The sequence below is a fragment of the Corvus kubaryi genome, unplaced genomic scaffold (assembly GCF_017639235.1).
Source record: "Corvus kubaryi isolate FWS band 111438036 unplaced genomic scaffold, C.kubaryi_AGA036_p1.0 split3-37296, whole genome shotgun sequence".
NCBI lineage: Eukaryota > Metazoa > Chordata > Aves > Passeriformes > Corvidae > Corvus > Corvus kubaryi.
Genome location: NW_024582086.1, coordinates 1,822,170 through 1,966,348, shown reverse-complemented (window position 1 = coordinate 1,966,348; position 144,179 = coordinate 1,822,170). Strand labels below are relative to the sequence as shown.

Here is a 144,179-nt window from a genome sequence, read left to right as displayed (position 1 = left end):
ATAAGAGTCAAATTTGTTTGACAGTGTGACAAATACACTGTATACAATCCATCAAAATCCAAATGTAGAGACACAGGGGATGCCTGATTTTGTCACAATGAGAGTGCTATGCTCAAGTCCAGTTAAATGAATCAACTTTGACAAGACTTCCGGTGCAACTTTATGACAATAGAAATCATGATACTTATGCGCAACCTCACAGGTACTAAGATTAAAACTTGCAAGTTAACTGTAGCAATTACTTTCTAGGAATTACTTAAGTAGTTAAATGTGAAGCTTCAGAGCCTCGGAGACCCACCGGGAACAAAGTAAGTAATTAAAACAAATTTTAAGTCTCTTAACCTCTCTCCTCACTTCAAAATTAACACTTTGCTGTATACTGCTATCTCGTTTTGTCCTTGATGCACTGTTTCAAGAATTTAAATCTTTTCTTCTCTAAGACAAAAGTTACTTAAAAGCTCACAGAATGCTAAGATGTCTGCTTTTAATTTGTGAGATGGCACAAATTCAGGAACAATATGTCTATGAAAACATCCTGGCTATGTGTTTCTGAAAAGGCAGTGAAAGTAAGATGACACTATGTGATCCACAGAGGTAACCAAAGAACGTTGCAGTAGAAGACTTTTCATTAAGGATTTCAAGGGACAACTATTCCAGTAAATGCCTGCTATGATGCCAGTCCCAATCCTAAAATAGATTCTCAAATCTGCAGGACCAGTCAATGGCTTATCAAAGGCCCTTATTAAAATGGTTTGAGCCTAAACTGTTTAAAAATCAGCGACAACTGGCTGATGAACATTTTAAGCAGTTAAAGACGGCATGTCCAGGGCAGATTTTGTAAACCACCACTTCTCCCAGGACTGCACCACCGAAAAAGGATGTTTTCATACCATGTACAATCTCAGTGAAGGGAGCCTGCTTTTCATCCTGTCTAGAGTCTCAGGACAAAGCCCAGGCTTAAAAGTAATGGTTTTGCAGTCATTTAATGAAAGGCTAAACCTAGCAGGTACTGTATTTACACTTTTTTTTTAACCTTTTTCATTAGAATGACTGCCTGAAATGTTTACCTTGTGGATAAAGGACACATGGAGACAGGCTCCGTGGAGAGCCTAAGTCCGATTGACACAGAAAGCTGAAGATTATTTCTGTGTCATGTCTATTTGTAATCAGAGTATGGTTTCTGCATCTCTCAAGCCCTCCAAGTGGTTGATTTTTTTCTCCTCAAATTGCACCTATGTTCTGGAGGCTTTATTTTCATGACATTTGGAGATGACCAAGATATATCACTTCGAAGATAAGGAAAAAAGAGTAAGTTGTATATCACTTTCTAACATTCCAACAAATTTATTTCAGACACAGTTCTGTACTTAATAGGAAAGAGTCTGGTTTAGCATAGAAACTTATTTTCTAAAGCCTCAGATGACGTCTAGATGGAAAGGATGAATCTTTTCAATACTATGTACAGATGCAAAATTATATACTCTGCTTTTCTGGTCTGCATATGTCAAAATTGAATCTGGGTATTCACCTTCACCCTACAACTTCATTTGTTAGAGAAATTCCTCAGAAATGGTGCAGAAATGCAGAGAAAACTTTTTTGTTGGTAGATTTTTTTTTTTTCAGTTTTTGGGTTTTCTTTGCTGCGACAGTTCCTTTAAAATTCAAGGGGGACAAGTTACGTGGTACAGAGAAAAAAAACCCCCACATACCATAGAAACATCGTTACCCATATTAGATATCATGTTACAATTTTTTCTTTTGCAACAGACGATTTATATAGTTGACACACAAGGTGAAGAGTCACTCAGTTCCAAGGACTTGATCCAGATCGCATTGATAGTAGTGGAGATACTCTTACCCACTTCAACTGGCTTGTCTAAACTACAGATATGGGGAAAACCCACCTGCAGCTTCATGTGCTAGTTATTTACATGAAAAAACCTGTACCAAATTGACTAAGAAAACCCCCTTTTTTACAATTTTGCAGGCAAAGTCCTTGTGGATTGATATTAAAACTTTTTTTTTTTTTATGGAGAGCTCACTGTCTGACTCTACGGTTTGTTTAAGAGCTTTTCTGATGGACTAAATCTGTCTTTAAATTCACTGCCAGAAATGCTCCATCTTCATAAAGCAGGTTGTACAGGTGGCCAACAAATGACTTTGTGTCAGAAGTCACTTAAAAAACCAGCAAAGGTACTGTAGGATCATGCAGCTACCTCCATCTCCATCAGTCATTCCTACAAAATAAAAAAAAAAAAAAAACAAACCAACCCAAAGCCTCTCCTGATATGAAGAATACACTGACAACACACTTTTAAATTTTCAAACCAAGGGATTTATTTCTATTGTGTGCTCCATTTTGAAAAATCTTGCAGCATCCAATTAAGTTTTTCCCTCAGCCTTGCTTTGCTTCCTATAGCAACAAGCAGGAGAACCTGTACCCTAATTTCCAGAAGCAAGAGCAGGAAATACTGCACTTCAAGGGATGAATTTATGAGAAAGCAGATTTAAATGTAAAAAATCTGGAATAGCATGTCTGCATGCTTCCAGATGTGTTTATTTTGCACACAAAATATTTGTAAAAGCCATTTTCTTCAGTCCTGTTTCTTACATTATTGTTTTCAGTCTTAAAAAAATTTTTTAAAGGTAATCAACCTACTAAACTTCTGTAGCCATGCCTATAGTATCTGGTTTTTATTTCCACCTTTCTCATCCACTTGTCTTCCAGTACTCTCAGCAGAAAACCACTGGAAAACTGATTTACATTTCTCTTGTACTCACCTCTTATGATGTTATGACACCCTCACTAGAAAAACACATTTACATTTCTTTTGTATTTAACCATCATGATGTTGTCCTGAAACTCTTACCCATAAAGACTCACAAAATTTATAAGAAACAGAAAAAAATACACAGAATAGCAACAAGGAATATTTTTGCCAGTGTTAATTACGCATCAATTCAGCATTACTTAGTTACAGGCATTTTGCATCCTTGCTCTTGGTTTAGATCCCTCCTCCTTACATGACAGCCAGGCAATTTGACACAGTGTATTCACAATAGAACCTCTGTGTATTGTCACAGATGGAAAGCCACTCAAAAGAGGCTGCAATAAAGGAAGACTAAATTACAAATAATAAAGTATACAAAAGTATCTCATCCCCCCAAAGGGTTACAGAAATGGGATCATGATTAAAGAGCTGTTCAGTAAAAGGGGCGAATCACATGTTGACAGATGTTGTACACAGAGAAAGGTCTCTCCAGTAAAACTTTTCTGTCTCTACAGCAGGTGAGTCTAACTCCTAAGTCTTTCCAAACTGTGAAGGTTTTGAAAGCATTTAATTAAGGCTTCATTAAGCACATACATCCCAACTTCCTTGCAGATGTAAAATTTTTATTTGCTTCCTTGTTTTGGTATATCAAGATCTGCAGGGTTATATGACACAAAATACCACACTAGCAGCCATTTGACACTTTGAAGAAATGCCCCTTTTTCAATTTATCAGTTTTCATTGGCTGCAGGTCTTTCAGAGAGCCCTCTTTTACTGACAGCTAAGTTAGAACTGAAGAGTGTTTTTTTGGCTTAGAAATTAAAAGCAAAGGAGAAGAGAGGAATCAAAGCAGACTCCCACCCAGTTTTAAGATGTAGAATCAATGAATGAAAGCATAAAATAGCACTGCTTTGTGAGACAGCAAGAAGCTAAGTTCTAAGAGCTTGAGAATCTGCAGTTCCATAAACTAATTCAAACCTTCAGATTCAATAGGAAAATTTAGCCTGAAATCTTACTGTGCTTGGAGACATTATCAACACTCTTCTTCACACTACCTTTCTTGCTTTCTTTTCCCTCCCTTTCTGTCAGAATCTCTGTACTGTTGGTGGTTTTCCTCCAGATCCATGGTAGGCACTTACTGAAGAGTATAGTTTCATTAACCCAGTAACTCCTCTAGAGCAGCTAAAGAAATACCTCACATAAAGAAATATTGAGAAAGGGTGATTCAGCTTCTGGGGAGTAGAAGCTCCTGTCAAAAGCAAGGGAGGAAGGAGACAGCATGGCAGCAGAAATATTTACTTTCCTTTGACTAGACCATTGGACACACCACCGGAATTAAAGTTCTTCCTGTGTGATTAAGAAAAGAACTCCCAGTAATACATTAAACACAGAAGTTTCTTTCTAACTAGAAAGATAGCCATTTTATGAACATCAGGTTTTGTTTTGCATTCTCAACAGGAACAATCCTGAAAACCTCATGGAAAAAATGCTCAGATGAAAACTGGCTCCTCAGTCCAAGAAACCACAAAATGCAAATCTTCCCTGCATTGCTGGATGTACATATCCCCGGTTTAAAGTCTTTTCAGTAATGTGTTCTGAATTAATATTTGTTAAAAAAAAGGAAAAAAAAGTTAAGTTTTCACATGTTTTCATGTTTCATTGGAAAGGCTCTTCAGAAATCTAATCTATGTGGTGTTTTGAAGCCAAAACTGTTGCCCTTGTGGTTATGCACATGATTACTGATATGCTGCATATTCCTAAATAAAAGCCTAGGCAACCTATTAAATATTCATGCATATGGTGGAATTCAATAATTATACCCAAGCAGTGAGCTAAATATAAACAAAAGAATGAATAACCAGCCTAGACTAGAAGGAATGAAGTTACTCGTTCTGCCCTGTGAGCTGCACATCATCTTTTTGGATACCTTGTGCTGCAAAAAATGGGGTCTACATGTTAGAAAAAAGAAACTAGTGGTTGTAAGACAACAGTTTCCTAACCTCCCCAATAACTGTGATGCTTCTTAGGAGTAACTGATGAGGTGAACATGATGGGTCCCACCTTTATCTGCATCATCTTGAACCTAAAAGGTCATCCAACCGAAGAGACCACTTAAAACAGAGCTTTCCAAGGAGAGTCCTACTGAAAAAAAATTGTGAAAAGGCCATATTAAAGACATAGATTCTAATCTCCTAAGAGAGAGAAGAAGATACAAATGGAGATCTGGACATTTGTTTTACTCTCCTATGAAAGGTGCAGTTGATTTGAACAACTCGCCTTTTATTGATGAAATGGAAAAAAGAGTCTTAATGAAAAATCACAAGATTTATTTTTGCTGCCTTCTGTATTTTTCTTTGGTTGTCTCTGGTTTGAACCTCAACATTTGTAATCAAGGAAAAGAAGGAGAAGAAAAAGTGAAGAGTTACTGAAGAGGAGGTGTTTATGCACTCTGCAATACTTGGGAACTGGTTACAATCCTGCCTCCATTTTTCCTCTCTCTCCCTTCCTTTGCCACAATCATCACAGATGTCTCTGGCCACATGAAGTTCCCAGTGTACGCCAAGAAGTTTTGTTTGGTTTGCTTTTTAAAGTAGAGAACAGTTGGTCTGTTCTTCCTTCAGTCGCACATCATCAACAATATTACAAAGAGTGGGAGGGGACACTGAATTTCTGCTTTTCAGCACAAAGCATGTGGCTCCTATTTAGTTTTACAGAAGCTTTCTAGAGAGTGTTTTCTGGTAATTATGAAAGTAAAAAATTGTTAGGATTTTACATGTTATTCTGATGCCTCGCATTTAAAACTACAAACAACAGTAAGGTGGTATAATGAAAAGCACAAGAGCATACAGAATATAACCAGAGAAGAAACACAATAGCAAAAATAACCTACTTCACAGAAAAACAATTTCCCTCTTAATTCAAATTCTTTTAAAAAAAAGCCTTACTGTACTAGGGAAGCATAGGCTAGTGGTGTATCTTCAGGTTTTGCCAAAAAATGCTAAAAATAGTCCAATTAAAATTGAAGTCCTGTCACTGTAAACTTGCCACAAATCCTCCTGCACGTTATAGAGTGACGAAAAGTTAAGATGCATTCTTAAGATTCCTCATGTTTTACAAATCCACAGCTATGCTCAGATGTGAAATGTTTAAAAAAAAGGTTGAAATCCTTTTCAGAATAAAAGATTTCAAAATAGGCTGTTTTAAAGAACATGTATTCTCTTTTTTTCCTGTCTGTCTTGAAGAATGCAAGAGTTGAAGAGAGAATACATAAAGAAAAGGTTTGAGTTACTTAGGTCAAATTCTCCCTAAAGTACACGTATGCAACTTCAGTTGCCATCACAGAGCAGATGGCTGCAATCATCAGCTTACTGGCAGTGTATCTAACACCAGACCCTCCTACAAACTTATTTCAGAAGCACCTACCAAAGAAGCAAAATTGAAAACTTTTGTCTGCAGCTGCAAAGTGCCCATTTTAAGAAATCTGACATTTACCATTTTTGGTGGCACTTGAAATGTACACTTACCCCATCAAAAGACCCTTTCATGTAGAAAGGGAAGCTCTAAAATGATGGTCCTGCTCTCTTTAGGAACAGCTCAAAGCAATATTTAATGATACGAGCTACTGATAGAGGTAGAAATGCTGTATCTATTCTGTTCATTGCTTACTATGGCACTCAAAGCGAAGGAAAATTAATGACAAAAGAAAAAAATACGATGAAAATGTGGTCTAAATAAATCAGAATTGAAAATAAGCAAAATTGAATAGTGTATCTGTTTAGAATTAATTGAGAACACAAGAAAGCTACAGCTACTTACATAAAATACGATTCTGATCCAATGTGCTAGTGCTGACATTGATTCCTAACTACATTCCTCTACTCATATTGCACTCAAAACCCAATGAATTTCTGCTTACCTACTGAAAAAAGGAAAGGTATTCCAGAGGAACAAGTTGAATTACAATGTGATAATTGGCAGGGAGTATAATACAACTTTACAGATCAACTTCTGCAAAGAAGTGTAAACTGTTGTTATTTTAACAATACTTTGAATGCATATGAGTAAAAGGGCTTGTCCAAAAAGTAGTAGCAAAACCAGTATCAGTGAAATGTCCCAATGACAAGCCTCTGCTTAGTGACTCAAATGTTTTCTTCCTGTATAGTAACTGGAAGTCATAATGAGAAATTAAAGCACATTTACATGACTGTAAGTTTTGCTCAGAATTTGTCCTGCAAAGATCCACAATTGTAGGCCCCTCTCCAAACAGGACAGTTTGTGAAAGTTCGTCATGAGGGAAAAATGTACTATGAGCACTTGAGGGAAAAAGATATTACCTCAGACTTGGTAAACTCATAGTCACAAATTTCCCGTGTGCTGTGTTTCAGGGAAGCTTTACTTTGTCAGAGGACTTGCCCTGTTCTTATCTCTTTCCTGTGCATCTCTTTGAGCTACTGCTGAAGACGAGGTATGAGGTGAGTTTGACTGCTAGAGCTATTCTATGTCTTCAGCCAGAGAGCTTTCCAGAAGCCTTGGAAGCATTTTGATGCAGGTTCATAGCCATAATCCCAAACACATCTTTTAGCTCTCAGATAGATTAGCCATGTACTCAGACCATACAGAGAAATCCAAATACTGAGACACGAGACTCACCTGTACATTCATGTTGTAGTCCTTTACCATAGTATCCTTTTTCACAGATACACTCAAACTGGCCAGTGTGAGTGCCACATTTACAGCTTGCCATGATGTCACAGCAGTTTTCGTTTGCCTCGCAGAGGTACGAACAATGCGATATATCTTCTTGGATATAGCTGCCAGAGGGCAGGTCTGGAATTGTATCAATTCATTAACAAAGAATTCAAACAAAAGTAATCCCACCATCTCACATTATATCATTAGTGAAACATTTGTTAAAAACCCTAGGCTCCAGTTCCAAGTACTAGTGGTGGCAGCATGAAGCAGAGCCTTGCTATGCTCAGCATGCGAAAGATTGGTGTCCTTATTCTGGAAAAAGGCTCACTGAAATCCACAGTACACTCAGATTTTCTCACTCAGCTTCATTGGAGTCTAGCACTGCCAGAATGCAGTCTCACTGACAACAGAAGCTGTTGAGACAGCTTTTACCAGCTTTGGTGGATGCCATATTTGGCATCAGAAGAACATTTGGTCATGGCATGTAAAACCAGTTGGTCATATTATAAAATAAAAATCTTTGGCACATTCACATAAGCCAATCCAACCTTACCTGGAACAAACAGGCTGGCTACAAAGCACCAGAAAAGCTTATTTTATACCGCTTATTTTAAAGTAGCACAGTTTAAAAAGTTATAGCAAATAAATTCAAATGGGTAGCCTGACGGATGTTCTAAGCCTCAATCAAGCAGTACTGCCAAACAAATGTTTAATCATGAGTTCTCACTTGCTTGTCTAAACCTACTCTATTTTTCAGGAAGAACCTTTTTTTTTCAGAATATAGCAGATTAAAATAGGGCAAAAACACAGTCCAAACAACTTTCCACCTCTTCCTCTTTCCAGTTTTACTGTGTCTATAAGGTCATAAACTCAAATTGTATTGACCCTTACACAGAGAGATCTCGATCAGTTCTGAACAGGTTTACTGTTGTTGCTGTGTGAGATATCCTAAAGGTATTAAGTTTAGTTCTAAGGTGTACATTAGATGCCTCTTGTACCTGACTACAAGGTTCATCCATTCAAGCACAAGCTACACTGGGCCAAGAGCATAGTCTGTTCTTCACGGACAAAAGGAAGAGCTCAATGGATATAAATATGTATATACATCAGTGAGGAGAATTTTGCTCACATCTTGTTGGTGATGAGTTAAGCCAGATAAAGTTTATCCTTTTAACTGATGGACAAACACCTCTGCTAGAAAGTATGAGAAAAATAAAAAGGCAATCAACACTACATGAAATGTAAATGCAAGACAGTACTGGAGATCTTTCTATTCAGACCTCTCTGCTCCCTGTAGATGTCTGAGGTTAGGACATTAATACCTTCATGAAGAGCTCTGCGTGCCAGAGCTTCAAATTCAGCGAAACTGTGAAGCAGATAACAGTGATCTTCTTTTGGATGGGATGCCATATCATTCAGTTCTCGGATATTCCCTTGCCATATTCCAAAGGTGAAGATCTCCACTCCAAGTTCACGCAAGGATGCCGCAATGGGTCTTGGGTCTCCCCCATTGGAATATCCATCAGTAATGAGAAATATCACTTTTGTAGCATTTCCTCGGGCATGCCGTAGTATTTGCTGGAAGAGAAAATGAAATTGCACACCTCAGCAAAGGGTTAAGAGTGATTGATCTGTACACTGCTTCCTCCTTTATATGACTCCTTTTATTTGAATTATACAGCTAATTAAGCCCTTGCAAGATCACCCACTATAGCAAAGGTCAAACATCTGCACATGGAGCCTGTGGTTGAAGAAGGCCAACCACTGGGTCACACTTTAGGTGGTCACAGTTTGCACAATCACAGAAACCCTGACACAATATGAAATGAGACACTCTTCATTCTGATTGATAAAGTTCAGATTGCATCAGATTCAGCAATGATTCTAACCAGAGCTTAACTGACTTTTTTCAGACTGAAGTTTAAATAGGTAACACAAACAATTGAAATCAAGTGCAAGACCCAAAATACAATCTAACATATTTTAATGTAATCTTTTGTTTCGATCTACTAAACTATAAACCCTACTGCTGATTTATTGTGAGTCCTCTCCTAAGAAGAATTTGGACTGTTGGTTATTTTAAACCCAGCATAACATTCCCCATTTGTCCCTGTTGAATGGTGCTTTCTTCCCTTACAACGGTTTGCTAAGATCACTTTAGATTGTCCATCATGGCCTTAAAAATGCCTGTAGTCCCTTCCACCCTGCTGCTCGCTCTTTCTAATAGTTCACACAAAGCATGTGTGACACTACTCAGTACTGCCTGAGTGAGAACATGCCCCATAGGTTCCTGCCCATTTCAACCTTCCAGTCTGACAATGCAATAGTGCTAATTATTCTCCAAGTAAATTTGATTGTTGGATGAGGAAGAGCACCAACAAGAAGCCACACTATGGAGTTACCATGCTGATGATTAGCCTCTGTCTGTCAGAGCACTGAGTAAATAAGGGATGACCACCAACTTCCTAAATGTGGCCAGCTGCTGTCCACAATCCTGAAGCAGGGGATTGTGAAGATGTATTTTCTCCATCCCCTGGGAGCTTACATAGAAAAAATTAGATGCAGACTTCTGATTTGGTAGCAGGCAAATTATGACCCTGTTTATTTCAAGAACAGATTGTACCATGCTACAATCAATGCAGAAGACCACATTTAATAAACCTTTGAATGATACTCCAAAAGTCATGTCATTGTATGATGAGTAGGTAAGCGTGCTTAAGACACCCTTAACGAGCACAAACTCCAAAACCAGAGATCAACCAAACTGAGCCATTTTATTACAAAATCTTTGTGTTAGTCTTATGAAGTAAAATTGTCTGGCTTTCACCTCATCCAAAAGCTTACTAGCTAGGCCAATCTAAATAACCTGCAGAGTTTTTAAACCCCTTCTCAGCAAGCCAAGCCACATTTCAGGACAGTTGGATTTTGATTTGTCAGTTCGCTGATTTCAGGTAGATACTAAGCAAAAACATGCACACACACCATAAATCAAAGCACATACCATTGGCACTGTGGTCTGAGAGACTGCCAAGCAATGTTCTGCTGTTGGGCTTGATTTTATTACTACTTGTATGCAAAACCCAAAGGGAGTGAAACCAAATTCTCTTGCAGACAAAAATACCCTCCACAAATCAAACTTATTGTTCCTCATATTGCTTAAGTCATAAGTGGAAAACCAGAATGAAGTGGGAAAACAGAATGAAGTGGGAAACCAGAATGAAAAGAATCAGGAAGAAAAAGACAAGACAAAAGACAACATGAAGACAAACAGTAGGAAAAATGTACAAATGCCTCAGTTCAAAATGCATTCTGAAACTGACGCTCTAATACAAGTGACATTGCAGGCAGAGAGGATAGTGCTGTTTATAATTAACACATATAATTAACATATTTAGCATTAACTGTGCTATTTTAAAATAAAATATAAGCAACTTAAACTTCTATCCAACTTCTTAAGTATTCAGGCTGAAATTCTCCACTCAGGATGTTTGTTTAAAGCTATTTCAGTAAAAATGGCCTTTTTTTTTAAAAACAAGACAAGGAAAACATGTGTTCCATCCATACTCACTTGGTTTTGGCAACTGTAGCATCTCTGAGCTCTGGAAAAAGAACCTTCAATCTGCAAATCACATAATAAGCATGCAAAAATATGCCCCAAATATATGCAAGTTGCGGAATGTGTGTAACTGAGGAAGAAACCAAAACTTAGACAGGGTTAAGAGACATAATGGAGATTGCCAGTGCAATTCTCTGAAGATTCCACCTACATGCAGATTGCTCCAGCAGAATATGATTTCAACTTGTGATTGTGTCATAACATGTACAGAAGGGGGAGCAAAGCTTTATTTTGGAAGGATATGGCTTGGCAATTTCAGTAGTATCCTTCAGCACTGTTTCCCTTAGTGCATGACAGAAAGCTTCACACACTTTGCAGATGAAGGTAGTGGATAGCATTCCACATTACCCTGGTTCTTCAGCAGTTAATGCTCATAATCAGTAGCAATCAAACTTCCACGTTTTCCCTAAACACAGAGACAAGTCTGCATGGACAGTGAACAAATGAGCTTGAGCCCCAGTAGTCTAGACAGGACTGCAGATATCTCAGGACTATTTAATTCTGACTAGTAAATAAGCAGGGATTTTTGTTTTACAAAATTAGTCTGCTACAAAAGCCCTCTGAAACTCCTGAAACACAAACATGACTTTCCATGTAATCAAGTTCTGGGTCCCGTGAAAAATTGCTTAGCAAGCCCTTTTAAAAGATGTGTGTTTGAGTAAGTGGAAAGCCATCTTTGAGGAGCAAACGACTGTTTTTGAGGGGAAAATATGCCTTAGCTACGTGACCCTCAGGTAATGCAAGAGGCCAACATCTTTTCTGTCCTCTGCATCTCAAAGGGTAACCGCTTCTTCAGGACAGCACTTCTGTCACACAGACACAAACTGAGCCAACAGGTAAAAGAACAGGAAGCTGTCTTCCTGCTACCCAGATGACTTGAATACTCAGGCACCAGGGAATCTGACTGGAGAAAAAGACAGACAAACAGACAAGATTGCTACACATTGCCCTGAGAAATCAAAACAAAACAAAGCCACTGATCAGCTTGGCCCTCATGTCTTGCAGCTGTAACTCTAGACACAGAATCCCTGCTGTATAAAAGCAGATGAAAACAACAAGGGAAGGAAAGAAACATTCAACATGGGGGGGCAGAGAAGAGGTGGGGGGTGGAGACCAAAGTCTATTTTTAAATCATTTGCGTATGTCCGTTGGTCCACTCAGTATTTTGTTTCTTTTTGTGAAGACAAGAGGACAGGCCACCATCCTGTCAGGGCTGCTGACAGTACAAGTACCAGTCTCCATACCTCTTCTCTCGAATATTTGTGCAGCATTTCACATAATTTTTGTTTTCACTAACCCTGACTTACATCCCTCTATTCTGAGAAACCTCTCTCCTTCCCTCTCCAGAAAGTTGTTTCGAAAGCTGTTTTTCCCCCAAACAGAAAGTTCACTTATTTTAAAATGTTTGTTCAACCCCTAAACTTTTTTAACCCCTAAACTTGAAGGTACACACAGAGATTGTTCACCAGCCCTTGCCAACCTTCTGGACTTATCTACATAAAGATGACTTTTTTTCATGACAAGGCTTTTCAGTCTTTTCATAAATTGTCAGGTTCTTCAATAAATACAGTTTAAAAGCCCTCTAAATGGTACTAGTAAGTTAAAAGGATCCTGAGAACCTGTTTCTTTGACAGGAATACCCACATCTGCTTCTGATTTTACCATCAAATAAAACTGAGCACCAGCCATAACTCAAAATACAGGGCTGGACAGCCTGTTTAATTGAGAATTTAGCCCATTTGGTCACTACCATAAATTAATAGGGGAAAAGTACAAACAAAACAAAACAACTAGTGCTCTTGATAACTGAAGAAAATTCATGGGGCCACTACAAATACGTAGTCTTTTACCATTTCAGTAACTGTTTTCTTGTCTACACTTCCTTCAGAGGAGTAGTAGATCAGGCAGTTTCAGTAATCCTTCCAGGTCTTAAATAAAACATTCTTTCCACATTAGCAAAAAGTTATTACCATCTGTATTTTGTTCAGTGACTGTTTAGTGTGTACAAATATCTGGCAGTCTAACCAATTTTTTTTGTGCCAATAAAAGTCCTTAGAATTAAAAAATGAAGTCTTGTGCAACAAAAGAGTTATCATAAAAAATCCTCCTCTAGAAATTCACTACTGTAATGGAAAACTAAATCCTATCAGAACAGTCACAAACCACCTAAATTCTAACTTCTGTGTTTTTAACATTAACATGGAGTTTGTAATACAAAATTAGGAGATGAGAAGTATCGAAGGCCAAAGACTTCTTCAGTCACTTGACAGCCACAGTGATGATGTTGTCAAAGGTTCTTCGTTACTGCCTCAATTACATCTTCTGCATGTAATCCATAAACATATGTTCTTGGCCCTGATTCCTGTCCTTCCTCTCTCTCTTGATTTTAAAGAAGATTCTGACCATACAGGATTGGATATTAATACATCTATCTAGATAGAAACAAGTAGAAATGGGTTACCCTCTCTCACTTTACAGACTAAGCCTCTGATAATAGGCTTGACAGCCCCAAGATCCTTGCCAAGAGAAGCCTGTTTTAAATGCTTAGGTTGGAACCTAGCCCTCAAAAGAACATTATCCAACATTCCCTTGTAGGAAATACACTACCTAAGGGCTACAAAGCAAATCTTATTTGTTACAGGTCAGGAAGAACCACCACTGCATCTCAGAAGCAAACCAGAAAGCTCTCCACTAGAGAGCCATTCAGCTCTGCTGCACCAGGAGAGCACTTACACTGAATTTCTTTTCACTTTAGGAATTACATAAAACATACACACCAGGGGATGAGTTCTGCATAGAATGAGATGATTATTTTTCTCAGAGGATCACTTATTCAATACAAAAGAAACAATTTCCACTTTATAATATTACAGAATTAACTACCTATAATGCAACATACTCACTATTAAACTTATAATAAAATGAGTAAATGTTAGTTTATTACGAAAAACACTGCATAGATTTGATCCATATATTCATGAGAATATTAAAACAGTACATCCTAATTTATCATAGGTGGCTTCAGAAGCAGATCAGCATTTTATTCACGAAGGAAAATGGCAATGCTAAATCTCTTTGACAAGCTCAACTTTTGTTTCAAGATTTCTTTGTTTTTACCCTTCCTGCAGGTAAAAATGTCCAAATCTGACAGGAGATAAATATTCTATATAAAAAAAAAACCAGTACTGTGACCAAACATAGCTTTTGGTGGAGCTGAGGCATCTTATCACTGAATCCAGAGCGCTCCTGGGGAACACGGTCATCTCACAAGAGTAATGCAGAGCTAGCGGGTGACAAATACAGTTCCTCTTCATCATGAAACTGTTGCCAGGTGAAGAATCATTTGCACCTGGTAGTTTAACACAATGCTTGTTCTTCAAAAACCACTGGCCTATGGAACCACACAATGCTTACTCTGTAGGAAGAACTAGAAAGCAACCAACCCACCTGTGAAAACTTTTACCAGTTCACCAGGCAGTCAGGTATGACTTTGGGATTGCCCACCACCCCAAAGGACAGAAAACATGCACAGAGGGAAGGGAACATAAGCTAATGACTTTGGGAAAATTATTATTTTATGTATGTTTTTTCTGGAAAAACCTAGAATATGTATGTAAAATATAGTATATAAACAGGAGCTTTTTCTTTACTCAGCATGCACGGTATTTTGGAGGAGATATCCCCTCATGCATCCAACCAAATAAAGAATGCCTGCTTCTTAAAGTTACATTGATGCTAAGGAGTTTTATTTTACTGATTTTTGGTAACAATACAAATGTTGTTATTCCTCTGCACAAAAGACCTGGCTACATCTCCGGAGTTCCCTCTCTAAAACAGCAAAGGTCTGATTTCACCATGTTTTCTTTCGGTCACTATACACTGCTATTTTCACTGCTCCAATCAAATGAATCTTATCCTCTCTTTAGGCTTCATGAAATGAACTAAAAGATATTCCACAGTTAGAGGTTTTGGCTTACAGCCTTTCCCACTCTCTTCTGCACTGCCACACTGGCTCTAGAGAATGAACTGTTACCTATCTAGAAGAAATTAACTAATTTTAAAGCTTCCCTTGGATATTCCCCTACCAAGACTCCACTATTAATTCAGAGAAAAGAGGTATCAATAGAAGTAATCTGGATATTTAAAATATTTAAATAGTTCCTTCAGTAATTGGCAGGCATGACCCGAGTAAATCTCACAACTGTGTCAGACAACCCCACCATATGGACGAAAGCACACAGGTGAAAAAGCCAGGCATGATCATGGCCAGGACATGCAGGGACATGACATCTGAGGAAAGAGTGACAGATCTAGTAATGTTCAGATGGGGGAAAAGAAGGCTTAAGGTCGTCTTATCCATGCTTACATATTAATACTTAAAGAGGGGGAGAGTAAAGAAGATGTATACAGAATCTACTAATTGGTATCATGAGGCAAGAAGCACATATTTAAATACCAACATTCCACTTAACTAGAGGAAGAAACGTTTTTGCTGCAAGAGTGATCAACCATTGAAACAGGTTTCCCAGAAAGTTTATGGGTTCTCCATCCCTGGATATATACAAACTTAACTTAGACACAGTCCTGAGCAACCAGGACAAAAGCCTAAACAATCCAAAATCACCACTGGCTTTGCAATGACAGGAGCTACTACATAGAATTTTGATTCACACAGCTGCGTTAGGACTGTTGGGTCCAGTGATCTGAAACTGTGTGGCTTGCAGTTTTGAGCTCTGAATTAGAAAGAACAGAATGCAGGAAACAACTAACATACATATCCTTCATCTTCTGTCATCCTGAGGTCTCTAAACAGGGCATTAAAAAGCAAGGCATGTTATGTACACAGACATTTTCTGAGCTCTTGGCGCTATATAACCTTTAAACAAGTTTATAAAGACTTTGCAAAGTTGCTGGAGGCCCTTATATGCTGCTATGTTGTGTGCTATATTCAAAATATCATTTTGCTAATAGATCTCAGTTTGATTTGAAAAATGAAAAAACTTAGTTTTCTTTGTCTGTGAGCAATTTCCACCATTAATATAGCAAAGATGTTATTTGATTTCTCGAGTATTGCTCTGGTCTTCTGCTAATAATAAAAATAGGGACTCAAAAATATTTTACTGAATATGTAACTGATTTTCAGACCAAGCATTCACATCACTATTGACTAGTACATCTGCCAAATATTTGTTTCTTTTGTGTTTGCTTTAAATATTTATTACTTTAAAAAAGCAGGGAAAAGGCGGAAAAGCTGAACTGAATAATTGATTCCAAAAGGCCAAACACAATTCATGACCTCGCCCATCTACTGCCAGCTGTCACTGCTCAATTATCATCTGAAGAAATTTTTTTTTTTTTTTTTGTTCCAGGACAGCTAGAATTGAGCAACACTAACACAAAGTTATCACTGATAAGAGATGTCCCAGACCAACTGGGTGTGGCAGAGTGTTTACAGACTACTGCTTACATTCAAGGAGGCTTTTCATCTTTCTGGTTGAGGTTGCCAGTGAGACCTTGAACCAGAGGGAGTATCATAATTTTAACAAGAGCTTTTGTTTCAGATTGTGTTAATAGCATGGAGACGTAAGCAGGGTGCTGGTCCTACAAAGAACCTGTTGCTAAAAGCAATAATAAAAACAATAGTGCTTTTAATTTCTGCATTTAGAGAAGTCAGAAAATTCTGAGCATCAAAAACATGATGTCTCACCTGCAAAATCTGACTCACAAATTCCAGTAACACGTGGAATTGGGGGACAAAGCATCACAGAACATGCAAAATAAACATACAGAAGTTTAATGCTGAGGCTTATGTCAGGAAATACTGCTAAATATAATGTATTTTGCTGTAAAGGCCTCTTGTAAGCCTACAAAATTGATTTAAAATAAACAACTTATTTTGTCCTGACTTCTTCAAAATTTTAATGCTGGGGATTTACTCCTTCTCTCAGAACAAATCACTCCAGCTTTGCTGTTTTGTCTTTGTGTCTCTGAAGCAAAGCACTTGCTAAAACTGATTTCTCTGTGAAGGTGCTAACTTTTAAGAACTGGGGATCAGAAGGTGCTTATTGTCAGACCCTTCCAGAAATGGCTCTGAGATGACAACAAAAAATGTTTTTCTCATGAAAATGAATCTCTGTTCCTGAAACATTTAGGATGATATTGTCCAGATACCATAGTGGTGAAAGATCTCATTCATTGTGTTGTTGATTCAGATGTTACATCTGTGAGATTTGTTTTATTTTTTGCAGCAGTATCTCAAGTTTCTCACCTTTCCTCTACCTCTGTACATTACACTGGGAAATGGCTAAAGGCTTTGTGGTACTGTGCTGTAAATAGAGAGTGTGTCTTCTAAGAAAGGTCTGTTTGGCAGATATGGAACACAGTGGATGCTGGCACTCATTTCTCTTCACATTCCCAAACTTCCACTCCTTACTTCACACACAGATGGCTGAGAGATCACAGGTCAGGACGGCTGCTGTACACTGTGCAGTGCAGATCCTTCCAGGCAGGAACATTCATCTCAGTTCTCAGAGACAGAAGTTATGAAAATGCCAGATGTGCTCTGATCATATAACCTTGTAAGGCTTAGGATTAGACCAGCTTCCTGTAGCCCAGGGAAATGGGCTGAGATAGGTATATGATGGCAAGACAAAAACCAAGTACAAGTTTCCCTGCTTCTTTCCTTGCTGCTAGTACTCTATTCAGCAATGACAGACACAGAATACACTCCTTCGTTATGAAAGGAGTATGTTCTCCTAGGGCTGCTGCCTTCTTTTCATAAATTTATAGTTCACTGCCTTTGTCTTTTTATGCTTAGCACATGACAACAACTTGAGAACATCCACAAGGCTAGAATATGTTAACAGTGGTAGAAAGGATCAAAATAAAAGGCTGTGTCATACAAATGAAAAGCATACTTCAGATGACTAATTTCCAAAACTTCAGGAAAATCCACACCATTGTAAAATATACTGGCCAACTGCCCAGTTACTTGGGATCTCTCTTACACAGTGTGAGGGTCTCTGCTTCTGAAAAGCCCCTGATGCGCATGTGGCATTTCCCATTCGAAGAAGGTGGGAAAGTGGGAGAATGTCACCTCATCATTATCTCATTGAATTATATCATACACAGCTTCACAAACAGGTACTCTTTATAGGTGGAAGTCATAGAGTGCCCTATGCAGTTATGCAAGGGATCAAACGATGTACCCATAAGCATCATTTCAGCCTTAAAACTTCATGAAGAACATCCAGAAAACAGAGACAGTCTTGGAAACTAACTGGAAACTAATAAAACCTGATGCACTTTCCACAAACTGCAAGAAATTAATGGAGACTGTGACTGTGATTAAATCTAACGTATCATTAAAATTCTTCCTTCTGCTGGCTAAAACCACAAACAGAACCATAGAATTGTTTAGGATGGAAAAGGCCTGTAAGATAATTGAGTCCAACCATAAATTTAACACTCTCAGGGTTACTTGGCAGCAGCATCGCCAAGCCCATGACTAAATCATGTCCCAAAGTGCTACAATTACATGTCTTTTAAATACCTCCAGGGGTGGTGACTTAAATGCTTCCAGGGGCAGCCTGTTCCAAGGCTTAGTAACCCTTTCAGTTAGAAGAAATGTTTCCTAATATCCCGTCATAACTTTCCATGGCACAACTTTAGACCATTTCCTTTCACCCTATCACTTGCTACTTGGGAGAAGAGACCAACATCCACCTTGCTTCTCAGGTCCAAAACAAAATACAGTCTAGCTTAGGTACAGTTTTCAACCATTGTGGTTGTTGTTGCAAAAACCTTCTAAAATGGATTAATCCTCATATTGGTTTGCCTAGCTCTTAGGTTCTTATATTTTTAAAAGTAAGTTCTACAGAACAGTTTGGAGGTGTGACGGCACAAGAAAAGCCAATCTTCTTTTACTAGCAGCTCTGAATACTGCTGATCAAACTCACAGCCATGCAACAAGTAGTAAACAATATGCTATAATAAGCATCTCAAAAATTGAAGACCAACAAGAGAACAGTAACTTCTGTTGGCTGATTTGTCATTCTCAAAGATAGCACATTGCATAAGCACAGTACTTGGCCAGAAGCTGTGCAAAAGCATAAACATAGGTAGTAACCTCAATGCCTTCATGCCTTCGCGGCCTAATCCATGTTTTAGTAAGCTATAAATTTTGCATGAAAGTAACCTAAACCATTCTCTCTGATAACAATTCCTTTTATAAGGCATTTTGGGTTGCTGCTACTTATGTCTAGTAGTAGCATGAACATATTGTTGGAGTATAGTCAAAAGTATAAACCCCATGGTTTGGGGTGGCGTGCAGTACAAAATGTTAAAGAGAACTAACAAGTGAGTTTTTTGAGTCATGAAAGACAATTCTTTAAAAGGCTATGAAGAACAGATCACTTACTGGTATTTTTTGCCTTTTTTTTCATCAGAACTACTAAGTGTACTACTTCTAGGGGAACTGGAGAAAGAAGAATATAAAAAAAAAATCAGTGAGATTAAGCAGGTGTTTAGTTCAGGGTATAGAGCCATACAGTGTTTCAAGGCACTTGCATCTTTCTACATAATCAATGAAGAGTGTGACACCGGAATAAAAGTCTCAACACACCTAATGCAGAACTGCCATATAGAGGCACTGCACATGGGGACAATCCTACCAGTGGTGTCTACTGGAATACAGACTCCCAGGATGAGGCACTTCAGTCAGCACCTGAAGCCAGGCTGTGTCTCTTCAGTACCTCACACTGACAAACACATTTTACCACAATGAAGAGAAAAGGCAGAAGAATATCTAGCAGAATCCTTCAGTGCTTCTTATAATGCACATATTTAAGCATTCTTTTTTTGAAAAATGCACTTAAATTAAAGGGAAGATAACAAGTGGCTAATCTGCTGAACACCAGACTTCCAAATTGTATGCTTCTGTTTAGATGAAAATGCAAGACACAATTTTGTAAGCACAAACAGTTCAATTTCCCAAGAACAGATTTTCAACCAAAGAAACTATTAATCATGATTAGGCAGCCCCAGATATGATGCTAAAAAGACAACTTTTTGCTTGTTCTGGCCAAAAAGTCAGAAAAAAAAATTACTTAATAACTTCTTAAGGCAGATACATTTCAGGCTTGGTCTAAGAACAATGAATAATGTGCAGATATGTATCTTGCCTCTGATCCTGCCTTATTAATCTTTTGAACAAATCCCATGCAAGGCTGCAGTATGCAGGACCAGTACTCTTCAAAAACACCACTCTTCACTGATTAAGACTGGCGATTTAGAGCTGACACTAGTGATGGCTGACAGGAATGCTACTTTCAGTTTGGAAATCCTTAACTACCAGCTCTGCAATTTCAAAGGTGACCACAGAGGTAAACCAGGTTGACTTCATTTTTTTCTTCCACTATATCTTTAACACAGACTCCCAAGGCCATATCAAAACTCAGAGAGGCCCAATGCTGTCAACCAGTCAGTTAGCTCTAGTTGACCCAAGCCACCATCAGATATTTAGAGCATGATGCCAAAGACAGCCTAGAATCTGCTACTGTCTCATTATTAGCTGCTGATTTTGCAGAGATCATAGGAATAAAAATCCACAAACACATTCTGGATAACTCGACAACATACATGACTCTGAATGTTCATGTTCTCAGTGAGAGGGCACTACTTTTTTTCAAATAAAAAAACTTTAACCAAATACATGGTAAGAAAAGATTTTCAGTTCTTTTGTGTCAATTAATCTTTAATTTTAATTTGAAAATGAGATCCTGAATCTGAAAATGCATTCAAAATAAAAGCTAATTTTCCTAGTGGGTAACAATGCTGCATCTTGTACTTTTGTGCTTTTGTCTTAAAGAAGAAACAAAGCCATACTATTTAAACAAGTATTAAATAAGCATTAGAACTGTTTTTCCTAAACTGATATGTGCTTACATTCTTTTGAGGGACATTTTTTAATATTTATTAATTATAACACAGAGCACAGAACTTGACATGCTGGTTGGACGTTCGTCATGCCCCCTCAAGGTCACTTTAGATACAATCACCAGATTTCAGAGACCAGATTCTCAGAAAATATGTCACCTTATTATGTAGGTGACAAACCTTCCACTTGCATATACCTATACCTTTACTGACTTCAGTGGAGGGAAGATGAATTACAAAAACAAAAGAATTACCTTTTTAATGCAACTATTATTATTATAACACCGAGGAACTCCCAAAGGCTCCCTCAGCTACTGCTTTGCCAGACTTTTTATAACAATTGACTTGTCTAAGGCTGTCTGAGTACTATCTCTGACTTCTGCTCAATAGTAGTGCACACCTACATCTTCCACTTCAATTATGAAGAGAAATTGTTTCCATTTTACTTCCATGGAAAGACAGAAATAAGACAATCTTCTTCTTAAAAGATATAATTTTATTAAGATGCTGCCACTTGGAGTAGCTTAAATAATTTTTATTTTCATCTTTTTTTTTTCAGCTCACCAAAACCAATGCAGCTCCAAGATGTTTAAACTGTTCATCAATAAAGATAGCACACCAATGCTGGCATACATATAACTGTGACTCTCAGCTGCTAAGACAAGAACACACCATTAAACTTGCATCACTACGTGATGTCCCCTCAGTTCTATTTCAAAACCCATCTGGTAACAAATGCACATCCCTCCCACGAGGTGTAATGGGTGCTGCTAGCAGTGGTTATCTCTCAGGATCAGAAGCTCCAATACAGCTGCCTACAGGTCTCTCAACACTTTTCACCACTGAGGTCTTTTGGCTTTATAAGCATTCCTTAAGCATCAGGAGCAACACTTGCTCAAACCTGTTTGTATTTTCAATTCTGCTTTGGTTCTTTCTTGCTGTCACAACAGCTCTTCAGCCTTCCGTAATGCAACAAGCAATCTGCTTAACATAAGCTGCATGTAGTTTGTGCTGTCCCACCAACTTATGCTGTGAAAAACTGAAGCCAAAGAGTTTTGCATGAACGAGCTCAGTTTCTTCCCCTTTCTAAGACTGTTTGCATGTGCCTTGAAAGAAAGACTCAGAAAATGAGCACTTGCTAGCTCAAGCAAGGCACGAAATCACAAACAGGATGGCATACCCAAACATCAAGAGCAGTTCAGCCTTTCTCACCAGGATGCTGTCTCTTGTGGTATATTCAGCATATTTCTGTGAATCTCATAGAATTTATCTTTAATCTGCTGGGCAGGAATGTCAAAGCGTGGTCCATGTGGCAAAAGTTAGTACGGACAGCTTTGACGAAACACAGAAAATCTGAAATAAACTTGTCTGTGAAGTACCTTTGGAGAGGATGCAAAATTGCAGTGCTAAGGAGAACTCTTATGTTTTTGAAGAAGATGGATGTTACATGGTTGTGCAACAGCTTCTCAGACTGAACAGGTCTGCTTTTAGGATGATGTTAAATGACCAGTTTTTCTGCCACACATTCTAAGACAGCAACTGCTATGTAAATCTGGCTCCTGTTCACTCATGTTCCCAGGTCAGACACTAACTGGCCTGATGACCTTGCAAATTCACTTATCTCTCTGCCTCCGTGGTTTCAGTGGAACTGTCGCAGATGTGAATTAATCACTTTTAGACCTACCAATGAAGAGTGCTGCACGATGATTAAAGTGCTGGGATTAGTCTAACAATGCGCTTTCCTTCATTTTCTGTTACGATAACACGTAACTGATACAATTCCAGAGACTTTGCAATGCTTTGCAAACACTTTTGAGTTTGGAAAAGAAGCAGAGAAATCTGGTCAGAAGCGGAAGGAACCCCAAATTACAGTGTAAAAGAAAAAAAAAATTGTAAAGAGACATTTTAGAAAAGTGAAATAAGAAATCATTATGGTTGTACCAAAAGACAGTTAAAAACATTAGGCAGCAGTCTAAGAGTCCAGAGGGAATAGCAGTTTTGTCATACTTAAAAAACGTTCTAGATTTATTCCAAAAGTAGTATTTTAAACTTAGAACAGTCATTTTCTGAAGACTGTCTACAAAGGAGAGTTCCCTGAAGATGTTAGTTTGTCTGACATGAAGAAATCATATTGAAGGAAACCACAGTACAGTATCTTTAACCAAGAGCCAGTGAGCAGACAGGAATTTAACCTTGTCATTCTATCTTAATTCTCCCTGTCACCATGTGAATATTTTTCTTCCCACATGCTTATAAGACCACAGTGAAAAATGACAGTCATGCTGTTGGAGCCACAAAGTTTAGCTAGGCTCAACAAACTAAATTGTAGGTTTCTGAAGGGATTTTTCGTTTATTCCACTTCAAAGATATCGTTAGTCAAGATTTTGTATCAAGAAAGCAGATGGTATGTCTTATGCTTATATTTTGTTTTTAATGGTTATTTTAAACTTGTATCATTAACTTTTTCACATAACACCCCTGGGATGGATCTATATTGAAACATGGATTCACAGTGGAAGATCTAATACAGGGATGTGTCTTCCTAAAGCAGGTTTGGCATGTGCAGCTCTGAGCATATTAGACAGTGGACTTGTTTTCTCCTGCCAAATGCAAAGAGGAGAATAATCTTTGCCAATTTCACATGCCCAGCAGTGACGCACCTCTTGCAATCTCACTCCTCAGCTCCAAATGACAATGTGTGTGTTTCAAGACAAGTACACCCAATGCTCAGCTACAGGACACTACCAGAAATTAGATGTAAAAAAAACCCAAAAATGAGACTTGGTTTGGTGGTTGTTTCTGAACACCAAGGCCAAATGACAAAGAAGACCAGGGCCTAGCCTTGTAAAAAAAGCTTCCTGAGTAGACTGGCTGTCCATGAACCACCTACGGGGAAGTCACCCCAGGATGATCAAGTGCCAACACATGTCCAGGAGCTGCCTGGACCAAATTTCTGCCATGGGTTTGTATGGCAGAACTACAAGTGACTGTGTTACCGTGTCTGGAAATGTTCCTGGGGACATGCCCCTACTTATTGCTATAGCGTACACAGACTAAGGGGACCTTTGTAAGTAACCAGCAATTAAAACAGACACCTGGCAACAATGTGTATGTATGTCTGACAGCTAGCAGGCACTCAAGTCCTGCTACCATGAAACCAGGTAGGTGTTTCAGATGCCAGACTTCTGAAATTGAGACATGGGCTTCATGCCCCTTCAAAGAATGAATACACACATTTGTTTGCAAGGGCAGCAGAAAACATGGGAGTTGCAGGCGCAGACAGCACAGGAAGACAGTGAATAATTGCCCTGACCATACTATTCTGCATCCCACACTACAGCATTCCACACCCCATCATGCAGCCCTATACCCCGTGTCACAGAACACCCTCGAACAACGCGGAGAACCCACACACTGCCCAGCACAGCACACCGTGCACCGAGCCATCGCACCCCAACACCCCACGCACTACTGCATCGCCGCGCCTTCCCTCGATGCCGAGACCTCGCCTTGCCACAGCGCACCCCGCACCTCACCGGTGCTGCACCTCACGGCACCACCGCTCGTTCCTCTCACTGCACCCCTCACCTCACCCGCCAGCGCACATCCCACCGCACCCCTGACCGCACATCCCACCGCACCCCTGACCGCACCGCCCCGCACCGCGGTGCCGCGCACCCCGCGCCCGGCGCAGCCCCCGCCCGCCGCCCCGTCTCACCGCCGCCTGCTGGAAGGCGCCCTTGGTGTAGGTGCCGCCGCCGCGGTAGGCGATGGCGGGGATCTCGCGTCCCAGCAGGGCGCACTTGTGCTGCTGCGGCCGCCGCCGCGAGATGTAGTCCACGCGTGGCACCACGTTGCTGCGCGAGGAGAAGGTGACGATGGCGACGCGCGTGGCCGCGGGCACCACGGGGAAGTCGGAGAGCAGCTTCTTGACGAAGCGCAGCTCACTGAGGAAGTTGGCCGGACCCACGCTCGACGACTCGTCCACCAGGAACACCAGCTCCAGCCGCCCGCTGCGCGCCCGCAGACGCCGCACCTGGCGCTTGAAGGCGCGCCCCAGCTTCTCCACTTTGCTCTCCGTCGTGTCGGGCAGCGGCGGCGCCTCCAGGGATGGCGAGGCGAAAGTTGGGGCGCGGAGGAGGGCGCCCGGCTGGCCGCCCGGCCGGCCCTGCGTCGCCGACGGCGACAGGAACAGCGACAGCGACAGCCCCCACCAGCAGCAGAGAGCCACCAGGGGCCACATGGCGCGGCGGCGGGCGCGGGGAGACGCTGGCAGCCGCGGAGGAGAGCGGCTCGTCGCCCCCTGACGCCCCACCTCCTCTCTCCTCTGAGGGGCGTCCGGCCTGCCTCTCTGTCTCCCTGCCGGCCTCCCCGCCGGCCCCCGCAGGTATCCGCGCCCTTTAATCCCCCGCGGCTGAGGCGCTGCCCCTCGCACGCCCCTCTCTCGGTTTTTCGCCCCTCGCCTTTCGGTAACGTCCCCCCCCCCGTCCCTCCCCGCCTCCCACCGCCCCGTCCCGCCCCGATGGGTCCCACACGGCTGGCGGGGGCCAGCCCGACAGAGGGGCGGGTGGCGGTCACTGGAAATACGCCGTGCAGAAGCGAAGGGGGGCGGAAAGGCAGGACCCCCCCCCCCCCCTCCGAAAAGTGAGGAGAACCTTTTCCTCTCCCTCGCCGCGCGGGCTGGAGCTGCTGCTCGCGGGGACGGAGTGAGGGCTTGCACTGACACGTGCTGAATTAATCGTGGTTAATTTAGCCCTTTGTTTTGCGGGGAGGATGCGCCTGCGGCTGGGAGGTTTGAAGAGTCCATATGCTCTGGTCCCGGTCCTGGCTCTGTCACAGTCTCCCTCTCTTGTTCAAGGGTACCCTTCAGCCGTCTGAGGACTCGGTTTTCCAGCTTTCAAGATGTAGCAATACTTTATTGATGTACATCTCACAGAAATGACAGCAAGGTGTCCGGATACGCGGGGTGAGTGTCCACAAGGGTGTGTGAATAAAAGCACTGGCATATGTGCATCAACATGTGTATGCAAACATATACATGGATGTAACAACAGTGACAATAAACTGCTTGTTATGAAAAACTCCTGGTAGCCAAGGGTGACATTATAAGCCATTTCACAGAAGAGGTCCTGTGCTGTCTTGCTGTCTGTGAATCACTTTGGGAGAGAGAAACACTTGCAAAGAGACCTCCCGCCAAATTCAGAACCCGCTACTGTTCAGCCAACCTCAGTACAAATTTAATTCTCCAGAATATGTTGAGGAAAGAACTTGGGTTTGTTTTAGCCACTGGTTTCAAACTAAACAGTTTTCTACTTAATCAGTGCCATTTCCAGGAGTCTCAGAAAAATTACCCAGGGACAAATTAGCCATGTAAACCTGTTGATTGCAGCTTTCAACCTTTTGTTGGTATTTTCCTTCCTTTACACATTTGCTACTCCTCCTCTCTGCTTGAGTTTGCTTTTGTTGACATACCACAGTTTGATGGCATACACAGGTACATTGGCTCATTTGCAAGTTAAGCCCCATGTTTACATTTGATTGAATTATTTATTCTTTATTCACTGAGGCTTTAGCTGATGGAAAATTGATGCAATACTGTCCTTTTGACTTTCCAGCAATACTCAAATTTCACTGCAAATGACAAGAGACTAAGTAACAGAATATATTATTTAATTAGGCAAATGATGCATTTGATATACAGATCCAACAGGTTTTTACATTTATGTAGTAGTCCGAGTGCTTCAGAAAAACCTGTTTCTTAGGTGTACTTCTGAAACTCAGTGCGTGAAGAGACGATAGAAATCAGACACTCTTACAGAAACATATGTGAAGAATAGGTCTGGTACCAAAGGATGTGCATGTGGTGGACCGATCAGTTTCTGTTCACGTTACAGTGAAATGAAAGATACAACATCATACTTGGGATACTATGGGAACTTTTTGTCTTGAAAGGGTAGCTGAAAGTTGCTACAACCACCGAAGTTCTCAGCAAGTTGATTTGCACCGTTGGAAGATTAAAGAAATGATGCACTGTGGTCTGAGTCACACCACTAGTATACCTAGTCTTCCTATCTACATTGCACTGGGCTGTAGACTCTGTTGCACAAACCAGGATGAAAGGATGGAAAAGTATAGGCAAGAAGAGGCTGGTTCCTCCAGGTGCTCCTAACTGAAGTGGATCGTTGCAGTTATGATGTTCTGCTGTTACCCTCAAGTTTTCAGATCCTAAAAAGTACTTTTGTCTAGGATAGTTTGTTGAAAAGCTAACTGTCAGTTCCTTTGTTTCACCCATATTTACATAATCCCAGATTCATATTTATAAATGCCACACATTTTAGGAACTCCGAAGCAAAGGAAAAGATGTGTTGAAAACATTTTTAACAAAGGAAGAACAATTCATGTCAACGGCCAGTTTTTCTATGCACCTCCTGTATTGCTAGTGTGCAATCAGGTATGACTAATGGTGAAAACACAGTAGTTAAGTTCAGTCTTAGTGATCTCACCAGAATTGCAAAAAATAACAGGGCAATTTAAAATTAACCCTTGATACATGCACGATTTGTGCGTGTATTTTCTTAAGTCATGCAGGCCCTGCAGTCATGCTGCACAGAAGCTCTTACTGGTTTAACACAAAGATGCATGTCAAGTCATTAATGCAAATATATTTATCACACAGGGAGTTTGCAATAGTAGAGGAATAAATAGGTGAAAAGCTAAGCTTTGATTATGGATGCAAGACTGAGACACTGAGATGCTAGCACAGTACTGATGTGAAACAGAATCCAGGAAAATTTGAATGGTGAGGGGAAATTTCAGTCAACGGATAATTAGTATGCAAGAGTCTTTGAAAAGAATCAGTGACCTGTATATAGTGAATAATTCTCCTATATTTCTCCTTGTATATAACACAGGTAACTCTCTTTACATTCATTGACATTCAATCTATTTGTGCATTACACTAAAGTATTACAAGATGCTGTGAGAAGTTGGCATCAACATCTGTAGTAAACGAAATCTAATGGTATGAGGGAAAGAGTGAGGGCAGCCAAAGAATTCAAGTCTGTTCTTGATGTGATTTAACAAAACCTTAGAATAATTTCTGGAATAAACTGAAACTTAAAAGCTTGGATGCAGCATGTAAAATCCTCAAGAAGATATTTTATCCATGAGGCTGTGCTTGCAAAAGAAAAAGTCATCTTGCAGATGGTGAAGGTCGTGTGTGTATGTGTAAGCAGCAAGCATTCTGTTCACTACATGTTCACTAAGCTTTTCTGAAAACAGCATTTCCAGGGGAAAACTCTGCTGTAATGAAATTGCCTTCTCCAAGCCTGCCTGCCAGCTCTTTACAAATCCTTTCCATGTTGGTGTGCTTAAGCCCTCTTCTTTTGATGGTCTTTTCCCTGTTGTATTCATGCATATTATTTGTGCTTTGGTTCATACTGATCTGTAGCAGATGGGGAAGTGGAGAGCAGAAGGAGTTTTTCCCACTTTAAGTGTCCCTGAAGGTCAAAATATCTGCCCTGGGCTTCATTACTTGAACAGAAAATGCAGGTTTCATGTGGCTTCTGATGACAGTGTACTTAAGAAGGTGGTGCTGGACTGTGACTCTATTCCATTACAAAACAGCAGGTAACAAAAAAACATTAGGTCTTGTGAATAAATTCGCTTTGTCAGGTGACAGAAGAGGCCTGACTGGTCCTGAAAAGGAAAGCTTAAGAGCAGCACTTCAGCTGCTTTTACAATCACATTACTGTATCTCTTCAATTGTCTTATTAAAATCACAGACTTTGTGAATTCCAGTAATTCTTTACTGTCTCCCCACAAGATCATATGGTCATTTAACACCACCCTGATTACCAAACAAAAGGGAAATCTTTACCCCCAGTTATAAACCCTTCTGCAAACAAACAGTCTGAGGATTGCTGTCCTTTAGCCAAATAGCTTTTTGCTTGAATTACTCAATGAAACATGGCCAAGCATCTTTCCAAATATGGAGAAGAAAAGCATTGTATTTCCCCCCCTTCGTGTTCCCCCAAATACAGCTTGACAGAACACATCCTTGTACTCAACCCACACAGTATTTGTGCCTGCAAAGACAATGCCGCAGTATCACATACCCTACAATTTTTGAAGGAATGCAGGTCATTTTTGTTTTTACAGTAAGGATGTTCTGTTAGCAACTTTGTGCCACATTTCAGCTGCAACTGAAATGTTAGGTCTTCTGCAGGAATTTTACAGCATCCTAAATTTTAGCTAAACTAGAGAGAAAATGACAGCTTAAGAACAGAAATCAGAACCTGATGTTACTTAAGCTTGTTCTAAGACTCCCTTCGTGCTCAAGCACACAGTGTCCATCTGGAGAAACCTAACACAATATGTAGCTAGCAGAGCTAATCTTTCTTCCCCTTCAGCCTTTGCCAGGGTACAGGATTACTCTGTGCTGTCCACTTCCCCTTGCAAATGTAAGGTAGGATTTCAGCGGGGTGTATTTAAGAAACTGTATGAGGAGGAAAGCTTTCAGGAATAGCATTTACAGAGTAGGGGTAGAAATACTTTCAATCTCAGAAAATGACCTCTGAATCAGCCTAGGGAGACGTTTATATGGTATTGGAGAAGTGCCAGCCCCTGGTAGAGCAGCAGAACTGTTCTAGGAAAGGAGGAGAAAGAAGGGGCTTTGAGAAGTTACTTCATCCTTTTTCTTCCTGTGCCCTTTGGGAGAAAGAACATGTCCAGCTCCTGAGTCCTGGAATGTGTGGTTTCTCCTCCTGGCTGAGAACCTTCACCTCCAGGTGCTGCAGTGCCTTACCTGCTTGCAGCTTCATTCACTGCCCCCAGACTATAACAAAGATCAAGCAAGACTGCAGTCTCGTTGCAAAGCAGGGTCTGCTCTTGGAAGCTCCCTATGCTAGAATGTGTTGCTGGAACACACTGTCTTAGCAGTTTCTGACAGTTAAAATTTCGATTTTTTTTTTAAATGGAAATAGTGAAAGGAGCATGGAGGAGAGCATTATACAGGACGCATTATGCATTCAGTACTGAGGAGTGAAAGCTAGACTATCAAGACCTTAGGCATAAAATCTGAGTGGATTTTTTTGGCCATTTTAGGCCTCAGCCCTTGGCTTAAACAGAACATATGGAGGAAACAAAGAATTTTCTATAAGTATAAGAGTATTCTCAAGAAGGAGGAATAAAAGGAGATTAGGCTCTTAAATTGTCACTTGTTTTATCATTAAAAGTTGGGATAAGATACTTTGCAATCCTTTCAAATAGCAGTAATTCACTGGCTGTAATTATTTTAAGATAAATTTTCTAGGGCTAGAAACTTCAAGTTTAGACTTCCCACATAAACATTGTTTAAACACACACAAATTGAAGGCAGTCAGTTTTGATTTATACACACAAATCCCATTGACACCTCTGGGAATCCTGACACAGACTGAAGAGAATACATGGCAGTTAAATGAGAGCAAAATGTCTGTCCACATGACTTTGGAAAAAGATTATTATGTAGGAGGAGAAGTGACAGTCTGCCAAAAGTTTCTCCTTTCAGGCAGAGGTCTGTGTGTTTTAGTCTTCAGCAGAGCAAACAAGCGTTTGAATGAGCCAAATTATGGGTTATTAGTTCAAGTTATAAAAAAAGAAAAACAAGATTCATATTGCTTCTCAGTATTCAGACAATGATGAAGTTTAGTCATAAGAATTTTGTCTTCACTGGTGGACAAACTCAGCGCACAATAAGAATATCATATGGCTAGCTTCCAAGATTAAAAAAAAGGTAGGCAAAATCAAAAGATCTGCTGGTCTCTGTCTGCAAGCAGATGTTCACTATACTTCTAAGTTAAGCTCTTCAGAATTCATGAAGCATACTTTTTCCGTAAGCACACAGTCAGTCTGCCTTTGGCCTACAACTTTCATGCCAAAGTGAGTATATTTTGCCATATTCTACACCCTGAAGTATGTGCTGTATGATTTTTGAAAGATCTAGGCTAACATTGAATGTGAGAAAAACATGGAAGGCACCTTTGATCATAAAAGACAGGTTTTCAAGGTAACTTGAAATTCTGAACGCTCTAGTGGGGTAGGACGAAAGATACAGACAAGGTCTGTAGGGTGAAGGCTGTTTATGGCTTTTTTTTGCTCCTGAATAGGCTGATACAATGCAAAAAATAGATTTGGTAGACAGGCTATTCCAGGCTGCCTTTTCAGAACTTGCTGTATATTTTAGCCTTGAAATACAAAAGCACTGTCAATCTTCCACTCTGCAAACTTACAGCACACAGGTACTGCTCACTGTGCATATGTTCTTCAGAAGATATTCTGCAGAGTGGTGCTCTGGGAGAGTGGGGGTAAATTTCTAAACTCTCTTCGCTCTATCAAACAGGCTCCAAAGAATCTAAGAAATGGCCTTCACAAACGTGACTGGAAAGTGCTTTTCTGAATGAGTAGTGCAGTTCTGTAATTTCCAGAGGTACTGAAGTTTTAAGGAATAAGGGAAAGAAGGTTTGGGGCTTGCAGAGCAGTTCTTCCCAATTGCAACTGAAATTCACAAGCAGGAGAAGTGTGGCTTTTCTCTGTGGATAAGAAAGGACTGCAGTTTCCAGGGATACAGCTACCTTATTAAAATTCACACAACTTCTAGTATGGCCTATGAATATGGAGTATTTTGGATGTGCATTTAAGATACTATGATGAAAATACTGGTCTCAGACAAGAAATTATCTTCAGCTTGGTGGAGATTACTGAAAAGAGATATGATGGTGTCCTGATTGTAGAGACGTGTGAGTGCCTTTGCCTGGAGAAGCCATGTGGATGTGACCTACCCATGCCATCGTGGTTTTTTTCCTGTTGTTGAACACCTTTTTGTAGGTAAAACACATTCTCTTTTTGTATACTTTTGCTATTAATATTCCTGTTGTTATGGTGCATGTCTTATTTCACTGCTTTGTGCTTTCAATAAATTGTTACCTGAACCCATAATCTCTGCTTTTGTCCCTCCCTTTACCACAAGGTGTGTGGGGGAAGGGGACTGGTTTACTTGGGGTTTTATTTCCAGCTAGTGTTGTAAACCAACACAAACAGGCAAAAGAATAGGATAGATAGTACATTATGAGGCAAAACAGAGGTGATGAACAGAGAGAGACTTCACTATCATTTCTAATAAAAAAATTACATGGTATTAAGTGAAAATGTCAGGGACCTCTCTCAAAAGGAGATGCTTCACACATCAGTGTGTAGTCAAGCAGTTGAACTCCCAGCCATATAGCAATGTAGTGGACATTAAACATTTGTGTGCAGAAAAACTGTGCAATAAAAATCCTTCCAGTGCCAGTGTTCAACAAAGTACAAATGTATCTCTTCCATCTCTGAAAACATGAAGTGGTGTATCCCAGATTTCAAAAGAGTATTAACTATACTTGCCTATCTTTAAACTGTTTCCTAGAATGTGTTAGTTAAAAAGAAGACTGGAACATACACAGATCCTTTGGCTAGTCTGACATGGCTCATTTTATATTCATACAACCTCACTCTCCCTCTGCATGAGAGTTCTTATGCACATTACCCAAAATATTATTTTGAAATTAAGCCAACCCAGGACTGAAGACATGAGAAATGGGAATGCTTTCAGAATTACTGTGATATCCATCTAGAACAAAGAGACCTTAAAAACACAGTGCCACGAGAAAGAAAATATACAAAGTTGGAGACAGAATGCTCTCTTTTTCCCTTAGAGAAAGAAGTGTGAGTTCTTTAGCTAACTTCAGGGACAGCAGTAATAATTAACATTGACCTCAGGATGGGAGCAGACAAAAACTGAAATGAGATCTAGATCAGCAGAAAGGTCCACATTTCACACATTAATGGGGACAGCATTGGGGCATCCCAGCCAACAGTCATGTCACAATACTGGGACAGCTGGAAGAGTGTCAGCCTCCATCCTGTACTCTTCCAGACATCTGCTGCATCTTTTCTGTCCTAACAGCAGGTACACTCGGCAGCCCAAGGCCTTACAAACCCTTGTTTGAAGTCACTCATGCAACCATACCATGTCCCTTTCGTCAGCCTATCAGAAGTTAAAGAAAACAGAAAGGAGGATGTGCTGTGTTTTGCATTTGACTTCCTCGTCCACATAAAATCACACTAAAGGTCTATGTGTTTGCAGCAGTTAAACTAAAAAAGTGTTTGGAGTAAGCTTAAGACATCTTTAAGCAGTCTGACCTATTTGGTTCAGGTGGGGTTTTTTTTTCTGGTTGAAGGAACAATCAGGTTACATCCTCCTACTGTTAACAGTCCAAAGTGTCTCCTTTCCTGCCTGGCTAGGTAATACTAAGATTTCAGCAAAACAAAAACAAACATCAGGAACTCAAACTGAGACTCAGTGTTCTGGGTCTAATTCTTCCTTGGATATTCAAGCATAGTTCATATTTATTACTGATCAAAATTTTGTCATAGTAACATGTAAGAAAGAGACCAAAATTTGGATGGACTTTGGAAATCAGTGAAACCAGTGGAGACATGCCAGCTGACACCATTTTGGAACCCCAGATCTGAGTCTGAAGCTAACCATCTAAATGTTATACCTGTATTCTGTTGCATGGAGGAACGAATTGTCTTTCTGTCTTCACATCTGTGTGTCCATGTAAGTGATGGCCTTAAGTCTGTCTGGTGCAAGAAGACACATCAGCATGATGAGCTCTATGCTTAGTGTACTCCCCTCTCTGTACAGTAATCATGTCTGGAACCATATCTTGCAATTTACCTTTTCCATGGTCTTGTATTTTGTCTACTTGTCACAAAGATTTTCTGTGCATGTGTCAGCACGTAAGTATTGCATGACCAAAAAGGAGTTAGATTAATCTAGTTCAGTCAGCATATGCTCTCACTTCTATTGTTTTTGATGTTTGCCGTTACATGAACTTTTTCAGCACATAAAGCATGATCCTCAAATGAAATAAAATCATGATTATTACTAGAAAGGCAATCAATAAAGTTAATTGCTATCTCTTTGAAAAGTATATGGTAGAAGAAGAATTGTGCAGTCTTTTGTCTATGGACAACTAGTAATAAAAACTCACATACTGCTTTGAAAAAATTGCTGTATGTGTCAGTACTGTCAGTATTCATAAAAAGATCTCGGGGAAAAAGATGTAAAATAAATTCTTGGAATAAATTTACTGTATGTTGTGCAAAGCCTATTTTTGTCATAAACAGGAATAAATGATTTTTTCTCCTACTGAAATTACCTGAGGTGTGTAAAAATTAAATCATGATGAAAATCCATGTCTAGTCAACTCAGTGCTACTACTCTTTCACTTTATAAAGCTATTTTACTTTATGTGTACCTTTGTACTCTCTTTTTGTTCCAGGCACAGTTAACTGAAAATGTGTGTTAAAGCAATTATGATTTCATTTGGTCTTTCAGTGCCATGTTCACTGAAATCTTTGTGATTCAATTGCTGATTTACTTTGCACTAGACACCAAATTTTGTGATAGATTTGGTCTAAGGATCTCCATTCTGTTGCTGTGATGTACTCTTTGTCATCGGCGAAGAAAAAATCCTTTCCTTTAGCAAGTGCTGTGGGCAAGGAAAGAGATGCCCAGGGAGGGAAGAGCTTTGGCTGAGGGTAGTTAAGCAGAGAGGACTTCATTCTGCTTCAGGAATGCCTCATTCCCAGACATACCAGGTTACAGAGCTGTTATCAGGGCCATGCACTAAATAGCACTGCATGACCGAGTTCAGCTTAATCTACTTTTTGCAGCTTTGCAGTTTTCATCATCAGGGATGTTACAACCCCACTTTCTAGGTGAGTTATGATAGCCTGGTGGATCCTAGTATAACTGTCATGGCTCATGGACCTCTAAGAGAATCAATCAATTTAGAATTGGCTTAGATCAAGTCTCTTGAGATTATATGAGTTGAAGCTTTAAGCACAGGTGTTTACCAGAAATGTGGGATGGAATCACTTGGGGCAGTGTGGAGAACTTATCTTACAGGATATAAATAATACCTACTCACATATGGGAAGGGAAATTCCAGGGCTTGTTAGTAGCTATTAGGTAAGAACTGAAGATCCTGGATCATGCATTGTGTGTGGAAGTATTTTGGCTCTGTTTTGCTATTTTCTTTCCTGCCTATTGGTGTTTTCAGTTCTCCTTCCAAGCTTTGTATTTACATTTCCTTCCTCATCATTTGAGTGTACACACAAAACATATGCTCTTGATTTTACTCCCTCTTTTAAACATATCAGTGCAGTATCATGATACCAGTATTCAGTAACCAGGTTGTATTCTGATCTTTCAAATAGTTCCTTTAGGTCTCCTAATACAGAGGGCACCTGTGCAGGCTTCTATGCTGATTTTAAATTCTAATTTTAAATTTGAGTAGACCCAGACTGTGATTATATATACACACCAAGAAAAGAGGGACAATTTCTGTTCATATCTTCAGGATACCATTATTTACACAATGAATTGACAAAATCTCCTGTTAGATACAATCACTGAAAGGCCTTCCATGACATCAGCAGAAGTGTCATAAGACAACATAATTGGTTTGAAAACTCTCTTTGTGAATGAAAGCAATGGCTTATTTCACCCCAGTTTAAGTAGTCTTTTACACTCAAAGCTTCTTGCTTATAAACTCTAACTTTTCGTATTTATATACAATTGATTACACACACTTGCAAAATCATTCCAGAAAGAACGCTTTTTTTTCTTCAGAAGTACAAGAAATGCTTCACTTTTTTGTTTCTGTGTTGTTTTGTTTGTGCATGTGCAAGTGTCAACTCATGGATCACACTTGTTAGACAGAGCTTGTTAAGGTGTTTACAGGTTGTATCATAGCATGTAACTTAAAAAGGAAAGAGTAAGATATTTAGAAGCAATTTTATTACTTAGTAACAATAATGGGGGCACACAGTCTTTGTTGTTAGTATCTTCAAGAATGGACAAGCTCCCCGCAGTGACTGCCCTTGCCCTTCCAAATAAACACCATATGTTAACTCTTTAAAAAAAGAGTAGGTACCCTTAACAACTAGCCATTTCTGTAAACTACACACCTTAAAGGACACCAGCTTCACTGGGACCCAGCCATAAAATGGTTCTTTTTGCTGAGGACAAGACCACCTTCTTCCTCTGCTTCTGCACGCCAGATCCATGCTAGCAGAAGCTTGCTTTCTTTTTCTCTCTTGTTGCTGTTGGTGAGTATTTTAACTTTCAGGTAGACATGGTGGTTTGGATAAAAAAATGTGGAACAAATCTTACTAACTTAAAATCAGAGGAATAGAGAAACAGCAGTGTCATTCTAAATGTATTTCCAGACCTATTACCACATCCACTGAAAAAAAGGTCTTTTTTTTCCCTTATAGAGATTGCTTCTCATTTAGGTGATAAGCCCTTCAAGAACTGTAGAAAGTCAAAGTATCTTGTTCCTTCTAAGAATTTTCCAGTTTCCATGAGCAGGAATTTTGCATATTTTCATGTTCTACTTGCAAAAATAAATGGATTAGGAGTGTAACATTATTGTATTTTTTAAAAATATAAGAAAAAGAAATACAGTATATCAGAAATCTGTATTGTTTATTACAGCTTGGGAAAGTTTTAATGTTAAAAAATGCATAAAGTACATTCGTATGCTTTTTTTAAGGTTCCTTTTATTTCTTGAACCCTTAAAAAATCTATATAGACAAGAGGGAAGAGGAAGCCTAATGCTGCATGAAATCTAAACCTGAATTTTACTACTGTGGTGTCCTTAAAAAGGTAATTAATTCTGATACTGAAAATGTTTCTCACAGTCCCATAGATTTATGAACACCAAAATTCTCAATTTCTCTTCTTTCTCTTGTTTTGTCCCATGCAATCTCAAAATCACAGCTTTAGGAGTTGCCAGCAGGCCTACCGGAAGTATAACAAAATTGATATGCATACATGCATTTAATGCTTCAGTTCATGTATGTAACTCTGGTTAGAAAAGACATGCATGATGAAACCCGTCAAAATCAAAACCAAGTCCAGTGACAGCTAAAATTCACTCTGAAGTCATTAAATAGTTGGATTTAGAAAAAGAGTACAAAATTTCAACTCAAAAGTTTGCAGAACTAAAATTAAGATAATAATGGAATCTACTTTTTGTCCTTAATGAAAGGCTACAAGAATACAGAAATTGTTTTTTCAATGAAAGACTAGTGTGAGCTTTGAAACCTGCTAATTTCTTTACTAAATTTAGTTACTTTATTATCAGCTGCATATGTTACAAACCAGCAAGCAAGAACCTTCTAAAATAACAAATATAGACAGGACCTAGTTGAGCATTGTTTCTCCCCCTCCATTAAATAGAAAGAAGAACATTTTTTCTCTTCCTTTGTTTACTTTTGCTTCTTTCTCCAGCAAGTACATTTAAGAGTTTACTGTAAGGATACATCTTTCCGCAGTGTCAAAACTCAGGGGTAACCTCCTTTCCCCTAGAGAGCACCTCAGAAAAACCTGGAGTGAAGGGTGATGAATTCTTGGGAAGCTGTGAGGGGTAAGGGGTAAGTTGCCCTTACATGTGGAGGCTAGTTTTCTTGCTCCAGATGGTAGGAAAGAAGGGAGGGTGCTTTTCCAGTTTTGAAGGCTAGGGTCAACCATCTTTTTGGTGTTGAATATACCATTATGGGTGAGTATGACTACTACTACTGAACTACACCATAGAATGCAGTGGAGCTGGAGGTACTTTCTAATGTAAATACTGAAAAGGAAGAACAGGAAATGAAGTGTCTATTAGAAAAATAAATATTAGAACATTTTATCCTCTTCCTGTGTCTTTGGCACGACTGCCTGTCTCAAGCCTTCTCCCCAGAGTACAGATGCAGTGAAATGTACTGTCCACTATTGTACCTATGACCATAGTGTGGAGTTTCTCTGCAGTCTAAACCATTGCCTCACCTTATAACCTCAGGGTGAAATGGACCTGTTGATCACTCTTTGGATTGTTGCTTCTTGAGTATAGCCAAATATGGAGGTCTTAAAGGTCACTAACAAAGGTTAAGATAAAGAGCATGAGGGCAGCTGGAAAGCAGAATAGGCTAACGACTCCTATTTTCAATGATCTAAACCTAATCATGGAAGCTACAGAGGCAAAAATTACTCCAACAACCCACTGCACTAAGCTTAAGCAAAGCCAGATCAATTGCAAATAAAGACAGATGAACTTTATCTGAACAAAACAAGGAGGGATTTGCAACTTATCTAGATAAATAGGATTTTGATGATAGAGCATGGCTTTTCTCATGGGCATAATTTATTTTAATTATCCTACACATGGAATAGAGGATGCTCTGGACAGAAGGAATTTTGCTCAGACATCTTGACCTAATTAAGAGTGCATCAACATTTTATATTTGAATTCTGTCACTAACATGCACATGACCTTGGAAAATCACATTGATTATTGTTTCGTAAAACAATCTTTAACCGTCACATGAAGAAAAATGGGAAAGTTCATTTATTTTTCTGGGCTTTGAATATATAACAATTTGACCACTTAGACATTAAAATTCCAAGATCACTGCACAAATATGCCTAAAAACTTTAACTTCCTTGGCCTGGCTTGTTAAATAGTCTGCATAGTTGTGGCTAAAGGTTAAATGGCAAGATTCTAAGTTCACTGGCAAATGTTCTGGCATCCCATGGGTGAACATATAGAACATACAAAATGTGCTCCTGCACTGTGAGAACAAATGAAGTACATGGGTCTTTCTGGAAAACTTATGGCTCTGCTCTTCTAGCATCATTTTTTTCATGGTCTCCACACTGCAACATTGTTTGTTTATTTGGGTTTGTATTTTGCTTTTATAAATTTATTTTCAAGAGAAATAGGTAGAATTGTATTCAGACAATAAATGTAGGACTAAGAAAGGATTAAAATACATTAAAAAATGCAACTTCCTCTCTTCCCCCCTCCCCCCCCACCCCCCCAAAAAATCATATCCTAATATCCTAGAAAGGTTATCCAGAGTATTTCTATTGCCTCCTTTGCCTTTGAGCTGGGGCTTGTAGGGATCTGTCAGATCTGCAAGGTGACACTTGGTTTAGGACTGATAGATCCAGTAAATCTGCCCAAAGGCTTTCAAAATGTCCTCATTTACCAAACATGATTTTGTCTTACAGACAATTTGAGAAGATTCTTGAGCCAAATGCAATGGATGTGCTGCTGAGAGGTGGAAAGTGTGTGCCCAGGACTTGTATGTCAGGGGAGATCCATTTTGTAATGATTCTGCCTCCTAAAAGCAATGGAAGAGCTTTGTTTTTCTTTAGCACACATTGAAAATAAGTTTTGAAAATTTGAGAGCTGTTGTGAAACAGCCATCCTCTGGCAAGCTCTGCTGCTTTTGCCTTCCAAATGTTTTAAAGTTTGTACTGTGTCTAGAACACCATTTTTTTTCAGAGAGCCACAGGAAACATGCAATCTCTGGCTGCTACCTTAATCCTACATTTAAGACCACTTGAAAAGTTTTAGGGATACATTCAGATTGCAAAAGTATTACTCAGAGGCTGGGAAATAACACAGATATCTTGTCTTCTTGACTGGACAATGCTGCTTGCTCTGAGTGAGGCAGTTATAATAAATAAGGAGTGCTGACAAAATTAGTCCTGCTGTGCACTGAATTAGTCTAAATTAAGGCTGTGCCTCTCACAGGGCTAGCTGCTCCATACAAATATTGCTGGATTCTTTAGCTGGACCAACAAGTATTCATAGTACTGTACCAAACGTAAAGAGGGTATCTGTTGATAGAAACAGGGGCTTGCAGGTCTATTGGGTACGTGTTGTTTGTCTGACTTTATTTATGAGCTTATTCCTAGTGAGGATGCAGCATTATGTGGATGATGTACAGAGTCCTTTAAAGTTAGCTTAAGCTGAACATCAGGTTTATTGTCTTGCACCCAAATGCCAAACACAGGGTGGTAAGTAAACATGTGCTACTTACTTAAAAAAGCATGTGACCTCATCTTCAAATTGGAAAAGAGATAATTTTTCTTAAATTTCCAAGTAATTAAAAAAAAAAAAGAGAATCCAAAAAGCATAAAAAGACATAGGGATAAAACATCTCATTTCACAAATCCATTAAGTTTTCAATAATTAGTGCAAACAGGTGCATATGTAATTCTACATGCTACTCAGATAAACTATGTCTTGCAAAACAATGCACCCACCAACACAACTCTCCCTGGATTCAGTAGGAAGAGGGCAGTATTCAACATTTGAGAACATGGCCCCCATTTCCATATGTTTATGTGAAATGAAACTCTGGTGTGCACCTGAAAATTAGGTTTTCATAATGTATTATAATAGCACTTATATACATATAATAATATATATAATAGCACTTACAAATGCTAATGCTGGGGTCGAGTAGAATTGCTGCTTCTGAGCAAGACCTGACATACACATTCTTCAAAATTCCCAAATGGTTTCTTTTTCTTGGTAATCTCAAGTTTGATTGCAGGTTGAAAAGGTGAAGTAACACCCACTGCAGCTGACACAGCTCTTGCAGAGTGTTTGTTTTATGGCAGTACCTCTCTTTTTGGCTGAGCTGGTTGTCTTTTTCCCCCTCAGTTAGGAGCCTCATGAGCCCATGGACTCCAAAGACACAATACAGGAAATTGCATGGATCACTTTATTGTTCTGAGCTGTTTGTTTAGTTATGTGGGGCTTTCGTTATCTCTGACATTCCAGAGAAGCCTTACTTTGAGGACTCTGTGGATACCAGTTATCAAATAGGTGAAGTTAATCTGTCTGTTCTCGTCTGTCTTCTGCCTGAAATACATCTGAAAGAGTCAAGACAAGGTGAAGCAGTTGCACTCCATGTTAAAAGACCAATAAGTTATTTGTTCAAGCTGAATTTGAAAAGGCAATGAACCAGAAAATTTATAACATTTTTGTTGATAAGGTGAAGTCAATTTAGTAGGATGAATGTAGGACTGGATTGATTGCAACACACATTGCAGACAAGATTCCTGAATAAATGAGTGAAGAAGTGAGCTTGAGCTGCACAAAAAGAATCTTGGATTTGTATTTTTTCTTCAAATGTAATTTCCACCTGTCTTCTGTTGTTGCAGTCAAGGTGGAGGTCCAATCCAAATGAAGGAAAACCAGAGCCCACTGTGCATTGTTGTGATGGTATTCTTGCCCTTCATAAATTTCAAGTCCCTGTATATGTTGTGGGGAAAAATAAAAAGTGCAGCTTTCTCTTATAGTTACAGAGAGAAAGGTAGAATAAAAAGCATTGCAGTCCTATATGAACCTGTCATGTAGCCAGATCAGTATCATTATATGCATGTTTTCTTGCCTCATCTCAAAGTCAACCAAACAAAAGAACAGAAAAACCATCACATGTGTGAAATAACCCTTGCTTCTGGGAACATGATGATTGAGAATGCAACTATAAAAAGTGAAAGTGTAGAGGATTGAAAATTATTACTGCTAATAATTCAAGGGTTAGAGGCAACAGACTTGAAATGAGAAGCAGTCAATTTAAACCAGCAAAAATATGTTCTTTCCCTCCTTTTTTGACCTCTTCTCTACTATACACACTACAGAAGTTAGACTGAAAATCACTAGGTTGGAATATTGCAGAGGACAGTGATATGAATAGGTTAAAAGAGGTTCAATAGATTCAAGGAAGAGAACTATGTATGGCTATTAAACTTTATTGTAGTTTGTACTTCAAGAAGAAGAAGAAGAAGAAGAAGAAGAGAAGGAAAACAAGGAGGTCTTAACTTGTCCTGTTGTAAAGTTTTCTTCAACTGTCATTAGCAACTGTTGTTGGAAACAATTGCTGCTCAAAGCAGCATTTGGCCTCATCTAGCATAGCAGATTTTGCTTGTTTTGGAAAAGCATTTTAGAGCTGGTCACTCAATGTCTTTTCAAAACTTTTGCTGGCTTCTACAATAACACATTGAAACCCCTTGCTTAAGTAAAGTTACTTAACAGGCTGTGGTTCTAAAAGAAACCAATTTGTGTCTGTGGAGACAGCAAAGGCAACAGCACACACAGAAGTTATGGACTCAGCTAAAGCCAGCTTACTCTAGGAATGCAGAGAAAAAAAATACTTCTCTGCTGTTTACATAACTGGAATGTTTCCCTGCTTGTAAGCAGGTCAATACTTTTAGCACTGGCTGCTCAACAGTGTCAAGATGGAAAGTCTTGTTTCATTCAGGTGCCTCAAAGTACAACAGATGTGATAGAGCAGCCTTGCAGTTTATCATGAAATAAGCCATTTACTAACGCAGCAGGACATGTTCTGTTGTAAGCCATATCTAGTTTGTCACCACAGGGGCTGAGTTCTTCAGTGTGTTTGTGCATGCTGCTAACCTGCACAAAGTCAGCAAGAACAGAGCACAGTGCATATCTGAGAGCTGAAAGTCTGTTTCCCACCCATTCCAAAGACAGACAGGGAGGGAAAGCTCACTCCCAGGGGTGTTGTTTAAACATTACAATTGTTAGGTCAGAGCCTTGGAACAGCAGACAGACCTGGAGATACCAGCCAGGGATGGGAGAGCCTGAGAGGCCTGTACAGACAGCAGAAGAGGTTTGGAGATGACAGTGGAGGAACCCCGCCCAGATTCCAAAAATAATGCAGAACAAGACTCACTCTGCAAACACATGAAAGGTTTGTACAGACTTTTACAAGTTCACGGTAACTTGAAATTGTCATTCTACTTGTTTTCAGGGACATTTCTTAATCTGCTTCCCTTTGCCCCCACTTGCTTGATTCAAAAAAATTTCCTAAAGAAGCTTTCTGTTCAAGTGAGACCAATGAAAAGTACATGCAAAGAGGATATTCAGCATCCATTTTAAAGAGACAAATTAATATATATACAATCCAGGGAACATTCCTGTTATGGTGGCTCTTATTTGTGCTACCGCTTGCATCTGATAAGATGATGCACGTACTTAGAGCATAGATTCATACTAAAAGCTTGGCTGGATCATAGCCATGATACTTGGCTTAGAGAATTTGAGGTACAGAGAACAAACAGATTTTCACCATTCTAATGTCAGTTAAATCATAAAGTGTCTTTGCATAGAATTAGCTCTTTCTGTCAAACTGACAAAGATTTTTTAGACAAAGCATTAGCAGTGTAAAGGCAGAGCACGTCTGTGCAAAATCCTCTAGATTTCTATGTTATAGTTAATCCCCAATGCTTCTGGCTTAGTATGTTGGTTTATGAAGCTTCCTTTTTCCTTTCTCTTAAATAAAGGTGTTAGGCAGGTAGGGAAGAGACAACACAGTGACAATAATGTGCCCCCTATGGGGATCAAGTGGAGACAAGCTGGCACAAAGCTTTTTCTCCTGTAATTCATCCTCATACAGACCTCTGCCCTGTAAAAAGGGCATGAGGGGATAAAAAAGTGATGATAGTTGTCTAGCCTCCCAGAGGAGACCAAGGGCTTCCTGAACACTGCTTTAGTTGTTCATATGGAAGCACCTGAGATCACTTAACATGCTAATTTTCTCCTCTTATGTTTAGGTTTAAAAATACTATTTATGCTTCCCAACAGCTTATCCAGAAAAGGGTAGCTCAAAGAAGATGGTTCACTTTCACTTGAGTTCTTCACTTTTTGCAGCTGTGTGAAATGGAGCACCAAAGTAATGTATTTTTGTCAAGCTTAGAAAGAGTTTGTATGTCATCAAGTATTGACAGCCAAAAATCTTCATGGCTATAACCAGGCCTTGAAAGGTACAGCACTGACCTTGTGACTTGGTCAAATATGGATCTAACTCCTTGTGAAGAACCTGGAAAGCCAACGACAAATCAGGTATCTTAACTTCGAAGCAAACACATTTAACTTAGATGTCTCGAGAAAAGAGAGGAAACAAAAGTCACAGCCTGTGTTTCAGAGTAAATTTTTTTTTTGTGATGTAAATGTAAGTAAGCAAGAAGAAATCTTTATTCAATGTGTGAGGGCAGAATAAATACCAGAAATACATACTGATCAGGTCACTGTAGAAAAGGATGTGTTCACAGGATGAGAGACTGAGGACTGCTTCTTCTAGAGTCCAGCTAACCATGAAGACTGCATTAAAGCCTGTAAAATTTTTGTGATCCTGGAAATGAGCACAATTAATTTAATCTGGTATGCCACTCCCTCATATTTTTCTAGTCCACTAGTGTGGTTTCATGTGGCCTCCCAAGTTCATATCTATTGCCATCAAGGCTTAATTTCTCTCAGTTGTAAGCTGTGTAGGATAAGTCTGGACTGAAATAAGATTTTTGCCTTATTTCTCTTTTGAATTTTCCAGAAGTGCAAGAATAGCTCTACAGACAAGAATTTTGTAGAGCAAATCCTTCTCCAAGCTCTAGCCATATAACTGCACTCGTGGGAGAGCAGTAGGGAGAGACCATGGGCTAAGATGCAGACTTGGCAAAGTGTCTTCTGTTTTTCAGCTGTTGTACTGACACAGGATTCCTGATGGAGCCATTGGCAGGCTGTTTCTCTCACTCAGTCTGTGTGTCACTTAGCAAGCAGAAGGGAACAAGTCTCACTTTTCAATCAAGTTGCTTGTGATTAATTCAGACAGGTTTGACAGCAAAAAGTAAACAGCATTTGGCGAAAGTCACTCTTAATGAGAATGTTGTTAAGAAAGTCACTCACAGAGAATATGTACACAGCTTCCCTCCCTCTCATTTTTTCCCCAACCACTACAACATGAAAGATGATAATTTAGCTTTGTTTTCCTAAAATCATGATCCCCATTGCTACCACATCACAGATTTACCAGAAGAGTTGTTTCAGCTTCCAGCTAAATGAGGCAGGATTTTTGGACATCTGCCCTGCTTGATTGACACAGATATGTTCTGGAAATAGACCACCAAACACGGATGTTACAATACCCTATATAATGTCCCATGCAGAAGAAAGGAGGAAGACAGAAGAGACCTGGAACTTCAGGCTAATACTGGAAGTCTGCTGCCACCCAGGCGTGAATATCCTGTTAAGTAAGTTGGAGTCAACTGGACATATCATCTTGTCATCTATGCAAAATACCTTGCTTAGAATGCCCTTAGTATGAGATGAAGATTAGGATTTGGATGTGAATGGATGAGCAGAAAGAGTGCTTCAGCTAAATTTGTAGTTAAAACTTAGGATGTATTTCCCCCCTTGTAACAGCAATAGCCTCTCTTCCCTGGAGAGGCTACAGCATCATCTAGTAGGAACTGATCAAAACTGTTCAGGTCATGATTGTATGATGCAGTTGCTGAACATAAACTAATGCCCTTAGCATTTTTTTTTTGACATGGGGCAGAAAATATCCTCTTTCCTCCAGGGAGAAAAGTTTATCTGGAAAAGACTTGGTCCAGCCAAGCCACACACAGCCTGGTGTAGTAGCTGCTGGATGAGCTGAGTGTCTCCAGGTCGGCCTTCTCCTTCTGCAGAGCTGTTCCTAGACACTCCCAAATTAATCACGCAAAGGCAGCAGTGAAAAATAACCTACCAGTGCACCCATGAACACTGTGATTCTCTATCTTCATGCCAATGAGTGGGAAGTGTTTGAAGTGCACTGAAATTCCTGGGAGACATACATGTCTTTGTCTTTTGCTCTCTTTCTTTCTTTCTTTCTTGACAAGAACCACTTCGATCCTAGCTGGGAAGCCTTCCAAGACCATCAATGCTGAAACAAAAGAAGTGTGCTGTGTAGAAGAAAGCACCTTGGGTCCTGCAAGTACTCAGAAATAAGCAGCAACTGTGTAAAGCTGTGCAAACCGTGTAAAGCTGTGCAAACTGCATTCTGGAAACTAGCTTTCTAGCAACTGCTTTCCATAAAGACAGCTCTGAAATGTGTGGAAGGTAAGGTCCTATTTCAGTGAATTTGCTCTTGAAGGTAGAAGGTCAGACAACAGTAAGTGCTCTTGCAATTGCATGAGAAGAGTGAGTCTAGTCTTTCCACTAAATCTGAGCAGTGAGACACACTCTCATGCAAGAGTGACAACCAAATCTCCTCTGATGCAGATTTCAATCCCAATTTTCTGTGCTGCCTTTCAAGAGAATAAAGACAGTAAATAGTGTTTACTGTTTCAGGAGGCTAACTTCTCTTGTGGATCAAGAGGACAGATGCAGGGTGAGGAGAGATGGGTGTCTGTACAAACTCAGCACTGCAAGTCAGCAGCAGTGGCTGCAACGAGGTGTCCTGCCACCCTCTGGTGATGTTCTTGTGAAACTGCTGCAAGCAATAGCAGTTTTCTTGGATGGTCACTAACACAAATACTTTCTTAAAATGTGATCCAAACCTGAAAAACACCAGTTTCTGTGGCTGCCCGTCTGATTCTTTTGAACACAGCATGCTTGCAACACCTGGTGAAGATGGATCAAGTCAGAACTTTGCCATATACTTGGGGGAGGGGAGGCGTTTTAAGATATTATTGCATATTCTATGATTTTTTTTTTTTTTTTTTTTTTTGCAGAGATAGATACAAGAAAGGCTTAAAATTAGGCAGGCTACAAATATTCATCTACTGATGTACTGTAGACACAATGACATTTGAAGGTGCTTTAGTGCCCAAGGGCTCTGGGCAGAATCTGAGCAACTACCAGTTACCGAGATCATTATTTTCATTACACCCACAAGTGATTTGAAATAAGCAGCACAAAGGAGGCAAAGAAAGTCAATAAACCAAGCAGCTAGTCACTTCTGCCTGCTGGCATAATGTCATGTGTCCTCATGGTTTGAGAGGCAGGGTAAAGTGGTACACTGCAGAGTAGACAACAAGTGGCATTTTCCCATGAAGTCTTTTCCAGAAAGATTAGTCTGTTTTGAGACTGCAAGAAAATAGATGTTTTAAAGCAAGAGCTGTGAAACTGTGCCATTTCAACACTTTTAAAATTATGTTTATCCAAAGAAAATCTGAATCCATAAATAGTCATTTTCATTTAAAAATCAATGATACTTTTTATCTGTTTCATCCCAGTATTGCTCTTTTTTGGAAGTTTGCCTCTCCATTTCAGGATGGTAGAAGAATAGACAATCTTGTCAGCTGAAGAGATGGGAAAATACTTTGTCCCTCTCTTTTCTTTTCCACTCTTTTGTCTGCCTGGTTGCAGCATCTGTTATGACTTCCATCACAGCTAAGGCATAGGAAGTGGCCCTGTATTTGAGGACCAGGTAGATGCATGTGTAGAGGTACCCATCAGAATAGCTTGGGTCACAACATTTCAGGTGAGGGGACAGAGAATGATGCTGAAAGCAGTAAGGGCAAGATGTAGTTCTGAAGAGCTTTGAAAGGCTGATTCAAAATCCATTGAAGCAAACAAGATCTTTTCCGAGTCCCAGTTTTGTGTGACTTCTATTTGCTGCTCTTATTTTTCCCTTGTCAGAGACTTTATGAGTTGAAAAAGTATTTTATAATAATTTTCCTTTGATCCCTTCCCTCACAAGTCTTTGAGATCACTTAGGGAAGGATGAGAGAGACTACACTACAGAGCTGGAGAGAGCACCTCAGAGTTTCAAGAGAGACCAAATCTGCAGGGTAGCCTCTCCACCCAGCTGTGCCATCCACTCCCAGAAGGCTTATTTCTGGTCAGAGACCAGCTGACAGCTTGACATTTGCTTGTTGCTCCCTCTATCACAAAGTCAGCCTGCCCTACAGATCAAAGGAGCCCACGTACGGCAACATTTGCTGTGGGTGGCCACGCACCCTGCCAGAGCCTCTCATTGTGGGCATCGCTAAGGATCAGCCAAGCTGGGAGTGAAAGCCAGGAGGAGAGGCTGGCACTGATTTTATGACATTATAAATGTAGATTATAAGAAGTGAAGTCTCATGTTTTTGAGGGAAATCTTCTGTCCCCTAAAGGTTCCTATCCTTTAAAAGTTGCTTATATTTCTTGAAGGCTGCAAGTTCTTGTGCTCTGAGGAAAACCCATCCCAAACTAACTAAACTGCAGCATACCCTGCATGATCTAAGGTACTGCACAGATCTTCCTGAGGACTGCTGCATGGGTCTTACTTAGAGTAAAACACTCTCCACAGCTCCTGAAGGGCTGACATTGAGAGCAATGCACCCTAAGCATTAATAGAAATGATCAGAGGTACAATCTCCGGCCTTTTCCTCTGGTGTAAATACTTTGAGCTTTCCAGACGTGAAAATAATTTTTGCAGTGTCCAGCTGGAATGTTCTTTCCAGGAGAAGCAGGCAGGCAATGCCCTCTGGCTAGTGAAAGAAGTAACTAACCATTCAATGCAGTATTATCTCTGAGCTGCATGAAAACTGGAATAGTATCCCTCACAAGATTTCTGCTTGGGGTTTTTTTTTTGCTCTTTTTTTGCTTTTTCAGTAGGCACTGAAATGAGCAAGTAACAGCTGTACTACACTGTACAACCCCTCTGCCTCATGCAGTTCTCCTCCTGCACCATGCCCCCCACAGTAACAAGGGTGTCTCAGAGGGAATAAAAGTTGCAGTGTAACAGGCATCACTACAGAGATGTGGATGGTAATTACAGCCTGAGCCTCAGACTAAGCCTCATACCTACTTATCCACAAAGGCTACGTTGGCTTTGGGAAAGACATTCCTGCATGTTTTTGATGGCCAGGGATAAATACTGGATGTGCTCCCCAGCACACTGTCTGGTCTCTGTGCCTTCACAGAATCAGTTAGACATTATATGAAAAAGAAAGAAGTCATGTTGAATCAACACAGAAATTAATCTACAGAATTTGTTCCAAAGAGACATCAATATGATTGTTTTAAGGCAAAGGAAAAACTGAGCCTCTAAAGATAGACTGTAAGGGACAAAACTTTCCTGTCTCAGAAGTTGTTTGCATGCTGAGATGGTTACCTTCTTAGCATGGTTACCTTCCTCCTGTCTCAAGCAGAGAGAGGGTTTAGAAATGTCGTCCCATCTCTAGATGAGCATGTTTTGGCTGTACATGTTTTGGAGGAAACTTCCCTGGGGCCAGGGGTGGAAGGAAGCCAGGGAAGGGGCAGAGCAGCTGCCTGTGTAGCAGTTTGCTACTGTGTGTGTGGCACACAGATGCATGAGGGGTGTGCTGTACCCCTTAGGGAGGGACTCTAGGCTCCTTGGGCTTTGCCTTTGCCAAGTACTGCTGTTCAGCCACAAGCTCCATGCAAGGACACAGCAGCTGTTGTCGCATGTAGTTTGTATGCATAAGGTACGACTATTTTGTGAACACCTGGTCCACTTTTCACTACTTGGCAGAGGTAGAAGTTGGTCACATAATCTTCGTGGGTGTTAAGAGCTTTCCTGTTACTTGTTTCCCCCACTCCCTGTGACTACCACTTTCATGAGGAAAAGGTCTTTTTTCATGTAGCCCAGAAGAAACAACTTGCATGGCTGAGTTGGAGTAGCTCCATGACAAATTAATAATCCCCACAGCCAAACATTGTATCTGCTGCCTTCCTTCTTCATGTCTTGGTTTATTCCCTTTCCTTACAGCTTTCAACAATGCCATAACACAGACTTGGTTAAAACTTCTTGTATGGAGAAGCTGAGATTTTTGGTGACAAAAGTGATGTTTTGTGGCCTGAATTTCACATGTTACTCAGCTGTTCTTATTCTTGATTTAGCCAACATTTGGAAATGCTCTCTGGCATGAACAGAGCTGATCTTCTAGGTAAGCAAGGTCACAGCAGTGATCTGTGTCAGTGCCTGTGTGCACTGCCCCAGGGGTCTGGGGAGAAGGACAACGCTGGGTCGCCCTGAGTCAACACCCCCTCAGACAATCACTTCACCTCCCTCTATCTGAAGACAATGAATGATGAATGAATCATTCAGTGAATGATGAAAACAGGTCTGAGTCTCACTGTTGGTGGCTCTGCTAGAAACAATGAATTTCTGAACTGCAGGGCTCTGGGTTTCAGAGTCTATTCAACCACTTTAGAAACAGCTGTTTTTTAAAAAAAACCCTTATGTTCAAGTTTAACATCTATTTTTTTTTTCCCCTACCGCCCTGGAATCAGCCAAAACAGTGCAACTTACGTAAAATCCCTTGCAGAAATGTCTCTTCTGAACCTGAACCAGTCAGTTTCAGATGGAACCACGAGATGTCAGTATGTTCACAAAGAACAAGCCGCTGGAGATCGTTTTAAACTGTGCTGAACACAGTCTAAGGTTGCTTATTTCCCCTTCAGAAGTTAGTATTGGCACAAAATCACAGATTATGCAGAGTAGGAAAGGACTCACAAGGTTCATCCAGCCCAGGTCCTGGCCCTGCAGAGCACCATCCCCGAGAGTCACACCATGTGCCTGAGAGCATGGTCCCAAAGCTTATTGAGCTGTGTCAGGCTGGTGCCTGTGACCACTTCCCTGGAGAAGTGCCCAACCGCCCTCTGGGTGAAGAACCTTTTCCTGATATTCAACCTAAACCTCCCCTGACACAGCTTCAGGCCGTTCCCTCAGGTCCTGTCACTGTCACCACAGAGGAGAGATCAGTGCCTGCCCCTCCTCTTCCCCTCACAAGGAAGTTGTAACTGCAGTGAGGTCTCCCCTCAGTCTCCTCTTCTCCAGGCTGAACAGACCAAGTGACCTCAGCCACTCCTCACATGGCTTATATGACACGGATTGGCAGAAGGATTCTTCCTGGAGAATTAAATACTCACATGAGAAAGCTACTAGCATGAACGTACCTGTATTTTACTCATGGTAAAAATCAGGCAGTGGCCATGCTATTTAAAAAATTTAGGCTTTTTCCTGCCCTCTGTAAATTATATTCCGTGGAAGGGTTCCAGGTAAAGAGAAACCAGAAGAAGAGATGAAAATCAGGGCTGATGTTTACTGAAAATGCTCATGACACCTAGGTTGCTGAGTCATACCTGTATCAGATTTTATTGGTTGAATACTGATAACATTTGACAAGTGTTTTGTGCCTTTGATTTAATGAATTCCATGGAATTGTCCAGTAACAGACTTCCCCCATCTCATAAATCAGTGCTGCTAACACACAAAGCAAGTGTGTCAGAGAAACCAAGAAGTGATACTCACAAAGAGCATACTGCTTGCTTACAGACAACTTGAGGAAGCAATAGGGACCATCTCAGACGTTATTTATATCTTAGGCAGTCAACCCATTCTCTCCCACCCAGAAGAATATTTGCTAAATTGATAAGATCAAAGGTGACAAATAGGACTTAATTATTTGACTTGTCAAACTTGTAAAAGAGTTCTGCTCGAGTGGAATCACACACTGGACAGCCTTTCATATGTCATTCAGTGATAGAATCCACACATCCATGAAAAAGGAAAGCAACTCTGACAGACAGGTGTCTCAAGAGCTTTAGGAACTGTCTGAGGCTGCATGTGCTCTACTTCCTCAGTCTGTAAGGCTGGCTAAACTTCTCTGTATTTGAAGGAGGCAAGAAAATATATTCCTGAATAACCTGTTAGGAAACAAATCCTGCTTGTTTTAAAGCTCTTTGTTGCAATTCATGCCAAGTTCCAACAGAGATCATGTATGATCTACAAGAAGAATCCACATTTTGTCACTTAGCTGAGAAAATCTTCATGTGTTATGTAGGTGCACTGTTGGTTTCCATTGGCACTGCAGCATAGCATTCAGAATGTGGTGAGTCCAGATGCTAAAAGGCAGCATCTACTGAAAGAGAATTGTAGCTTTCCTTCACTTCTGCTCCATGTTATTTTGAATAATGATGTGACCCATTCATTTAGGAAAAGGTATGCTGTGAAAGTCATGGGGCAAGAGATTGAAGATGATAAACAAGGAGGAAGAGATAGGAAATAGCCAGGATATGATATATTTTCAAGTTTTCTACCAAGTCTTTGGCATCTTGTTCAGTAAATCTGAGAAAATGCCCTTCAGGTCTTAATTTGGGGGCACTGTGAATGCTGTGGGTAACATACTGACATGATGGTCATGGTTTTCTCAGGCAGTGGTTAGAGAAACTTGGTGCATTTTTGGGAAGAAGCCCTCAGGTCCAAACATTTTCTAGCAGAACTGAATTCAGTGAAACTGCTACTGGGATAGAAAAATATCATGCCAATCCCTCCTAACCCCCAAGGTGAGCCACTGTTTCCCTCCTCAGGTCCTTCTTTGATAAGGCTTTTTTGTCTGACACAAGAGAGAGCCTTCTTGTAGACCAATACATCATGTAGACTATCAGAGTCCTGTTTTTTCTCAAGTCTGAAATACACATCTGTATTTCTGCAGTGCTTAAAACCAGACAGCCATGATGAAATGAGGAAAATGGTGCAGTTTATCCGTGTAATTAAGAAGGTATTGTATTGTTTCAGAACTTATGGAATATGCATCTGTCTCACAGAAAGCCCTCTGGAAGGACTTTCACAATAGGATTTGGTTTCAAGAGCCGAAATTTCACCTGAAAAAGTGGAGTTTGCAGACGGAAAGCCCAGCGCTACTTCCTCTGTGTATTGTCAAAGCACATCCTGGCATAATGAAACACTTGAGAGTTAAACTACGTGTTTGAAGTCTCTGAAAAGAGACTGACGCTTCCTTTGTCCACAGGTCCTTTCACGGCTGGATGCATATGCTGCACTTCCAAGTTGCTATGAGAGCATAAGCAGAGAGCTGAGACAGAACTGCCACCTTCTCAAAGGTGCTCGGGGAAGGCAGCAATGCTGGTACCAGCCTGGGTGAAGGGAGCAGGCTGAGCTGTGTGGTGGACTCAGATCTTACTCTTGAAGTACAAGGTGGGAAAGCTATTGGCTGTGATTATCATTGGTCACAGAAAGAAGGCACACTTGAAAGAAGGCACACTTTCCCAGGGACAAAGCTGGATTCCTACACATGTGGATGAGAGCCTTCGGCTTCCTCACTGCTGGGGTCTGTTTTCAAGAAAAGTTGTTTTTAAGTCTAATTTCTTAACAGCTTTTCTGACTGCATCACTTTCAGACACTAAAATATCACAAAACACCCCAAAGTACACTCCTCCAACTTACAACAAATTTAAATTTCAGTAAATGCTAAGTTTAATTTATAAGATAAAAATCCCTTAACAACGGAGAAAGGCTTCTTTGAGGTCTGCAAATGAGAAAAAGCTTTTCTGTAGAAAGAGTTTGGCATCAGCTCTTATTTATTTACTCTTTAGAGAGTTTGGTAGCAGATCTGGAGAGTGCTAGATGAAGTCAGCTAAATTTGCAGCTGTCTCAGTCATAATCCACACTGGGAAATGCAGGTTAAGACACCACCTAAAAACTGACCAGGCTGCTGCAGTCTTGGTGTATTGAAGAAAGGCTGAACATATCCACAGATAAAGGCAAAATTGTTGCACAAATTGAACAGGCAAAGAAAAAGTGGAGAAGAATTTTCTTTTATATTTTTGTATCAGACCACATATTTTCTCCTACTGGAGTCTTTAGAATAAAAATGCTTATATGGAAAGCTGGGCTAAGATTTTGGTTGAAACATTGTGAGTTTGCTAAATCCAAGGCAGAGAAACTAAATAGGGATTAGAAGCTGTTCAGACAGCTCTTCAGACAAAGAAATGAAGCAACAAACCTTCCAAAGCTTTCATTAACTCATGAAATAACTCAGATGGGGAGAGACCTCTGGCTGTACAAACCTCTGCGTGAAGCAGGACCCACTAGAACAGGTTACTGTGTGCCTTGTGCCATGAAAGTGTTAGTGTTTCCAAGGCTGGAGATCCTGCAAAGTCTCCAAGCCTGTCTTCCAGTGACTGACCAACCTCAAGATGAAAAACCTTTCTTAGTAAGTTAACTGAAATTAACCTTTTTGCGAATCATATCCTCTTGCCTCTTGTGCACCACATAATGACTGGACATAAGGTCCATCCTTTCCCTCCTCTTCTCCAGGCTGAACCAGCCCAGTACCCTCTGCCATCCCTCATATGGCCTATGCTCCAGCCTTAACCACTGCAAGGACCTTCTCTGGTCACCAGGTAGAATATGCATCTTCTTGCTTAGTCTTTATATAGTTTCACTGTATTATAATTTATTGTCAAGAAGCCTTTGAATCCCAAGGAGGTGGCATCCTGGAGAGGATGCTGGCTGCCAAGGGGACAACATGGGCTCCATACACTGCCATGCTGTCAGGTGAGTTTGGACAGAGGACAGCATGCTGTGAATTGATAGGAAGCACAGCTTTTATATCATGAAGTCCTCAGAAGCAAATTTCTTTGTGAAGACACTAAAAATATACTTTTTCAAAGGCTGAAGAAATCCAGAGCCTTTATGTGACTTTCAGAGATGCCTTCTAAGGCAGGGCCTCAATTTCACATGGCTGTTCCATTACCTAAGGAAAACAACACTTAAAATGCCTTGGCCATGGAGAAGGCAAGCACATACAAGGACGTTCAAGCATGTTTTTGGTTTATTAGTTCTACTACAGACTCGAGAGCAGATGAATGTAAGAGGAGAAACTTGCTTTATAGTAAAGAAAGAGACCTACAGCAGTGACAAATTAATTTCCATCCTGTCATGACTCATGAGGCAGCACTACAGTAACATTAACAAAACGTCAGTTAAAGAGGTAGTAATTATTTCCATTGCTAATACTGACTCGGGCTTAACAGCATTTACAGGCTTTGTTACACTGTCATAAAATAAACAGTAATATAGAAACAAACCAGATTCACTGCTTTTGAAAGAATGGACTTTTTCTCTATCTCTGCCCCTCACTGAATCATGTTTTCTGAAGGAAATCAGAATGGGAAGCATGAAAATAGCTCATGAAAAATCCCAGTGAGGGCTGGCAGAAGACTTTCAGCAGCATTATATTTAGTGTCAGAAAGGCTGTGGTCTTGTTTTGCCAGGCACACCACAGATGAAGACTGCAGTAGGACCCATTCAGTCCAAGTCAACTATGCAGTTTTTCCTGTGTGCTATTAAAATGGCAGACTGGTAGGAATTAGTGTCCCAACAGTCAATATTTTATTTCTCTTGTTTAACCTACTGAATTGTGTTAATTTTTTTCATGGTTTTTCGCTGCTATCAGTGCCCTGGCTCTTCAGCTGTGAGGAATACCATTATCTGCCAGATCCTGTGGATAGATTTCCTTGTGCTTTCATACCAGACTATTCAGGATCATGCATAAGCAAAAAAACAAAGAGAACACGCCTTGACAAAAATATTGTTGTAGGAAAACAGACTTTCTTAGTGAAACTTCATAATGATGAGACAAAAAGGCCCTAGACCAGTTATCTTAATAGTTTTTATTTAATCCTTTCAATGTGAATGTCCAGTATTATCCAGTTGCCAGATACTGGTTTCTTGAGCTATGGATGCGTCCTAAGACTGCATGTTCAAAATAGAGATTTAAAGCATATCATTTCACATCACAGAACAATATTTCTTAAGGGTTGTGATCCTCCACATGGGACAAAAATGGGGCCAAGTCAGTATTCTCCATGAAATGCCTTCAACCAGCACAAGCTTGACTCTGTTGGAAATGAGTGTCTTAGTCTCTGGAAGTTTAATAGTAAATAACACCTGAGACCTAGTCCTGTCCTTTTAGTGGAGAGAGTGTACAAAGGAAGGAGATAATTCTGCATCTGTTTTCTTAGCCAGCACAGGGGCTCAGAAGGCAACTCACACAGCAATAGCTGTTTTCCAACACAGAATTTTCCTTTCAAAATGACCTTATAGCACAATTGAACTTCTTATCTGCTTTTGACTTGGTTATTGTCTCCCAAGATCATCCTCAACTTGTCTTAAAATGGTCTCTAGTTCAGTAACATGCACATACTCAATATATTGCAGTTACGAGTCTCTCTTCCTGGAAATTCAGATGCCATGGCCCATAAAAATGTCTTGCTGAAAGAGTGAGTTTACTGGCAGTAAATAAGGTGAACAATTTCAGATATGTGCCTGTAGTGTCTCATTGTTGTGCAGAGTGAGTCACTTCAACCTTTGTATTCACCATTGCCAGGGACTATGTTTTAAAAAGAATGTTGCATTTTGTACCAAGTGAGGTTATTTTCCAGATCATCAAATGGTCACTGCAGTACTGTATCCCATTTGTATTGTCTTTACTCATACCTGAAACCTTCCTGCAGATGTTTTAGTAGTCCAAACTCAGCTAGATTTGAACTATTTTAAATAGAAGTGTAATTAAACAAGAAGATTATCCATGCCATATTCCTATGAATTATCAGTGCTTATAATAGAGGTCTTTTATTCCAAATATCTCCTGGAAATTAGTCCCAGACTGCATTTTGCTTTTTAAGGCCTCACTTATTTTTCTTAGTGTTTGGAAGAGTTTAACTTGGCAATGTTCTATGATCCCTTTTAACTGACTTTAAAAAAGTAATAGCTTTTAGACAAAACCAGGCACTTAACACAGTATTACAGAATGATTATCTGAAGACTGAATAAGAATCCAACTTAGAATCAGGAGACTTTCCTTAAATTTTCATTCATTGCCAGTTTTTTATATGAGGTTCTGTAGAATCAATATTTGATGCTCAGCAAAACCTACACAGAAGAGGCTTCTGTAGATGACTCCCAGTAGTAATACAAAGCCTTGTGAAATTAATGCATATCTCTGCAAAGAAGTGGAACAGATCTTTGTAATCCACTTCTGATCAAAAATTTATATTTTTAAAAATTATTACAGGTGTTACTTTACTTGTTCAATATGCTTGTAAGGCATATAAACTTCAAAATTAAGGTGTGTCACTACAAAAAATCTTCTGGCACTGTGGCAGACATTTTAGAACTCTCCTTTTCTTGGGTGTCAGGGTTGGCTCCCCATGAGTATTGTGTATGTGATGTAACCTCTGCCATGCTGGGTGGCCCTGGAGAGCCTCATACCCTTAGTGGTCACACTACTGGGGCAAAGGGTGTCTTCTGGAAAGCGCTGTCAGGGGCACCAGCCCTGCACATTGGCTCCCAGATCACCAGTTACATACAACAGGATGAAAATCTACTAGATCTGGGCATTGCTGTTCTATTGTCCCACCCAGCACTGTGTGAGCGTTGTGCCCTCTGGTTCTGCGGTCTCATGGTTCTGGGTACCACTAGGGAAATATTCCCACAGCTTGAGCCCCAAAAGTCAGGGATTTTCTGGTTAGATTTCTTTTTCTGCACTCTTGAGCTGGTACTGAAATGGTAACTTACAGGACAGCAGCTACTAAATAGAAAAGCTATTACTCTGTCAAGTTTTGCTGTTTGCCTCTTGAACTGGTTGCACAGTTTCTTGGTTGCTGCTGATGCGCAGTGACTGATGTGGATACTTACAGATTAATGCCTCCATACCATAAGTTTAACCCCATACAAAGGGTTGAGGAGCATTCCTAAAGCAGCAGGCTAGAAGAAAACTCAGACTGCCAGCACAAGGACGGCAAAAAAGTCACAAGCTGTATTATAAGTTATGTCCTAACAGACTTTCTGTAGGAACCCAGAGTGCAGAGAATATTTCTCTGCCTGTTTTGAGGGGTTTTTACCCCCCTGAACAACACTGTTTTGGCCTTTGTCCATGGAAAAAATTGCCAACTATCAGACAAGAACTAGAAAATACAATGGTGTGAATTAGGTGATAGACTACTATGTAAGATTGTCACAGGGTGAAAAATCTAGAGGTTTTGGGCTTCTCTTTGTAGTAAATAAATAAGAGCAAAACCCATCAAAATGCAGGATTGTTGTTGTTCTCCAAACCTTCTTCTTCTACTACTCCATATTCTGCAGTAAAAGCAATTTGGGATGATTGGACAAAAAATTCCGCAGTTCCTGGCTGTGTTACTGAATAATTGGTAGCATAGTGAAAATAATGTATGTTTTTAGTAACCATTGGTTAAATTATCTTTAAAAGGCTGTGTAAATCTTGATAATTGGGCTTTCTCCTGCGTTGTCTGCTCTGTGCTATGCCTGGGTCATGCTAGTGACTCTGTTTCTCTGATAAGACTTAATAAACAACTATCTAGCAGCAGTGAAGGCTGAAAGTCTCCATTTGTCTCTTGAATGAACTCCTGGCAAGGACTTTAAAAACTCTCTCCCATCAGGAGAGATTTGATTTACGCCACAGGCTGTGGCAACTTTCCTCTGGCTTTCAGAACTCTTGACTGGTCCTTAGTTCCTCAGTTTGAGACCCCCAGGTTATGCTTTTTAACTGTCCTGCAAACACCACCCTCTGAACTTTTGCTGAGCAGAAATTAAGCTGCTCATATTTTGCAATGGTGTTCAGAGTGGGTTCCTGACCTCACCCAGTGTAGGCAGCATTGCAAACAAATGATGTGCAGCCACTCAGTGTGAAAGTCTAGGTGAGCCGGCTTTGGCCGCAGAGATGCCATTCCTGAACAGAGCAGGCATGTTGGTTGCATATGTTGGTGAGACTGGGGTAACCACACCAAAATCTCTTTCAGCCAGACACTATCAAGTGCAGTTTTTTTCCATTAGCACAGTCTCCTCGGTCTGCGACTTCCAGTAGGTCCTACTACCTAGTGCCTCCATCTTTCAAGGCCAGGCTTGGCTTCTCCTCACATCCCTGGTCAACTTCACATCTTTCAGATTCTTTCCCCTTCTCTCTCTGCTGGGAATGGGCTTGTTTCTCACTTTCTTTCTTTACTGTTGTCTGTGCTAACTCCTTTCTTGCCACATGTAATTTGTGCTATACCAGTGACACACCCAGTTTCACCTCTGGTTACATGTCCCTCTTCCTTTCCCCCAGCGGTGATATTGAGGCCAGGTAGTTGCAGGGTGGAGGCAAAGGAATGCGTCTCATCCCACACAGACAGCAATGGAGGCTGTGCATTGTCACAGACAGGTACTACAGCCTCAGGGAGATCAGCAGAGTCATTGCCACAAAACAGCAGGTCTTCATTAGCCCTTCCACTAATGTCTCTTGCCTAATTCAACATGAATGTACGAGACAGCCTAGATCCTCCTATGCTGGAGGACCAGACTGACAGATATGTTCTTGGCTGGCACACAAGAAGGGTCACAGATCTCTTATCAGGCTTTTTAGGAGCTTGGACTGGGGCAAAGTGATGCCTCTGAGCTCACACAAGGGAGAAGAGAGTCTAGACATTACCACAGTTGCTCAAATAGCAGCTGCACAGAAAGGATTGTGTAATTTTGTGCTTCTGACAGGCAGGGAAGGCCAGTGAGGCTTGCTTGAGCACAGAGTGCTGTACTGGCAGCACCTTTGCTTTTAAGGACAACAGCTGATGAGGAAGAGCCTCATCCCTTTTCTTAGCAAATGCATATGGTACTCTGACTTCTGCACCACTAACAGAGCTATGGCCAGATGTGGTATCACTTGGCAAAGAAATTGTGATGAAACATTCTTGCTGGAAATGTTGATACATGCTTTCTGAAAAGCATTTTGGTCACTGCGTGATGTATGGCAACAACCAAGGCTGTGTGGATTGAAGGGGGTGAATGAAAAGTCTGGCAGAGGATGATGAAAGGTCTGGCAGAGGATTATAGTCACCTGTGTTCCGGGAAAAACCCCAACATGTGGAGGATATGACATTTGGGGTAAGTCTGTGATTCTGGAATTTTTTCTAAATATGGAGTTGTCCCAAGTCAAATATGGGAAGTGTTTCTCCCAGGGCAAAGTGAATGGTGACATCCTTAAAGACTAGGAAACCATACCAGATCCATTCTCAGTGTGATGGTGGAGACCCAAGGCCCCCAGATCATCTCCCAGCATCAGGTCTTGATGATTGGAGAAGCTTTGATTTATGCTAGGAGAGGTCAGGTGTCTGCAAGGACTTTTGGAAGTTTTGAAAGCTGAGACTTTTTCTTCCTCCTGACTCAAACTTTAGGTCCTTTTAAAAGTTAAGTAGTTAGCAAATAAATAAGTGTATTTTAACCAAACCTAATGCTACACATGAATGTAATCACAATGTAATACACAGGGGACAAGTTTTAGAAGAACACAGTGCATTTATTGAAATACAATGGGAGGCATTCTCCATGAGTAAAGCCCTTTAAACCTCAGAAAGTCCTTTGAAATGTTGTGCTTTGTTCTACTATTTAATTTGTCACTGCAGAAGTCTGTACCTCAGGGGCTTTTCTGTTCTCCTATTCGCAGAGACTTTTTCCATTGAATGAAACAGAGCTATCATGTAATTTCTGACAGCCGCTATCCAAAGACTGCATCCTAGAAAAACTATGTCTGTGAATGACTCCACCAGAGCACACCATTCCTGTGGATGTGGGTCCTTGAACCAGTCCTGAAATCTATTACCAGGACTACACAAATTAGTTTAGCTCCAGAATTTTCAACTGTTGGGGTTTTATCATATTATCTGATGTTCTGCTAAATGCCTCAGCCCCTGGGGCTGTTAGATTATGTAGGAATTTCTGCTTTTATTACAAAATAAAGTTCAATTTCCATTTTTTTCTAGAAGAATTTAGGAATGTGACCATTAATAGTGCAGACAACGCAAGGTTACTAGACCCCACAACTTTCATGTTTAAGCCAACTGTGATTTTTTTAAGATCTGACCCATGACTTTTTAATGCCTGAGGGACACTAATGTATTTTCAAAAAATACAACTATTCTTCAGTTTTTCATCTTGATATCTTGTTTCCGCGGCCTGACAGAATTGCCTAATTCAGGGATTTTTTTTCTCTGAATGTTTTGAACACTGTAGCTCTGTAAGGCATTTCTGACATTCCAGAAGCAAGCCCCCAGGAGTCTCTGTTATGCATCTGTTGTTGGAGATGCCTTGACAAGTGCACTACCACACATTATTAGCTCCAAAATCATGCTTGTCCACATTAAAAAAAAAAAAAAAAAAAGGGGAGGGAGAGAGAAAAAAGTAATTTCCAGATACAGAATATCACTATTGACATTTTTTCTGTGATGACACTTTCCTCAGGATGTAAATTTCATCAGGCAAAGCAGGTAACTTTTCTTTTCCAGTATCTGAAAGCAAACACACAACTGCTGTGAAGCACCTGTGTCTGCACCATGACTTTGTGTGCAGCCATCCCACATGCTTTTGTCACTTTACAGGTACAGTTGGTTCCTCCTTTTTCTGTCCCAGTATCTGAGGAGATGAAGTTGGACATTACCCAGACACATGCTCTCATCCCCCTGAGGGGACTCCTGGAAGAAATGCATCCTGTGTAGTCTGACCCTTGACAGTGCTGGTGAGTGATATTGCCTCCTGCATGACTGTGCAAGGCTTTTCCTTGCTCATAGGAGGCAAAGGAGAAAATTGAGTGGGAAGAAGACAATGCCTTCACTCAAGTGCGGGTGAATTACTATGCTACAGCTCTGGAGAAAGAGGATAGGCAACAGTGTTTTAGAGGAGTTTACTGGGATGAGCACATGGCCTGGGACAAGCACCACCAGCTGGCGTTGGTGACAACAGACACCAGAGCTAGGGCTGTGGTTTCTACATGAGAGCTGTAGACAGCTGCCTAATAACTGCCCAGCTCAGCTGGGTGTAGAAGGGAAAGTGATGGTCATTTGTGAAAGGCCTGTCCAGAGTACTCCTGCTGGTGTGAAAAGAACACTGGCATGAATGGGGACAGCAGCTCTGGGGTCCCTGCAAGCTCAGGAAGGGCCAAACACCCAGATATTCCAAAGACATTTTGTTTCGTCTAGATTAAAATTCTAGACTGTCTTAGAAAGGGGGTCTCTGACTTTGGTTCGATCTTGTAGCTCCATATATAGCTGTAGATTGCACAGCAGCAGTAAATGCTCCCAGTGCCATAAGCTCAAGGTGCATACTATTCAGTGGCTTATGAGCTCTTTGATGCAGTTTTGGGCTAGGTTAAAACAATTCTTAGAGGTGGCTTGCAATTTAGAGTGGGACCTTGCCAGCAGGAGATCAGAAGGCTGTTCACCTCGAGTGGTTCAGCAGCACAGATGTAGACTGGTGGGTGGTGGTTGCTCCAGTAAAGCCTTCTCACTCCTAACCCAGGTAAAAAGAAACTGCATTTTGCCTCATGCATGGCACATTACAAAAAATTTACAAGATTTACAGAATATTCTGAGTTGGAAGGGACCCACAGGGATCATCAAGTCCAAATCTTAAGTGAATGGCTTGAATGGGGATCAAACCCACGTGGCATTTTTGGCAGCATGCTCTAGCAAAGTGAGTAATTTAGATTTTTAACAGAAACTTCATATTCAAAATGCAGAATGTGTCTTTTGGCCTGATTTGGCTTCAAGTAGGAAGATACATCCAGTGAAGCTTTAATTTAGATTCTACACAGTCTCTGTGGCACAAGACTTCACAGAGACTGGGTTTAAAATGTGTTCATGGGCTAAATCACTTCTATTTCAGCCGAAGGTAGGGTGTGGGAGAGAGAAGCTGTTCACAGAGCAGAACAGCTGCACAGAGAGACTCTGATGTGCAGATAAGACAAAGTGCTGAATTGTCAGTGATACCAATCAAATATGAAGTTCTCAAGGAAAGGCAAACTGGCATAGTTTCTCTATTGCCAAGGGAATGATAACAGTTACACCACCTGGAAATTTGTAGACATTTTTCTGAAATGTCTCTAGATGTCTGGGGAACAGGCATGAATTTGGGATGCAATGATCCATCACTTGATGTAGGACAGAGAGGGCTGCAGGGCACAGATGATTGCATCCTGTGGAGCTGTGTGGCCTGACCGAGCAGCATAGATGACTCCGCAGTTTGACAGGCCCAGTCTGCAACCACAAAAGGATCCTACCATGGGAAAACCCCGCCTGCTCCAGACGTGCCGGCAGGCACTGCCCAGCAGCTGCAGTGCATTAAACTGGCGTTGGGCTGGGGGAAATCCAGCCCTGCTGCATGCCTGCTGCAATGGTCAGAGGAGATGAATTTGGCCCAGTGGATTTTTTGTTCATTCAGATGCTCCAAAGCTGCTGCTGCTACTTAGGAAGAAAGGCAAATGCTATGAAAATGTCCCAGGCAAAAGCTCTTCATGAAAGCACTGACTGGAAGAGCTGACCGATTGGGTTGTAAGCTATTTTGGGGACTGAAACTCGGTGCTACGTGCCAAGTGTGATTTCTAGGACAGGATGAAACCTTGGCCACTGCTGCAAAGATGCTCAGGTATCTTACTACTCCTGGGGAACATCTACATCCCTGAGCCCACGCAGGTTTCCCTAATGGGACCTCTTCTCCAGTGACCCTCTACCCACAGCAAATCTGCCACTAGTGAGGAAAGAAGGTCCAAGATGGAGATGTGCTGAAACAGTGACCAGAACACCCCTCTCCACCTGGAGTGGGATGGAAAAGAGGGAGGGAGGGGAGAAAAGGCCCTTACCCAGGCTAACATCCCTCTCTAGCCACCTTCTGGGGACACATGTCCATGATATCAATTAGTTACTCACAATATAGTAAATGGCAGAAGCACAGACTGCATGCCTGGGCTGTAGGGGAAGGCCCACAAACTGGGAACATTGCCCTTACTTCAAACATATTTAATGATGCTACGTTGACAACAGGACCCTCAGGTCAAGTCCAATGAAGTTAAAGGGCTAATCTTGTGGATATGCCAGTATTTTGGATCAGGTCTTCTATCTCCTAGTTCTTTCTCAGGCTTAAACAAACCTAAGGAAAATTACTGGACAGTGCTAGTAAATATGGGACAGAAAAGCATAACATCTCATTCATGACCATAAATACCACCTGCTATGCAGAACCTGCACAAGTTTCTTCCCACTGTTTAGCTTTCTTCCCTAGGCTCACAGGGCATGTGCAAAATCCCATACCTATCCCTCTTTTGTAGCATCTTATCCTGAACACCCTCCTCTCACCCTGTGTGCCTTTTTTGCGGGGCTGCTAAAGCAGCATAAGGACACAGAACCCCACTGTGTTTCCTGCAGAAAGCAGCATCCTGGCTGCAGTTCCCCTGCAGGATTCCACTGTCCATGGGGAACTGTGCATTGCTAAGGACATTTCCTTGAGGCTTGTGTCTTTGGTTCTCCTCCTGTTTCTTGCCTCACGTCACCTGCATATGACTTTTGCAGTGTTTGCTCTTAAATGTGCTGGATGTGTTGGATGCATCTTTGGGTAAAGGCCTACCACTTGATTAAGGAGACGTACTCAGACATATTGCTGTGCTAATTGTGGTGCTTCCAAATAATACACAGCAATGTTTAAATAGCAGCCAATGTGACTGCTGTAGCAGGTAGATTTTGAGATGGTCCAAAACCCATAGCCAAGAATGCCTCATTGAGTGAAGTTCATACTGGGACCTGATCTCTGCAGTGCAGGCCTCTCTCCCATAGAAATGACTGGGATGTCACCAAGGATTATGGCTTCAAATGAGCAGCAGGTGAACTCTAAGAAAAAAAGATCACAGGCAACCTTCTGCTCTCAGTTACACTCCATTGACGTCAGTGGGGTTGCCTGGGGTTAACTCAGAGCAGAATTTAATTTCTCATTTTTAATACATATAGAAAAAGGCCCCCAAAATGTCTTTCAGCATATAGCACAATGTCTGAAAACTCCTCAGCTATGCATGCTGCTAAGTTCTTCTTCCTATCAGAGCAACAGGAAAAAACTATCTTTCCTGGAAAAAGAGGGCGGAGCTGTTTCACATGTTGCTGCATGCTGCCCACATTCAGTAAAAGGAAAGGGGATAGGATGCCCCTGGGACCTGTGTGTTGCACACCTCCTGTAGCCACTCATGGCAACCTGCCATCAGCTGGCAGGATGCGGCAGCTCCATTTCAAGTGTCCTGTTCCACTGGCAGACAAGTGCTATTGCATGGGTGCAGGTACTTTTGAAACATGAGTGTTTCCTCATATCACACCTCTATGTTGTAACACTTCTTGGATCCCACTTGGCTGTGGAGAGATGCTGTGCGTTTCAGAGGTGTCATAGTGATGGAAAGAAAAGGTATTTACAGGCCTATGATTCTATGATCACTCAGGACAGTTGATTTCTACACTGTGCATAGGACCACAATCTTTCGCTTGAAGCCAGTTGTGCTAGAAGCTGTATGTTTGAAACCAAGCTTTTGACATGCCTATAAACTACCATTGCTTGGCTTTTGCTCCTCCACAATCTGAAACGGCAAACAAGAGCAGCAAATAATGACAGACAAAAACGGAAAATTGAAAATTTATCAATCTGACACATGAGATATCGTATATATTTATTTCATTGTGCTTTTCCTTGGTTTTAGCTTTGATTGTTTTAAAGAAGTGTTGACAATAATTAAAATATTACTCACAGGAGTTCTGGTATGAAATAGCCAGATTTTATTTTGTTGTGACAGTATTTGTGCATTAACTACCAATATTACTGTCAGATCAAGCTGAGGTTGTATTTATTTCTTGGTGGGAGTGAGATATTACAAGGTGCAGTAGTCAGGGATCAAAATCAATGGGATATATTAAATTCCTGTTGTGATATATTGTATTCCTGTTGTGAAATGCTTCTTATTTCTGCAAAAAGGGATTCCATAGGTAGATGCTCTCCTTTGTACAGTTCCCAGGGCCTGGAAATCCACACTGAGTCCCTCCTTTCTCAGTTCCCTTGGGAGGTCAGTAAGGGCTGTGCTATAACTGTATCTAAATGCAGGTCTTGTTTCTCACTTGCTGGGTTCTAGTACCATGTAATGGAGAGCAGGTTTTGTGTGTCAGCAGCCATTCTTGCCCCCCAGACTGCACTATTCCAATGGCAAGCAGAGGATAAAAGATGGAAACCAGAAGATAAGGAACAAGGATTATACATTTTTGTGGCAACCCTCTTTGGGGAGACAGGACACCTCTGTCCCACTCCAGCTCAGCACTGTGACGGCATTATCCTCTGAGGGGAGAGGGTAATCAAGGGTGGGGTCTTTCCCTGTGTTATGGTGTGGGGCTGGATAATGCTGGCAGCAACAGAACTATGACGCAGATCTCCCAGTAGAGGAATTAGTTTTATATATTCTGAAATAACTGCATTCATCTGATCCTCTGTGCTATATATACTGTGAACATCTAGCTAGGTGCATGACAAGGGTTATTCCTCTTTCTTTATGGTATTTACACTATTTCATTACACTAATTACATCTCATAACACTACATAATTTTGCCCCACCACAAAACATAGATTGTCCTAAGTCAGTACTGTCAGATCCTGTGAGCTGAAAAATTACAGGAACGTTTACAACAAGATGATAGCAAGAAATTAATGCAAATTTTAGGTTTCCTGACTGCCACAAAATCTCAAGAGAATAAAAGAGGACTATTTTAGATTCAGGCATCAGAGCTTAGTAAGTGTTGAAATATTAGTAGGAGACCAGAGATTGGTTCAGATGGCGGAGGATAGAAGCCAAGTCAACCGTTCCTGGAGTCCTCGAATTTAAACACTGTAAGTGGGGCTTTGGGAAGGGTCTGATTTTCCTTAAAGGACTTTAGAGAAAAGCCTTTCTTTCATCTTGGCAAATAAAAAACCAAAACACCAAACAAAAAAGCCTCAAGTGCAGGGTAAAGAACAGCAGCAGTACAGCTCTTTCCTTTATGTTACACTGAGTGCTGCATTTGCTGTTCTGACACAAGCAATAATACGCTACTGGCCACATGAGTGTTGCAGGCTGGGTTAAATCCCTTGGCTGGTGGCTCTAAGAGCTGCTTCCATTCAGGATCTCTGTAAAGAAGTGACTTGCAGTGTGTAATAAAAGAACTAAAATGATGTCTCTCTCCTGCCCTAATGCTGGCATGCATTGTCAAAGATGCTTTTTCCATGCCAGACACCCAGGAGATTGTGCTGCCTGTAGGTACTTCTGTCAAAGTGGGCAGGGTGGACTGGGAGGACTGATGTGACCATACTGCTACGGCAATGGGACCTTGATTCATTTCTGTGCAGAAAGACACATGTGCAGCCCCAAAATGGTTTTCACTATTAAATGTTTTGTGAGGATGCCTCTATCTGAGAGGCCAGCATCTTTGAGGCAGGAAGCAGCAAGGGTGCATCAGGCATCAGGTTAGTGCCCCCAGGGACATGTGGATGCACCCATCTGAAGGGAACACACATACATCCTTTTCATCTCTCTGCTGCCTGGAAGACGCTTGGAGCCATGACATGGCAACTTGGGATTTGAAAGCCACTTGTCTTCTGTATGTGTACACATCTGCTATCTTGGCAGGTTAGGGCACGCTCATTTTCTGGCTTGCCTTCAGCAAGGCACAAACAATCTAGGAGGTTCTTGGAAAGCACTGATGATAACTTTCTCATACAGGAGGTGGAGAAACCAATGACAAAGGGTGTGTTGTTGCTCCTCATACCAGCAACAAATCTTTGAAAGGTTGTGGTGACCAGGAGAGGTGCCTGAGACCTGGAAGAAAGAAAATGTCACCCAGTCAAAGGGCAAGAAGGAGAATCCAGGGATCTACAGGACAGCTTCACCTCAATCTGAGGTCAGGCAAGTCAGTCACTACTCAGGCTGGGTTAGTAGTGCTGACTTGGATTATTTCAGTGTGAATCATCAGATGCTGGGGTGATTAGGGCCATTGCCAAAGCAATTTCATTAAGTCTCTCTGTAGGATGATTTTGTTCTCTGGCTGGACACTTTCTGCTGAAAATACCTGTCCTAGCCTGTCTGCTTGGATGAACATCTAGGACTACCTACACAAAAGACATTCCAGAGGGTGATGTGGGAGAAAAGGCAGTTTTCAAATAATCCAGTGGTCAAATTATGTCACATTACCATGCAAAACTGTTGGCCTCCAGCAGAATACTTGGAAGAAGGAGGGAGGCATACAGAGATGTACAGAAAAAAGATCCAGCATGATCCTGTACTGCAACCAGTTTCTACTCATCATAGAAGTCAGATGCCAAACAATTAGTTGACTGCAAGACAGTTATCTGTTCCACAAACTCTAGCAAATTATTACTTTCTTTGTATTTATGCATTTATTTCAAAATACTCGATTTTTCACTTTGCAAAGAGTTTGCAGTGGGAAAAAATGGTAGCTAGGTGAATGGACACGCTACACTTTGTCTTGTGTACTGAACTTCATGAACTGACTTTGGAGTGTTTGCAGTGCAGACAGATGAGCAGAAATCTATGGGAACAGAGCTTCACCCATGTGCCAGTTTTTCAGTTTAAAAAAAGGCACAAAATTAATTTCTGGGCATAGAGCAGCGATAAGGGATACAACATCATAAAGTCACCCCAAGACATTCCACAGTGTCTGAAAGCTGGGGACTACACTGCTTCTCATTATTGTGTAGGCTGCTGGGACCTCATCTCAGCAGAAGCCTTGGGGCATGACTGTAAGTAACAACAGATGTAAATACAATTATCTGTGAACTGTATGCATCTCAGCTTTGTTAGGAAAAAACCTAAACACAACAGCCAACAACCAGCAAACTCATAACCCCGGGAGTAAAAATTAAAGATGCATTTTACTTTTATAAGGTAAACCTGGAAAATACTTGGAATCAAAGCAGGTTTGGCATCACCAGCATTTCATTTTCACTGATTTCACTGTGTATGGAAACATCTTTCCATGATGGGCAAGATGACCACCAGCTTCCCACATGTATTGTATGTTAGTTGTGTGGCATGTGTAGCTGGAGCTTGTGCACCATTGCCCATGGTGCACAGTCTCTACTCTCATTTACTGTGTAAATTTACATCCTTTCAGTTTAGAGCAGTGGAGCTCACTGTGATGCTTAATAAAAATATATGAAATAGAGGAAATGAGAATTAGGAGTACTTTGGTAATCCCCAAAATGCAAAGGCATTATTAGCATTTAAAAGCCATTGCTGGCAGTGTCATTTCTAAATGCAATTGACAAGTAAAAGGGAAATACTAATTTTTGCACACATATGGATCGTGCATTTTCAAAGCCCTTGTAACACATTCCAAACAGGAAACCAGCAATGTAAAGGTCTTTGGTCAAGTGCCTCCATGAAGAGAATTTTACCCTAAAAGACCAAGTTGCATTTCTATGGAGCAGTTTAATTGGATATGTCTGGACTTAAACAAAAGAAATACTTGTAAGTTCAGCCATGAATCAGTATTTTTCTGTTCCCTGGTAGGATTATTGTTGTTTCATTGTTGTCTTCTTATTTTGCTTTGTTGTCATTGCTAGCTCCAGAATTTTTGGAATATCTTTAATGTCTTCTGTGAATGTTTATGTCTTTATTCATCTTCAGAGAAGCAGTTGTCTAGGGATCCTTGTTCCTAATCAGCCATGGCATGTCCCCAAAGTAACACTGCTGTTATAAAGCCATTCCAAACCATAGGGATTCACACACTCACAGCACTGGTCAGCTTTACTCTATTTGCTCCTCAGAGGATGCACTGCTGAACCATGTGTGTTCATTGCAGAAACTACAGTTAAGAAGTGGTTTAAGTCAAGAGTTTCAGCAAATAAAGGAAATTCCAGAGATCTCAGAGTACCTTTTACTGTGATATGTTATGACTGCACAGTTTAGTGCAAAGTTCTTGTCCATGCTGCTGATAAAATGATGAAAAATATGTGGAGTCATGTTCCAAGAGCGTCATCATCAAGTTGGCTCTTCCTGGACTGATTATTCATCTTTGCTCATGCAGATATTGTCCTAACATCAGCCTTTTTCACAGTGGTAAGCCTCTTTGCTCTTCATATTAATATTTATGCTAGAAAAACAGGCAGTACAAATGACTTCACATTTTTGGAAAATATAACATAGGCCTTTGTGCTAGGATTGAACAAGACAGAGCGAGTCAGTCTGATGCTTCTTTAAATCTTCCTAGAAAATGAGTGTTGATTTTCTGCCTTTCATCTTAGGCAGAGACCTGGTGGTTAACAAAATATTTCTGGAGATTAATGTCAGAACCCCACTGTCATATTTCCCCACTGTTGTATTGCCTTAAAAGAAAGGCACTTTTAGCCACCAATGCCAACCTCTTCTGCTCCAACAAATGCATCTGTTAAGAAAAGAAATACTATCAGCAGGGCAACAGGTGGCATATTACAGCCAAACTTGAAAGGTTATAATAAGGGGGAGTGTGTGTGAGTGAGAGGAGAAAAACTGGAAAAGAGGGGAATAAAATGAAGGAAAACGCAGTGGCAAACATTTTTGCCTATTGCTGCACTTACAGACAGCTGGAATAAAGGTCTGGTGACTTTGCAACACTGGGGTAGGGTACTGCCCTGGAAATGCATTTGCCCATTGTACTGCTCTCTGTTTGCTTAGAAGGAATTCAGAAGGGATTTTCTTTCTCTTGTTTCATGAGCCCCACGCTTTCACACTGACCAAAGTGGATACACACCAGCTGGCCATGTCCATCACCACCACTGGGTGGGAGAATTCCTGATTATACTTAGATCCCTCAGACCCCACTCTGTCACTCGTAGAGAAGCTCTGCTTGCACACCGCTTCCGAAATGCAGCCGGCTGGGAGGTCCGCACACCTTGCCTGAAGGAGCTGGATGCCTTCTGGATCAAACATGAATGACCTGCTGAAGGTGCCCCTGTTGCACGTCCTCACCCTGGCAGCCCTCAGCTTGGCTGAGACACTTCTAAAAGGTTTGATTGGAGGGGCTTTTTCCCTGCTCTTCTTCTGCCATTTGCTGAAGAATGTTTTGCAAAGGGGAAGGTGTCTCTGGTAATAGTGGGGTGGGTGGTGCAGTAGTGTTCCCAAAAAAGATGAAAATGGTCTGCTTTCAGTAGTCACTTCACTGCTGTTAGTAGGATACCAGTGAAAATATTTTCATATTTGTGTTTGGAATTGAAGGTTCTTTGTCTATGAAGAGCACATAGTCCATTGTAACAGGCAGGGGAGACCTTTGGGTTCAGCCTGGGTGGAATGTACATTTCTCATGTGAGAGAGAGCTCAGAAGTGTTAATGGCTGGTAGCACCAGTTGCCGCAGAGCCAGAGATTTGTTGTGTTCAGCACACCTGTGTAGGTTTATAAGTATATAAATCTTCAAAAAAAGTAAATACTTATGATGTCTTTACAAAGAATATGTATATAAATACAAATACGCACTGTTTGTTATAGCATATAATGTAGAAGTTGTGATACCTTCTTCCTATCTTGTGTGCACGCATGCATATGGGCCTATGCACACGTACTTTTAGCCAACTAAAGAATTGGAATAAAAAAATCTGTTTAGAAAAGTCTGTGAGTTATGAAGTGCAATCGTGGTCTTCTGGAAGTACCGTTTTGTTAACCTGCGGATGACAATTTTTGCTGAACGGTGATTGTCCAGTGCGATTCAACGTTTACTAGAAACTTTGCAGCTTCAGGAAAACAAAATGAAATCTTAAGGGGAATGCCAGTATTCACATGTTAGGCCAACATTGCTGCTCTTGCAGGGCTATGTTCTTAAAATTGTTAGTCAGGTTATTCTCAAAATGAAAAAAAAAGGAAATAATGTATCTTCTTCATAAAAACATTTTGAAATAAAAATGTTAATATTTTCCTAAGGCACTAAAATAAGTTGGTGAATTTTACACTTTTTGAATGTTGTGGTAAGACAAGTGGTATTAGAGAGACAAGAAAAACAAAGAGGACAGGGATAGATTTTTTTTCTGGTGTCACAGTGTGATGAACAGATACATACCATTTTCTAGGACATTGCAGCTGAGCCAGTTTTTACCAGAGGAACTGCAGTTTCTCCAGGTGTCTGCAAAGTTGCAGAGGGACTGGTTCTGTTTTCTGCATTTTGTTGTTTGCCTGGTTGGTCTGGTTTCAAAAGTGTGAATCTGAATCCAAAGCCAAGAAATGTGGAACCTTCTGGTGGGCTGGAGATAGAAGAGGATTTGGCTTTCTCATGGTCCTGTGACCAGCCTTGGGTCATTTTTCTATCTCAGGAAACTACAGCTGACATCCAGAAAAATGGCACCTGTGTGGCTTTACACATATATAAATTAATTTATTTTCAATTTATTTAAAGCCAGAAGGATACCTTAAAAATATCAGAAAGCCGCAGTGTACACACATGGGAAGGCCTGGCTCCATTTCTATGTGCTGACAGATATGTCTGTACATCATTCAGATTCTATTTTCCTATGTTAAAATTTGGTAATGCACACATCATATGTTTAGAGTGCTTTCTGGAGAAAACATGGACTGACAGCAGCACCCGAGCTGCTCGGATGGCGTTTAGATGTAAGCACTGTCTCAGCCATTTTGGGATTCTGTTGCTGCCTCAGGAAATGACGGCATGTTCCACTCCCAACTGTCCCTACTTGGGTTAAATATCACAAAGGTGAAAAGAGCATATGAGAAAATGACACATCCCCATTGTTGTCATGATTGCTCTCTGAGGATGTAGAATTTAGGAAGGCAACTTTAAAAACATTTCTTTTCGTGTTACTGTAGTGCTGTCAGTTTGGACAGTATTTTCTTGCAACCATGAGGCTTGATTGTGCCCAAAAAGCTGCATGCTGGCTTTCAAGAGGTACCAGGTCAGACCATGTCTATGCAATATTCTGTCATCTATTGAATTAAAGACCCACCTTAAAAATATTTAACCATTTCTAGAGAATTTATTTAATATAGAAACCTGACAGTTCTTATTTGCCCAAAGAACAAAATACTGGTTATATACAAATATATATACAAAATATATTTGTACCAGCTCTTGGTACAAATGTAACTTTATTACCTGTGAAAATGACTGTGTTTATCGTTACAACAGTTATAAAACTGGTTGCTTTGAATTATCGTTGCTGTAAAAATTTACATTTCTCAAGGTTAGAAAAGCATCCTTCCAGAGATCAAGGAATATGGACAACAGCAACAGCAACATACTATATAAAATTAGATTGCAAAACTCTGGGGTTAATGCCATCAAATCCCAATAAACTCTGTCACGAAATAGCAATGTCTCATTTGCAGTAGACAGGATAACCAGCGATGGGGGTTATTATCCTAAGACAACCTCCAGTAGAAGGTAAATGAATGCTTTATGGAAATCTTCCATTTGGTTTCACTGGCATGAGATTCATCTGGGGTACCATACAGATGATTATTTTCTGTCTAATGTAACTCAAAATGACCTGATAAAGTGACGCATGATACACTTTGAAGCAGTGATCTTAAACAATGAATTAGTCACAGACTTGTTTCAAATGAAGTTTTGTTCATATAATCTTTAGTGCTGCCTTATTTACAGTTTCAAGATTTACATAAGTATAGTTGTTACTGTTAATCAATGATACTATGAGAAATCTTAAAATTTGGAAGTATTATTGAGGCATCCATTCTAATGAAGTGTCAAAAGTGTTTAGAGTTTTACATAAACCTGATAGTGGAAGCTGATCCTTTATTCCTCTAGCTTCATTCCGGCAGAACTCCAAAGACATTCTAACTTTGACTTCCATGTAAATTGAAAAAGCATTAAGGTATAAACTTTCTATTATTCTCAGTCACTTAAATCTGAGTGTGTTCTCTTTTGCCCTTTCCTTAGGGAGGGAAGGGTAAAACTGATGTAGTTTATTTTTTGCCTGAATTTGAATTTTATTGTACTAAGCAGGGCCAGCAGAATCCCAACACAGCAGTTGGGATTCTCTGTGAAAAAGTAATGGGCCAGATACTGCTACAGTCAGTGAGGAACAGGAGGAGTCCTGAATCCATGATCAATTTTCAAGGTAGTGTTTCAGGAATATGTTAAAATCAGTTTATCTCAGCACAGTTGTCACTGAAATCCAGTCCAACAAATATGGATATATGTCCTTTGCAGCCACTGATCAAGTAATTCAAGTTTTTTTGGAGGCAGTGGCTGCAATGAATACCATGAGCAGAGAAAGTGAGTGGCTAGGCTTATGCTTTGATCCCTCCCAGCTGTGATTCAAGTCTTTCACCAGAGCAATGGCAAATGTTTCTAAAGATACATTCAAGTAATGCATGACAACAGGTCTGTGATAATGAGCATTAGACATAGCTATTCAACTTCTAACCTTTGTGCTACTTGATTAGAAACTGTGAGAAAAAGAGATTGTGTCCTAGTCAGGACACAAATCTGAATGACTTGAATTGTCTTTGTAAGCCTGGCTCGGAAAAATATAGTGCTAAATAAGGGTTTTGTGTTTTTATATAATAGGCTTTGGTTGTTTTTGTTTTTTCTTTAAAGATAAATAGTTGAGTGTATAAATCCTGTAATAATGACAAGGAAGCCCAAATCTCATGCATTAATGAGGAGGCACTGTTCCCACTCCAGGGGCAGGTCAGCTTGCCTTCAATTTGTGTGCTGCCGCTTGCACTTCCAGCCTATGCAATGCCACCCTCATAGCAATGGGACAACCTCACCTGTGTCCTTGCAGTATGCTCACCCAGTGCTGTGAGTCTTGAGAAAGAGGTGGGTCAGATACATAGGACACACTGAGCTTATTGGAGCTTGGTTTGCTCTATTTTGCACGTTATGGAGAGACTTCAAGGGACATGCCATTGAGTGACCCTGCAGGGACATGCCTCCCTCCACCAAAGGTGTCTGGCAGGCTATGTAGCTCTCTCCAGGAGGCACCAGAGGGCTTTCACATTTTCTCTTGTTCACACAGCTCCCTTGATCAGCACTCCTCTGGAAACCGTGGATGCCCTCGTAGAAGATGTTGCCAAGTTTGTCTGTGTAGTGGAGTCATATCCTGAGCCGGAGATTACATGGACACGCAACAGCATTCCCATCAGGTAGGGAGCAGCCCCAGCCCTCACCAGCATTTCTGCCAAAACTGGCAGTGTTTTCTTTCATGATAGAGGAGATATCTGGAAATATAAAACCAGATCTGTGTCAGGAGAGAGTATGAGTGCTGTAATTATATAGGATTCTAGGTTTATGAGGGAGTGATAAGAGCACTTGGGGACTGCTCTTGCACCTTCACACACTTGAGCTCACAGAGAGTTAGTTTCTGCTGCAAGGTATGCAAGTAGTTTTCTCTCCGGATTCAGACAATTCGGTCAGCTCTGTTCCTCAGTTTATGCACGTACGAAGGAGGAGGATGCTGTATAATATTTAAAAGGAGCTTATCAGGACTTGTTGTCTGTCTCAATGTGCTTGGAAACTTTGCATGGAAGGGATTGCGCTGTGCCCTTCTTGTTTGCTTCTAGTTCTGGATCTGGAAATTGTCTTCTCATTGTTACGCACTGTCAGACATTAACCACCAGGCATCAAGGTGTCAACAAAGAAGGCAGCCTTCTGGAAGTGTGGAAATGTTTTATGGAAGTTACCACCATGGCTTTTGCTCTTTTGCTGTAGATAGGTTTCTATGAAGTAAACTGTACTTGATCTTCTAGCTCTGAAATCACATTACATCTGCCACATGCCTTCATATAGATTTCTCATTCTAAATGGCTGTAAGTCACTCCCTCTGTGAGGGAAAATGCAGCACAACCTTTGCATGACATGGTCAAAACCTGTTCTCTACATGAGATGTGCATGTTGGGCAGATGGTTACCTGAAGTATGGTTCTCTCTATTGTGGTCAAACATCCAAAGAGCCTTTGGACCACTGCCCTAGGAGGCTCCAAGTAAGTCAGCAGCAGCAGGAGGTCTCACTGCTTGGAAAACTGCTTTAGAGTAGGACAAAGCAGAAAGTTGCAAGTATGCATATAGGCCTTCAGAAATATATATTTTTTTTTCATTGTCTGCATTCTCAGCAAAATTTGGCCCTAATCTCCTGACCCTGGCTCTGTTTCAACACGGAGGTCTGAACTTCTATGGATGTTATTTCCAAATCAGGTCACCTTTCTCCTAATTCCTTCCCCATCAGTGACGCCATGACTGAAAATCAAAGCAAGGAGAGAAAGCCATCCATGCAGGACTGTGTCTTTCTCACCCCATGTCTTTAAAAATGATCACTCTCTATGTGTTCTAAGATAATATGAAATGCAGATCATTTATCGCCTCAATCCCCTCTTCCAAAAGCCCAACATATCTTTCTTAAAGCCCTCCCACTCTCTGTCTGAGACCCAGTATTTTGACCAAAACGGAAAATAAAGATAAAACACCTCTGCTGTTAAGGCCTTAGAGCTCAGGCGCTTCATTCCTTTACTGGGACTTCTGAAGCAGCATTAATAACAGCAAGTTATTATACTTTCACAAGGCTGTGTAGCATTAGTATTCAGTACTGCTGGATAAAAAAGCTCAGACCAAAGACAAAGGAATAGATAAGCTGAATATATTTCTGTTACTTTCTAAAAACTGAGATGAAACTATTTGCACAATGGAAAAGCATCAGATGAGAAGACATTTTTTCTGAAAAACCCCCATATAAATGTACTTCTGTGCCTCTGTGTGTGTGTGTATCACACTTCTAAGGGCCTAGTTATTGCAAGCAATTAACATCAGTTATTTAATTTCCAAAATTTTCTTCTCTTGCCATGGTCTCAGCATCCTGGACAGACAGGAAGGTTAACCTGCAAAACAAAACAGTATATCAACTCTTAACTTCAATGGGAATAGAGCCTGGGCAGAGACTACAGTCAGCACTAGTCTTCTGGATGTGCCTTTCCTTTTGGCATCAAAACTTGTGCAAGTAAACCAGCAGGTGCTGTGTGCCAAGTGAAATGGTTTCCTGTCCCATCTTCCAGAACAGGGCTGCCCACAGCGAGCCTTCCTTAGGGAAAGAAGGGAACAGAGTCAGCATGTCTTTTACACTATGGATGACTTCATGGCACTCTTTTTTCCCATGTTGAAAAAGTGGAGGGAGATGTAACACTGAATGGTGAAGTGCTGTTGAAAGGAAATATGTGCCTGTAACATCATAAATGGTACATTCAGATTAGTCAGTAACTACTGTACAATTTGTAACAGTAAAAGACAAAACATGACACATATAGCAGTCAGTTTGCTTGGGACACAATCCTCAGATCAGAACTCTTTTGCCACTCTTCATCGGAATCAAAGTCCAATTGCATGAAAGTGCTTCCTAAAAGCATCAACAAAGATGTGAAAATAAAACACAAAGAAATTTACTAGTGCTTATTTATACTATTTATTTATATTTATTATACTTTTGCAGTTTTGCAGTAAAGATCAATAGTTTAGCCCTCTGATTTCTTGGCATCTTTCTGCTTTCCCTGGCTCTCGCACTTGAATACACACATCCCCCCTACTCATACACCACACTTCTCTCATCATGCTCACATGTAAAATTGGTCTTTGCTGCACATTTGTTGCAATATCCCATATTTTTGTTGCTCCAGCTTCAGGGATTTCTTCGTTTCTCTGAAATCTCCCAGTTAAAGCCTGTGGTCATTAAAATACAGCTGTCCTTGAATCCTCTAAATTTCAGATGGCTTAAGCATATTTCTTCACTAGTTTGTTGTTTGGTTTTTTGTTCAAAAAAAATAGACAAAACCACTCCAGTACGTAGACACAAAAGGGTATGGTTTTTGGTTTGTGTCTTTTTTCACAACTGTAAAAATATTTCCATAACTTTATCTGTTTAATTAAAAAAAAATCCTTTTTTTTTTCCCCTGAAGAAGGAAAGCTTCCGCCAGCTCTATTTCCCATACAAGCAGTCTTTGGCTTGCACTGAGCAATTATACCTTAAACAGAACCTAGCTGGAAAAGATTATTTGTGCTCATGCCTGTCCTTGGCCAGTCAAAACCCCAAGCATGATACCTACTTAATGTTACCAATGTCTGGTTGGAGGAAAAATTGCTGCTACACTAGTGGCAGTCAGGAACTGCATGGTCTAGTGAGAACCTGAATCTTAAGGCTGAACTCAACATTTTCAGCACCTTCCCTTCTGCTTGCATGTTGAAAATCAAAGGTAAAGCTTATTGTCATTTGTAGTGCCATCAGCAGCCTGCATATCCAAATGCAATTCCCTCTCTCCATCCCTGGTGGTCCCTGACAATTTGTGCTGTGCCCTGCAGGCTATTTGACACACGGTACAGCATCCAGAGGAATGGGCAGCTCCTGACCATCCTGAGCGTGGAGGACAGTGATGATGGGGTGTACTGCTGCACAGCAGATAACGGGGTTGGAGCAGCTGCCCAGAGCTGTGGGGCTCTCCAGGTGAAAATGCGTAAGTGGGAATGCAATTTCTTCCTGACACCATGTGAGTGTTTAATCAAAAGCCTGAGCAGACTTCCATGCATGGCACCTGGGGATCCACGCTCAGTGCAGACCCATGTTCTTGTGAAGCTGGGTGCAGTCCTTTGAGGCAGAGACATCATATGGCATATGAGATCATAACTTAATGCAGCTGTGGTAATTCACTTTGAATAACACACACTTGTTCTAGGATCAGAGGACAAAACCTGATGCTTTGAAGAATGCCCTTTGTGCAAAACTCTGTAAAAGAGGCGCATTTTGGCAGATTAAACCTCTGCATTGATGCCTGGCGAATTTTAAAAGTAAGATTTCACTAATCAGGTTTCTACCTGAGGATGTAAAATTCAACTAAATTATGTTCAGATGCTCTCAATAATAGTGTTTAATGGTCTGGAGCAACATGTTGTAAATCTCATCATCCCACATGGAAGGCAAAAGGCTTGTTCTTGCCTATGAACAGAGATATGTATGTGTCAAACTCAGTAAAGTTGGACTCACGTGGCTGGATTTATTTACACAAATGCTTTAAAGAGTACCAGAGATATATTCTGGCTAAAGCATCTGGTTGTAGGAAAGGATTTGTTTGTGCTAATGAGATGACCCTCCTGGTCTGGTAATTCTGGAGCTCCACAGCATCCCAGTCACTTGCAGGTGTTGGCCAGGAGGTGATGTCTCTGAAGCTTGTTTTTCCTGTTGATTCGTTATCATGCAAGGGACTCAAAATGTCAGGTCTCCCAAAATATGGAGATGATGATCTTTTATACTCTCAGCTCAGAGTAAGATAGGCCATGTTCCTTTTTCAGTAAAATGAATTTAAATTTATCCCTTATTAACTTCAAGGGAGTTCGACTCCTTTTTCTTTAATGCTGCATTGTCCTTTTCACTAGCATAGTTATAAACCCTTCAGTTAGGGACATTAATTGAGTTTACATACTCTTCTTGTTGAGCTAGAGGCAAGCCTGAATACTGTTTCAAAATCAATTCAATCCAGATCTGAGCTTTCAGACAAGGCAGTGTTTACTCAGTGAAGAGTGGCAGAACCTGGAATGCTAACATTCTTCAATACTGGAAATACTCTTATCTGAATTTGGATTTTATCCCAGGCCCTAATTCAAATGACTGTCAAACTCCACTCAGGAAAACAAATAACCCATGCAAGTTAGCTGCTTTTGCATCCGTAAACTGAAACTGAATGCTGTGCTGAAGAAAGATCTTTCTTACCAAGGCAGTCCATGACAAAGAAAGACTGCTCTATCTTCCAGCAACACACAGAAAAAGCAAGCAGAATTGTTGATGTTATTTCTGAATTTGTCTTACTATGTCTTAGCTTCTTTCCAATTTTAATTTTTAGCTTTTAAAATTTTAGGACCCAAAATAACCCGTCCACCTATAAATGTGGAAATAATAGAAGGGTTAAAGGCTGTTCTTCCATGCACTACAATGGGGAATCCAAAACCTTCTGTTTCGTGGGTCAAAGGAGAAACAGTTGTAAAGGTGAGTAGAGAATGGTTTTTAGTAATGCTAATTATTTGTAATTGTACTGTGTTAAATGTTAGCATTAGTTACAGTATTTAGCTAGTAGCTAGCTAGTAGCTAGAAAGGAAACATTTGGAAAAACAGGGCTCATCTCATAAATATCTTCATCTGCAATAAATCTACATACAAACCAAATGTTCTCTGTGTATGTATATTTTATATGCTTGTTACTACTTAGTATGGCCAAATACTGATGAAAGCATTTGTGAGCATTCTTTTAAGTAAGAACTCTTTCAAAGCTATAATACACTGATCTGCAAAAATAGGGATGGGTGAGTATGTCAGGACAATGCTGAGCAGGAAGAGCTGGCCCCAAATCCTTCAATGGTAGGACAACATGTATAGTCTTCATGCATGTAAGCCCAATCTTTGCAAACAAATTTTTGATGCTGTTTGTGTGCAGCCTGAATGTAGAGTCCTCACCTCAACTGCTCCTTCCTCTGGCAGGAGACTGCTCGCATTGCTGTCCTTGATTCTGGGAATTTAAGGATACACAATGTTCAGAGAGAAGATGCAGGACAGTATCGTTGTGTAGCCAAGAACAGTTTGGGCACAGCCTATTCGAAACCTGCAACTGTGGTGGTGGAAGGTGAGTAACTTTTGAACCAGGCTCAAGCTCCATGTGCCAGCCCCTTGTGCATACCCAGTTAACTTGAATTAAACTAAAGTATCATGTTGATGTCCACAAAACCATCCTAGAGGATGATAATAAAGGAGAAGAGAGAGGAGAGGAGAGGAGAGGAGAGGAGAGGAGAGGAGAGGAGAGGAGAGGAGAGGAGAGGAGAGGAGAGGAGAGGAGAACTTTGCCCTTTGTGGACATGAACATTTTCTGCCCACTAAATGAACATCAGATTGATTTTTCAGTTTCTGGTCTTTATGTGCTCTATGTCCAATTCTTATGTACAGAAAGTATTTGCTTTGTGGTGAGAATCACCACCAGTTTCAGAGTGCTGAGAACAGTGGAATGCAGGGGAACCTAAATGTTGGCAACAAGGCATTTCATCTTCCTGAATCCTATAAGAGAATTTGGGTTGGGAAAGGGCTTGTGGAGTGAGTGGGGAATGACTGATTTAGTAGATGAACGAATTTTTAGTTCTGATCCAGAATGACTGTACTGTAGAAGGTGGAGAAGGGTCTTCATTTACCTAGTAAGCTTCAAAATACTATTGTAGGTTACATTTGGCTTGGAACAGTCAGAGATTACTTAGTGTGCAATCCCATTTCCAAGAGGAACATAGACTTTCTTCTGGGAGCAGTATAGAGTATATTAGATTGAACTACACATTTCTGTAGATCTACTGTTTTCCGAAAACATGCACTAATTTTTCAGGGTTTTTTTTCTCCCTTTTTAATATTTATATGTACAGACTTTGTGTATGCTAGAAATTCCTTAAATAGCTTTCAAACAGGAAGGCAGCTATTCTTAATCTAGATTCAGACAGGTACTTCTCCCAGGCAGTGAGGCAAACTGAAAACAGCTGGATCTGGATGTGAACAGCTTGAGTCCTGGGTTTTAGTTTGGTCCCTGTCATTGAAACAATGGGCAAAGGCTTGTAAAGGGTTAAACAGTGAATGGCAACTACTTGGTGCCATGCACACAAATGCCATCTCCATGCTGAAGGGCCTCCGGCACTGCAATTTTATTGTTCCAGATCTGCCAGAGCTAGTTAGGGAATCTAAAAACAAGCTGGAATTGCACCAAAAATCCAGGCTGCTAAGGTTAATGCCTTGTTTTATCTCTATCTCCAGAATTATGCAGTGGCCTGTTAATTCAAGGACTGGCAAAATAATCCACAAATACCATGCTTGGGTTGTGTATGTGTGCTCTTTTTAAAATGAAGAAGATTAGTTCCTAATTAATCAGTAGCAGTTCAATGCTCCCACACAAATTATCCCCTCGTGTTCCATTCCTGTGTTGGGTGAATAAATAAATGCTCTTCTCCAGGCTCACCTTGGTTTCTCTGGTAGGACACCTATATAATATATCTAATTTTGGGTGGCCACCCAAACTAGACTGACACATGTTTAGTTTACATTTTTGGCTTCCAAAATCCAAAGGTATTAATCCTGACTGCAGCTTGCTGTGCATGCAAATCCCTTCCCCTCACAGTATTTTAGATTAATTCTCGTGCATATTTAGCATAACTACCTCTGCACACATCTGTGTATGCATGCAAGTACGTATGCACACACATCACCCTCACTTTTATTATAATATTTAGTATCCCTCCCCTCCTGCCTCTCCTACCCCATTAGTATCAGTATTTTAAAGTAACTCCTAGTAAATAATATACTAAAATTAATCAAAGCAGGAAAATCACACTCCAGTATTCTTTGAGCATTCATTATGTTCAGAAAATTTATGAAAATTGTTGTTTATTGTTTCTCTGTAGCAACACTTCAATATTTTTTTATTAAATCCTGGTCCTTAGTATTCACTGGAGTCACCAGTCTGTGTAGCATGGTTTAATATTAAAATAAAATGACTAAGCATGGCCGGTTAACTATGAATATTTAATTCCAAGGCAAATGTCCATTCAACGAGCAGTGTAAATATTTATGCCTAGCTAGATCTAGATCACATGGATCCTGATTTGTTGTGTGCTTCCATTTTAATGGGTCCAGCATTAGTCCCGTGTGGCATCCCACCCTTGCAGGGAAGGGAGCACCCAAGAATGATAGATCCTCATATGGCTGAAAGAAAAGACAAAAGGAAGAGGGCCTACAAAAACTTACAAAGTTTTAGTAGTAAATTACACATTTGGCATGGGAACGTGTATGTTAATCCCCGACCTCCTAGATAAGCACAGGGCAGAGGGTTTTGGAGAAAGGGCTAGGATGGAATGAGAGGGACTGAGAGAGAGAGAGAGAGGGATTACAGAGGAGGAGAGAGAATGAAAAGAAGAAAGGAAGAGGGAGGTATCACCAGTCCTGGCTCCAGCATCAATCCAGCTGATGGGGTATGCAGGCTCCTGGAACGCATGTATATCCAGGCCTTGTAGTCCTTTTTATAGTGAAGGTTTCGTGGGCTGGAGCTAAATTTCTCATTCTCTATGCAAATGCGTTTTCATGTGCAGCCCAGACTTGTAGACCTTTCTGGAAATGGGTTGGGGGGCTTCAGGGATCTTGGGTGCTCTTGATCCCCCCTTACATTCCACGCCTGTTCACTGGCCTCATTCCTGCACCTCTGCTGTACTCTGTCGTGCTTAGCTCCAGGAGCTCCAGGACCCAGAACAAGGACACTTGTTCCAGAAATGTACTGCCCTACTTCCAGCTATTGCTGGTAATTGGCTGTTGCTCCCAACAGTCCTTGGTTGGCTCCACAGCTATATGGCCATCAGTGTTTGAGACATACACATTAGCCCCTTATTTTCTAGGATTTCACATCCTGCAATTAGCTTTAGTGCTCAAAGTGCAGAGGTGATCTTGAAAGACTGACTCTGTCTTCTGCAGGCAATCAGGCTCCTTAATGTAATTTTGATCAGGCACATGCTTCAATGACTTGCTCAAGTTGGGCCCAGAAATTACAGCAAGTCACAAGTACATACAATGAACTGTGCAGGAGCCACTTGTTCAAACTGACAACAATCTTGGCTCAAATGTTAACACTCCTGAGCTACCTTGTGGTCCCACTTGTCTGGTTTCAGTTGTCCGAGGTAGAACTGTTTAAAAAATGCTGCTATTTTGATTTTCCAAATACTTTTTCTTCTATTCCTTGTCAGCTTTCCTCAGCATTCATAATACTGGCCTCTATTTATTACTTTTAAAGTACAGCTTTAGTATTTTTAAAGTTTTATTATTTTTAAAGCAAAGATGAAATAATATGAGCAACAGGTTTTAGATGAAAATTCAGGTGCAGTTCTTGTCATGAAAAAGAAAACTTTGGAGGCCTCTCGTAGTAGAACAGATTTTTCGGATTCCGATTTTCATCAGGGAATGTAGTGAAAGAGATAAGGATTCTGTGGGTGCTTCACCCTGCACAGACCTGTCCCCAGTTAGGGCAGCCTGTTTGCTTTCCCAGGGCGTGCTTCAGGCACCAGGGCTTAGGTCATGAATTCTAATAAATTAATCCTGAGTTAGGATTTTAATTAAAAGGATTTAAAAGCCTTCCTTTTTGCATCTTTTCTCCAAGTCTGGGGCAAACCCACATGAATTTGGACAAGTGATGGTGAAATAGATCCTTTTTTTAAAAGGCATAATCCACAAGTGGTACATACATGATCATAATGGACCTAACTGTTAGGTTTGTGGGAAGAGCTGGGCTCTTTACTGGGAGCTGTGCTGATTCTGTGGACAGCACTGCTCTCAGTGAAAGCCTGCTTGGGGTGCCTGGAGGATATTAAGAAAATAAACAGGCCATGGAGCATCCCCTTGATTTAACATCAGGGAATAGGCTCTGGAGATAAGGGATGGAGAAGGGATACAAGGGGCAAGTGTTGGCCAAGTGGGCCAAGTGAGAGACCGTGCAAGATAGGCAGCACTCCTGAAGAAGGGTTACACAAAATTTTTATGATCTTGGTGTGTCCTGTAGCAGTAAAATGACACGTCCTTGGTTTAGCTCTGAGGAATGCCTCAGAGGAGTAGGGTTGGTTCTTTCTGACATGTGCTGGGGTCATCATAAATTGGTTCTCCACTAGTGAGCTGGTTCGCAGCTGTGCAGAAGCTGTATGGTTGTATTTCACTCACTTGGTTCTTCTAGTTACAGCCCACTGAACTTATGGAAAGAAGGACTAGTGAAAGTACTGGTATGAAGCAGAAGTGCATTAGGCAGAAACAGCCTTTTCCACACTACTCTGCAAAGCAAAACAAGAAATGCTGAGTTTGTTGGGTCTGCTAAAACTAGCATGTGAAGATGACTTCCTCTTGCTACTGTACATCCACAGATGTCTACAGAAGGTAGCTTGTGCATTGAGATAAAGGAACAATATTACGTTTGCCAAGAAATGTGTTTTTAATTTCCTGGAGGTAACATTTCTGACCTGCAGTTTTTATTAATTTTCTATGATCTTAAGCATTTTGCTAACTAGCTTTTTAATCACTGCATTTTCAGTTTTGGTAATGTAAACTTCTGCTAAACCTAGAAGAGTATTTATATACTCAATGAAGCAGTACATTGCCAAAGGATTTCCACAGATTTCCTGTTGTTTGCTGTATTGATGCTCAAAGTGAATCTCTGGCTGAAAAGTTCCTGGATGAATCCCAGATTCAGGACTATGGTCAAATAGAAGCATTTGCTTGCTTACCTGACCTGTAGTTCACATAGATGTCTGAAGGTTGAAGTTTATTAACAAGATGTTGACTGAGATGGCTAAGATGTTCCAGCTTTATCTGAAATAAGAAATCATTCCTTTGGGAATAAATTGGGGAGCAGCTATTGCCATCAATAGGGTCAAGATTTGTCATCAAATGCAGAAATTCCCATTGATGTCAGTGAAAATTCAGGGCAGGGTATAAAGACTTAAGGTGTGCCAAGAAGGCATTTTTTGGGCGTCCTCTGAGCATTTGGAATTTGTAGGGTCTGTAAGACTTTAGTCTGTTTTTTTCCCTTATGTGTTGGACAGCTATTTATGTACATAGGCAGCAGAACAGGAGGAATTTTGGTTTTTGTTGGTATTTGCAGTGACATTGATCCAGTCCATTAATAGGACTGGCTCCACAAAAGCTATGTGAGAGATTTTCAGGTTCAGCTTCTGGGCCTGCTGCCTAAAACTGTACACCCTCTGCAGCCCCCAACATTTGATGTGTGTTAAGAATGGTATTTTCCATATCCATTATGTATGAATCGTGTGATTTTAAAAGAATACATTAAAAGCCATGAGCTCTTGTGTGGTGAAAGGCATGGCAATATTCCTGTTATGAGCATGCTTATCACTCAGACACAGAGTGAAGCTGCCTTGTTAATTTTTTCTTAATATGTGAAATAAATTCCATTGGATGGTTTTGCTTTAATCTCTTGCTATCTTTTTCAGATATTGTCCTTATATCCAGTATTCAAAGTATATTCAAAGTAAATTCCTGCATGAAATAAGAAGTGTCTCTTGCAGAACAGCCACAAACCAGTAATTTTTGTGATGATTTATGGGTGTCATTGCCTGACCTGGGCTCAGTTTTTTGCTTTGTTTCGGAGAATGTTTCTTCTGTCCTTGGGGGAAGGAAAGTGACACTTTGTGAATTGGTAGAATGGGCTCCTGTCCTATATGCCCTTCCTCATTCTTCAAAACAAAAAAATCACAAAAGAAATTGAAAAGTTGGCCATGAATTTCTGACAGTTTAGAAGTAACACCTGCTTATAAATGAAATACAAAGCCATAAACCATGTTTCAGCCTTAGCCTTATTTTTATCTTCAACTGATGAAAGAGCATTTTCTGGAAATTAATGGAGTTATTGTCACTGAAATGTACAAAGGGTTGTGGTGGAATAAGCACTAACACAACAGAAGGCAAAATATTCTTCTGAGAGATGTCCTTCTAATCCGGTAGCAGCATGACTGACAGTCTTCTGATGTAGGAAGACAGGGTGAACAGCCTAGTGGAACTTGGTGTGCAGAAGGTTTTTCTTCCCCTGAGGATGAGGAACAAACTTTCTGTTGTGTCTTTCTAGGTGTTGTATCCAGCTAGAACTCCGAAGTTCCAGTTTGCCCAGTGATGTATTTTTAATGTTTACAAGTAAAGAAAAAGGTGATAAATACAGGGACTGCTGTGTGAGAGGAGAGAGTAAGTGGATGGTCCTGTTGGTTGTGTACTGAGTTTGGTGCAACTCCATCTTGTGATTTACACAAAACTGAGCTTGATCTCCAGCCTGTGGCACCAGAGACTTGTGGAATTCAGGAGTATACTGTGTGATAATGTTTAGTTTTGAAGTCATCACTCTACAGACACGTCCAGAAATTAGCAATCATAAAACTGTAAGGAAACAAACAAATTAGCCAGAGCAAATGTTAGAAGACCCAGCGTGTTTAACAAAAATTTACCTGTATTCTCCATGGATTTATTAACATTTTTGGTTCAAATCTCTGCAGTTTCCAAGTGTATGAAGAGGCGCTGGTTGAGGAGTACTGACCCTTTCTTTAACTAGGCCATTTCATTCCTCTCTCTGCTGAAATGTTGCTGCTCCACTTCATCCTGTGCTACTATGTGGCTGCAAATAAAACAATGAAATCAAAACAAGGGTAGAAGCAATGCTCCTCACACTCTCCTGACTTAGATGTTGTTTGATTTTGAGTTCCAGCCCTGGTAGATAGAAGTCTTTTCCTGGCCACATTTTATTGCTTATTGCTAGCTACTAAAATAATGCCCTACCACAGGCCACAAAAATGTTCCCCTGTAAGCCACTTCTGAGAACTGCCTTAGTCTTAAAAATAGGAAGGTTTTCCTTGGAGAATCATCCCTTTAGAAGAAAGGATCTGCCAGATTTGGTCTAGATTTTTAAAAATAATTTTGTCTAATTCACGTGCCATTGAGGGGATGGCAAACTATTTGACAATAGAAAGCAAAGCCATTGCTACTTAGTTAAGAGGCTGTCCCTGTAGGTGTAAAGCACTAGCTTCCTTCAGCTGTTTTTTGGATGTCTTATATAGTCTTGGGACAAATTTGCTTCCTAGATAAATCAACAGACTGGAAAGTCACATCAAAATTCAAGTAACAGGAATAAAAGCATGTATTTAGTGCAGATAATTCTATCAATTTGGATTCCAGAGATGGTCTGTATTTCTAATGAAAACTGACTCCTGATATGTCATCCAGAAAGTTTTTTATGCTTTTGTGTCAACTTGCCTGCACTTGCCATAGATGATGTAGGAAAAGGAGATACCAAGAGACCACTGAAGCAGCCTGTCAGGACTGTTGCCTTGCTGCATTTCCTATGGATTAGATTTCAGCGTGAAATCTGAATTTTTATCTGCATCATCTTTTGAGGTAGAGTGTTTTGGGTGAGGTGAATTACCAAATAGCAGACTGGCAAGGAAGTTTGCAGTTTGTCATTTAAGTAGAGTGTGAAATTTCCTCCTGGAAATTCTAATACCAACACTGAAGAGGAGTCTTGGCTCTGCCTTGAGCAGAGGCAGAAACTCTGGGAAAGGACAGCCTTCTGTCTGCATTGATGCTGGTGTATATACCTGCAGGCACTGTTCTATGACAGTAAATGGTGAATACTGCAGTTTGCTTTTAAAAATTGCAAAGGGTTTGGGGTGAGGGAGCATTACAGGGTAAGACCAATCTTGCCTGTAATTACACCAAAGTATTTGACTGGCCTCAGCGGGGTGGTGTGGGTGTAACTGAAACCCCAGAATATCTCATTAAATCTCCTCCTACCTACGGCATTCATCAGAGGCATCCCAAGGATCCCAGATGCCGCAGATATAACCATAGCCCTAATTACAGGGTAACAGGCGAGCTGCAGGAGGAAGAAAACAGCCCCAGACCTTCAGCAAATGGCAAGTAAGTGTGAGCTATTCAGTGTCATTGGCATGAGGTTCATGCTGCCTTTGAGTCATTGTCACAGGGTGGCCTCTGGCATTGAGGAGGTGCAGTGCAGGCTTCCTGGGAGCATGAGGCTTCGGAGAAGGCACATACACTCAAATCTTCTTTAAGAAGCGTTTGAGCCTGCTATTTCCTTTCACAAAAACCTCTTTCCCCTAACAAAGAGTTTGGGAAGGCACTTGAAAAATTTATGACCTTCTCACATCATTGCATGAATTGTGGTTTTGAGGAAAGAAAAAAGATATGGCAGTTAAAATCCCTCTCTCTTGTAAACTGTTGGCTAGCTAGAAGTCATGACCTTCCTGCAGAACAATGAAGGGAGTAGAGGATAGAGAATATCCATAGCTTTCAGATAAAGTGGGGCAGAACAAACTGAGACTAGTATCCTGAAGTGGCTGGAGCCCCAGATAGCCCCTCACAAAAAGGGCATATCAAACAGGGAGTTGAGAATTTGGAACAAAGATGGGTCTCTGACGTAGGAGGAGCTAGATGAGCTTTCAACACTAAAAATCAAGCTTGCATGATAGATAAGGTGAGCAGGGAACCGGCTCTTGCTGTCCTCCAAACTAAGGAACATCCTAGCAGCTACTGCCAGTAGCACTTTAAAGTAGGTGAAAGGAAGTACTTTCACATGACATTGTAATTAAATTTATGGCATTGCTGTTACCCAGTGGTGGAGACCAGATGCCAGGATGATGCATGGATTATCTCGTTTTTGGGCATCCCAGTGATTGCCCACTGCTGCTTGCTCAATTCCTTAGAGTGGGAGAGGGAAACAGAGACTTGTGCGTAGGCATGAAGATTTCACTACGTGCACACAGACTGGTAGACTTGGCAGCAGTCACGGTGGGTTGTGATCACAAATGGAACAAGCAAAGGAATTGCTCCTCGACTTTGGGAGGCTGGGACCTGCCTTTCCAATTTCACATGCAGTAGTGGGTAGAAGCAGAGTTAAATGGCACCTGATATATCTCTATACTGTAGATGAGACAGAGCATGGGGAAGCTTAAAAGGGTCTTTCCTTCAAAGAAATCAAACACATATATAAGAGCAGTACTGACATGAAAAGAATTTCCTCATTCATTTCCTTGGGAAGTAATCTGAACATGTTATCCTCACTTGTCCTTGAATCTGGTGTTTGTTCTGTATACAGAGATGAACACTTGTACAGAATCGGTTTTATATAGTTACACAGGATATAAGCTATCTATTTACATTTTACTCCTGGTTATTATATCTTTGCATGTTTATGGTGTCACCTTTTAGGATTCCAGAGACATCTACATGCAGTATAAAGTCTTTCACAGCTGAGAAGTCAGTGGCTGATGTGTTTACCATCATATGAGTCCTTCTGCTAATGCAAATTGTCCTACCACCCATAAATTTAGGAGTCTGCCCTAAAATAAAGTTATCTTGAAAGTTTATTGCCTTGCCAAGAAAAGTTTGCTTTGATATCAGACACTACAGCTCTGAATCTGAAGGCATATGATTCAGGATGGAGATGTTGTGTCTTACTCCATCTTCCTTCCACACAGACCTTGAACTGTCCCTGGTGCCCATCTCACAGCCTCAGGCTCCAGGTTGAGTGTTTATGTATTGCTGTGGAGTCTGGCCTATGCTGCATGATGTTTTAAGAACTATGACAAGACACAAGTCTCCCAAATAATATATCATGAGCCAGAAGAGCTTGGAGATCTTGAGATGCAGATATTTCAGATGCATTGGAGGCTTAAACTCCCAGGTTACCACAATAACAGAGTGAGGGGCAATGGATGATAAAATACTGCTTGCTTACAACTTGCTTACAGCTCTTCCTCAGCTTGCTCTTTTGGGCCCCGTACATGATAGTGCTGTTCCTTGAGTAATGATACAGTGGTTGTGTGCATTTCCTACTGCATTTGTACATCTTTTTCTTTTGATAGCTTGTATACACATGGTTCTCTAGCAATAAGCATGTTTTTACATGGATTAAATAAAAATAGGGGAGCAATTTGAAAGAGATAAATGAAAGTGTCTCATATCAGCTTTGCCTGAGCTGTTCTGCTCCTCTTTGTATTTACTTGGTAGGCTTACAAAAAACGTAAATACTGCAACTTTGCTAAGAAATACTTGGAGATCAAAGTGAAACTGACCTTGCAGTTATCTTGGGATTTAATTATTAACCCATCCCCATTTTGGAAGTGCTAAGCTGCGCACAGAAGCTGCTGCTGCTGCTGCTGCGAGAAGAGTGGTTGACTGTCCTTGCTGGAGAATTTGTTTGTTCTCCAAGGTGGGATTCAGTTCTGTCATGTCATCTGCAGAGATTGTGTCTTGCCTGGTCAGCCCCAGATCTTGGAACGCAATTAGCTGCTGCACACAGCTCAGAGTGGCTGTCTCTGTGACCCCTGATCCATAAGCATGGTGTGTGGTCTGTTCTCTGCCCAGGTATTTCAAGAATTTTTTTGATTTTATGTGGGTTACCTAATGCTAGGAAACACAAATGCTGCAGGTTTGTATGTGTTTAAAAATGTATTTGTCAGACATTCCCTCATCTCTCACCAGTGCGGAGGAAATGGTAGTCCCTCTGCTTTTTACCTCTCCTTGACTGCCTAGTTTAGGCTTGTCAGGAAGAGTGAATGAATAAGAGCTGAATGAATCTGAAAGGGGAGTTAGACAAACAGACTTCTCACTGGCGAAAATCACAGTGGCACAAGTTCATGGTTCTTTGGAGCATGCAACTGGCAAGCATAAATATTTTTTTATGGCTTCGTAAGCGAAGTCGAAGACCAGAGAACACCTCTGCAGAGAAGTAATTTTGATCTTTCATGCTTCAGGTATGAAAGAGCTACAGGAACACTGGTGAACAGAAACAAAAAAATGCTTGCAATTTAGCTAAGTACTTACACATGAATTCTGCACAGTGCAAGAATTTTGCCAGGACGTTTACATCAGGAGAGCTTCCGATACAATATGTAGTATTGTATCCTATATTGTAGTTCCTGCGACAATGTAGACACATTGGATCTCAAAACAACACTGGACCCAAAGGAAAACACGTTCCGCACATAGGATTTGCCTTTAAGCACCGTGTTCTGCAGCTTAGCTGGAAAAAAAAAATTATGCTTAAGAACTGCTTTCAATCACCCAAAAGGCCATGTTTCATGATAAAGCAGCTGGGGAAAGTGAAGCAGGTTGAGAGATCAGATCTGGCAGGATGAACATACTGGGTCTGGCTCATATGATAGGGCAGGCTTGGGGTGCAGTGGGAAGGGAATGTTGCCAGGTGGTTGCCAACACAAATTTAACTCCACTAGGAGCCAAAACCGGGCCTTACGTTGGTTTGGACTACTGGGGATGCTAGTATGGCAGTACTAGCAACAACTCTTGGATGTTAACACCTGTGGATGTTGACAGGCTGGGTTAGTTCATGTACACGGGAGAGTGTTGCTCATGTTCTCTTAAATACAGGGTTCACCAAAGTAACTGTGGCCTCTGGAGGAAAAGCAACCTGCCCCACATCCCAAACCAAGTGCTTGACCAGTCCTGGTGCTCTGGGCATCAGTCTGTCTTTTCCCAAAAGCAGCAGCATGGCCCCAAGCCACCTACAGAGCTGTCTGGTTGTGACTGGCCAAATCCAGCCTGCTTTAACAAAAAAAATAGGCTTTACCAAGACTGAGGGCAGGCATCTGCCAGGACTGCGGGACCAGACCCCAAAACCGGGAAATGAAATATAGCTCAATCAAAGGCAATGGGGAAAAAAGTCACCTGGAAAGAGTTAGCCATTCAAAGTGGGGGCAGGGTGGAGGGTACACTGCTTTAATCTTTTTATTGTATAAAAATTTTGTGACTGAATTAAAGCCCTACTGTTTGGACTGGATGATGTTACGTAATTTTCAGAAACGAGAGCAGCTGGCCACGGTACAGATACCTCCTAGCGAGCCCTGCAGTGCACAGCACATCATTTACCAAGGCTGTAAAAAAACCCCACATTTATTAAGGGGCTTGGGAGTGAAATTTGACATGCTGGCTTGGCTTTTAGCTGTCTGGATTTCATTTACAGCTCCTCTCTTTCATTTTCCACTAAAATAAATAAATAAATGAAGCTCTCTTTGCCCACTTTCCCTCACTGCTTTTTGGCATGCCTTTGGGTAAATCCAGTGCAGAGAGCCCAGGAGTATTGATGCTAACCTTGTAATGGGAATGTAACTAAACAAGCAAAGGTCCTGGCAAAATCCACATTCAGGAGGATCTGGAACAGGCAGACAAATAATGGAAGTATTAGAAATCACCTGATTGCTGGAAATTCTCACTCTGAGGAAAACTGAGAACAAGACATGTTCCTGAGCCCATCAAATAATGTGAATTTTACAAACATTTATTGCTATTTCCTGATCCTTCCTCATCCTGCCTTTCATCCACCTCTTCCTGCCAGCTGCACCATCAGATTTGCCATTTCTTCCTTGCCTTTGCCTCTTTTCTTTCCTTGTGTAATTTGGGGGAGGAGGGGGGCAGAAAATTCATAGTTTTGGGGACTGTGTTTTGCCATTTAGCTACAGGACAGATTGTGTTGCTCATGCAGTTGCCAAAATGGACCCTGAGCTCATCCTGGTGTTCTTACCCGGATTTGCACAGGTGGAAGGTGACACTGGCTGTGCTTACACATCCCATCCTGACCTTTCCACAGCACTCATGTCTGACAGCAATGGCAGTGTGTTGATCATCTACTCATAGATTATGTGGGTGAGGAATAGCTGCTGTTATTTTTTCATACTCTTTCCCAGAGTCATTAAGAGCTTTTGGAGAATGTGTCCTGGATCAGCCAATCAGCTGTTCTCCAAAACCTGTTGGGACCCAGGAAGTCTGGCCCTTGTACCAGGAAATTTCTCATTTAAAAATAAAACAGTAACATTCCCCCCTTCCCCAGTTTATTCCAGTAATACCATCTACAGTTAAGTACTTAAAATATGTAGCTAAACTTTAAGTAAAATATTTTTTAAACACATGCAAATATAAATACTTGTAATGTTAAAGAATTAAACCCGTAACTTCAATTTGAAGCTCCTGAAAAGTGTATGTGGTAGCACAGGGGATAGAAGGAATTTCCATTCTTCCACACTTTGGAAATCAGCTTAGCTTCTTATATGCCAAATTTTATTTAACCATCCCTCCCTGCAGTACTTGCCACCAGAAACATGTGAATGTTTGGCAGCTGTTTGCTGGATTTTTATCCCTGTATTTGGTGTTTTAGGACTTTAAGAATGGTCTGACACTTTGCCGTCCCTATGCTGGCCGACAGCTGCTCACACAGCAGTGTGCTGGGCTACTAAAGCAAGTGCAGTGATCAGTGCTGGTGGGAGGACCCTGGGAAGTGGAATGCAGCTTTTGGACCTCCCCACAGGCACCACGCCATGCATGAGCTGGGCCAGCCACAGTGCTTACTGTGGGTTTGCACCCTGCCTGTGCTATTGCCTCTTTCAAAGAGTGCCTTTTTTCCTCCTGGCTGAAAGATCCTAGCAGATTTTGGAAGAGCAGCTAGTACAGAGGGGGACATATGTGCCACCATCCAGAATCAGCTAACTGGGTGCTGGTAATTTGTCACTTTGGTATTAACTGGGCAGGATCCGAGCAGCAGAGTCAGAGAGCAGCATCAGGAGGGCAGGGTCCCAGCAGCACACTGGGCAGCACAAGGAAAGCACTAAGGGCCATATTCCAACTCTGGAAGCTAACACGCTGGCTTCAGCAGGAGCCACGTGAATGTAACTGCTGCCAGAGGACAAGCCCCAAAGTTTAGTATTCCTCCGAATGACGTATAAAAATAATTATGAGCTTAGCATGCAAAATTTGGGTCTGAATTCAAAACCATCTGGTGTTAATGGCCTGAAGCGAAACTTCAGACAAAGGTTTCATTTTACTTATTATTCATGAGAAAAGCCCCTGGCCAGTGACTGCAGCTTTGCTTATTACTGATAGAGTTTAATACCTGCTGCCTCACTGAGGGGTAGGGGGTGCAGATGCCTGATGCTGCTCTGCTTTGACTTCAAGCAGTGACAATGAGCAAAGATAGTGGGATTGCTCGGAGCACACAGAAGAATTAAGAAGCTCAATATAATATTTATCCTCTCACCATTTTCACTTCACTGACATGAAATTTAATCTTCCTAAAAACTCCTGCCCAAGAGCTTGTTGAATAACTGTACTCTTAAGACAAAAAGGTTTCCATGCTGAAATTAACTCCTACTGCTACTTATCTATGAGCAAAAAGCTTTGTTTTGTTAAAACAAATCTCAGCTGCATACCAGGTCAGAACTGGGTGGAAGGACTATGTGGAAAGCATGTACTTTATTTTCAGTTCAACTGAAATTTTGCAGACAAAGCCTTCCCATGCCAAATAGTGGGGACAGATGTTCTAACTCTGAACAGGGAAAACGGAAGTGGCATGGTGAAGTATGTTGATAAGAAGAAACACAGAGATAGAAAAAGTGGCAAACAAGATCTCAGGCTTTTCTGACAAGTCCAAGAGAAACTTCTCTGCTTATTAATGTTTTTGATGGAGACTTTTAGACACTGCTGTGTGGTCCAGAAGGTGTTACTCACTAGGCATGAGAAAAAGTTAGAAATGACAGTGATATTCAGCCTGCTTCTGTGCAGACATTCTGTGTTTCCATTAAAAATTTTAGGTTAAAACTCAAATGTTCCAGGTGGGAAATTTCTCTTCTCTGCTTTTCTGTATATGGTCCAAGTACAGCAGCTTTAGAAGACTGCCAGGGTTGTGTTTCTGGATCAAAATAAGTTTTCAGCAAAAATACAGTTGTTATTTCCAGGCAACCACCCTTCCCCCTCACAAAAACATGCCTCCCCTCCCCCCCCCCTCCCCAGCAAAACAACAAAAAACAACCCAAAAAACCCCAAAAGCAACAACAAAAAAAAGGGGAAGGGAGGGGGGAAAAGAATGCTTATTTTGCTTATCTGCAAAGTGCCCTGTAACCATATTGCCACAAAAGGAGCGAGAACAGTAGAAATGAGAAGCCACTTTAAGAATCTACTTTCCCACTGCAATCTCATCTTCCTAGTTTTGCCAGCCATTCTCTCATACCTTGATGTTTGATGCTAGACTCTCTCCCCTTAGGGCAGCTTGTTGTGTGGAAAATGCCAGTTTGCAGGGCTCTATAGCAAGTCCTAATCACTGCATTCATACTGAGATGTTTATCTGACCCTTAACCTTCATGTCCACCCTGGTGGTCCTCCTTGATGGTTTGGAACAAGTTTTGCAGGAGGTCATCCTGGGCAGGGCAGCGTGGTAGCTTGCTGCTTATTTGCTGTAAGTTGTTCCATCTGCATGCTACTGAAGAGTTTGCTCTTGGTTTTCTTGCACATTACCTCCTCTGAGGCCTTGGACTTGACACAGAAATTCCAGAGGTAAACTTTTGGTCTGTAAGGTGCAGAATGTAACCACACTGAATACTTTTTTTCTCCTCCTCTTCTCTCTCCCATGACCGTCACTCACTGGGAAGCCTGTTCTTTTCTCTACTTTTATTCACGGAGCTGTGACTTACATCAAGACCCACTGGGAAGGGAGCACCCCCATGTCAGCACCAGCCTCAGCTTTACATCATCATTCAGCTATCACCTTTGTCTTCTCCTACAGTGTTTGCCAGAATCCTGAAGGCTCCTGAATCCCAAAACATCACCTTTGGGTCCGTGGTGACATTGCGGTGCACGGCGACAGGCCTTCCAGTCCCTACTGTCACCTGGCTGGAAAATGGGAAAGCTGTAAGTGCCTCTTTTTCATGCTTTTGGCCCTGGAGGACTGCTATCAGCCAGAAGCACAGCAGGGCTGGTAGCCAGCACCAGTGGTTTCTATTCCTTCCTAACTTAGTATCTTTTTGTGCAATCTGGTTGAGTCCATCTCATCTCTCTGCTGCAGTTTTCTCCTCTGAAAAAACACTGTCCCCCTTCTCCTGGGTGTTGGTGACTTCATTTGTTAATCTGAAAGACCAAGATGAAGAGTGCTTTAGGCCCTTTCAACCTTCCTCCAAGACAGAATTTCTAGAACTTCATTGTGTATTTCTGCACCTATCTTTCCTTTCCTTTTTAAATAATGTGGTAACAATAACAAGTCAAATTTGCGCATTTGACAAAGTAACACAAACCAAGGAGTTAGACAGAGCAAACCATCTTGAGGTAAAATACCTGTGGAACACCATTACGCACAGCATATTTAAAGAAGAGCATAGACCCGAAATTCTCTAGACTGACCTAAGTGATGTGAAATATGTCATCAATTTATCCCTTGCCAGAGGCATGTTCTTAAGAAAGGCATACCTTCTTCAGCAGCAGGCACAAAGGGATGCAAATCCACTGCATCTCACAGGAAAGACTCTGTGGTCCAATGATCCTGACCACTTAAGATATGTACTTGCTTCAAATTTGTCTGGCTTTCATGTCTGTATGTAGGCTATTGCAATGCCTTCACTTCAGTGACCTGAAGAGTTGCTTGACACCTAGTATTGCCTGTGTGGGAGTGAGGAGGGTACCACGGTCACGGCAACTCTGCAGCCCAAGCCTGCCATGGGTTTCCCTTAGTCTTCTTGTGCTTATGGTGAACATGTTTTATACTCTGGTCTTTTGACAACTTTTTTAAGGATGTGAGCCCCAAAGCATGACGCTATGGAGGCAGGTGGAGTGTCTGTTGAATGCAGGCTGGCAATTTGCCTCTGCTCTTTCTCACTGACGCCCTATCAACCCCAAGTCCTTCTGAGCAAAGGCTGATCCGGACTATTCCTGTGGAGTTGCTTGTTCAACAGGACTAATAAATCCCCTTGGTTCTTACTTCAGGGGGCTATCACCATCATGGTTTGTGTCTTCTCTTTCTGTACATTAAAACACGTTATTAAGACCCCGTGGCTACTCTGCAGGCTGCCTTGCCTTCCTTGCTTCCTCTATATCTTATTGTGTCCTTCAGTCTGATTAAGGTTAATTTTCTATAATCCCTCAAGGTTGCTAGGCAGAGCAGCAAAGAGATCAGATCAGCCTGCTGAGACACTTGGGTGCTTGGTTTCTGACAGTATATAGTTTGAGGCAACAGTAGGCATTTATTTAAGACTTCTTCCCCTGGGAATTAAACCTTTTGCAGGAGTCTGAGGTGCCTGGCAAGAACAGCATATTTTCAGAGCACAGATCTGTGCTCTGCTGAGATCCTAATGCGTGGGTCCCACACAGAACTGAGGTGCATGAGATGGTGCTCAGCACCTGCTTGGGGCCACTGCCTGACTAGTCATATCTGTTCTGCCCCATTCCTGTCTGAATTCCTGGAATTCCTCCCAGTCCCAGGAAGGTAATGCTCCAGATTGCTTCACTTTAAATATGACAAGGAAACCTTAATGAGAGCCCGACTCTGGGAAAGTCATCAGGAAGCCAGTGGACTGGAGATGGCGAATCTGAGGGCTGGCTCACAGTAATGGTGAGTCATTTGAAGATGCAGCATGGCTGTGACATTATGGTCTCTGAACACCAGCCTGTAATTGTCCTGAGGCTCAAAGAATGGGAATCTGCTGAGCTTATTGAGCTGCCCTGGAAGAGGAGGATGGAAACTCCTCTGTGCAGCAGCTGCCTGGCCTACATAAATAGAAACACAATTCATTTTCCTCCCACTATGCACCACGTGGCATCATGGACCTTATAATGTAGTTTTCCACACATCCAGGAATAAATGAGCCAGATGTGAAGATTTGAAGAGGTCTCTAATTTCCTGGTAGCTGAGGTGATGTTTTAAAGGCTAAAAAGAGAACTTCTGGAAACAAAATCTCAGGAAATGTGCTTGAAAAGGAAAGGGAATCAATTAACACAAGTAAACGTCCTGAGGTTTCCACTAGAGAAAGCAACAGCTGGCCAGTGTGGAAGTCCTAGGCACCACTACCTGTGATTTTCCACTGCACAAGGTGCATACTGCGTGTATTGCTTGCAGTTACCTGAGAAACCTCTTCTTCCTGTGTCCCAAGCTGGAAGGAACAATCCCAGTTTTCTGTGCTCAGTGGGCACAGTCCAGTGCTGCCAGAACTGGTACACCTGAGGAGCAAGCAGGGAGAGAAGACTGGATTAGCACAAGCTGCTCAGGGCAAGCAGCTGCCTATCCCACTAAGATGCTGGAAAGCAGGGGCGGCCCATAGGAAATTCCTCCTTCCCACTGAGAAGGTACCTGTACCATTTTAGTGCTGAATCATTTCTAGGGAGAAAAAGACTCTAGAATTAAATTTGAACAGCACTGTAACAAAAGAGAAATCTGTGAAAAAATATCCCCTGAGCTCCCACCCCCTTGAATGAACTTCATGTTATAAGGCTGAAAATATCCCCTGTCCCTGCCTTTGCACAGCAGCTGACACACTTCTTGCAGTACTTACAAACTGTGCTGGTCTGATTATTTAGTGATTTCTTCCCATGAACATTCTCTCACCACAACTCCAAGCTGAGCTTGAGTGAGGCAAAACAAATATATTCTTTCCAGCATTTTCTTTTCATAGAGAATCCAATCTGCTTACAAGACATGTGATACAATGTTGATGCATTCCTTCTTGCTTTTTCAATTATCGTTGTCAATACCTATGGGTATTTCACTTCACTTAAAGATCTCACTGGAAGTGCATTTTTACCAACCTCCAGGGAGGTCAGATTGATATCTCTGTCTGAGTTAGATGCATAGGCAGAGTGATTTGCTGGGACAGATCCAGGGAAACAATCTGCAATGTCCTTAGGTCAGGTCACACCTACGGGATCCACAGGCGACGTATCTCACTTGAATTACATTTGATGCTTCCTATCAGTATGAAGGTTAGAGCAGGCAGTGCTCTGCTTCCTACTGCCTTTACAAGACAGAGTTTGAATGTACCATGATCTCCTACTTTAATGAATGCCATATCAGCAGGGAAGACTTGATTGTAAATCAAGCCCAACGCACCACACTCAGCAGGCTTCAAGTTTATTTAACTGGGAATTTCTGATCTGGGAAAAGAGCTGGCCAAAATTAGCCCTAATCATTGTATTTGCAGCCCCTTCCATATTTCCAGTTGTGACATAAGTAAATCTACCAGATATCTGCTGAAGCCAGAGCCAGAGCACTTTCTTTGCTCATGACTGCTTTGAGAGTGTGGCAGTGGTTACATTAATCCAGAATCAATGACTTCCAAACTATTTTCTTTTCTTCCTCTGTATAGCGGATGTTCACAAAGTCATCTTGTGCTCTTCCTTGCTAAGGCATGAAGAGGCAAACAATCTACTACAAGAAGCCCTGTAGTAATCAGCCAGCTCAATTACATAAGCCAAATTGTGACTATGACCCTCTTGAACTGAAACCTAATTGCAAAAGTATTGCTGAAGTGTGAAATAGGAGAGATCTTTTAACATTTATTTTTACATGTGAAGTCAGCTGTTAGGAAAGCACCAAAGTAATGCCAGCAGCTTTAGCTCTCCGCCACTTTTGTCTCCTTGCCACATCTTCCTCTGCTAATTTAGATGCTTGGGGCTGTGTCTCTTAGATTTTTCCTTGGTTTGCTTGTTTGCCTTTTTGCTGGATATATTACTGCACTGGGCTTTCACTCTTTTAGGTTTCTGCAGGGTCTGTAGCAGAAAGTGTCAAAGACAGAGTGGTTGATTCCAGACTGCAAGTGTACGTCACCCGACCTGGCCTGTTCACTTGCCTCGCCACAAACAAACACAGCAAAACTTTTGGAGCCGCAAAAGCAGCAGCAACCATCAGCATTTCAGGTATGCAGGGAAAGAAGAGGCCATTCATTTTTTTTAACCTTTCCTGCTGGGGAAGAGGAAAGGGGTGTGGAGTACTCTGGAGGAAGAGGGGAAGCCTTGGAGAGCTGATAGTGTGCAGGGGCCTAAATTTGAGTACAAGTGCATCCTCCACCAGGCTATTTCCTCATATACTCTTACACTTTGGAGACTGGAATAGCTGTCATTTCCTGAGTGTTTGATGCTGTCTTGTACTTTGTGTCCCAGAAGCACACTTGGTAAGTTCATCCATGTGGAGGAAGTTGTGGTCATGACCCAGCGTTGGTATCATCTAACAGCAAAGTGAAAATATCTTCAAGCAGTTCAGCTTCACAAGGGGTTGGCATCCAGAAAGCAGGATGGTTGCTGTCAGAGTAGTACCCTGCCTTGCCTGCAGTTATCTCTTCTCTCAGGGACATCTCCCAGATGTAAAAAGGATTCTCCAAAGAGGAGAAATATCTCTGTCAGAGCTAAATAACAGCATTTGGCACACAGAGAGAAAGGTGTCAGCTTGTGCCTTCCCTCTTTGGACAGGGAATTTAGTTAGGGGAAAGAGGAATCATACAGGACATGGGATGGTAGCCCTGGTACTGCTTTTAACCAGGCAGGCACCTGTTCATCTCTCTGTGCCTTAGCTTCTGCTTTCTTGAGAAAATAATCATGCCCTTTCTTACACTGGGTATTGAAACCTAGCAGGAAATTCTGCCCCATAAGATGCTCAACACTTGGTGCTGTATTTCCCATCCACACTTCTGCTTTTACCCAGGCAAGTCTCTGTCCTGGAGAGACAAATGCAGTGGAGCAGACAGGTGCTTTGGGCTGGTGCGAGAAGTTGTACTCCTCCAGGCTGTGTGTGTTCAGCAGGAGGAACACGCCTCTAGACCTGAGCAGGAGTCTGCCTTGGCCTTGTCCCAGCTCACAAGGCTCCCAGGACAGAGGTGTCCTGGCCCTTGGCTGATGGCCAGTTCCTCCTCCGTGCGTTGGCACAGCCCAGCTCCCTATGGCACTGCAAGCCAGGGCCACTGCTGTGTGCCAGCGCTGCATCTCCAGCCCTGGCTTCTCCTACCTGTTACAGCTGCTGCCTGAAGTAAAGGATGTGTACATGGCTTAAACAGAGGATGCTACCTGCTTGTTACATAGGATCCAAAGGATCAGGATGAAAGTGTGGGTTTAGGATGCAAGAGTCTACTTCAGCTGGCACTGCCATCAACAATCCACTTCCTCCTCCTCATTCCTTCTCACTTTACAGTGTTCAGTGCTGCCTAATGTTTCTCCCCCACAATAAGGTACAAAAAAGAACAGAATTAGGTGCATTTTTTTTTCAGACAGCTTACAGTTCTCAGACACATTTCCTAGCATGGAAATCTTAACTTACGCATCTCAGAGGGAACAACGTCACTGATGTCTTTTCCATTCCTTCTTTCTTCTGGTTCATCACAATTCCTGGATCCTGGTGCCTCTTGGCAGAGTGGAGGTAAGAACGACTTTCTGTGGTTTGGTGGAGGCTCCTTCTGGGCCAGAAAGAAGCATGATTAACCAAGGGATTTGGTTAGTTTGGCTTAAATGAAAGGATAGGGTTTCTGGATGCCAATTGTGCAGATGATGTTCACCTGAAGGGAACACTGAGCTCTTTCACAGAGACATAGTTAGAGACTGAGCTCAGGTAGATAAGGATGGTTTTGAGTAAAGCCAGCAGTAAGGATGTTTGAAATATGGTAGTGGGCAAAATATTCTGAAGTAAATTCTATTTGGTTACAGATCCACAGTTTCACTTGACCTTATAAATTTTCACAGCAAAGTTTAACTGTAAGTTAAACTCCTGCCTGTTCACAGGTAATAAATGTAATTTGGTTTGGTGTTCAACAGATTAGGGCAAGAGAAATTTATATTTGCTCCAAGCAGAGTTATGGATGAGTGAAGCCACTTACATGTGATGAGAAATGCACTTATGCTTTGTAATTTTTGGAGTACTGAAAAATTCAGCTGTCTTTTTCTTTTTAGAATCTTACCATATTTCTACATGGTGCACTGGCAGATCAATCTAGAAAGAAAATGAGAGTGTTAGCCTGGGAGATGGGCTGGAAGCTTTTGGCCATCAGAGAAAAGAGCAGAGCCTGGGAAAGTCTGAGCAAATGGCTTTGCCACTCTGCTGACACAGACTCCCTGCAAAGGCTGTTGTCTCCATCACAGGAGCTTGCAAGATTGGTTCAGGGAATTTGTAAGTGATTAAGTGACCACTCAATGACAATGGCAGACTTATGCCTTACACCTGCACCAGTGCAGGTATGACAGGCATGGGAACACAGATCGAAAGCTCAGCCCTTCTGTCCCATAGATGTTCTTAACATTTGCTGTAAGACATTCCTTTTCTGTGACAAATCATTGTGAGAAACACGTTGTTGCTACTTCTCTGTTGCAACTTGGTCTGTCTCCTTGCATATTTTGGAAGAGCAAGGAAACATAATGTTAGCACAGGTGGCTCTTCTCAGGCTGTCTCTGCAGTCCCCTGAAGTCAGCAGCACAGCTACCCCATGCACACCTGTCCCTGCATTTGCCTCTGGGGCACAGGAAGGATGAAACTTTCAGATTAAGCACAATGGGAATCATCAGGAAAATATAAATAACATGACCCCTGCCATGCCAAGAATAGTTCTAGCAGGGTGCTGCTCATTGCATTGCTTTGGGGAAACCTGCTGTGTGCTGGGGAGATGTCATGGGCTGTGAGACTAGTGCAGAGTGCTGGTGGACTCCTGTGTCACGTGAAGGTGTGTCCATGGAGCCTGGGGTGATGCTGTGTCACAGCATTACTGCCATTTTGGTAAACCTCAAGGGATTGGTGCCTTCCTGTATTTTTCATCCAAGCGACACAGAAAAAGAATTAAAAAAAAAATTCACATGGAGCCCAAAATAGAGCAGCTAAAACAAGGCCAGGGAGTGTCATCTGCAGAGAGCAGCATCTGAAGAACAGAAATGTGAGCATCCTGTGTAATCCCTTGTCCATGTACCTCCAGCTTTCTGAAGAAAAAAACAGCAAGAAACCCCACAGTCAACAATGGGTGATTATTTGGACAAGGGAAAGAAATAAAAGGCAAAGATACAAATAGCTCTGTTGACTGCTCCAAATGGTTGGCATGTTGTGAATTGAACTCCCTGACCCCAGTTACACTGACCAAATGAGCAGTGGGGACAGCTGCACCCAGCCCTCCTCCCTGCCCTGATTTGGCCATCCCCCACACACAGGGAGTCTGTTTTCCCAGCTTTGCCTCCCATACCGAGGACACTGCATCCCATGGGCTGCCTAGGCAGAGGGCAGCTCCTCACCCACAAACCTTGCTGCTGTTGGGTGATAGTAGGAGCTACTGGAAGCATGGCTGACCTGTGCATTGCCCTTACCCTGCTGCTCCCTTTTGACAGCCACGGAGAAGAAGGGTGGGGGGGAGGGGGGTAGATGTCCCCTTCTAGATGCAAAAAACATGGGAAAGATAAATAAATGGCCCTCAAAGGAGATGACCCTATTGTGATTTTTATTGCTCTTGCATAGCTCTGTCTCCATGTATGTGACAGGACTTTGCAAAGTAGGATATGTGGTGAAGAGAGAAGATGCACCTTGCAGGGAAGAAAAACACAGAGGCTTGTGCCTTCCTCGACTCTGACTCCCCCAGCTAAACATGTGGAAGAGGGGCAGGGGCAGGGTCAGGAATGGTGCAGGAGCTGAGAAAGGGCAGGCAGGAGTTTGGTCTGATCTTGTGAAAAATTCCCTGGCACAGGATTGTGTTGAACTTACCTGGCTCCTGCTCATCGAGTCTATCTTAAATTCGACTCTACCTCTTGTTAGACAGCAGAGAAAAAAATCCCAGGTTATCACAGGACTGCGGCAAGAAGCATGGCTGATCCCTACTGCAGAGAAGCAGGAAAGTAAAATATTTTCCCATTATAGCCTAGGGGCAGGGTGAGGGGTCATGCTAGGTCATGGTTCTATGTGATCGCTCAGTCTTTTGTCCACTTATAATGTTAACAACACTTGGTCAGAACCTCATCCCTGCAGCTCACCAGGGATGACACCAGGGTACCTTGCAGAAGTTTCATTCTTGGGCTAAATTAGCTGGTTTTAGTGGTTATAAACTCTACCATCTCCTCTGCCCTCTGTTAGCCTTACACATGCCACTTCATTCAGAAAGAGAGCCATTGTGCTTGTGCAGCTGTTTAGGGCTGTGAGCTTACTCTGTGTGTGTACTCTTGTCCTCAACATCAGGCTGTACAAGGGTGAGGCCGGTTACTGCAGCACGTACAGAGGTGAGGTGTGTAGTGCTATCTTGGCGAAGAATGCTCTTGTTTTCTTCAACTCCTCGTATGCTGACCCAGAGGAGACCCAAGAGCTGCTTGTGCACACTGCCTGGACTGAACTGAAAATGGTGAGTTCATTCTGCCAACCGGCTGCTGAGTCTCTGCTGTGTAACTACATCTTCCAGGAGTGCAATCCCTCGGGAGCTGGGCCAGCTCCAAAACCAGTGTGCAGGTAAATGAAGAAAAAAATGCTCATATTTCACTTTCATTTCATGGGGATGTGTAGGCAGCAGGGGAGTGGTGAGGGACTGTCCTGGCTTGCAGTAGCAAGTGAAGCTGAGGGAAACTGTGCCCTCTAGCTTTGCACGGGTTTTCCCTTTGCTCTCTCCTCTGTACACACAGACTGATTCAGCTTTCACTGTGCTCATTGCTAGGGTATGGTCTGAATTCCAAGTCTAGACTTCTATGTTATATCAGGTATTTAGAGGACAGTGTTGAAAAGAAATATCGATTTGAATTACATAAGTAGTTTCAATAATTAACATATCATTATCTGTTAAATGTTACTAGTCCAGTATGTATGTATTATTACCTTAAAAAGTAACTGCTTCTTTGAAATTTTGAGTAAATTTGGCTTCAGAAGATGCAACAAATCTGGCCAAGGCAATACACCAATCATTTAGCACTTTCTGCTATGACAAAAATGTGACAAAAATGATGAGACCTGAGACATTCCCTGTGTAATTGTACCTGCTAAACCAAAACTCCAATGTGGTTATTGTATCCTTCTATATACAGAGAAATGTGCATTGAAATTAGGCTGACAGGGACCTTGAGGAGTCCAAAGCATCTCTCACTATAGCTAATCTACTGTTGACAAGTATTTGTAAACACATCCCAGTGACAGAGACACTGCTCCCCCACTATGTAACCTCCTGAGCTGTCTTTCCCTCATTCCTTGTCCTCCCACCTTAGTCATGGAGGCAAGTTTCTTCCCTTCCTCTTTTCAGTGAGATTTTACATCTTCCCCAGATTCTCTGACTAGAATAAAACAGGTTTTCCCAAGCTCTTCACATAGCTTTTGCTCTTCTGTCCAGTCTAGGTTTTGTTATTTTTAACCATAATGGAATTATGATTGCTTGGTGTACTTTGCAAAGGACAGCGCCACATACATATATCAGGGTGAAGCTTTCTTTTTTCCTGACATATTCAGCCCCTAGTCATTACCCATTTCACATTTGGGCAGCTGACATCCCTGCCTAAAGTGCAATGCTTTGTTCTTGTCTTCCTTGAAACACATTTTAAAACACTATTCAGATCTGTGTCTATTGAAAGAGTAGCCCCAACTCTAGTGTCTCAAATGAAATACGAATCTTTTCTACAGATATGGCAGGCACACTGCTAGTTGGAATTGGGCCAAATGTCTAATGGCAATCATTTCTCCAGTTATGTAGGGGCTTTTTAGGACAATCAGCAGCGTGTTGTTTTTGTAATCTGGACCTTGTTGGTTGCTTCTCCTTTAATATCTCTAAAACAAAGGCACAGAGGAAAATCCCAGTATGAATATTGACTATACATTTAGTTTTCTATTTGGTACCTATGCTGCAAGTATTCCACCATTGACACAGTGGTGGCATATATCCTATGAAAGAAGTTTATGTGGAACTATCCAGATATAATCATGCAGCCAAGTACTAAAATCTGCTTTTAGCTGGTAGGCTCCTCCCTGCCACCTCATTGTTCTGGTCTTTGTCATTTTGCCCTTAAATACATGATCTCTCTTCCTTTTTTCAAGATGTGTAACAGTATTTATATCTCAGCCACATATGCACAGCACATTAGTCAGCTAAGGGTTTTGCACAGTGCTCTACAAAGAATATCAGTTAGATCTGGGCCTTGCTTCATTTACGCCTGCTCATGAGTGGCCCTGCAAGACCTGAACTCACAGTGATTTGACTGAAGACTTGTACTTCTGGGGCACATCTGAAGTCAGAATTATATAAATCAACATAAATATGCACTTGATCTTGGTGCACCTGAGCTAACAATTACAGCATTTGCAAATATGTCTAGACGCTAATGGGCTTGCCTGTTGGTTTTTATTAATTATTCCTCCCTTCTCCCCCCCAGTTTTATTGCAGCTTTCTTCATAACAAAAGTTCTGGAATAGTATCCTTCCCAGTTTCTGTCCTCAGAGCACATCAGCTGGACAGCAGTTCTTCCAAAGCCCAATACTCCTTTTGATAACTCAGACATCTAATATAAACTTCTTAATGGCTGAGAGAGGTCTGGGGGCTCTTGAACACATCTCACATGGTCTTGGCTACTTTCCAATTATCTTAACTACTTTTCACTGACAACTTTATAGCTTTCTCCAGAAGCTGGCTAGACTACACAAGTTTTCAGCTGAAATACTTCATGAGTAAGAATTTAACTCTCTCAGATGTGGGAGAGTTCTCCCAGATTTTGAGGGACATATTGCCCTCGATGTATTTCTATGTGTTTTTGTCTTATTATTTATTCTCTGCACCAATTTTCCTCTTTCCATGTCGGTTTTTTTTTAATGTTCATTTGGTTTGGAAGCTAGCTAGCAAGAATAACAACTGACAGGCTGAGTAAAGCTTTACAAAATTAATCAGGGAGTAAAACAAGTTGAAATGAAACAGAAGAAAGCCACAAGGGAAAAGTTTCACTTAATTTAAGTTTAGATGCAAATTGATTAAAATGAGAGTTCTTAAGGGAAAGTGAGATCTCATAATTCTTGATTACATCTGCCTTTTGCCACTGGCTGCTATTGCAACAGCAAAAGAAACACCCTCAATTTCTTTTTCAATCACTGCTGATAGGAAGTGATCACGCTGCAGGGAACAGTCTTGTGTTGGGGAAAGTCTCCCTTTGTTTGGGTCTGTGTGTCCCTACCTTCTTTTAAATAATCTCTTGTGGTCCCTAGAAACGCTACTGGCACACTTGCTGTCTTCTGCCATTGCTGTTCTTTGTCCATCTGTCATTTACATGACATAACGTTTCTAATAATAATCTGAAGTAATCTTTGCATATGACCTCAGCAAGCTCTCACTGCTCAGCATCAAGTGTTACAACAATGGTATGAACCCAGCTAGAGGTGACTGACCATCCCTCCCTCTGGCTGCCTTACTGTTCTTCCAGGGTGCAGATAACCTTCCTTTAACCCTGGAGCAGACAGCATTGCAGAAGAGTGGTCTTTTGTGTTTTGCAATCGAACACCGAATAAAGGACTTATCTAAGGATGCTCAGGATCCAGGAATGAACAGACCTAATTCAACCCAGATCTCCCAAGTCTCAGCCAGTGCTTCAAAAGCAAGTTTTGCTCATTTCCCTATCTAAATATTTCTTTACTTCACAAGGTCATTTCTGTTCCACATGTTGTTTAGCATAACAAAGACAAATTTGCCATCTGGCTGCATTCTGGCTTCCATGGAAGGGAGGAAGGAATGAACCAGGACTTGCTAAAATCAAGCACAGAGCAGCTGGGCATTGATGACTTCAGCCTACTGACTTGAAGGGCACCCACTAATGTTGCAGAAAAGCTGTTGCTCTGGTAGAATTCCCAATGACCTCCATCCTCCAGGTACTTTAGAGGGTTTGCATAGTTGTTAGTCATTACTGAAACTCATGCCCATCTGCTCTTGCCAAAACTGTTGTATAATTAAAGAAATTGCATAAGCCCACCAGGTGGTGAATTTGGCTAAATCCTTCACCACAGACCCCAGAAGTACCTTTCTCTTTCTGCATCATTGTGTGATGGTTGGAAAAGTTGTGGATCTGTGAAAGACTTCAGCTGAGCTGTGCAAAAGTAATCTCTGCACATGATCTCAAAGCTGGTTTTGTAACTCAGGCTCTCAAGAATTGCTACATAAATAAGCAAATCACTGATAAGTTGTCCAATACAAAAAATACACAAACTTCCCACTATGGTGTGTTTTCTTTTTTTTCTTTTTCTTTTTTTTTTCTAGTGCAGGTATTTCTGCCTTGCCCTTCTTCACAAACAATTTCTCATATAAGACCCATTTAAACATCTGAAGCACTTCTTGTCAGTGAAAGTTTCACACTTTTAAGGAGGTAATACACTAGGCAGGAGACAGGCCACTTTTTTACCAGGCACTGTAAAACTTTTACTGCAGATAGCTACAGAGAAAAAAAGGATTTAAAATTGTCTGTAGACAAAATAAAAAAATTGTATTAGTGATTAAATGAGAATAGAAGTATATACAAATGTTTAATAGAAGAAGATTAAGAATTGCAGCTCATGTCTTGCTTTTAGTAGATGATACGTCAATGTGTAATTTAGAGAAGCCAAGTGAGATTTTTAGAATATACTGAAAAATTCTAACTCTAGAAATGAGAGAGAGACTATTTACAAGCGTATGTAGCGACAGGACAAGGGGGAATGTCTTCAAACTGAAAGAGAGTAGGTTTAGGTTAGATAATAGGAAGAAATTCTTTACTGTGAGGGTAGTGAGACACTGGCACAGGTTGTCCAGGGGAGTTCTGGATGCCTCATCCCTGGAAGTGACCAGGCTGGACAGGGCTTTGAGTAACACGGTCCAGTGGAAGGTGCTCCTGTCCATGGCAGGGGGTTGGAACAAGATGATCTTTGATGTCTCTTTGAACACAAACCATTCCATGATTCTACGATGTTTATTAGTAGAAGATGTCAAAAAATCTGTAGAAAAAGATAGGAGTGAACTCCTCACAGACTGGTGTGTGTTGTGTTTTGAGCATAACCCTGCTTCATTAAAAATACAGCTTTGTATGTTTCCTAAAGGAAGCGGTTGCATTTCATACAGTTTCCTTTATGGTTTATGGGCCAGAAAGACTGGCTTTAAAGAAGTGTCACCCCATTAATGGATTTCTGTCAGCTTGCATAACCCCTGTACATCACTGCTAAGTGCAGCTATTTTTATCAAGCCATTGACTTGACAGCTGTATTTCACTGTTTTTTGCAAAACAATGTAGAGAGAATTGCCTTGCTGTAAAGGATCTCTACTGCTTTAAGGAATGGCTCTCAATGGAGGAGAACTCTCAGAAGGGGATTTACAAGCCAGGGCTGATGCTGCTCACTCTTCCTGAATGCAATAGGCTGCCCAGCCTGCACCAAAATCCCAGCTCCTGCACCCACATCCCTTTCTTTGGTAAGGTGGCACAGGCTGCTTTGGTAAGGTGGCACAGTCTGCTGACTTGTCCAGAGACCTGTGTTCTTGATAAGGGAGAAGGGAAAGACAGGATCCATAATTTACAACTAAAGTAAAAGGCAATGGTGGGTACTGTCCTGTCAGCACCTGTGCATGGAATTGTGACAGCTGCTTTGGCTGTTGGTCTCTCTTGTCCAACTGGGGTGTGGGAAAAATCCCTCAAGTAAATAAAGCTTGGATCTTTATTGAGAAGATAATAACAATCTCAAAAAATGGTCCTAATGATAGCAAAATTGCCACTCAGCTGCTTTTGCAAAGAAAAAAGCTGTTTAAGCACTGCTAGGGAGGGGACTTTTTCCTGTAACATGCTTCTAAGAAAGCATCCAGTAATACCACATCCTGGACAATCCCTCCTTACATCTTGTCTTATCTTTTTACAGATTTTAAGAAGGAGAACATAACCAGTAAGTAGACTGCTCCAGACTTTTTGTTTTTAGAGGTGAACACGATATTCTTCATTGAAGCTGCCATTTGCACAGAATTTTTGTGTTTTCTGCTTGTCCTGGCTGGCTGAATTCAGGTTATTATTGCTGGGGAATGTCTGGGTTTCCACATCCAAGGCATGGGGAAACACATTTCCAGCTCTTCAGAGGTTGGGGAGACCATGGGCTGGTAACTTTTTATGAGAGAGGCATGGTGGTTTTAGGTGGTACCCTTCCTTCCAGCTGTTTCCTTTTCTTTCTACCCATTGCTTCTAGCTCTGCTCTACCCATATTTGTATTTCTGATACTGAGGTCATCCAAGCCTTATATGTTAATGACATGGTTACCTATGTCAGGCTGGTCTTGAAATACCTTAACCTTCCAGTATTCTCCTCAAATCACTTCTGAAGCCTGGCTGTTTCTTGTATGACCCTCCCATGACCAGTGGTGAGACCCAGACATCCCCTGCGGTACTGCCTTGACTTCTGTCAGGCTCCTGCCCTGCTGCTGCTCATGGCTGCAACACGCACACCCAACTCTTCCACTCACATGCAACCGCAGTTTCAAGCTCAGCCACTGAACTTGCCTCACTGGAAAAAGGAAGAATCTCTCTCCTGCTATTTGTTTAATCAGGTGAGGTCTTCAGATTCAGCAGTGGCAGGCACCTTCTTCATACAGAGAGAGGGAAAGTTAAAAAAAACCCAACAAAACCCAAAGTAAAATCAAGAATTTTGGGGAATATTCTTTCATGAAAAAACCTTGGCTCCACCTGGCAACCCAAGCCCTAGGTGCCCAGTGATGCATACATGGAGAAAAGGGCTTCAGCACCTTGTGGGCCCAGTGCCTACAGCTTGCATGCGCAGCCATCCCTGCCCTGGTGGAGGGACCACAAGACAGGGGTGTCAGCATATGTGTGGAGCATTCATGGGATGGCTTCAGCCTCCCCACAGATGTTTCAGTACATATCCTCTGTCTCCTGTGTATGCATGACCTTTTTTGTTCAGCTTCCACAGCATTTTCCCAGAGTGGCATTGCACAGACATGCAATACTCAGTCATGAACCAGGAAAATATAACAGTAACATTTTAGCAATATATCCCCCTCTTTTTTACTTTAGAGCCACTGTTGTGTGCACAAGGGTTTGTTGAACATGAACTGAACTGTTTTCTAGCTTGCTATCAAATGATTCATTAATGCCCAGATGGACCAGCTATATTATTCCCTCTGTCCTCATTGTGGCAGGACAGTTTATGAAAGCATCTGCGTTTCCAGAGCATGAAGGATTCAGAGGTTGTTTCTCAGTGTTACTCTTGCACCTAGAGCTCTCCACACTGATCTTTCAAGGTGTCCCACTGACATTTATTTCAGATCTGTGCAGAACTCTTTTTCATGTTTATTACTAGCTGTGTCATGAGGCATGTTTCAGGCATTGTTTTCCTTCCCTTTGAATGCAAAACAAACTGCTGGGCCCAGGCACACAAGTATATTCCAGGACACTTTAACAAAATGTTACATCTCTGCAGAGCTATAGGTGCTGGTTATGTAGGGGCTGCTATCTTGTTGCAGATGTGAGTCGTAAATGCTATTTACATATCAGTCAAAGAAATCCACATTAGAGTATTTTACTTCGAATTTGTGATGGGTTTAAGTGTTCTCATAAAGTCCACATCATTCCTCTACTGAAGTGTTTGGATGCCTCAGGGCTAAATGAACTAGATCCTTTGTTTAAGCTCACTCACCTGGAGTTAACACTTTAAAGGCAGTGTTTCTACCTACTTGTGTGTAGTGTCTGCTACCCGGTAAAACTTCAGTAACTTGAGTCTATCATGATACATAACTGCAATCCTGAGAGCAGTGGGTGATGCAAGAGGAAAACAGCAGATATTCGTGATGGTGTGTTGACTATGGTCCTCCTACATGAGAAGGAGTACAATCTCCAGACACACAGCCTTGTGTCAAATTTGGGTCAACCCTTATGCAAAACTTTCAAGAAGATGAATAATACTTGCTTAAAAAATTATAATTTTAGAACATATCATGTTTCCTCTTGTTCTTCTTTTTTCCTGAGCTGCAAAGTTATGAACATAATAGAAAATAAAATTATGACAAAAGTATTTGCTGGTTTGTTAATTTGTCTACCAAGGCTAACAATTCAGTGCACCCTAATGTATGCCATCAATAGAATGTTAGCCTTGGCTCATCTGAGTTTACAGAATATTAGCTACTATGAGCTGAAATGCATAAGGCTGCATCTCCTCTGCTCTCTTTCTGCTTCCTAGATTATGCCAGCATGCATTAAACTCTCCCATGAGGACAGGTGCATGTGAGCACATATGTCCTATGAAGACATTTATGCATATTCCTGTAGTAAAATCTCAAGATTTTCTGCCTAATTTTTCTGCATCTGGAACAAGTCCTGTGTATGCAAAGTGACTACACTATCTTCATTATAAACAACAGTTTTATACTGATACTATTCCTTCAGGTCATAGTTGAGATCATACTTCAGGGTAGGGTTTCCATCCATGCTGAAAACCATAGGCTGTTTCCAAATAATCAAAGAGGATAAGCACTGTACAGAAGAAGGAGGAGGGCAACTTTATGAATCCCAGCTCCCTGCTACCAATCTGAGGAACATGAGTGTCTTCCTGTTGGTGCCCCAGTAAGAATTCAGGCTGTGAATCACAGAACCAGTGCTGCAATTTGCTTTCTGCCTTGGTTTGGCTTGGATGGGTTCAGTGTGGTTCTGCCCTGCACTTTCTGCATGGATGTGCTGTGAACTAGGTAGTTGCAGCTCAACCATCACAGGCACATAGCCTGTTTTCTCAGTGTGAGAGAGCTCCAGTGCCCTCTTTGAAGTTTTATCAGATTTGATCCTATGTATTGAGTGCAAAATCCATTAGAGTGTAAAGAGGAGGCTACCCTGCCTGTGTCATCTAGTCCTCTGTGTGCTTCAAATCTGATGCTGTCAGATGCTCTCATGTAATGACATCAACTTTATTGTTGTGAGTCTCTGCTGCAAGACATGGTCTGAAATGCCTTGATCCCATGCTTTTTTTTCCCCTCCCAGGGACTTGCTACAGTGGCAATGGCCAGTTTTACCAGGGCACAGCCAACATCACAGCATCCGGGATTCCCTGCCAGAAGTGGAGTGATCAGGTGTGCATAAGTGTGAGATCCATCAAATGGAGAGCTGTGCTCGAGGTTTGCTTTTCCAAGGAGCTTCCCAAAGTCAGGCAGCCCAGTCTTAGTGAAAGGGATGAGCAGGGCACAGGTTGCCTTCATTCTTGAGCTCACTGGCGTTTTACAACCTCATCATATTTCAATCTGCAAGTTCCGCTTCCTGTATCAAGATGCATTGTCTGTCATTTTGGCAGGTGACTGAAAGTCTGTTTCAAGAAAGGCCCTGTCTTGCTTCACTCCTTTGGGTGTTTTTTTCATTTGTTTTACTAATAATAGCAGGCAAAATTATGCTGAAACACTAATACAATTTGCTTCCTCCTCCAAGGCTCCCCACTTGCACAGGAGGACTCCTCAGGTTTTCCCTGAGCTGTCTGATGCTGAGAATTACTGCCGCAATCCAGGAGGTGAGAACGAGCGTCCCTGGTGCTACACAAAGGATCCAGCTGTGACCTGGGAATACTGCAGCGTGTCTCCCTGTGGAGATGGTAGGCAACTGGAGTTTATAATTTCTACCACTGTGGTTGTTTTGTGGCCATGCAAGGTGTTGGCATCCTGTGTACACCAATCTGTTCTGTCTTCTGGATGCAGCTAGTTCTCGGTCTTCTCTTAGATTCACTCAGCATCTTTAACCAGAAGGTATAATGTGCCCCTTGAAGAAGGGAAAAGGAAGATGGGCAAATTGAGCAACTTGCCCTAGGTTATATAAATGCCAAAGGATGAAGTGAAATTTCCTGTGGTATTCTGAAAAATGGATTTGTCACACTGTTTAGAAGGTAGGGTTTCAGGCTGTTTTCCAAAATTGTTTAGTTTAGGGTGATTGTTTAAAATCATAAATAAAATGATAATGAATGAAGTAAATGAAGTAGAAATAACCACTCCCACCCCCAATTTTAACTAAAAATAAACATAAAAGAGATGGAAACATCTTTGATCTTTGATGTTGAAATTAAGTCTTCCTGTTATTTCTTGTTCAAAGAAAGACCAATTTTTGAAAGATATTTCATCCAAGATTCGCAGTTTCTGGATCTCAGTGCTTGGACATAAGACTGCACTTGGAAACTTCCTGCAAGGAGAACAGAGGTTCCATGAACATAAGTGACCACAAGTAATTTTCAGTTTAGCTGGCAATTAAGATGAAGAATTTAAATTTCTTTCTGTTCTCAATCATTGCATGCATTTTCTAGAATGTCTCAGAAAGTACTCAGGAGGTAGTTATGTGATTTTTTTTCCCTAATAACACAGCCAAGTGTGTTTTGAACTGGTTTTCCACATTTGCTCCATAAAGGCACTGAGATGCAAATTGTTGGGGGCAAGAGGATATTTCAAGAAAGTATCACTCTGTACTTACATGGTCTTACACTCCTTCTTGGAGATTCCTTTCAGGACACATGATACATTGTGGTTTACACTGTACACCATTGATCTTTCCCACTGCAGACATTACTATATTTGAATACTGTAGACACAAGCAGATGTGACCCCCCATCTGTAACTCTTGCAAATATTCTATACCAAAACTGTGTTCCCAGCTTAATAGGTCTTTACCAGATCTTGGATTTTCACATGTGGCAAGCACAAATGGGTTTTGCTTCCTGCAAACCGAGCTTCCCTAGAATGGTACTCTCATGTGGTTGTATGGTTGTATCTGTAATGGCAGTAATTCTCAGGACAACAGGCCAGCTCTGTAAATTCCTCTTAGAGAAAGCTCTATAAACCAGCAGAGGCATAACCCTCTGATTTTATTTGCATTACAGCATTGTTATCGCTAGGAACAAGAAAACCAAGTGGAGACACTCTAAATCTTCCCCCTCCTCCTCCGTTTTCCCCTACGTACTCCATGACCGTTATCATCTCGATCATCTCCAGCTTTGCTCTGGTTGTGATCTTTGGCATTGTGACCCTGGTTTGCTGCCGTCAGCGAAAACAGTGGAAAAACAAAAAAAGGTAAAGCTTGGAACCTAATTTAGTGCAAGAAATTCTGCTTTGAAAAAGGGCTTTCTTGTTTCTGAGAGCAAAGTCCTGTGAACACCTCGTAGGGGACAGCAGCCCTGCCTTTGCCTGTGGCAGCCCAGTGCAAGCTCTGTTGAACTCCTGTGCCAGAGCAGAAGATGACGTGGTGACTGGGGACATGGCATGACATCTTGCTGCAGGGCTCTTTCAATAGCCCTGCTGTACCTTCCTATTCCATCCTGAAAGAAATAAGCCCAGGAGGAACAGTTATCTCCTGGCTGAGGCCTGTGCACACACTGACCAAAAATCACTCTGTTTCAGAGAGTCGGAGACACCAACTCTCACCACTCTGCCCTCCGAGCTGCTCCTGGACCGGCTGCACCCCAACCCAATGTACCAACGCATGCCCCTTCTCCTCAATCCAAAATTGCTTAGCCTGGAGTATCCCAGGAACAATATTGAATATGTGAGAGATATTGGGGAAGGAGCATTTGGGAGAGTCTTCCAAGCCAGGTAAGCAGTCTCTGTGTGAATCTTCTTTATCTGGAGGTGCTTGTGAAAAATTGGCATTGGAAATCATCCATCCACCCCCCCATCCATCCACTCAAATGCACGTATACCAAATGGTACACAACACTCAGGTACGAATGAATAATTGTTTTTATTGTCCATTACTATCTGTCAGTATTAAACTTTTGCCACAAATTACTCTTTCCTTCTACTCTCTAGTAGATGTAATGTCTTACTCACATACCAAAGTCTGGTGTAAAAGTTCAGCTAAATTTATCATCACTGTTTTTGCCAAGAGTACTGCCTGTGACATGTGACCTATTGTGAAATTCTTATGTTTCCCAGTATTTATGAATTGCCAGTGTGTGGTGATTGCCATAATAACAGCAATACTGATCTATGTAATTACCACAGAAGTCATTGTGTCATGCTACAGTTCAGTCCTGAACAAATTTCAATTTGATTCAGTGACAATAGCAAACCAAACCAAAAATCCCCTAAAAACCCGCCCCACGTAGGCCAATAAGGGTTTTTTTTGTGTGTCTATGGTGTACCAACCTTAATGGGAAATGCACACCCAAGATTTGTGGATGCTTGTGGTCAAAAGGAACAGTAAAGGTCAGAGTGTCTGCAAAAGTTACAAATTTTTATTAGTAAATTACACACCTGACATGGCAATAGCTATTTTATAGTCCCTCCTATATAAGACAGGACAGTGGGTTTTGAATAAAGGGGTAGTGTGAAAAGGAAGGGAGAGAGAAAGATGGATTAAAGAGGGAGGGAGAGAAAGAAAGGAAGAAAGTAAAAAAAGGGAGATCAGCGGTCCTGGCTCCACCATCAATTCAGTTGACAGGAAGTTTAGGGTCTCGGGGCACATGTGTGCCCAGGCTTTCTGGGGGTGCCTTTTTATAGTAAAGTTTCTGTGCCCTGGAGCTAACTTTCTCACTTTCTATACAAGTGAATTATCATGGGCAGCCCCTTCTTCCAGACCTTTCTGGAAACGGTTTGGAACCTCTGGGGGTCTTGGGTGTTCTTGATCCTCCCTTGCCTCTGTCCATTCCCACCTGCTTCTTGACCTCATTCCTGCATGTCTGCTGTGCGGTGTTGTGCTTATCTCCAGGAGCCAGAACAAGGACACTTGTCCCAGAAAAGTGTTGCCTTACCTCTGTATGGCCCTCTTCTCCAGCCATAACAATCCTTGGTTGGCTCCATGGCTCTCTGGATATCAGTGTTTGAGTAACACACATAAGTTCCCTTATCTCTAGACTTCTACAGTGTCCCCTTTAGTTAGTTTCTCACTTTTTATTTTTGAAATTTGCAGCCATTGTTACCTGTTTTAAATTTAAGATATTAGATGACAGCCCCTAATATCATGGGAGGTGAGATTGTGCACTTCTACAAATGTGAAAAATCTTTAACTGATAACCCCAAAGAGGAGGAGGATGGAAGATGTCTAGTTTGTCTTGACAGAATCCATAATTTTTGCAAGACAATCTTTGGATAGTAATGGTTTCCTCTTAAAGTCCCATCCCCAAATTCCTGACAGAAAGTGTATAGGCTGCCTAGTTCCATGCTTAGTCAGCACAGTTATCTTTGTCCTTTGCAGTTAACAAGTATGGGACATGGCTGATTTTGTAGCTGTGTCTGGAGTTGTGTATGATGACCTCAAAAAAACCCAGGGAAGGATCAGAGTCCCACCATGAGCCAAGATCTGCTCGGTGAAATGTGTCTGTTGACTGCAAAGGCAAAAGACTATCCTTGCAAAAAGCAGTCATAATGCAGATATTTGTAATGTTTATAGTTATGCTGTTGATGTACCTGCTAGAAAATGAGTTCCGTACAGGTTAAATGTGTTACAGCTGGGAAACAGTTTCAATAGCTGTGATGGATTTTTTTTCTAATGAAGAGATAAATTATTTCTAATAGAAGAAAAGCAGGCATATTTTTCTTTACTAGAGAGAGATAAAAATAACAGAATTCAAAGGGCGCACAGTGGGATCATCACAGATGCTTAGCCTGTGATGGATTGTAGCCTGGATGGCCAAACGCATCTGAGCTTGAAACAAGAACAAAGCTATAGGAACTGTGCAACAGCTGTGCTTGGGGCACTGCACACCAGGGACACAGGGCAGCTCTTGTCCCAGCCCCAGCACAGCCCTTGGGGTGTCCTGAGGTGCATCACCTTCCTGGTCATGCTGCAGGAGTCTTCACCTTGCTGTGGTGCATGAGCAGGGCAGGTGTTCTTCCTGCAAAGTGCCACTTTGGCCCTGCTCTGGGAGCGTTAATACAACCTATGTGCTGCACAGACCTTTCTGAGCTGGAAATTACTTTCATGGATATCAAGCAAGACTTCTCAAAGGGCATTCAAATGTCACTAAAGTGCTGGGTTAAGCAAGTGCCAAAGTGGTGTAAAGACCTTTTATGTGGATTTCATCTACTCCAGCACTGCAATTTCTTTCAATTAAAACTTTTTGTTATTGTCAGTGGAAACTGAGAGAGAAAGACTTGGGAGAAAAAAAAGAAAGCATCACATCTCATCTAGCATTTGCAAAGTGAAGAGTACCACATCCTGAGAGATGCCTGCTCTTTGTGGCTCAAGGAAGGAGCCACAGAAATATTGTTTCTGAGGGACCTCCTTTTTTTTATTACCATCTCTATCAAAAGTCCCTCCAAGGCTTTATAATTACTTATTGTAATTTTTGTAATTATTGTAATCCCTTATAATAAGCTACAGGCTGTGCACAGCTGGCATATCAGTACAGACTGCTGATCTAGTAGTAAAAGCTGTGTGTCCATCCAGGTTACTGAAACTATCGTAACTCAAATTATTGCCTTCCCATCTCAGAAGGATAAAATGTACTTTCCTACATGTGTTAAATGGACATCTCAAGCTAAGTTTAGCAATCCTCTTACTTCTCCTGCTCTCATGTTTCTCCCTCTTCTGTAAACACAGCTCTGCACACAGTGCCAGCGATGCCTTTGCCAGCTGGCTTGCTGTGAGCCCTGATTCAGTGTTTACTCACTCCTGGGTCAAGCAACATGTTAGGACAGGAAGTGTCTAGCTATCATTTACTAGCTTCTTCTGAAAGGCTGCTGTCTTCACCAGGAGCAGCTTCACACTTGGAACGATAAGGAAGTAACCATGCTTAAAACAAAATTCAGGGCCTGGCTCAGGTCTGTTCTAGCTGGGTCCTTGTGGCTGATTCTCCTCCTGGGAGGACCACGCTCAAGCCAGCAGAGCACCAGCTCTGTGCAGTTCAGCGCAGACCAGCATGCAAGTTTTCTCCCAGAGCTGGAGCTGTGTGGTCCAGGCCAAGCCTGAAGAGCAGGATTGCCTAAAAGCCTGGATGTGGAGTCTTTGCTAGTAGGCCAGTATGGAGTTTTTGCTAGCAGGGCAGTAGACCTACACTACAAATGTACAACTTCTTGTCCCTCCTTAGGGACAAGGCTGTCCTTATAGTTGGAGTTTCTTGACAGAAGTCTCCTCATCTCCTCTCCATCTGCAAAGGTTATTTCTTTGATCTGCTGTCTCATATACAGCTGAAAAACCGTGTGGGTGTTAATTAAAAAAAACCGCCAACCTTCCCTTCCCCCTCTAAATGAGCCCCTGATGATTCAGAGCAGTCTCCTGCTCACAAATTAATTTAACCAAAGGACGGTAAAGGTAGGTTTCCACCAGATTCAGCAGACTTTAACTGCATCATTTAATGGTCTAAGAGAACCCAACTGAGTTATGCTGAGCAAGATGGGGACAGGACAAAATCTCAAATACAGGTTCAAAATGCTTCTTGTTTTTTTACATCATTACTGCTTTGGAAAGAAAACCTGACTGGGAACTTAAGTCAGGTGCTCTCTAGATAGGCTCAGGCTGAAATTCCTGAGTGTACCACTGGTTAGTTCTTTGAATAGCATGTACCTAAAAGCTGGTTGATGCCACTGGTGCACAAATACATTGGTGGTGAAGCAGGCAAGGACTGCTGCTCTCCACCCCGTGCACAAACAATGTAAATTTCTCTTCAGCTTTTAATTAATTGCAAGAGAGATTACCCAAGGTAATTTCTTTTGATTCTTCCCAGTTCTAGAAGAGAATTAACCTATTTTTCAGAAAACACTCCCCTTTCTGGCCCTCCACCTGAATTCTCCAAGTTCAGAGGGAGCAGCTTCCCATGGCTCCCCTGCAGATTTGTGCAAAGACTGTCTTTAGGGCACAAAAGGGGTCAGCTTTGATAGCCGTCTGCCAAGACTTCAGACAGTCTCTGCCTCTGTGCCAGATCAGTGTGAGTTTTCCGGGTCTGATAAGAACTGTACTGAATCACCATGAGCTACCAAAGGTGAAATTTCTGGCTGTTGCATGAAGGCCAATTAAAAGACTTTGTGCAGCTTAATCTCACTTGGTTACATTCAGGTTAGTTTACACATTACAGGATTCAGTGAAATTCGATGATTGGGCGTACCTCAGCCTGGGGTGAGTTTCTGTCTCCAAAGCCTGCAGAACTGAGCTCTGCTTGCCCCTGCTTTGGCACTGTGCTGGGTCTGCTAGTCAGGGATGAGTGGTAATCTGTGACACCATTTGGAAGAGACAAAGGCCTCTTATTTTTACTTTTAAATTCTCTACTGCTTTGTTCAGGCTGTTGCTGCTGGCTCTAGTGCTTAGACAGCAGGTGGTTGGTGCTCATACTCCTCCCCTCCCACTGGACTTGAAACTGCTGCCAGCACCGGGGAAAAGAAGGAGGACGTTGTGCTGTAATGGAGGCAGTAGCAGACAAGTGTGGGGTCTTATCCTCTGCTCTGGCATGCCAGACCTCCTTGCCTGAGTGTCTCAGCTGTGATCTGGCCACCTGTGATTCCTTTCTTGATGGACACCCTGCCACCCAGTGACATTTGACATTTACAGCATCCAAGTGCAACTGTTGCAACCGCCATGCGTCTGAAGTAGAAGACAAGGAAACTGGAAGTTTGCTTTGGAAATTGGAATCTCCCCTAGCTGCTACTGAGCAATAAAATATAAAATGACCTGGCATTTGAGCAATGGGAGGGCAGTCAGACTGGTGCAGTAATGTGACACATAAATGGGCACCAGTCTCCACAGTCTCTCGCTGGCTACCTGTACGGAACGTGTTTTAGCTGCAAGGCCCCAGGGAAGAATTTGCACAGGAAACAAAATGTATGTCTGAGGTTTGGTGCATGTTTGAAGAGTGGAAAGTTACTCTTCTGCAGCAACAGCTACCCCTAAATCTTTGGCAAGCCCATCTAATTAAACTTGTTGAGAGTGCAGGGACCTGTGGATAAGAAAACAAATTTGTTGCTCTAAGTCAGGATTCTGTTCCCTAAGGATTTGTGTCTATAATCTTTAGCTGAAGATTCACCAGTGTAAAAACGTGTATTTACACATTAGCTTGTTCTGCAGACAAAGCACAGGTTGCTTTGTCCCTTCTGTTCTGTCATGTGTTTCCACAAATCTTGTAGGAACAGAAACTGTTTTCTAGACCGCAGCTAAACCATATTAAATTCAGCTGAAATTAGCTAATGGTTTTATAACTTATTGAATCCCAGGTGCATACACATGCCACACACACACTCAGAGAACAGTGAAAAAAGACTATTTTCCTAAGAAAACCAAGGGAATATATTTACTGTAATTGTTACTTTCACTCTAACAGTAGCCAGATATACTGAAGTCACCATTGTGCCAGGTATGGGAAAGGAGATTCTTTCATCAATTTCATATAAAATGGGTTTATTTTTAACTCTGCTAAGCCCAGTCATTACACCCCAAAAGTGAATTGTTTGGACTGAAGAGTCCATCCTGTCCTCCAATAAGTTTATTATGTGATCTCCAGCCTAGGGATAGGCTGCTGCTTAGCAACATGTAATTAATTTATGTCTTCACTATTCATGGTAATGAGTCTGTAAGCCGCAAGACCAGTGATCAGAAAAAGCTATACTGAATTTAGTCCTGCCTGAACCAAACTAAATATCTCTATAATATGCAATGCATATTGCAGGCCCAAGAGACGAAACTGGGCTTTAAGGTTCCTTCTGTTGGTTCTGGGGCCTTCCACCCTTTTTTTTTTGTCAGCCTCTCCTTTTGTGTCAGAAACAGAACCTACATTTAGTGTGCATGCATTCATCACTGATGGTTTCCTCTTTTCTCTCTCCTTGCAGGGCCCCAGGGCTGCTGCCATATGAACCTTTCACCATGGTGGCTGTGAAAATGCTGAAGGAGGAAGCATCTGCAGACATGCAGGCTGACTTTCAGAGAGAAGCAGCTCTCATGGCAGAGTTTGACAATCCGAATATCGTCAAGCTTTTAGGTATCTCAGGGAGGTATCCTGTTACCTTAACAGGATGGTGCATCACATCAAACTCTCCTCATGCTGCACTGAGTATACTGCTGGCCGTCTTGCTGCCTAGCTCTGCTTCCAATCTAATAACATTGACACACGTCTTACAGGGAAGACATGAACTTCCTGGAACTGTGATTTATTTTGAGGGTACTTAAAAGAAGTGGCACAAGTCTTGTTAATTTTATAGGTCCCACTTATTACTGTGATGTCTGCACTTAATAGCATTAAAAAAACCAAAATTAAATGAACAAAAAAAGCCAGCCACAAAAATGGTCTCTTCCTTTCCTTCCATTCTCATCTGAAAGGAAACCTTTCTTTGTTGTTATTTTTAAGAAAGTCTTGCTGCAGCTTGGCTAATAAGGCATTTTTTGTGAAGAAAGCTGCTGACCAAATTTTCTTTTAGAAAATTGTTATTTTTTGTCTGAAGTAGATGCTGCTGGTCACTTTCATCTGGCAATCCTGCTCTAAGTAGCTGTATGCAGATCTGGTTCCTGTGAACAGGCATCTGAGATCTTGATTTATTATGGTAGGAAGCTCCACAACATTTTGAAATGGATAAACCACAGTTTTGGGAAGTCTGGGTTGATACAGGTATTTTGGCTACAGAAAAGCAAAGCAGGAAATGCACCAAACTCGACTAAACTTTGCCTTTATTGTTAACACATTTTAGGCCAGAGAAGGGCAAAGGTACAGAACAAACTCTTTTCACATCATGGGGCTGTGGAGAAACAGCCACATTGTTGAAGACAGCTTAGATGATAAATCTATCACATACACTTGACATGCTTGTCAGATCCTGATTTCATCACATTGGGAACAGCCATTAGTTTTTCCTCGAAGATTCAAATATTAGGTTGTCAACCACAACTTCAGATTTCACAATAAGTTGCACCACCAATTGCTAAAGGATGGCCCTAAGAAAGCAAATCACATACATTTTAAATGTTGGCTTTTGATGGTTGGCAGTTTAATGATAGGCACACTTATATTTTTACTGTATCACTGTATGATCAGTAAGGCTTGTGGAAGTGTGGTTAATGCTGGCCCTCCAATAAAGCTGGTGAAGAGCCAAGCATGTGCCCTTCAGTGGGACAGCATTCTGCATTTAACAGATGTGGCATATGTCTCCTTTCTGCTGTCTGTTTTTGATTTATCTTTCTTTCATTTTTGAATATCTGTCATGCCAAAAGTAATTCCTGAACAAGTATTTTTTTGCATGAGCTATCAAAAAAAAAGAAAAAAAAAAAAAAAATCCATAAGGGTGGGAGTTTCATTCCAATTCAAGTGTTCCACTGAACCCTTGAACATGCCCCTTGTGAATACTTCTGAAGTCTTCCTGCATATGTGTAACCCCTTAAACAATGTTACTATTAGTACAATAATTACAACAGATAAAAGAATTAAAAAATAACATGATGAGAACTTTAAAGGTTACTTCCTGAAAGTCCTTGTAGTTGCACCTGGGAAAAGGCAATACTTTTGTTAAGGCTAACTTAAACAGGATTGGGCTCTTAATTAAACATAGCTCCAAAAGTATGTATTTTACTTGGGATGTCAAGAAAAATCGTGCATGCAGGTAAGTGCATGACTTGTGAGCGTCGCCCAGAGCTCAGCATTAGGTGCCTGATGAAGGAGCTTCAAAAGAGACAGCGTGCATGATGGATGCATGCGAAGTGGATGGTATTTGCATGGTCACCTCTCTCTGGCCCTTCATGCATTATTAAAAGTCTCCCTTTCGTGTAAGTATTTTTGGACTTTCTGGGTTTTGCACAGCAGAACTCTCTTTGCTACCCAAATGACCTGTGTGGTCTGTCCTCTCCCAGGCGTGTGTGCGGTTGGGAAGCCGATGTGCTTGCTGTTTGAGTACATGGCCTACGGAGATCTAAACGAGTACCTGCGTGACCGCTCACCCCGCAACCTCTGCAGCCTGGCGCAGGGCAGTCTGGACACAAGGATTCGCCTCCCGAACCCCCTGGCACTGTGCTGCACCAGCCAGCTCTGCATTGCCAAGCAGGTTGCTGCTGGCATGGCGTACCTCTCTGAGCGCAAGTTTGTCCACCGGGATTTGGCCACCAGGAACTGCCTGGTGGGGGAGAACATGGTGGTCAAAATTGCTGATTTTGGTCTCTCAAGGAACATGTATTCGGCTGACTATTACAAAGCAAATGAGAACGATGCCATCCCCATCCGCTGGATGCCCCCTGAGTCCATTTTCTACAACCGCTACACCACAGAGTCTGACGTGTGGGCCTATGGAGTGGTGCTGTGGGAGATCTTCTCCTATGGCATGCAGCCCTACTATGGGATGGCTCATGAGGAGGTCATCTACTATGTGAGGGATGGGAATGTCCTCTCCTGCCCAGACAATTGTCCCCTGGAGCTCTACAACCTGATGCGCCTCTGCTGGAGCAAGTTGCCTGCCGACCGGCCAGGCTTTGCCAGCATCCACCGCATCTTGGAGCGCATGTACGAGAGGGCTGTGGCCAACATGTCGGTCTGAGGGGTGCATTTTCTTCCCTGACTCCTATGTCCACCTATCCACACTGACTTGGACCAGCCCATGAGCTCTGAGCAATGGTGGATTCACACAAAGTCTGCTCAGGGGAGGAGAAACGGCTTGTTCCACTACCAAGACTGGACCCCCTTATGCACCTCCTTGAGTGGGACTGTACCTCCCAAACCACAGGGCTGACATTTAGCCACCAAGACAGGACTCAGGTTGCTGAAAGTGCTGGCCATGCTAACTCAGTACTTATATTTAGCATTTCCAGGAGCACAGGATTGCCCAGGGAAGGCAAACCAATGTTTCTTCCTAACTAATGTTTTTTCCCTGCCTAACAGGTCCCGCCATGCCTTTCTGCATTTATGCTCTTGGCTTTTACCTTTTCCCCCCCCTTCCTCTTATGTTTTCAAGTATTATTTAAAAAAAAAAAGATTGCAGAATTCAATCTTCTTTTGGGGATATTGTTTATTATTTTATTTTTGCATACTGTTTACTATTTTGTTTTTGCATAACTAGTTCTTTTTTGCAGATAAAGGATGTTTTTGAAGCCATAGGCCACTTTCTTCTTCCTTTTAACTTCGACTCTCATGACAATAACACTGACAGAATCAAAACAGGAGCCTGCTGGACTACTGGCAGCCACCTGCATCTTATGTTACAGAGACAAGCAAACTCCTGTCAAGCATGACACTTTCCATTTTTCAGTGTGGGAAATCCAGAGTGATGTTCATTTTATGTTTGTTAAACTCTCACCTAAAAGCTTTCCTTAAGCATTGAAGCACTTCTTTCCTGCTTTCCCCTGAAGCAAAAAAGCCATTTGGTGCTAAGGGAGAAATTAATCCCAAAGGCCTGGTCCTGCACCTTGTAGGCATCCAAGGTATGTTTATTTGCTGCTGCATGGTCCTCACTGTGCCAAAAGCAGGGAGAAAGGTAGCCCCTGTTGCAGAAATGTGGCAGGTTGAATTAATTGTTTATTTCCTTTTCCTTTACAATCTTTGCCTCCTGCTTCTGGTTTTCCTTTCCTGACAGTATCTCCTAAGTCCCACTACAGTATTTGCTGGCCACCTTTCCTTGTACTGCATTTTAGAGATACAGAAGTAAGGAAAGTGGATATCTGCCAGCAGTGGCCTTCAGAGACAACCTGTCAGTTAGGAGAAGGTGGAGAAAGTGGATGCACACAACAAGTATTGCCAACTGTCCACCTGCAGGGCAAAGATGACACTGCCTCAGTTACACATAGCCTGCAGCCCATCTCCAAACGCCAAGTGCTTCTCTGCTAAAAGTGCTCCAAATTGTAATAGATACTTCAGCGACAGAAAAAATTTTATTCCTCTGGTGACAGGTGTAAGATTTTAGCTCTTGTGGAGTGAGGAACAGTTGTCCCAGAGCCTCATTGCTGATACAAAATATATTCTGAGTCTGGGATGTGGATTATGACTGAAGAGCAGGAGTGCCAGTGAATGAGTGTTCAGTGTGGCTTCTGTAACTGGGACACACTGGTTTAGCCTACCCAGAAAGCAGCAGCAAAGAGCAGCTACCTATGGTTTCTGAAAGGTAAGCTTGAAAAGATCTGTCAACCATTGTGAAGAACAGAACTGGAAAGAACATACTTTCCTCTGCTGCTCTCCTGTTTGTTTGGGTTTTTATTTTTATTGTATTTTTTTTTAATAGCCATAGTTTGTACTGACTGTGGCCACAAGAGCGTAGTTTCACGTTTTCAGACCACTGGTGTCATTTTCACTTGGAGCAAAGAGCTTGCAATTACCAAAGACAGTGGCAGGGAGGAAGTTTGGGCTGCAAAATGTTGAAGTGCTAAAAGGGTATCTGCACAGTGAGCACAAAATGGCCAGTGCTGTCTTACTCATTTAGCAGTCCTACCAGGATGCTACTATGACACAGCAGTTTACTGAGGTTTGGATGCTAAAGACAAATACCCTCGAAAACCCCAAATTTAAATAAAAGTTATACTAGAGTCCTTATATAGCTCCTGTTACTGCATTATGACCACCCTGCAGTGTGCACCATTAAATTTCTGTTAGGTTGTATCAGTTCCCCATCTGTCTTCATGTTCTGAGGAGGCAGGAGTGAGGAGGCAGGCCTGGAGGGATGGGGTGTGAGTGGCATCCCCAGCTGAGTGGCATCCCCAGCTGAGTGGACGTGCCTGCAGCCTCTGCCAAGCTGAGCCCAGCACTTGCAGCATCTCTGTAAGGCTGGGTGCACATTCAAGATCCTTGCAGTGCTCAAGGCACCAGGCATTTTGTCACCCTCTTTAGAGAGGGTCAGAAGTTGTGTGTGGGTAGTGGTGTGGGTCCAGGTACCTAGCACCTCCTCTGAAGATGGAATGATTCTCAGGCTAAGCAAAGTGCACAGTAACAGATGCAAAACCTGCACCATGAGCTAAATGTAAACAAACACACCCATTTACAGTCTGGAGGACAGTCTGCCTTTCTGCCTTCTAGGATCCCAGTGCTGGCTTCAATTGTTCATTCTCCCTTTCCCCGAGGAAAATGATTTTGAAACCACAATTACAGCTTTCTTCTTGTTAGCTGCCTGTAACGGCACATGCTTGGAATTTTCATTCACTTCCTTTGTGAAAGAAAGACTCCCACAAACTTGGAAGTGTAACCCTTCTCACCTCATTTTCCTTTCCCAAATGCTTCTCTCAGTGACCCCATACTTAGGACAGCAGTGGAAAATTTGGTATTCCTCATCCAGCATTCCAGCCTTTGCATTATAAGCATGCACTGAAGTATGTGGCAGTCAGGGACTGCAGGTCGGGAGGGAAAAAGCTTCCTTTGTTGCAGGAGGAAAAGGATCATTTCAAGACAGACTCAGAGAAGCTCTCAGCAACGTGCTCTCCAGGGATGGTAATCGCTTCTGCGTACCGATCCAGCAGGAGGGCTTAGCACCTAAATGGTGCTGTCCTGTGAGGATTAAACTGTAGCAGAACTTCTGCTGCCTTAGTGTGTAGCTGGATTTTACTGTTTCCTTCTGCTGTACACTTTTCGGCTTGCTAGGAGCTGGAGGCTGACTGCTTTCATGACATGCCTTCTTACACAGATTTTTTTTCTTCTCCTTATGTTTAAGATTCTGCTGTCTTCATTCTCTGCTATACAGTCTGCTATACCAGATTCTTCTAGACTTCCTGTATTATTATCATGTAACATGAATTATTTTGAATGGGAATAAACAAAGGGATTATGAGAGAGTAGAAGAGAAAGAAAAGTTTGTTACTCAAAAAATTGCTTGGAAGCAAAAATATTTTGCTTCTCTAGTTTGGATTTATAATTCATGTGGAGAGAGAGGACGAATCAAAAATGAACATTTTTGTGTTCATTTTAGAAAATTTGTGTGCTGCAATGCAGAGCACTTTTCTACATTTAGTTCTGTCCATACTGGCCCAAAAAATATGGAACACTTCATGAATTTGCATGTCACCCTTGTGCAGGGACCATACTAATACATGAATTTAAAATGAACCTTTTTGGTGCTTCGGTTCCCGTTCCCACTGATAGCAGAGGGAGCCAGCAATCTGGGGCACTGGATGAGAACCCCAAGAAGAGGATTTGCAGCACATTCAACGTACCCATTCCCTCTGGAAGTGTGCTGCCTTAAACACTGGCAGCACATATATATCTTTATCCTGGGTAACTATTACGACATCCGATCAGCCAAACAGCACAGAAATCCTCTCATGCTCCTGTGCCTTTATTTAACAGTTGCATTTAAAATGCACTTTTATAAGCATATATTCCGTAACTGATTGGACACTGTTTGCAACATGATCAAATTTGGTTCAGAGGAACTTCCCTTCAAACACTTTGTGGGCTAAACATAACTGTCTCGTCTCATTTACCCAAGGGTGTATGGTAGTTATTATTCTGTGATTGTTATACCTTCATGAATGATGGCTTTGAAAGACATCCCTAGCAGAGATGTACATTTCTCATCATCTCAACTTGTGTAACTCATGTGTGCAATATTTTATAAAATAAAGAGACATTGAAAAGTATAATACTAATGCTTTTCTCTCTATTCTCTCCAGTATGGTTTTGTTTTTTGAAAATGGACGTATTTCATTTTATTAAAATATCTTTATTACATATTTACAGTGGTTACATTGCAGTAATAAGTCAACTTACTATGTGTGCTCAAAGGCATGTTGTTTTGGTGGATTAAATTTGGTGCTATAGGAACACAGTAAGAACCTTTACATTATGAGAACACATTAAGGGCTGGACAAGGGAAAGGAAAATGTTTTCACAGCAATGTGGATTGCAGTCCTTTGACCACTCTCTCAAGGTGTAAGATGTCTCACATAGATGGGAATGACATCTGTCTCCCTCCCAATATCTGCTGGTATTTGTGCCTGGATTTTGATCTCACACCTAGATGTGGGGAATTAAAGTGTGACATAAAATCAAAAGGGAATTGAGTTTGCTGTCTGTAGAACACAGCTGAGCAAAGTTTCCTGATAATAGGTTTGTCTAAAAAAGCTGTAACTCCTTTTTTCTGCTCATGATCCTTGAGATGAACTCAGTAAATCAGTGAGAATTTTAACTATTTCAAAATGGATTGCAAATCTTTAACACTCAAAAATGGGGAACCAAACAAAATTTTCTGACTACAGTTAGCCAGGCAAACCAGGAAGTACACTCTTTTTTCTCCCTCTTCCCGCCCCTCCGCCCCCACCTCAAATAAAATCTAAAGCGTTTTCTGCAAATCGTCTTGCTAGAAACCTTAGGAAAAAAAGTGTTTTGTAAATGTTGTCCTTGCTAAAAAAGTAAATAATGAATTAGGAAAGGAGTTATTTTTTCATCCTCTCAATCAGATTGAATCATATTAGAGAGCTGGCTGTTACATGCCAACTTTTTCAGTGCACAAAGAGAAGCAGTTATAGTCATTTCCCATCACCAAATGAACAGACTTTTGAATCTGTAGAGAAACATTCTTCTAGCCTGGCTAAAAGGCTGACCCTGTGACAGGATCTGTTGTCTTCAGCAGTACAATCTCTGTCAGGCTTCCCTTCTTCCAACCGCCTTCCGAGGTCACCTGAACCAGACAGCACAATGGGATGTCCCCAGTGCCTTGAGTCACCCTGAGTATTTTGGGTAATTCAGCCATCCTGCATGAAGCAATGAGAGTAACTTGTGGCTGGGAAAAGCAGAAGCATGTAATAGATAATTTTGTTTTTCTTGGCTTTTATATGTGATTTTGTAAATGCATATCCTTGTGTTTGTGTATGTGTGTATGGGAACAGGTTGAGGAAGCTTGCTTTGTGTGGAGGGCAAAAGAGGTTTCAGTCAGCCATCTATGCAAATTGTTTGTTGTGTCTTTCCATTCATTCTAAAACTTCGCATCTGCAGCTGAACGTAATGACATCTCACTTCCTCAAAGGAGATTTCAGGTCATAAGAAGCCTTTGCTAAGTTTCTGTCATTTCAGTGATGTGAGAATTGCTGCCCCTCTGCTGCTGGTGTGGAGCTCTAAAGTAACATGAAGAAGGTTTTCATACTTCATAAAGAATTCAGAGGCTTTAAAATGCAGGACTAGGATCATTTTCTTATAAGCAAGAAGCAAAAAAGGAAAAAATCCCCTATCAATTTACCTACTCCACCAAAACCACAGAACCTGTTGTAGTAATGTCATGTTTCTCAACCTTGGGAGAGTAATTTTGCACTCAGCATTGACAAATCTTTAGAAATTTAGAAACCTTTCTGTACAGTCTTGCTTTTCATAGCCAAGGGCATTCCTTAGAGGCCTCTGTCTATACCAGTGGTAAAGTGGCCAGTTGTAACTACAGAAAGGGGAATATCTGATGAGCTCGAAGTTGCCCTTAAAACTAGTACTTGCAATTTTCTTCAGTGCTGGAGTGGTAGCCGTTAGCAAAGGTCATACTTTATACCACTGACATATTCATGTGCTAACACACCATCTTATAATGTCCCACTAATTCGGTATTGAATAAATAAGAGTTTCATCAGCAACTGATAGAATGTTTTATGATAAATTTAGGACAAAAAGCAATCAATTAATTAATTATATTTATTGAAGAAATATTTTCCTTCTGTCTGCTGGGGTGCTTTAAATCTTGTGCCATTTATAGGCCAGTGTGCTTACTTTGACTGTGAGATAACCACACTACACATTTCTACTGGGCATGAGTGAACATGTTGAAGCACTTGTATGTTTCTCTGCCCTCCCCCGTGGCTCTTATATAAAAGAGATGTTACACTTTGGGAGTTTATATAGGCTAGCAAACTTCTATGTAAACAAAAAACCTAATGGAAGCGGAGATCTATGCAGAAATGAGGAGTGCCAGATGAATGAATGAGGGTTATTCACCCTCTGGATGTTGAGATCACCATGTGCTGAATTTGACTTCTTATTTATAGCAGTGCTAACTTCACAGCAGCGACACTGAAGGACAGGAGGGCTTTGGTCATTGTGAAGATGGGGAACTTCCTGTGGCTGGCTGTGAGCAGATGGGATGACGTGGGATCACTGCATGGAAAGTGCAGCAAGGAGCAGGACATTCGTCAGTTGAGGAGCACACAATTTTCCTGAGGGATACAGTACCAGGCACGCTCAGTCCCATGCTGGATTCACTCAGATTTGGTTGAGATTTATCTGCAGTGCTTTTGTTATTTTTTCTTCTGTTACGGAACACAGTGAGGTCTCCTGATGCTCGTGCTCCAAGACCCTGAACTCTCCACACCTCGTGCTCTTTTCAAGGCAAGCAGCAGGACAGCCCTACTCCCTTTCCGTTCCTCCCAACAATGCACCACTTTCATCTGATCACAGGGTCCAGATAGGTGCCTGTTTGTGGAGCAGGACATCACCAGCAAACAAGAATGTTTCCACAACTCTTACAGTGGTGAAGAGGTGTGGCTGTTTGGGCCCTGCATAGATCAGCACTAACCCTACCCCAGGTGGGTACCTGACCTGTGATACAGATGCAAGTCTTTATGGGGCTGGGAGGCTGCATTTTGTTTGGAAAGAGCTCCTGGAGAGGACTGTACAAGATGTTCAGATCAAAACTTTTAGCAATGAAAAGTCACCCTGGTTTGTGTGTCATTACTGGCCCTGATGAAGTTTGCCAGGAGGATCTGCATGCCGCTAGGCTGCTGCTCGGCTACATTTCAAGAGAAACTGCCCTGATTTATAGCTCAGTGTCAGTAGCACATTGCAGTCCAACAGCCGTGGACTGGCAGGGGAATGGACAAGATGACTTGGTATTGGTATGTCTTACATGTGAGATCTTCAAGTCAACAGCAAAGCATTTTAATGATCTGTCCTCTCATTAATCTCAGATGTGAAAAATTGTGACTGTCTGGGCACCAGGTGACACCTGTCCAGACAAAACAATAAATTTTTTAGCCAATTTATTTTACTGTGTAACACACCATACAGACACAACACTATGATACTTATACACTGTGCTGAACAGGATTGCTTTTTGCTAACAATGTGCACTATTGTCCCGAGTCTACAGGACAGAGGAATATTGGATTTAGCTTGTATGAGATAAATCCTGTCAATGAGAGGGACACTCTGCCTATTTGGAAACATACCCTGACTCAGCAAGACTTGCACAAATATTTTTCTTGGACAGCTACCATGCAGTCAAGTAGCTGCTACTACACATTTGCCCTTTTATGCCAATCCAGACAAAGGATTATCTGTTAGCAAGAAGTTTTTAAAAATAACTTGAGATAAAGTGTTAGATTAAATTCTTACACATGACATAAAATTTTCTCTGTCTACAATAAAAAGTATGCACAGTTCATCCTTTTGGAACTCTGAGATCCTCTTTGCCTTCACTGGCAATTCTAACTTTACTCAGAGATTAGTGGGGCTGATAATTATTCACTGCTTCTGCCAACACTGGAGTAAAGGGGCTTCCAATGATCTTAAAAACAAGGATGCAAAGAATCATACACAGGGAATAATTAGGCACATATGAGGCTACAGATGCCAAAATATGAACACATTTAAAGAAAAAGAAAACAAAACAGATTACACAAATTCATATGGGAGAGGCCTGTCAATTTGCATTCTGTTTGATGGTTTCAATGCTTCACAGTGCTGTTTTCTAGACCATTTTGGAGGAAGAAAGAGCAGAAAACCTACTTTATGGATGTAGGTATGACCTGAACTGGTGCTTTTCTTAAACTATCTGCTGGCAACAGTTGTAGTCATGATACCAAATATCTGTCCTTCTGATGCCCAGTTTACTGCTCCTATTCTAAATTCCTTTGCAGAAGGGCCTAGGTTGTAAAATCTGGGCTCAGATCAGAAGTGTCTCCCACCAGAAGGATAATTGGTTGGTCTGGCCTTGGCACTGCCATGTAACTGGACGAAAAAATGTTAAATTTTTGTTTCCCTGTACTGTGTTTAAGTTTCTCTTGGATAATGCTGTAACACCTTCTGAACCAAAACCTGAGCATCCTTCAATGGGCAAATGCCCTGTGTGCACCTGCAGGGCTAAAAGAATCAGAACAAACTCCTCCTGCTACAGCTCGAAGTATTGCTACTCACTGACTGTGTCAATGATTTTTGCTTGTGTTTCCAGCTGGCAAGAGATGCAACAGTATTAAACATTGAAGGGAAATAACTGAAAGGTATAACGAAAAATAGACCAGATGATACAGAGTAAGGAGGCAACTTCTAGAGACTGAAGTCCCTACAGCTTCACAAGGTACCTGCACTTCAGTTAGGAACTCTAACCCTGTGATCCCGCTGTGGCAGTTGGGATTGCACAGAGAGATTTTCCAAGTTAAAGTCATGAACACATGCATTTGGAGCCCTTGTCTCTGAGCAATCCATAGGGAAATGTATGCTGACAGGTGAATGCATACTCCATTGGATTCTGAAGTCCATCTGTGTCCCTAAGGCAACCCCTGCACTGAACTGATTTGGTCACACGTATTACAGGATCATGTAATATTATTCCTGCAGATTTGGCAATACCATAACTTGTAGAACACCAACACAGTATCAGCAGCAGTACTTCTTACCAAGTTCTTTTTCTATCTGGTCACTAGCAGCTCTTAGTCCCCAGCTTTAAATGATTGCAGCCAAATGCAGTTCTTTCAGTTCCAAACCGTGAAACCATCGGCCTAAGCAGCTGGCTGCCTGTGTCTCCTGGGGCAGTCTTTTTCCAAAGAAACCCGTGATTCATCTGCAGATGGCTCCCTGAATCAGCAGGCAGCTCCACCCACAGCCAAGAAAACCGGCAATCCCAGTGCTTGCTGCCCCAGCAAGGATGTGAACCCAGCGCTGGCATGGACCTCTCTGTATTTTCAGAAGCTTCTTGCTGTTTGTTTCAGGCTCAATGCTTGGCTGGGTGGTAGGAAGGAGAATGATTTGTGGGACACACTGTTCACCATGGTGGAAATATTTGTTGCTGAGACAGCTGTGATACTGCAGGACAACATCCACAAGGCACCCCAGGATGGGTGTGACTACTTTTGGGATGGCTTTTCTGTCCTTCTGAGGAACACAGTTTGTCCTAGCCAAGCAGCAGCAAGCGTGTTGATGATGTTACCGAGTAACAGACATGGTGGGATACAGCAGGGATCATTTCCTGATCTGCTCCATTTCCTGGGGAAGGAAAAGTGGGGCAGAAGTATGAGACTCATCCTTCACCCTTCGCCTGAACAGTTAGTGCTGCTTCCCTTGAAGTTAAACTTCCTGTGATTTTGGCACTATCAGAAGAAATTTGTTTGCTCAGAACATGCTTGAAAATGCCAGTCTCACTATTGACAGCAAAGTTTTTGTAATGTCAACAATTATGCAAAGCAAAGATTTATAACACTTATGCTGCTGTAAATACAGATGGTTTTGATCACATAACACAGTTTTTTGAGTTGCTGCAAATTCATGCTGCAGTTAAATAAGAATGACCTCTACTTGACCTCCCCTGGAAGTTTCCCACACGTAATTAGAGATCTTCTGGCAACAAATTTATGATTAGATCCAAACATTTTGGCAAATTCCAGATATAGAAATTTCTGGTAAGCTGAGATTCCAAATAGCCTGATGCTGTCCCAGGCACATCTTCCAGATGTACAATTTTGGTGGCAGATGGACAAGGAAAATTTCCTCTCTCCCTCCTTCCTCTTTCCCCTTGTTTCAGAGGTACTTTTATAAAGAAAAGCCTCCTGGTAGCTGCTGGCTGGCAGATTAATAGGTTACAGCAAGCTCTGGGGAAGTGCCCTTCCTGCCCTTCCTACAAGGTTTGTCTTTGTTAGAAGTAAATGCATGTTTCAATAAAGCCAAAATGCAGTAATTTGTCTCCTACAGCAGTACAAATTCATGCTGTGAGTCTCCCAAGTCAAAATGACAAGAGGGCATTGGAAGTCCCCTGCCTTTTAATGCTTGCAACATTGTGTTGATCAATGCAGCAGAGGGACAGCAAGTGGTGGAAACAAGGAGACATAAAGCACCTTCCTATGTCCTATAGTGGTGGGAAGGGGAATGCTGTAAATCAGGTTCCAATCAGGCAAACCATCAGACCCAGGACATAATTGAAGGCCAGTCCAAGGACAGCTAGAGGTACAATGCCATCTCCATGGGAGACCCAGCAGGCAATGGGTGCTGGGGCCACTGAGATCATAGAATCATCAAGGTTGGAAAAGACTTCTCAGATCATCAAGTCCCACTTGCTTTACCCTTAGTTTTACCTACATCTCCATCCTGAACAAGCAAATGGGTGGCCTTGGAGCCCTGGTGAGCTGCTCAGCAATGTTCACTGAAGCAGGCTTTTGTCTAGAAATCATTTTCCTAATTCTGTCCAAACAAAGTCATCAAATGTACACAGTCAATAGCACAACAGAAATTTTGTGAGACCCACCACATCCAACTCATTATTTGAGGCTCATACAAAATGAGATAGTCTCCCTGTTGGTGAGCAAAGAGAGACTCTCTACTACTATTGTGAATGGATTGAGATCAAGATAGTAATTAATCCCTATTGTGTATTTTGCATGAGCTTCTGAGAACTGCCATGAAGTCAATAGGTGAGAATACTTAAGCAAGCTTGCCCTAAGGGTGTGTGCAGTTTATCCCTTTCTGAGCACAAAAGCTCAGTATTTGGCAGAGACTTGTCTATAAACATCTGACTAGAACCCAAAAACTTGATGCCAAACAGGATAGTTCTGTGAAACAGGCTCAGACATGTTCTTCACCCTGCTTTGGGTAAAATACAGACAAAAGTATATTATGTATCGTTACAACTGTTACATTTGGCATAATAGGGTCTGGTCCAGCTTTCATTCAAGACAGTTGAACAATTCCCATTGACCTCACTTAGGAGATGGCTACACTCAACAGCCTACTTCAGTTAAGTTAAACATAAATCCAAACATTCAGAAAGCAGTAAGGAGTGCTGCAATGGCTGCTTTTCCCTGGTGTTGGCACCCCTGGGGATTCAAGACAATGAATGTATATGAACCTTTCTGTGAGAAATTATTTTACAAAAAACCAAGCCCTTAGCCCTTTCATGGGCTCCTTTTTCCAGCAATGAACAAACTTCTTCCAGAGAGATACTTTATAAATCAGTTAAACTGAAACTGTGCTAAAACAGTATTTGGGAAACTGAGGCAGAGGGTGAAGATATTCATTACTTTCTTTCATTCTAACATATATCACTTCAATGGCTATTCCCTGACTTTCTTTAACAAAGCAGTGACAAATTTCTGTGGCTGTTCTGGGGCACAAAGCATTACTGGACAAAATTAATGCTGCTACAGAGTAGGAAATGGTTTGGATCATGCAGGTTTCATCATCACTAACAGTGGTCTTGGCTGGGTACCTTTCTGCTGTCTCTGTTTCAGTGTTAGTTTTGCAAAGGAAAGAGAAGAGCTGAAGGAATCAACTCTCACAGTGATTGCCCAAAATATTCACAGTCCTGACTAATGAAGACCTTCTCCCCTGTCCTCCCTTCAGATCTTGAGAAAACAAGACAATAACTTACATGACTTTTCAAGTAAGGCTGCTTTAGTCTTCTCCCTCTCAATAAAACAGCAAATTGAGGACAAGATAAGGCTAAGCATTGCAGTCAGTAGCATTGAGATTTGTGGAGGCTGAGACATGAGTAGTGACTAGTTCTTGGCTACCTAAAAAGCTACAGGTTGCATCTTCATCAAATGGAAACACAGAAAGTTAGAAACTCATGGATGGAAAAAAAAGCCCAAATAAAAATCAACCGTGATCTTCTATCTAAACAGAATTAAGAAATTTCAGGGAAAAGTAAGTTTCTCCCTCCAAAAAAAACCCAAAGAAGAACTATAACTGCTGAGCTCTGCTCCATGGCTTGTACAGCGATGTGGGGAGGGGTCACACAAGAGCGAGCTATACAGGTGTAAAGAGTAAAAGACTGGGAAAGTGACAACAGGTTTGTGGAGTCCAGATGCTTTGTAGGGGGTGTGTGTCTATTTTTTAGGGGATGCTGGACTGCCAAAATATGATGCACACTCAAATTGCAGCTACAGAATATGCTGCCACAATGGAGAAACAGCACAGAATATTTTTTGGGACAAGAATGAAATCAAAAAATCTGTTGACCTCCTTGAAGGCAGGTAGGCCCTTGAGAAATTAGAGGGCTGGTCAGTCACCAACCATGTGAAGTTCTACAAAGGGAAAGTGCTGGATTCCGCACCTGGAATGGGGCAACCCAGGATGTACAGACAGAACGGGGAATGAGGGGCTGGAGAGCAGTGTTCCAGAAAGGGACCTGGAGGTCCTGGTCAGTGACAAGGTGAATATGAGTGAGCAGTGCCCTGGCAGCCAGGAGAGCCACCCGTGTCCTGGGGGGCATCAGGCACAGCATCACCAGCCGGGCAAGGGAGGGGATTGTCCCGCTCTGCTCTGCACTGGGGCGGCCTCACCTTGAGTGCTGGGGGCAGGTCTGGGTGCCACGACACAGAAAAGCCACTGAGCTGTTAGAGAGTGTCCAAAGGAGGGCACGAGGATGGTGAAGGGCCTTGAGGGGAAGCCATGTGAGGAGTGGCTGAGGTCACTTGGTCTGTTCAGCCTGGAGAAGAGGAGACTGAGGGGAGACCTCACTGCAGTTACAACTTCCTTGTGAGGGGAAGAGGAGGGGCAGGCACTGATCTCTCCTCTGTGGTGACAGTGACAGGACCCAAGGGAATGGCCTGAAGCTGTGTCAGGGGAGGTTTAGGTTGGATATTAGAAAAATGTTTTTCCCCAGAGGGTGGCTGGGCACTGGAACAGGCTCCCCAGGGAAGTGGTCACAGCAGTGTTTGGACAATGCTCTCAGGCACATGGTGTGACTCTTGCAGATGGTGCTGTGCAGGGCCAGGAGTTGGACTTGATGATCCTTGTGAGTCCCTTCCAAATCAGCATGCTGTGAGAAGTGAAAGTCTGTGATTCTGTGGAAAGCAAAAGTCATGAGGAAGAGCTGGCTGAAGGTCATTTAATAGTTCCTTCACTTGAGTTCTCCTTGCATGCCCTGTGAGGGAGACAAAACCAACTCTTGGCTAGCCAGTACCAGTTCCAGGAGGGGAACAGTAAAGGTTTACATCTTTTGTTTCATGCTTTGTTTCTGGACCACAGTTCTCTTTGCCAGCACATTTTGTGTGTCTTTGTGTGTCTTTGTGTGTGCTCTCAAACTTGTGGTGATGTCTGCCAACTCAAGCAGTCTTGGGCCACACACATCATCTATGGACTCTTAGAAGCAACAGCCGTTGCATTTCAGGGCAGGGAATTAGCTCATAAATATTTACAAGTCTGTCAGTTACAGAGACAGAGAGCTGTTAGCAAGACAGTTCTGATCAGAATGGGGGAGACGGGGCTTCAGCATACCTAACTAATCTAGTCTGGTAGTTGCCCAGCAAAATAATTTTTGAGCACAAGGAAAGCAGCTTCCCCCTCCCCACTTCACAAGTAAAGTAATTGCAGGATGGCTGCAAAATCCAGTACTGCTCAAAACATGACCCTCGAGCCTGTATTTTTTAATCCATAAGTGACTATATATATTTTTTAGAGACACTAAATAACTTCTCCCCATAACCTCACATGTTGTTGGAAATCAAGCACGAATACATCAGCTTGATAATGATTCAGAGTCCCAGTTGACACAGTCCTAGCCCCACTCAGGCCAGTACCAACAGGAGAGAGCTAAACATCCCCCTGGTGTCCTGACTCACTGACCTGCTTCCTAATGAGAAGACACAGCCATACTGAGGGTCTCCTGCAGGGATAAATGCTGCTCTCACCCTTCTCTTGGCAGGGAGGCCTGGGGACTTACCAGCAAGGTGCCTCTGCCTGTGGGTGAGGGCTTGGTCCTAATCTGCCTTGGGGCTCCTGCAGCTGGATCACATCTGCAGGCACTAAACCAAACCTCTGAAGGCTGTGCTGGCCTTTGCCAAAACAGAAATTCACTGCTGCAAACTGGAAGCCATCCTTGTCTGAAGGAACCAATTTGCACACTTGAAGTACAGGCCCTTGGAAAATGTAATGTCTTCCTCAAAATTTAAATAGGTTTTTTTCTAAGAGGTCAAGGATTTTTTAGTAGAAGGATAGTGTTGAAAATTAGGAAGCTGTTGGTGTTTAGGTAATTTTTTTTTTTTTTAATTGACCATGGTAATAGATCTCAAGGCTTAGCACAATGTTTTAAACAATAGTACACCACCAGGGGACAGAGGGGAAAAGATGAGCCACAGTGGATAGGTGAGAGACTACAACATATGAGGAAATGAGGGGGTTGATATGGATGGTCTTATCTTCCCTGATCCAAATGACATGAAACACAAACAGAACCCAAATGGTCTGGGAGTCTGGGCTAGACTGGCCTGCAGCAAGCTCAGCAACAGATATTGAACAAAACTTGGAGCTTCAAGCTTTGGTCAGAAGTCTACAGCTTTGTTGGACAAGGAAAAGCCTGAAGCCTGTGGATAATACACAGAGATAAAGTACATCGCCCCATTTCCAGTTATTTCTCTTCTGCTTCTTCCTTTTGGCCCAGTATGTGGCATTGGCTTAGGTCTTGCTCTAACTGGTATATTTTGGGGCAAAGCTCTGAGTATGCCCCTGGACCACAGACGGCTATCAACCTTTAGCCATGGTATTCACCAATTAAGTACTCTCACTGAGACTCCTATCCATGGTTCCTCTCGGCTACTGCGGAAAATTAATCCTGTCCTGGCTGGAACTAGGATAAAAGCTCTATCCACATAGATTTGACTTTGGGATTAGGTCTTAAAGGAAAGCTTTTTTGGAGGGAGAATGCCTCTTATTTTGTGTTATTCCAGCACTCAGCTTAATGTATCTGTGACCCCAATGAAGTCTGGGCACAGGAGTCAAGCAGCACTGGCATGAGAGCAACAGCCTCTTGGCATATTTTATCCACTAGGCACTCAGTAAAGTAATTACGTGTCTTAAGCCACAGCTCATATTAAAGGAGTTTTTTGGTCAGTGCTTCTGCACATCACTGGATTTGTGTGGAAAGATTCTCCCACTTCTTTTGCTGGTTGGTTTGGCTCTCAACTCTTTTCATGGCTACATGAAAAAGTGAGAAAAGAAGCAATTTTTTTAACTTTTCTGTGGCTCTTGCAAGGCACAGAAATTCAAGGTACTGCATGCCCTTTAAGGTGTACTGGGAGCAAAAGAACCATGCCAGTAGAGGCTAAAAGTCCTGAGTCCTGCTTAATTTTTCCTGCCACATCCACTCTGGGGAATTTTTGAAGCCTCACTACATGTCCTATCTCCAGCCTGTTGGGAGTGAATGAGACATACATTTATTTCACCAGTGACGACATGAGACACTCTGATGTCCAGCAAGATGAGACAAGATGAGAGATGTGCCTTTCATGCAACAGGAATGGAGGCAGCCAGTAAAAAATCTCAGATTTTTGCCAAAGATGACAATAGTGTACCTGATGCTGCCCGTGCTGTCTACCCCTGAGGCCACTCTCAAAAAGCATGGCACTGGCAGCTCTGTTATCCTACCAAATGCTGCAGAGGTGAACATCTGCAGGGCCAACTCATAACACAGCTGAAGTAATGGCATGCAGTCCCCTATCTCCCCTAGTGTCAAACCCTCCAGCCTGGATGTGAGTCCTGGGAGCATGACAGTCTCTGGCTTCTCCACTGAAATCTTCCTTTTCAAAGCTGTGTGCATACTCTGCTTACTCTGACCTCATGGTAAATTATAGAGACTGCTAATGACTTTTCTGTGTGTGTTCAGGAGTTTCCAGGAGGATGCTGAATAATAAAACAGACTCCAGCATGTTCTTTTCACAGCTCTTGATTTGCCTTATAGTATAAAATACAAATCATGGGGACTAAGGGACCACAAATTTGAGAACAGATTTTGGAGATAAATTTAAAAGTGTAACAAATAATGAAAATTTGTTATGATAAAACCCCCTGAAATGTTTTGCAAAAATCAATGCCACAGTATGAAAGGACTCACTAGAGTGTTACTCCTCTGCTGAGGAACAGAGGAAAAATATTAGTTTTAGTGGGACTCATTGTTCTGAAATACAGAAGATCAGGTGTCTATCCAGGATGTACTTCATTTGCAGAGTTTTTGAAGTGGCAGAGAGATATAGACCATATATGTGAAGGACAAAACTAGTTGTCTGAGAAAATTTTTGAAAAACCACAGTGAATGCAACAGATATTTTGCAAAAATAAGAACTATCTGTAAGAAAGAGATGCACTTTCTTCAAGACACAGAAAATAATTTCTCAAAGTGCTTTTCTGACAGGCTGCAAAAGGTGTATAACTCAATGACTTAACTGGGCCTTTATATTATACTTCAAAATATCACCTTTTACTTTTCACTGGTCTCAATTCTACTCCTTTCCCCTACTCAGCAAAACCAATAAATGCATGTTTAATTTCAACCATGTGCTCGGATGCTTTGCTGGAGCAACACAGAGCCTTAACTCATGGTAGAAGCTGACCTCTGCAGGGGCTGCTGTGACACCCCAGCACTTGGGAAGCTGGCAAGTCTTACCCCACAGGCTTTTGCAGAACTAGAAATTTGCTCTATTACCCCATGAGAATCTCTCTGTGTGTGAGGGATCAAGCTCTTCTCTTTAATAGAAAACGGGAGCTGAAGTGTGGCTCTCTGCCCATTTGGTCCCTGAGCACTCCCAGGAAGCTTTTGTGTATCCTTTGCCAGATCTTCTTTTCTCTCAGTGAAATTGTTAAGTCCATGAACCTCTTGGTGATATTACATCCCTGGACTTTGCAAATTCTTCCTTGCCCAATTATCAGGAGGATGAATGCATGCTGTAGGGGGAATGTAAAACTTTTACAGGAAACAGCAAGTGTCAGGTGTTGCAATATATATTCTATTTAAGGCTGTATTGGTACCAGGTTACTTTTTATTAAAGAACTTAAGAAGGACTGGGTAGAGGTAAGAGTCCTTAGAGGACAATCTGGTGCCACTCAAACCTTATGTCTTCATTCTGCATCAGTAATGTGCACTGACTTCCCAAAACAGAAAAAGCTGATCTTCAGCCAGTGGTTTTCTCCTAATTAAGTCTACAGACTGTAGAGGCATTGTAAGATATATTTCAGAAATACAATCTCCAAAGGCCTGTGCTGGGTTTCTGAAACGTTTTCATTACAGGTCATCATCTGTGTGTATGAAATTTATGAAGTCTCACACTTTGTCATCAGGCCAAAACTCACGAAGATATATGCACCCAGCCTACCCTTTCATTCACATGTACCTGGTCAAGTTCTTTCCAACTCCTTTTTTTCAGTGAAGATGCCATATAAATTTCTGGCTGAGGTCCTTCTACAGGTGGGAGAGAAACTCTCCTCTAAAGACGTGATCTTCCTGCATTATTCAGTGCAAAAAAAGGTGCCTATCTCTGTTCAGCGTGTACAGCACTGGAGCTCCTGCAGTCGTCACTGTGAGAAGCACAAGGTCTTGCAGTACTTGATTAGCAGGTCCCATCTGTGGCCAAGTGGTGGCTGTCATGCAAGAGAAGGGTTAACGCAGTACTCGTGCTTGCGGCATGAGCTCTGGTGTGCCCCAGGTCAGAGAGAGACCAGCTGTGTTACTTCTGTGCGTTGTAGAAGCGACTTCAGCATCAAGAGGGATGCTGCTGGCTGGGCTAGCTAGCTGGCTTCTTTGCAGAGGGAACACGGCAGGAGCCGATGGTATCAGCTCACGTTAGCTTGGAGACAAAGGAAGAGAGAGGCTGTTCGGGTCTGGCTTCTAAGAGGTTTAATGTCAGAAGTTTCGCAACCTGAACAAGCTCGGAAGGGATGGAATGAGATGGGATCGTCCCCGGAGGCTTGCCCTCAGTTTTATAGAGAGTTTGAAAACCGCTGTGAAAGGGGAAAACAACCAATGAGTTACACGCCAGGGGGAGGATACAATTTAACAGGAACCACTGGGGGAAACCGAGAGGTGGGAGTTATAACAGAGAACAATGAACAACCAAGTAACCGAGAATTTTCCCGAACCGGGGGAGGCGGCTTGTACCCTGGCACGACTTAGGCTTGTGAGCCACCCCCTGACCCACCCTCTGAGTCTGCCTCTTGGGGAAACTCGATCCAGGGGATGGGCTGGGATTGATTGGCATCACGCTGCCCCAGCCCCGCAGTGGGCTGGGTCACAGCAACAAAGGATGTTGTGGTTTGATGCTGGCCCAATGCCAGGCGCCCAGGAGAGTTGCTTGCTCACCCTTTCCTGCCACAGCTGGGCAGAGGAGAGAAAAAAAATTAACGAAGGCTTCATTAGTTGAGATAAAGGCCGGGAGAAACACTTCAAGGGCAAAACAGGCTCAACTTAAGTTGCAAAGTGAATTTATGACTAACAGAATCAGAGGAGGATAATGAGAATAAAATAAGCCCTTAGAACACCTTTTTTCCCCCAGCCCCTCCCTCCTTCCCACATGCAGGGAGACAGGACATGGGGGCTTGGTCAGTCCATCACCGAGATTCCCTTCCGCTGCTCCGCGAGAGGAGTCTTCCCCTGTGAGGCCGTGGGTCCCTCCCACGGGAGACAGTTCTCCTGAACTTCCCTGGCGTGGGTCCGCTCTCAGGAGCAGCAGCCCCACCGCCCCTGCTGCAGCCTGAGCCCCTCCCACGGGCCCACAGCCCTCCCAAACTGCAGCGCCGGGGCTCTCTCTTCCCACGGGGTGCAGCCCTCCAAGGCCAGGCTGCTCCCGCCTGGAAGCAGGGCCCTCTCTCTGCACCGGGTCTCCCGCTGGATCACAGCCCCCTCCAGGCATCCACCCGCTCCGGCACGGGCACCTCGCCACGGGCTGCGGGTGGATCTCTGCATCCCCCGTGGATCCATGGGCTGCAGGGGCACAGCGGCTTCACCATGGGCTGCACCACGGCCTGCAGAGGAACCTCGGCTCCGGTTCCTGGAGCACCTCCTGCCCCTGCTTCTCCACTGACCCTGGTGTTGCCGTGTTGTTTCCCTCACGTGTTCTCACCTCCTTCTCTTCTCTGGCTAAAAGAAAAACTGTGTGTCCTTTGTTTTGATTTTCTTCTTAAATATGTCATCACAGAGGCATTGCCAACCAGTGGCCAGTGGCATGTCCATCTTCAGAGCCATCAGGGATTTGCTCTGCTGGACATGGAGGAAGCTTCCAGCAGCTTCTCACAGAAGCCACCTCTGTGCCTCCCCACCCCCGTCCTGCCCCCACTACCAAAAACCAGGCTGAACAAAACCAATACAAAGGGTCAGGGCCTTTGTGACATGACATGCCTCTAATAGTGGGGACAATGTGTTTTGAGCAGAGGAAGGACATCTCCCAGAAGGGAATACATACTGTGTTTCATGCCACAGAAGATGGAAACTGTTCCAAAGCTTTCGCTGTGGAGGTACTCCTGTTTGCAGCCTTGGATGCCCTCTGTTCCTCAGCTCCCTAGCCAAAGGAGACTCATGAAAAAACAATTAAACAATACTATCGGGGTGAATTTTCCAGGAGTTCTGTAAAACACTGTGGTCAGCTGAAAACAAAACAAGGCCCAATCCCTGGCAGCAGAGGTTCAGGACATTGGAGGATTGAACTTGAGCTGAGCCAAAATAAATCCCAAGGGGCAACAGAAAGTCAGCAACCTCCATTCCAAACAAGGGTTTCCTTCAGATTATCCACTCCTGTGGTGTTACTGCTTTGGTGTCAAGGTCCTGAAGAAAGCA

The 144,179-nt window shown here is 41.9% G+C and overlaps 2 protein-coding genes across 4 annotated transcripts in view; one reads left to right on the top strand and one right to left on the bottom strand.

Annotated features, from left to right (window-relative positions):
- Nucleotides 1-25,638, bottom strand: part of SVEP1 (sushi, von Willebrand factor type A, EGF and pentraxin domain containing 1) — a 120,729-nt gene extending 95,091 nt beyond the window's left edge. For 2 of the 3 annotated variants that reach the window (XM_042015336.1, XM_042015337.1), the window contains exons 1-3: nt 24,734-25,638; nt 8,786-9,041; nt 7,422-7,598 (exon numbers count right to left, since the gene is read on the bottom strand). In XM_042015336.1, the coding sequence (XP_041871270.1) occupies nt 7,422-7,598; nt 8,786-9,041; nt 24,734-25,258 (958 nt within the window). In that variant the 5' untranslated portion in view covers nt 25,259-25,638. The remainder of the gene's footprint in view (nt 1-7,421; nt 7,599-8,785; nt 9,042-24,733) is intronic. The other variant, XM_042015335.1, reaches the window with a different exon arrangement.
- Nucleotides 25,639-70,166: 44,528 nt separating this feature from the next.
- On the top strand, nt 70,167-128,048 carry MUSK (muscle associated receptor tyrosine kinase). The gene is made up of 17 exons (XM_042015305.1): nt 70,167-70,357; nt 74,337-74,463; nt 77,656-77,807; nt 79,203-79,330; nt 79,820-79,961; nt 95,475-95,599; nt 99,427-99,586; nt 101,069-101,075; nt 103,854-104,117; nt 108,881-109,056; nt 109,497-109,520; nt 112,609-112,697; nt 113,047-113,206; nt 114,476-114,665; nt 114,993-115,184; nt 121,347-121,495; nt 123,352-128,048. Exons 1-17 carry the CDS (start codon nt 70,261-70,263, stop codon nt 124,026-124,028), a joined length of 2,859 nt encoding a protein of 952 aa, XP_041871239.1. The 5' UTR covers nt 70,167-70,260; the 3' UTR covers nt 124,029-128,048.
- The last annotated feature ends 16,131 nt before the right edge of the window (nt 128,049-144,179 follow it).

Bases quoted from the DNA above. Each gene is read 5' to 3' on its own strand.
- MUSK (XM_042015305.1), top strand. From the start codon at position 70,261: ATGCCTTCTGGATCAAACATGAATGACCTGCTGAAGGTGCCCCTGTTG. The intron at 74,464-77,655 runs GTAGGGAGCAGC...TGTGCCCTGCAG, and splicing joins CGCAACAGCATTCCCATCAG to GCTATTTGACACACGGTACA. The intron at 121,496-123,351 runs GTATCTCAGGGA...GTCCTCTCCCAG, and splicing joins GAATATCGTCAAGCTTTTAG to GCGTGTGTGCGGTTGGGAAG.